General features: G+C 33.3%; 14 protein-coding genes across 29 annotated transcripts; 8 read left to right on the plus strand and 6 right to left on the minus strand.

Moving 5' to 3' along the window:
• The first annotated feature begins 327 nt into the window (after nucleotides 1–327).
• LOC118043607 (uncharacterized) lies at nucleotides 328–8,500 on the plus strand. Its single transcript, XM_035051635.2, has 11 exons — nucleotides 328–763; nucleotides 1,091–1,471; nucleotides 1,581–1,717; nucleotides 2,268–2,381; nucleotides 2,501–2,584; nucleotides 3,368–3,547; nucleotides 4,495–4,636; nucleotides 5,999–6,159; nucleotides 6,240–6,366; nucleotides 6,509–6,589; nucleotides 6,761–8,500. The coding sequence occupies exons 2-11, from the start codon at nucleotides 1,160–1,162 to the stop codon at nucleotides 8,066–8,068; spliced, it is 2,646 nt and encodes an 881-aa protein (XP_034907526.1). The 5' UTR covers nucleotides 328–763; nucleotides 1,091–1,159; the 3' UTR covers nucleotides 8,069–8,500.
• A 4,423-nt stretch (nucleotides 8,501–12,923) lies between these two features.
• On the plus strand, nucleotides 12,924–23,092 carry LOC118043616 (uncharacterized). Its single transcript, XM_035051647.2, has 15 exons — nucleotides 12,924–13,324; nucleotides 13,595–13,689; nucleotides 13,789–13,902; nucleotides 14,176–14,280; nucleotides 14,429–14,500; nucleotides 15,950–16,062; nucleotides 16,395–16,529; nucleotides 17,002–17,070; nucleotides 17,634–17,721; nucleotides 17,833–17,904; nucleotides 17,993–18,093; nucleotides 19,017–19,134; nucleotides 19,715–19,774; nucleotides 19,893–20,003; nucleotides 22,561–23,092. The coding sequence occupies exons 1-15, from the start codon at nucleotides 13,228–13,230 to the stop codon at nucleotides 22,669–22,671; spliced, it is 1,461 nt and encodes a 486-aa protein (XP_034907538.1). The 5' UTR covers nucleotides 12,924–13,227; the 3' UTR covers nucleotides 22,672–23,092.
• A 2,726-nt stretch (nucleotides 23,093–25,818) lies between these two features.
• On the plus strand, nucleotides 25,819–30,168 carry LOC118043625 (proline-rich receptor-like protein kinase PERK8). 2 transcript variants are annotated; one of them, XM_035051665.2, is made up of 8 exons: nucleotides 25,819–26,683; nucleotides 27,113–27,327; nucleotides 27,418–27,623; nucleotides 28,158–28,284; nucleotides 28,551–28,622; nucleotides 28,871–29,057; nucleotides 29,144–29,273; nucleotides 29,639–30,168. In XM_035051665.2, exons 2-8 carry the CDS (start codon nucleotides 27,180–27,182, stop codon nucleotides 29,900–29,902), a joined length of 1,134 nt encoding a protein of 377 aa, XP_034907556.1. In that variant the 5' UTR covers nucleotides 25,819–26,683; nucleotides 27,113–27,179; the 3' UTR covers nucleotides 29,903–30,168. The 2 variants fall into 2 exon arrangements, with proteins under 2 accessions (XP_034907556.1, XP_034907549.1); XM_035051658.2 differs by having other exon boundaries at nucleotides 25,822–26,683; nucleotides 27,415–27,623.
• A 2,115-nt stretch (nucleotides 30,169–32,283) lies between these two features.
• On the plus strand, nucleotides 32,284–37,850 carry LOC118043644 (potassium transporter 4). The gene is made up of 9 exons (XM_035051678.2): nucleotides 32,284–32,574; nucleotides 33,739–33,979; nucleotides 34,064–34,309; nucleotides 34,794–34,844; nucleotides 34,980–35,240; nucleotides 35,424–35,476; nucleotides 35,573–35,687; nucleotides 35,778–36,032; nucleotides 36,499–37,850. The coding sequence occupies exons 1-9, from the start codon at nucleotides 32,530–32,532 to the stop codon at nucleotides 37,587–37,589; spliced, it is 2,358 nt and encodes a 785-aa protein (XP_034907569.1). The 5' UTR covers nucleotides 32,284–32,529; the 3' UTR covers nucleotides 37,590–37,850.
• Nucleotides 37,851–39,984: 2,134 nt separating this feature from the next.
• LOC118044063 (ATP-dependent DNA helicase At3g02060, chloroplastic) lies at nucleotides 39,985–49,263 on the plus strand. 11 transcript variants are annotated; one of them, XM_073407265.1, is made up of 8 exons: nucleotides 39,986–40,724; nucleotides 40,935–41,160; nucleotides 42,013–42,147; nucleotides 42,856–42,980; nucleotides 43,619–43,758; nucleotides 44,280–44,350; nucleotides 45,537–47,572; nucleotides 48,916–49,263. In XM_073407265.1, the coding sequence occupies exons 1-5, from the start codon at nucleotides 40,516–40,518 to the stop codon at nucleotides 43,683–43,685; spliced, it is 762 nt and encodes a 253-aa protein (XP_073263366.1). In that variant the 5' UTR covers nucleotides 39,986–40,515; the 3' UTR covers nucleotides 43,686–43,758; nucleotides 44,280–44,350; nucleotides 45,537–47,572; nucleotides 48,916–49,263. The 11 variants fall into 11 exon arrangements, with proteins under 11 accessions (XP_073263374.1, XP_073263375.1, XP_073263366.1 ...); XM_073407266.1 differs by having other exon boundaries at nucleotides 45,537–47,504; nucleotides 48,916–49,262; XM_073407271.1 differs by lacking the exon at nucleotides 48,916–49,263 and adding an exon at nucleotides 41,544–41,776 and having other exon boundaries at nucleotides 45,537–47,836.
• A 12,172-nt stretch (nucleotides 49,264–61,435) lies between these two features.
• Nucleotides 61,436–63,788, minus strand: LOC118043655 (uncharacterized). 3 transcript variants are annotated; one of them, XM_035051710.2, is made up of 2 exons: nucleotides 62,704–63,788; nucleotides 61,436–61,925 (listed from the first exon to the last, which is right to left on the minus strand). In XM_035051710.2, the coding sequence occupies exon 1, from the start codon at nucleotides 63,628–63,630 to the stop codon at nucleotides 62,710–62,712; it is 921 nt and encodes a 306-aa protein (XP_034907601.1). In that variant the 5' UTR covers nucleotides 63,631–63,788; the 3' UTR covers nucleotides 61,436–61,925; nucleotides 62,704–62,709. The 3 variants fall into 3 exon arrangements, with proteins under 3 accessions (XP_034907601.1, XP_034907595.1, XP_034907588.1); XM_035051704.2 differs by having other exon boundaries at nucleotides 61,436–61,997; XM_035051697.2 differs by lacking the exon at nucleotides 61,436–61,925 and adding an exon at nucleotides 62,042–62,337 and having other exon boundaries at nucleotides 62,704–63,787.
• Nucleotides 63,789–64,714: 926 nt separating this feature from the next.
• LOC118043677 (putative pentatricopeptide repeat-containing protein At2g01510) lies at nucleotides 64,715–67,783 on the plus strand. The gene has a single exon (XM_035051718.2). It carries the CDS (start codon nucleotides 64,883–64,885, stop codon nucleotides 67,325–67,327), a length of 2,445 nt encoding a protein of 814 aa, XP_034907609.1. The 5' UTR covers nucleotides 64,715–64,882; the 3' UTR covers nucleotides 67,328–67,783.
• Nucleotides 67,784–67,919: 136 nt separating this feature from the next.
• LOC118043687 (uncharacterized) lies at nucleotides 67,920–68,773 on the minus strand. Its single transcript, XM_035051724.2, has one exon. The coding sequence runs from the start codon at nucleotides 68,718–68,720 to the stop codon at nucleotides 68,124–68,126; it is 597 nt and encodes a 198-aa protein (XP_034907615.1). The 5' UTR covers nucleotides 68,721–68,773; the 3' UTR covers nucleotides 67,920–68,123.
• Nucleotides 68,774–73,225: 4,452 nt separating this feature from the next.
• LOC118043698 (aspartokinase 2, chloroplastic) lies at nucleotides 73,226–79,668 on the minus strand. 3 transcript variants are annotated; one of them, XM_035051742.2, is made up of 14 exons: nucleotides 79,388–79,668; nucleotides 78,797–79,255; nucleotides 78,628–78,710; nucleotides 78,500–78,540; nucleotides 78,080–78,234; nucleotides 76,894–77,043; nucleotides 76,681–76,776; nucleotides 75,309–75,425; nucleotides 75,008–75,127; nucleotides 74,837–74,929; nucleotides 74,619–74,741; nucleotides 74,386–74,502; nucleotides 73,858–73,920; nucleotides 73,226–73,615 (listed from the first exon to the last, which is right to left on the minus strand). In XM_035051742.2, the coding sequence occupies exons 2-14, from the start codon at nucleotides 79,187–79,189 to the stop codon at nucleotides 73,481–73,483; spliced, it is 1,686 nt and encodes a 561-aa protein (XP_034907633.1). In that variant the 5' UTR covers nucleotides 79,190–79,255; nucleotides 79,388–79,668; the 3' UTR covers nucleotides 73,226–73,480. The 3 variants fall into 3 exon arrangements, with proteins under 3 accessions (XP_034907633.1, XP_034907625.1, XP_034907641.1); XM_035051734.2 differs by having other exon boundaries at nucleotides 78,797–79,259; XM_035051750.2 differs by having other exon boundaries at nucleotides 74,625–74,741; nucleotides 78,797–79,259; nucleotides 79,388–79,667.
• A 3,037-nt stretch (nucleotides 79,669–82,705) lies between these two features.
• LOC118043710 (zerumbone synthase) lies at nucleotides 82,706–86,889 on the minus strand. Its single transcript, XM_035051764.2, has 3 exons — nucleotides 86,709–86,889; nucleotides 86,538–86,612; nucleotides 82,706–83,580 (listed from the first exon to the last, which is right to left on the minus strand). The coding sequence occupies exons 1-3, from the start codon at nucleotides 86,729–86,731 to the stop codon at nucleotides 82,776–82,778; spliced, it is 903 nt and encodes a 300-aa protein (XP_034907655.1). The 5' UTR covers nucleotides 86,732–86,889; the 3' UTR covers nucleotides 82,706–82,775.
• Nucleotides 86,890–94,839: 7,950 nt separating this feature from the next.
• Nucleotides 94,840–98,520, plus strand: LOC118043715 (uncharacterized). Its single transcript, XM_035051778.2, has 2 exons — nucleotides 94,840–95,527; nucleotides 97,456–98,520. The coding sequence occupies exons 1-2, from the start codon at nucleotides 94,970–94,972 to the stop codon at nucleotides 98,122–98,124; spliced, it is 1,227 nt and encodes a 408-aa protein (XP_034907669.1). The 5' UTR covers nucleotides 94,840–94,969; the 3' UTR covers nucleotides 98,125–98,520.
• A 2,979-nt stretch (nucleotides 98,521–101,499) lies between these two features.
• LOC118043726 (phloretin 4'-O-glucosyltransferase) lies at nucleotides 101,500–103,181 on the minus strand. Its single transcript, XM_035051786.2, has one exon. The coding sequence runs from the start codon at nucleotides 103,053–103,055 to the stop codon at nucleotides 101,640–101,642; it is 1,416 nt and encodes a 471-aa protein (XP_034907677.1). The 5' UTR covers nucleotides 103,056–103,181; the 3' UTR covers nucleotides 101,500–101,639.
• An 8,613-nt stretch (nucleotides 103,182–111,794) lies between these two features.
• Nucleotides 111,795–117,074, plus strand: LOC118043733 (uncharacterized). The gene is made up of 7 exons (XM_035051799.2): nucleotides 111,795–112,566; nucleotides 112,696–112,795; nucleotides 112,905–113,791; nucleotides 113,989–114,091; nucleotides 114,209–114,987; nucleotides 116,459–116,557; nucleotides 116,666–117,074. The coding sequence occupies exons 1-7, from the start codon at nucleotides 111,973–111,975 to the stop codon at nucleotides 116,735–116,737; spliced, it is 2,634 nt and encodes an 877-aa protein (XP_034907690.1). The 5' UTR covers nucleotides 111,795–111,972; the 3' UTR covers nucleotides 116,738–117,074.
• A 791-nt stretch (nucleotides 117,075–117,865) lies between these two features.
• LOC118043741 (xyloglucan endotransglucosylase/hydrolase 2) lies at nucleotides 117,866–120,268 on the minus strand. Its single transcript, XM_035051808.2, has 3 exons — nucleotides 119,897–120,268; nucleotides 118,570–118,763; nucleotides 117,866–118,483 (listed from the first exon to the last, which is right to left on the minus strand). Exons 1-3 carry the CDS (start codon nucleotides 120,161–120,163, stop codon nucleotides 118,078–118,080), a joined length of 867 nt encoding a protein of 288 aa, XP_034907699.1. The 5' UTR covers nucleotides 120,164–120,268; the 3' UTR covers nucleotides 117,866–118,077.
• Between the last annotated feature and the right edge of the window lie 6,535 nt (nucleotides 120,269–126,803).

Consider the following 126,803-nt stretch of genomic DNA (forward strand, 5'->3'; position numbering starts at 1 on the left):
TGATCTCAAATCTCAATTTGTGTTTTAGTTAATTTAACCTGAGTTGTCTCGAGTGGTCATCTCTTGAATATTATTTTTTAGTGTTTGAAAAAGTTTGGCTCGACCCGGGTGTAAAGCGAGACACCTATCTTATGAACCTAAATTCTGTTTGTTTTTTAGTTTTGAAAGTATTTTTTTTTTAAAAAAATTTTATTTCAAATTTTTATTTTTAATATTTTTAGATTATTTTAATATATTTTAAAATAAAATATATGCTGGAACGCCTTCTACTAACCATATAAGATGAGAAAAAACACCATATAAAATTACTCCTCCACAGGGACCAATTTGCCATGTTTTCATTTGTGTCAAACTATCAACAATACGGAACCAGGCAAGGGCAGGGTGCGATAGGCTGAGCCTAGTAGGAGCCATTGACTGATCGAAGCCGAGCCCGAAGCGCGCGAATGGAGGATTGAACGTTCAACCTTCTTTCATCTTGTTAACCACCCGTTCGCTCCTCCAAGCCCTCGGCTTCACAAAACCACAGACTATACTCGTCTCATCTCTGTCTCTCAAAAACCTAGTCAATCAGGAGAAGAAGATAACCCTGACGACCTAAACCAAAAAAATAAGAATAAGAATAAGAATAAGAATAAAAATCTATTTCTCTTTCTTTTCCTCTCGTCGTCGTCGTAGCTCCCTTGCTTAGCTTGTGCGTTCAATACAGAGCAAGCACCCTCCGCTGTTAATCCAAGGGGTGCCAGTTTCTTTTCTCTTCGAGGCATGTTTTCCGTTCGATTTTTTAGGGTTTTGCGTATTTTCAATTCGAAAGACCTTATCTTTTTATTTTGTGTATCTGTTTTTTTTTTTTCTATCTCAATTTTACCTGTTTCGATTATATTCATTTTGTTCCTTGGGTTGCATAATTGTTTTGTCTGATAAGATATTTTTTTTGTTTTAATTTCGGGTTTTTTCAGCTAATTCTGGTTTAAATAATTATAATTATATAATATCCTTAATGCATTATAGAAGTTTGAACTTGTTGATTAATTAATTGATTGATTAATATTTAAAGTAATTTTGCTTTTGCTTGTGGATAATAACACAGGTTTATGCTTAAAAAATGTCGCTTTAATCTTCTACTGAGGATTGATTGTTGACATCTTGTGCTGTGCTGATGGCGGCTGATCAACGGAGAAATCGGCTTAATGGGGCCAGCCTTGAGGGTTGTAGTTCCTGGGAGCCGTACAGAACTAAAAAGAAGAAGAAATCGAAGCATGATTTGAATGCAAAATCTCTTATTTCTCTTGAGTGGGATAGCAACCGAAAAAAGGTTGTTGCCAAAAGGGAGCAAATTGGCATCAGCCAGAGAGATTTAAGGCCACTTATTGATTCTCTTCCCCAGTATCATAATCTTTTAGCAGATGCTTTCCCTGTTCCGCGAGAAATTTTTGAGTTGAAGAATTTGACGGAGGTCCTCTCGAATGAGGTGACGATAACTATTATTATTATTATTATTATTATTTGTTATTACTTTAGATACATATGTTTTCTTGCTTGTTTAACTGTTTTATGCCTCCATGTGGAACCTGATGCAGGTTTGGCAGACTCATTTATCAGAAAATGAGAGAAACTTTCTTATGCAGTTCCTACCTACAGGACTAGGTACAGTAGAAGTTGTGGAAGCATTGCTTTCTGGGGACAACTTTCGTTTTGGAAACCCATTACTTAGATGGTAAGTATTGATTTCAGGATGTTAGTTTTTTTTGCTCGGAATGAACTGTTTTCTTTTTTGCAATTCCTTTGGAGATATGGCAATACAGACATGTATGAATTTTGATTTTTTTCTTTTTGTTCACTGGTCAAGACTCTATGCAGGGATACTCTGTTTTTATCTTTCACGACCTAATAAGCAATTTCCCTGTGGAACTGAAGGTTTTCTTCCCCTCCCCTTTCAAAGAATGCCTTATGATCCAACCTGGTTTGGGAAAGATGTGTTTGCATGGTGTATATATATATATATGAGGAACAGATTTCGTACTTATTTTCCTAGCTGATTGTTCTAGAGGAATATTGTCATATTCTGGATTTTTAGCGTCTAAGTAAAGAAAAGAAGTATGAAAATAGCTGCTTGAAGTGGCTGGATTTTATTGGTATCTTCCTTTTCAATTGCTACTGCTTTAGTGGGAGCAAATTGAATTTTGTGTTGCAGCATCCAAGTTTGTTGGTTCTCAGTGCTTTATCTTTCTTCAATATGACTGTTTATGTGGAAAATATTGTTGCAGGGGTGCTTCACTTTGCTCTGGTAATCTTCACCCTGATGCGGTTCTTTGTCAGGAACAGAATCTAAAGGCTGATAAAAAAGCATACTACTCCAACTTGCAGGATTATCATAATGAGTATGGCAGACTTCTTTGCTCATGTCCTGTTATTTAACAAAGCTATTTGGGTGATTTATGTGCCTTATGTTGTCATTAACAATGTTTGCTAAATTTCTTGGTTTTTCTGCTTATGGCAGCATGATAACATATTTGCAGAAGTTGAAGGATGCATGGGAAAGTAGCAAGGATCCAGAAAAGGAAGTTTTGCAGAAGATGTGGAGGTTCGTACCTGCTGCATGCTGTACCTTGTGTATAAATTTCATGTATCATGTGCATGTAAAGCAGGCATTGTACTTGATGAGCCATCTTCCTCAAATGTTTTTTTGCCTTTACCATGCTTAACTATTCGTTCCTAAAATCTAAATGTGATGCTCAATAGTTTTAATAAAGGGAAAGAAATATTTTGATCCCATCATGTGCATTCAAAGAAAAAATGGGAGTGGTACAGATGTGGTGTGTCATGTAAGTTGGTGGAAACCTGAACTATGATTTTAACTGGATTTGTAAATGTGACCAGTAATTAGTCAGTGGTTTCTATTACGTTTAAAGTGCCAAATGTTACAACTCGCCTGATTATAATTATTTACTTGACTTAGCTGTATCTAATGACATCAGACTCTCATATTTGTGTTCTGGCAAAACCATTTGTGGACAAAGTCCATTCTTGAATAAAGAGATAAAGAGAATTTTGGGTAGGAATCAAATTATGTATGATTCTCTTCCATGATTCGCCGATTACACTTGCATGCACCATACTTTTTGAGTACTTGATTATGTTTCTACTTTTTACTGTTGAAATGTGTATTTTATACTTTTATTTTTTCATTGCTTTGTTTGGAATGGAATAGTTAACTTTTTAGGTTTTAATCAATTACTCATTTGGTTTTTGAAGAGTTTATGCATCCTCTTCTTCTTATCATGAAGTTCTTTTATCAAGCCATTGAGGTTCTTTGATTTCTTCATATGATAGTTTTGATCTCATTTGCACATTATTTTTTCTTAAGGAGGTCAAGAAGTGATGCAGATAAAAGAATTTCTCCTTGCAATAATGAGTCTAAATTTCATGACCTTGGGGAGAATTTGGTGGTGACATCTGAATCCAGCTCCTTAGTTGCAGAGGAGAAAGCATCTAGCAGTGATTATCAGAGCTCCCCTGCAACAAAGGGTGGAGAGTTTCAAAAGAGGTAATTAATCTTTCCTCATGAAGTCTTCCTGGCCATGCATTTGACTGTTGTTGCTTTCAGTTTTTCAAGATTTACTCAAGTGAGTTTTTTTCATTTCCCAAAACAATTGTATGCACGTCTTTGATTTGTGAAATTTAATTCGAAAACTTATTCTTATGTCTCTGATTAGAGATCTCTGTAAAGGATCAATAGCTCTGCTTTAGTGTTCGTCAATCTTTGAAAGATAAACATTGTAAAGATATGAGTTAAAAGAAGGAAATAAGCCTCTCTGTTATTTTCAGATATCTTGCTTTACAGAGCTTCCAAAAATTTAAAAACAAAATCTGAACTCTGTTTGAGGGTCACAACTGGATTCCTGTATCACCCATCCCCCAAACAAAATCAGTTGGCTGATTTGGTTTGAGACTCGTCTTTTCTGCTTTACTATCTTCTCACCACCACTTACACACCTGAGGTTATGCCTTTACAGGCTCATGTTGGAAACCTGTTTCAATCACCATGATTGTTGCAAATATTAGTATCATTATATTCTTTCTGGGAGGGTGGAGAACTGAAAGCCTTCTGTGTTCTTATTCGTGTGCTTTCTGTTCTCCTGATAAAATTTATGCTATCCCCCCTTCAACAACACCTTCTGTCAAAGTAAGTAAATAAATGAGTTGTGCTGCCTTTGGCTCATGTATTTGCTTTTGGACAGTGCTGGTTGGTTTGATGCAGACATTCAGGGCTTAATATCTTTGTTTTTTTAATGCTATTCTAAGCATTGTAATTTATTTCTCCCATTTTTGGCTTGAAGTTGCATACAATCTTTAGCAGGTCACAATTTTCAGTAGCGTCATATCTTTTCCAAATAATAATTACACAATGGGCAGAATATCTTATGTTGCCCAATTTGTCTTGCATTCCCTGCACAATGGCATAAGAATCTCATTAGCTGCCTTTGGTCTCAGGATTTTTGAGAAAGGCTCCATGAAGGAGAAATGTAGAAAGCCATTGGTTGCTTCAGATCATGCAACTCCTGGAAAAGGAGACAAGATACAAAAGCGCAATATCTACCGTAGCGATGGTGCCAAATACATGTCGTACTTAAAGGTTAGGTTTCTTTGGTACTTCTTAGTTGGTATCAAGTGCTTTACCTTCATAGCAGGATTTACCTGATATTTTCTCTACAAATTAAGAAATCTATAGGCAAGAATCTTTTTAGTGGGGTGGTTTTATATTTTACTTTTATTATAGAAAAAGCATGCTTATGGATTACTAAATCCTAATGCTCTTATTATAAGAAAATCAATGAAACTAATAATTTTTTGACAGCTACATTGTTCATCAATTGACCTGCTTCTATAATCATGGATCCACCATCTATGTAAAATGGATGGTTGGATTTGAAAAAATTAGATGAAAAATTCTAGAATCCACTAAGATACCTGGAATCTACCAGGCTAAACTTTGAAAGCCACTAGGGATGCTTTTTGTATTTGCAAGGAAAATCTTGGTTCAAAAGATGCACAGGAACACATAAATTTTAGAACTCTTGTAATTTGTCAAACTAGCCTCTGAATACTTAGAACGTGTGTGCTAGGTTTCTGAAATAGAAAACAGGATTTTAATAGAAGAAAACGGATAAACCTCCTATTTGGACCCTGTATTTTCATGAATTCATAAAAAAAAACTCTTCTATAAAGCTGGTTCATTGAGCACTTATATTTCTTATTTCAGTCAATTTAGTACAATTTGCCTAAATTGATAAAAAGGACTACTCAATGTGATGGATGGAGTGGATGATGATATTAATAGGGATGAATGTAAAGTTGATAATAACGACTCAGTTGGTTAGGGTAAATTCTCAATTTTAAGAAATTGTACTCAATAGACTGAAATTGAAAATTCATGTGTTTAATTGACTGAATTAATAACACATGATTATTTTTTTGTGTACGAATTGATGAAAGCATAGGGTGGAAATAACAGGTTTAGCTGAAGAAAATCCCTGATAGTTCTAATGGTAGAATCTGAAAGAACATGAGATATTCTAAATACCAACTTTCCCACATAGCTTTGAAGTCTTTGAATCAATGAAATTGTGAGCAAACAATTACTTGTAATGCATCAATCACTTGCGTGGATTTTTCTTCAAATAATTTGAGGTTCAGTTTCTGAAGCAGTTAGCTTCACTCCTAAAACATTCATTGGAGTTATTTAACTTGGTTCTCCTGTTTGTCGAGTCTCATGTGTCTACACATTCCATCCTGCATGCTTAGGTGGCTACCACAATTGATGTTTCCCTTTAGCAATTAGTAACTGAATCAAGTGATACTGAACTTCACTTTTGCATATAACAATAAGGTTTCAACATTTGCAAAATGTTGGAGATGTGGAAAATACATGTAATTCTTCTTGTTTTTTTTTTATTCCTTTTTTTGAGGATTTTGTTGATAATCTGCAATATTTCAGATAAGCAAGAAGCAGCACCAACTTGTCAAGAGCATGAAGCAATCCGGTAAAAGCATTCAATCTAAGTCTCTTAACTGTGTGTTAGGTGACCTTGATACTTTGCATGTACAACCATATGAAGAATTTGTGAAAGAGGAACATAAGAAGTTGCTGGAGCATTGGTTAGTTGGACTGCACCTTTTTTATGGACACAGAAATGTATGATTTCTTCCCCCTCAAAATAGGATTTCGCTTCATGTAGGATGCAATTGGCACACAAAGATCTTCCTGCAGCATATGCGATCTGGAGACAGAGACAGTTTCAGAGACAGGAGATAACCAAATCTATGGAGCAAGAGATGAAAGGCAAATTAAAATATCCAGTGGAGGTCTGCCATTCTGGCCTTGTATATTTTTCCTTTTCACCCTGCTCCTGTGGGCTCATATCATTTTGTTCCAGTCCAGCAGAAATTGTGTGAAAAACTAGAAATCTTCTTTTTCTATACTTAACTTGTTTGGTTTTCGAACCAGTATCTGGAGAAGGATGGCCATGAGACTGTGCTTCAGGATCGGAGTGATCAAGGTGCTAACAAACATGAAACCAGCATGGAGGTTTATTTCTCTGTCATCATTATATTTCCCCCTTTTCTTTTGCTCCATGCTTAATTATCCAGATAATATCATCTGTTGACCAACAAAACCTGTTCAACTCAAGTCTCATTGTTGTACTATGGTTAAATATTCTTGATTTGAAGTTTGACTTTCTTATCATTGGTTTTTCAGGATATGCAAGAACAGAACCATGAGATCATGCTTCAGGGTCAGAATGATCATGGAACAAGATACCAAGAATCTGACATTTCTGATGATGTTATTTCTGGTTCTATCTCCCCACAGGATCAGTCTCCACAGCATATTTCCTCCCTTTCTGTTGGCCAGGATCTTAACCCTGTAGATATGAATATGGAAAATAATCATGTCCATTCAAACTCCAATTCAGATGAAGCTTCTCCAGATGTATCTGAGTACTCAGGCAGCATGCATGCTACAGATGCTTCCATCAATCAGGGAATCCCTATATCTTCTTCTGGTGGAGATGTCTGGTCAGCAGTTAGCATACCTAATTCATATTATGATTCTAGTGCAAACCATGAATATACATCTACTGGTGGATTGTCACTGCCACATCAAGTTAATGAAGAGCAACGTTCTCAATTGATTGATTTGGGATCTAAAGTGCATGAAGATGCTGGGAAAGATTTGTTGCACGGACAATCTGATGATGGTTCTTTCAGTTCTTACCCAGACCATGATCGCAGTGGATTGCTTCAATCTTTGTTCAAAAGTCAGGCAATGTTACCCTACCATAGTGAACAAAAACAAAACGGGCTAGATTTTCAATCACCAAATGGTGTTATAATGCAAGATGGCCAGTTTACAGGAAATCTCCAGGGGCAGCTTCAGCCTTCACTGTCACTTGAACCGGGACAGAAGAGGCACACTGAGGATTACTTGCAACAAAATATATCAGAGGACATTTATTCCGAGGGAGGAGGGTTCTTGATTCCAAGACAAGGAAATGCACCGCCAGTCAATCTGCAAGACTGGAATGTTAATCCTGTTCGTATGCCAGCACGGCTCCAATCCCATCTTAATGATGGTGGATTGTTAACTCAGAACTGGTTCTCTGGGGAGCATCAAGTTCGTGGGGACTGGACTGGTGCAGGTGGTCCTAGTGTCTCAAACCAGAGCATAGGAAGTAATGCAGATCAAAGCCTATTTAGTGTTCTATCACAGTGTAACCAACTGCATACGAGAAACACCATTAACCAATTGTGTTCAAGTGGACCCTATGATTTAGTGGGGTCTGCTGAGCAGTTTGTGTTGCCGAGGAACTATGGTATGCTGAGTGGGGTTACTCCCAGGATCAGTAATACTTTGCCACAAGCAGTTCACCCACTTGACTACTTTGGTGGGCGTGACACTGCTAGTTCCCTGATGCCTGATGACATGGGATGGATGACTTTGCCGCACAATTCTGCTTTACATGATCCAGTGGGAAAACCGCACTTAAGGTCATGGAATCAATGAATGTTTTTCCTCACATTTTTGGCAGGTGAAGCTCAAAGTTATGATCATGAGAAGAAATGCCAAATTCAAGATGTCTTTAAAGGAAATCTTGACTTGTTACCTATAGAGGTTGTGGGAAGAGACTTTTGAGCTTAAACAAGATTTGCAGAAGTGCAAAAGCTCATGACAAATTCCGAGATAGGTTTTTGTACATACTTTATACGAGAGCCAATTAAAACACCGTGTAAATATCCAGATGTTAGATAGGCAGGTGAGAGCAAAGATGAGGAAGGATCAAAAAGGTTCTGATATCTTCTATCTGGTAGGTAAGTTACACCTTGCATTTTTGTTTCCAGTCACATTTTTTTCTCCCTCTGTTGACCGAGAAACATCTTTCAATAATTTTGAAGGCTATAAATTGCCAAAGGCTCTCGCATCATTGTTTTTGATTTACTGGTTTTCGATTCTTTCATTTCTTGCAACCTAGCATACTCAATTTACATGCAATCTCTGTTAAACAAAATACTTCCAAGAGTCTTTGCACATACAGGATTTTGCGTGCTCGTTTTGTGGGAAGCTATATGATCATCTCCTTGATGTAAAACACACAATTATCACACACTTGCAGAATATCTAGATGGTTAATGGGACCTTTTGTCACCTTAGAATGGTGCATGGAATAAAGCCAGATAAGTAGATATGAATGACCCTGCTTGTTTTATGCGGCCACCACGCCGTGTTTTTTTTTTTAAATCATTTTTATCTTGTTTTGAATTAATTTTTATGGTGTTTTTGAATTGTTTTGATGTGATAATATTAAAAATAAAATTTTAAAAATAAAAAAAATATTATTTTAATAAATTTTCAAATAAAAAACTATTTTAAAAAAACAACCATATTGCCAGTAGCATTATTTTTTGGAAGCGTCTATTCAGTGTAATGAAGGTTCAAGGCCTTTGTGGTATCGCTAGTATTAGCTGCAAAAACAATGTTGTGTGCTGCTTTATGAGTTGAAAGTAGCATTAGCAAAAGCAATCTGTGATGGGCCTCTGGTTATTGTGCTTTTAAAAAAATGGCATCTTTACTTGAGAAAGGAGTGAATCTCACGACAAAATGTTTTGCTTTGGGGTTTTTGAAGCAGGTGTATCTGCTTTTATTCAAAAGCATTGAGTTTCTTTGAAATCATTTTTTTGCTTTGCTTTCAAAATAAAATTGAAGCTAACCAAATATTGCATTTGAACAAAGCAATGCATTTTTTTACCATATTTAGAATCGATGTGATGTCAAATTCACATCAAATCCTGTGAGTTTACCTGCTAATTCGGGATTTAAATTCACCTGGCTAACTATGGATTTAAATTAAATCAGCTCAAATTCTAATCCCTTGAGTTTACTTAGCTAACTCGAGATTTGAGTTAAGTTAGTTTAAATTAAATATAATAACTATCAATCAATTTAAGTTAAGTCAATTTAAATTCTGAATCGATTAATTATTTAAATCATGTTTTCTCCTTGGAAATTACGATACACTAAGTGCCTATATCATTCCTTGTGGTTTCTCATTGTTTTGGAAGAAATGTACAGGATTAGTTTTCCTAAAATTATTTCAGTGCTTTAAGCTATCCCTTGATGCCATGTTTGTTTTCCGGAAAGTAGTTTCCGGAAAATCATTTTCCAAACTTTCCTGTGTTTGTTTGTCATTAAAAAAGTTGTCAACGGAAAACACTTCCAGTCAAAGAAAAATTTGGTTTGGTTTTTAGGAAAGTGATTTCCGGAAAATCACTTTCTAAATTTTCTTGTGTTTGTTTGCCATTAGAAAAGTTGGTCAATGGAAAACACTTTCCAGTAAAAGAAAAATTTGGCTTGGTTTTCAGAAAAATGTTTTCCTGAAAAATTTGGGGGGAAAATACTTTCCGGAAGTTGTGAAAAATTTAGAAATGTCATTATTTGCTGATTATATCAAATTTGATGCTTGAACTTTTGATTGCTATATATATATATTTTTTTTGTTTTGAATATTTATTTTCAATTTCATCTCTTAAAATTTTATTTTTATATCAACTCTGGTCCTTATTTTTATAATTGTTATTTGTTTTTTCCTTATCATTTTTTTATTGAAATTTTTTATCTATCAAATTTGGTCTTTGTTTTTTTGATTGTTACTTATTTTATTTGAAATAATTTATGAAATGTTGATTATTATTATTTTAATTTCTTCATCTTTCATTTTTTTTAATTTTTTAGATTTGATCTCTATTATTTTGATTATTATTTATTTTATTTGAGATAATTTATGAAATTATATTTTTTTTCAATTTCATTCTCATTCAACTTTTTAATTTATAAGATTTGTTCTTCATTATTTTAATAAACTTGAGAAAAATAAAATATTAATAAGTTATTTTCTAGCTCATTTTTCATGACATAACCAAATAATAGAAAGTGTTTTCCAACTTATTTTTCATTATCGGAAAATATTTTCTCAAAATTCACTTTCCCTAGAATTCACTTTAAAAAAAAAAATTTCTTTCAAGCAAACAAATAAGGCCTAAATTCAAAAAGCCAAAAATAAATAAATGAATGATTTATGCGGGAGAGAGAGATGATTTGGATTCCGAGGTGCATGATAAATTATTTCATGTTTAAAAATGATGAGTATGATTTTCAAAATCATATATTTTTCTTCTATGTGATATTTTTATTTTTATTATTTTGTTTTGGACCATAAAAATATAGATTGTTTTAATGAACAATATTTCATTTCTTAAATCTTTTTAGTTTGTGGATAATATATTTTTTTAATTACCCAATGTTAAAACTTGAATCTCAAATGCTATTCGTTGGTTTAAAAATGAGCAACTCAATTTTCTAGATTCTACATATATTTATATTCCACAATTATTATTTTTTAGGGCACATGTATCTATCTACCAAGGGATTTTAATGGGATAAGTTGAAAGTTTAAAACACCTTATTATAACCAAAAAAAAAAAAAAACATGAGGAAAAACGAAAGCACAAAAAATAAAACCTTTTGAAATTAAAAAAAGAAGAAGAGTACACTATCTCTATAATCATTAACAAAAACTAAAAAGGTATAAGGTCAGCCATTGCCCAGTGAATCTCTTGCCAATTTTATTTTTTTAATTTTCAATTTTTTTTCCTTTGAATTGCATTATTTTATGCTCTAAATATGAAATCAAGCTTCAAATTAAAACTCATGAATAAAATACATAGCTTACTCTAAATTTATGATAATTTTTATTTTAATTCAATAATTTATTTTAAATTTAAATTTATGATCATTTCACTCACTAGATGAGATTTAATGATAGTGTCAAAAAATTTATAGAAGCTTTGATAATTTTTTTACATTTAACTTTTTTTAGTCCAATTGACATCATATAGGGATAAGTAAACTGTCTATCAAAAAAATTTAAGTTACTAAACCTATTATGATTTGATGGGTTGATTTGATAAATATATAAGTTGAAGCCAGTTTTGTGAAGTTTTAATTTGAATTGATTTTAAGATTGATTTAATCAACTCTAAGTAACCTGATGCATTAGTCCACTAGATGATTGACTTGTTCAAAATCAATGGGGTCAAAACCTTTTTTTTTTTTTAAAAAAAAAGGATGATATTATTTGGATAAAAAAAAATGATCCAAGTTGATTGGATGATCCTTAACTATAACTTTTTAGTGGGGAAGACAAAACTATTATAACTAAGTTTATTAATATTAAATATGGGTATTCATGGATATAAGGGTTTGAACCTATAGTTATATTCAACCTAACTTGTGATATTTTATAAATTATAAACCAAGCCATTCAATTTTTTTTTACCCGAGCAGGCTAGACATATTGTATTGGGCTAGATTTGTTTTTATAAATAATACAGATATCAATGTGTTGGGTTTAAATTGCTAATTTTCATGGGGTTGCATTTAAAAACCGACCTAAAATTGAATCGTAGAAGTCATGACACCTCTAATGTTAAGTCCAATTTTCATACATTATACCACCATTAAATTTTAGTTACCCCCTCCAGTCAAGAGACAAAACCTTTATTTTTGTTACATTAAATAAATTTAATAATAAGCTTACCAATAAGAATTTTGGAGTTGAAACATTTATAAATAAAATAAAAATAAATACTTAATCAACAACTATTAAATTTAAAGATAAAAAAGTATAAGGCATACAAGCCAGGTTGGGTTGACCGGGTTTTAAAAAATCCAACCTGCTATCTGAGCTCTGATATTTATTTATTAGGTTTTTTTAAATCATTATCATATGTAATATCTACATTATTTAACTTTGATAGGTTAAGAGTTTATTTGAAAATGTGTTAAAAGTTATTTTTTAAAGTGCTTTTAGTTTAAAAATATATCAAAATAATTTATTTTATTTTTAGAAAATTTATTTTTAACATCATCAAGTTAAAATAATTTTAAAAATTAAAATTAAAACTAAAAAATAAAATTTCATTCGAACCTCAATTTCAAATAATAACTAAATTAAGTTAGATAATAAAAATATTTACTATTAGCTGGCTTTTTTTAACCTGCCACAATAAATCAATAAAAAATTTAATTTTTTTTTAATTTTAAATTAATATTTTTAGATTATTTTGATATTTTAATATTAAAAATATATATTTTTAAAATAAAAAAAATATTATTTTTAATATATTTTCAAATAAAACACAAAATGACAAACAACAATAAGGGAAAGGGCCGCCGACATCCGACGGAGTACAGACGGACTTAACTTATCCCGAATCCGTCCCTATACTCTTCGAATTGTTTCAATCGAGTCCCTCACTCTAGTCTAAACAGTGAAAATTAAAAAAAAAGTAAAAATAAAAATGAAATTTCCCTCCGAAGAGGACGGGCTGGTTACTGCGTAGGTGGTGAAAGAGCTGAAGGAAAAGTTGATGGATCACACAAAGTAAACTGAAGTGATTCAGTCATCAAATCATAACCGAAACAAACCCTTCATTTACTCTCTCTCTTTTTATTTGGTCTTTGGTTTTGAAAAAAAAGACCTTTTCTTTGTTTTCATGCATAGCTAGAATCTCCTCAGCTTCACGCCACTTTCTTTCTAAAATTCCCAGAAACAAGGCTGGTTTTTGAAGAAGAATTGGGTTTGGATTTGTTTTGTTTTTGAGGGAGAGATGGAGAGAAAGAAGAAGGAGATGATAAGATTGGAAAGGGAATCAGTGATTCCAATTCTGAAACCAAAGCTCATCATGACCTTGGCCAACCTCATTGGTATGTAAAGTATCATCTTTTTCATCAAGTTTATTTCTTTTTTCTTTTTACATATAGATAGAATAGAATTGTGGGTTTCCTTTGTTTTCTCAAATTTCTGACAATTGGGTCCATTAGACCAGATTTCAGATTGTTTCTCTTCTATTGTGAATGTGAAAGTGAAAGAAAGAGAATGTGAATCTGTTTTATGTTTAATTTAATTAGTAACGGACTGAATCTTTGCAACTGACTTGAGAATTCTGAAAAAAACTTCACATTTTGTTGTTGCAGAACATGGTTCCGACAGGACTGAGTTTCTGAAACTATGCAAGAGAGTTGAGTACACCATACGAGCTTGGTATCTTCTGCAGTTTGAGGATTTGATGGTACTGGTTATTTTTTGGTTGTTTTTATTCATTTCAGACTATGCACTGCAATAGCTTTATCAAATCAAGATGTTTTTCACATTTATGTTGTGTCTCCAGCAATTGTATTCCTTGTTTGACCCTGTGTCTGGGGCTAAGAAATTGGAGCAGCAGAACCTATCTCCTGAGGAAATTGATGTACTCGAACAGAATTTCTTGACTTACTTATTTCAGGTTTGGCACCTGTTGTTACTTCATGTCGGGTGGGTGAGTTTGGACATGCATGGAATGAAACAAGTAACACTAGTTGTTGTCATGGTTAAGAAGGGAGTAGGATGACCTTTTATTTTTTGAAAGAAAAACATAAGCAAGAGCTTTTTTGCAACTTTAAACTATAATAAATTGAAGAGAGGCGATTTGGTTGTTAGACAAGATGTAGCGGAGAATCAAATCAAGATGGTAAATAATTCTGCTGTCAATTTATTTTTCTGCTTGATTTATAAAAAGGTGATGGATAAGAGCAACTTCAAGATAACAACCGATGAGGAGATTGATGTTGCACTCTCAGGACAATATCTTCTAAATCTTCCCATCAAAGTTGATGAGTCCAAGGTTTGTGATCACATGCCTTTGAGTAATTTCATTTTGAAGAGATGCATGCATGCTTAGACTTTTTTTTTTTGGGTGTGTTCCATGGATATTTTCATGCATCTTCAAATTTTCTGTTCCACTATCCTTTTTCTTTTTTCCTTCTGTGCAGCTTGACAAGAAACTTTTGAAGGCTTACTTTAATGATCATCCCCATGAAAACCTCCCTGACTTTGCTGATAAGGTATTGCACTAAATTGAACTTTAAACAATGCTGATCATTTGAAAACCATCTGTACGTGAATGCCTTTGTGAGCATCAATCAACACAAATTTTCCCTGTTGTTGTGGCCTCTTGATGCCTGTGCAACATGTGGAATGGTTGGCTCCTAGTCACATGTCAAATCCAGTGAAAAGCACTAGCAACTGCAATACCAAACACTCCCTTATTATGCTTGCATGCAATCTTATTCAATATATATGCCATTGCAACTTCTAAATTTCTTTGATTTTCTGCACTAGGCCTTGTACTTTGCACTGCACTGCAATTTAAGAAATAATTGATGCAAACCGTGAAAGTTTGAGGTTAAACAATATTTATATGTCTTATAAAAGTTTCAAAATATCCGAATCAGTTCTGAATCACTATACCATGAAGGGGGATTGCACTACCAAAGCCCATACTTTCATGTGAATTTTGGCCTTAACAATGCCTCTTCATTTTTGTGTGACTTGTGTCTCAAACAGCTGCCATGAGTGTATTATTATTTTTCACGCTTAATGCTTCGCGTTGCTCACTATCGTCTTGGAACTTTGCCTAAACCAGTTGCTCAAGCCATGACATATTGCAGCAACTTTCTAAATTCTAATTCCCTTATCCTGATGGAGCATAATTTTGCAATTGACTTTGTTGTTGCCTGGAGTTGTGAAATGAAAGATAATTTTAAAACATTTTCAGTAGTAGGTATCTAAATGTCATGTTTTTTGCTTCTGCCACATTGTGCTATTTTCTTTTTTATGCGAAAGAGAAAGTCACTGCTTTTGGAACCAAAGCCTGTTTCCTGGCCTTGCATGATGCTGGATCAAATGGAACTGTTAGAATTTAGGATCTTTAGCTGATGAAGTGACATGCTCAGTGTAACTCTAGTGAACTCTTCTACTATCGTAAAATGAATCATACTCCTTCTGAAAAGCAAATACACCAGGCAGAAACAGCCACACTGTAAAGAAAAAATATCCAAAGCAATTTCAGTTTCAAGGATACCTTTTGTTTATCTATTTTTGTATTTGTTAAAATTTTAGATGCAGGGTCCTCTGTTCCTTAATTTTATCTTATTCTTATTGTCAAATAGTTCATTTCAACTTGTTTGGGTCTTTAAGAAGGTAATGGCTTTAATAGGTGACATAGGTTAGGGAATTTGACTTCAGTTTTCTTGATAACTAGAGCCTTGAGGAATGATGCATGCTCACTCACTTGACCAATATTGACCCATGTGATGCAATAACTTTCATGGGTCTTAATGACTCTGTCCAATGTTATTGTGGTTGAATGTTCTTTAGTGAATGGAAATGTATTAAATGAAGTGCAGATAGGTCTTAAATTGATGACTACAACACTTATGATAGATATTGAGTTTTCATTTCTTATTATATTTCATCCAAGGAAACTAATCTTCATCATTACTTATTTTTAGTACATTATCTTTCGGCGTGGGATTGGAATTGATAGAACATCGGATTATTTTTTCATGGAGAAAGTGGACATGCTGATTGGACGTTTTTGGGGATTTCTTTTAAAAGTAACTCGGTAAGAAATTTCCTGCCGATGATGTAAAAACTTTGTTGTATATAATATATGACTGGACATAATTGTAGGGAGTCTAGATATAAAATAGTTTGCATCTTTCTATAGGCAAATGCACGAATAGTATTTAACCATATCAAATGAAATTAAAAAAATGATCATTTTCCTTACAAGCTTATAATGGTAATCAGGAGACATGCAATATTTCCCATTAATGTTCCTAAACTTGAACTGACTGTTTGAAAAGGGACATTTGGCATGTAAATTATTTTCAATATGAACACTGTTCCCTTCATGCCTGACAATTTAAATTGTTTTATATATTCCTCATGCAGGCTAGAAATTGTTTTTGCAAGAAAGTCAAGTGGACAGCGCAAGAAAGATCAAAAGAAGGATGATGACCTTAACTCTGAAGCTGATCAGGATGATTTGTTTGTTGAAAGACTCCGACTGGAAAAAATGGATTTAAGGTTGTATGCTGTGTTTTTGTCAAATAAACCGTGAAAAGTGAAACTTAATGATGAGCACTTAACATCTTTCCTGGTCATGCTTTTTAAATCTCTTTATTGACTTAAATATCGCTTCATATAAATTATAATTTAGTTCTGCAAGTATACTATAGTTAAGCCAAACATTACATTCTGGTCAAGATGCTTGAATTTAAGCAAAAGTTTGAACCTTGAAAATCTTGCTCCAGATCTTTCTGTTGTTATATGCCAAGTAAATCAATCATGGTTGTATTTATGTTATCCAATCAGTTACTATGTCTTTTGTTCGGACAAAGCGGGGAAAAAAATGTTATAATGAATGCCAAAAGGCAAGTATTATACATACACAATGACACAAACACCTGAGAAGTGTGTGCTTGCTTAAGTTGCATGTATTGAATCTCTTGTGGTTATCCTATGTTATAACATTCCTACTTCTTCCTTGTTCCTCCAGTGTCAGCAATTTGCTGAGCAAGACTACAATACAGGAACCTACATTTGATAGGATCATAGTCGTTTACAGGTATTTCTTATTTTCATTTATCTGAAAAATTATCTAAGTTGTCTCTCTGAAACTTTACGACCTATATTGCTAAAGGAAATAAAGAAACCTTCTTTTCACATTGATGTTTCATTTCACTATCCTTTAGATCTATGTTAAGAAACCATTAAGGATCCATTAATTTCATGTCGAAATGACTCATTTGCCACAACATTTGCATACACACACATGCATGTGCACACCTGGCCACCCATCCACTTAGGGATGGATCCAGGATGTGGCATTTGGAAGGCCTATTTCATAGAATTTATCTAAAATTTTATGGAACATTGGGAGGGGTTCTGATTTTTTTAAAAACTTTGCTGGGGTAGGCCACCCCCTAAATTCCTTGAACCCACCCAACCACACACAATTCTATTGAAGTGCACACACAATATTCCTTAAATTTAATGTATTGTTTTTTATTGTATCTGTTGGGAGAGTGAGATGGAATGCCAAACTTGTTCTTCGAAGCATTCTGCATGGAAACCAATCCTTAAAAGATCATCATATCTAATTTATTGGCATTGATGACATTTTTCCAGGCCGGCACCCACAAAATCAAAAACTGAACGGGGGATATATGTGAAACATTTCAAAAACATTCCAATGGCTGATATGGAAATAGTTCTTGTGAGATTTTAACTGCTCTCCGCTTATCTCTTTTTTGATTCTAGTATGTATTTGCTGTCCCATATCTATGAGATCCACCTGACTTCATGTACATCCTCTCTTTTTCAACAGCCTGAAAAGAAGAACCCTGGGTTAACTCCAATGGACTGGGTCAAGTTCCTGGTTTCTGCTGTAGTTGGGCTGGTGAGTTTCATGAATAGTTGCTTCAGTTGACTGCACTTTGGCTTTCAATCATTTTGTTCAAATGTACTTAACATGTCTTTCTTTACAGGTTGCTGTGATTGGTTCAGTCGAAATGCCCAAGGCTGATCTTTGGGTCATTTTTGCTGTCCTTTCCACAGTTGTTGGTTACTGTGCTAAAACATACTTCACGTTAAGTCTCTCTCTCTCTCTCTCTCTCTCCCATTACTTTTTTTTTTATACCATTTTTAATTCCTAGAATATCATTATGTGCTGTTCATTTTTATCACTATGCATGTGGCAAACCGGTTGTGGATCTAATGAAGGTTCACTGGATGATTTGGATTGATTCTGAACATTTTGTTACATGTTACCATCCTTCCTTTCTTTCTTTGGTTCTTAGGTGGCAAGAGCAGGACTCAAAAGTGAGACCTGCCCACTGATGCAGTTCCACAAGATATATTTTTTTAAGAGTATATGTTTTAGAAAGAAATGCGACTTCAATTTTGTTATTTTAGTTTCCTTCTTGTGTGCCACAACATACCTTGATATTTAGTTTTTTCTCTAGTTTGCGATCTTGTTGCTGGTTCTTCATCACCAACTCTCCCATATTCATAAGAATGAGTACCATTGAGCTAAACGCCCATCGGTCTTATAGTCTTATTTTATTCTCCCATTATAAATGCTATGATAATCTATGCAGAATTTCTTGGGGATTTGTAACATTTTAAAACTATGGGTCAGTCAACCAATAATCTTCAAACTGCTATTTTACCTTTGGCACTTCATTTATGCAATGCTTTTAGGAGTGCACATAATTAGGGGTATCCACTCCATCAATGGAGGGGTTGACTTGTCGTAAATCCCCTCGTTGTAATGCCAGGCTAGAGTTTATTCCAATTTCTTTTTAAGATTTCATTGCCACATTCACCAAAATATTGTTATCCTGACTGCACACTGCAACATTGTTGCTGCTTCCCATTTCAAGACTGAATACTTAGCGAGTCTCCTCTGTCTGTCTCATGACATGTTCTTTCTAGATTTAAATGTCCTTCATTCCTTAAACTTTTTTTTTTAGTAACTGATGTGGCTATTTTTTTTTCAACTACCTGCAGGTTCCAGCAAAATTTGGCTGCATATCAAAACTTGATTACACAGTCCATGTATGATAAACAACTAGATAGTGGAAGGGGTACTCTTCTTCACCTGTGTGATGATGTGATTCAACAGGAAGTGAGCTTCAAGCTTCATGATTTCTTTTCTAGTTACTTTACAATATGTTCACTTTTTTGTTCTTTGCAAGAATTTATTTTTTGTTCCTTTCAATGAGCTATATAATGTGTACGATGGTTCTATTAACAGTAACTTCTGAAGAAGATAGCTGTAACTATTCATAACATGTAGTTGACTAATTAATATTCTTGTTCGGGTAAGGAGTTTGGACATGGGAGTGAGGGAAAGGAGGACTGGAGATTCAGTTGGTAATCAAGATTCAAACTATCACCTTTTCTTTTACAAATCCTCTCGTTCATATGCATGGGGTGTTTTAGTATGATTACATATTAAATGAAAGAAGATGCCAAATTGCTCTCTCTCTCTCTCTAAAGCATGTACCAAATTGATGCTCAAGAGTATACTGGCAGCCTGTGAACCCCACTTTTGTGAGGGAGGGAGAATATACTCCAGAAGTACTGAGCAAGTGCTCCCTAAGATGTGTATGAAGTAATCAGTGTCTTATTGGTGAATGATCCAGGATCGGGGACTACTTGTTAACTATAAAGTAACAGATGCTTAAATTAATTCATTTTTTCAGGTCAAAGAGGTTATTATTTCCTTCTTTATATTGATGGAACAAGGCAAAGCTACTAGGCAGGTATGGACCACTTCTTCCTCTTTCTATTTTTGTTTATTGTTCTTGAATCTTGATCATTGGAGGACAAAATCTCCCTTGCACTGTCTCTTCGGTATAACTTTGTTATAATGTGAAACAGGATTTGGATTTGCGTTGCGAGGAACTGATTAAAGAAGAGTTTGGTGAGAGCTGTAATTTTGATGTGGACGATGCAGTTGAAAAGTTAGAGAAGCTGGGCATTGTTGCTCGGGTAAGAAACAGTTCTGTTGACTGAATTTGATGGATCGAAATCGGAATTTACAGTTTTTATCTTAGCTAATTGATGTTGATATCATTCCACATATAGACATCCAATAAGGAACAGTTGGATAAGCAGGCATCTTTTGCATCATCTAAATAAGCTTGTCAAAAGCTTCCGCTACCCAAGTATTTCAATTTGTTGAGGCCATAAATTGTCAATAGAAAGACTTAAGTCAAGCATACAGCTGTTACAGCTGTATGCTTTGTAATTACCATGTACAACACAACTTTTCCTATATAATGAAAGCCTAGTCGAAAGGTGAAGGCAATTCAAACCATTCTGATATGGTATCAGAGCTTGGTGTTTTCTCACAGAATTCTTAAGATTTTTTGTTTTCTTTCTTAGTCATAGCTTTATGGAGAAGTCAGATAATGTTTGTGTCAGATTTACTGGAAAAAATTATGCTGCTTGGACATTCCAGTTAGAGATCTTTCTCAAGGGAAAGGAGTTATGGGGCCATATAGATGGCAGTGACAAAGACTTGGTTGCTGAAGGATCTGTGGTTGCTAAGGCAACATGGGCTGCCAAAGATGCACAAATCATTAACTGGATTCTCAGTTCTATGGAGCCACATCTGATCCTTTCTTTGCGTCCTTATAGATCTGCAAAGGCTATGTGGGATCATCTCACACAAGTTTATAACCAAGACAACAATGCTAGACGTTTTCAGCTTGAGTTGGCTATTGCCAACTATACCCAAGGAGATCTTTTTATTCCAGATTACTATTCTGGTTTTCTGGCTTTATGGAGTGATTATTCTGACCTTGTTACAGCCAAGGTTTCTGTAGAAGGTGTGCTGGCAGTGCAGCAAGTCCATAAAATCAGCCAACGAGACCAATTTCTGATGAAATTGCGACCAGAATATGAACCAGTTCGTGCCTCTCTAGTCAATCGCGATCCTGTTATGACTAAGAATGTGGCTGTATTACATGTAGCATAATCAAGGAACATAGTTGAAGTTGGATGTTCTTTATTACTTATTAACCCAGATTTCAACAAATGAGAGAAGATTCTAGGATTTGGATGACCTAGACGTTTATGCCAAACTTCATTGGACACTTTAGGTGCAGTACAAAAGAAAGCTAAAACAGAGGAAGGAAGCAAGGTGCGTGGAATAGGCAGTTGGAGAGAAAATAAACGTCCGTGCTTAGGCCCCCTCGCTATCAGTTGTCCTGACATCTGATCCTGTACAATACAACCACGATTAGAGAAGTTTACATCACAGTTATTGTCCACAAGTTGACCAATACAGCCACGTTCTTAGTCATAACAGGATCGCGATTGACTAGAGAGGCACGAACTGGTTCATATTCTGGTCGTAATTTCATCAGAAATTGGTCTCGTTGGCTGATTTTATGGACTTGCTGCACTGCCAGCACACCTTCTACAGAAACCTTGGCTGTAACAAGGTCAGAATAATCACTCCATAAAGCCAGAAAACCAGAATAGTAATATGGAATAGAAAGATCTCCTTGGGTATAGTTGGCAATAGCCAACTCAAGCTAAAAACGCCTAGCATTGTTGTCTTGGTTATAAACTTGTGTGAGATGATCCCATGTAGCCTTTGCAGATCTATAAGGATGTAAAGAAAGGATCAGATGTGGCTCCATAGAACTGAGAATCCAGGACATGATTTGTGCATCTTTGGCAGCCCATGCTGCCTTAGCAACCACAGATCCTTCAACAACCAAGTCTTTGTCACTGCCATCTATATGGCCCCATAACTCCTTTCCCTTGAGAAAGATCTCTAACTGGAATGTCCAAGCAGCATAATTTTTTCCAGTAAATCTGACACAAACATTATCTTACTTCTCCATAAAGCTGTTACAGCTGTATGCTTGAATAGGAAATAGGAAAGCCAAGCTGTTGTTACAGCTGCTTGAATAGGAAATAGAAAAGTTAAGCATACAGTTGTATGCTTTGTAATTACCATGCACAACACAACTTTTCCTATATAATGAAAGCCTAGTTGAAAGGTGAAGGCAATTCAAACCATTCTGATACAAATGGCTTCCACGTGGGCCTATTTGTATCTACGTTTCAAAAGCGTTTTTGAAAAAAATTGAATTTTTTATATTTTTTATTTACTTCAAATGAATATGTTTTTAGTGTTTTCAAATTATTTTAATATGCTGATGTCAAAAATAATTTTTTAAAAATAAAAAAAATCATTGGCATGCATCTTGGCACGAAAAATTATTTGAAAAGTAACCGCAACAACACTACCAAACAAGCTACCTGAGAAATCTACTTGTATATCTGAAAGATTGGATAAAAGTTAAATCGGCATTTGGCTAAGCATTGAACTGGACTTGGTACATTTGGGAGACACCTTTTTGAAAATCATGCACACTAACAATGTCACGCATAGAAATTTTTGAATTTTGAGAACAATATTGCTATCGGATAAAACTAGTCTTTGGAGTAAGCCTGAGTTTTCCATGCTATCTTCCATGCACGCAAGCTGTTATCTTTTCCTCTGACCAGGAAGTAAATTTGATTACAGGATTCTCTCGGACGATATTTCTGTGTTGGGCTAAAACGTGCTAATGAGATTATTGGCACCACAACTGAAGAGCTCGTCCTCAAGGCAAAGCAGGGTTTTGCTAATTCTTGACACTGTCTTTCGAAGACGTGTTTTCTTCTCTACCATGTCTGTTCCAATCCAGCATCTTTCCAGCTCTAATTGATCAAATACTTGTATGCAGTTGACAGTTGTGCTTCCAAGCATCTCTGGACAGATCTTGATATCCTATTTTACTTAATTGATTTCTGGGCAATTTTGAGCTCCATTTTTTCCTCCTCTTTCATTAATAATAGTTAGAAACTTGAACCCTTCTGGAGAGGGAGGACATGGGGTGCCACCGGTGCCGCGAGCTCATTGGCTCTTCAGTTCTGTTCATGAATGTAAATCTTGAATGCTTGCGAACTCTCAATTCCCCAGGAAGGTAGTTTTAGCGCACTTGATTTTGTCATATGTTGAAGGCTTTCTAATTCTATGTTGCTCGTAAATCCAATGTGGTTTAAATTCTCTTATTTGTGCTTGGTTATTGTCTTATGCACTAGCCACACGCATACATTTCAAGTAAAAGATGAATAAAAAAAATTTCCACCATGGTTTATGCTTTTACCTACTTTCGGGTACTTGAAAAACTCTGAATTTGTCATAAAATTTACCTTCAATTGGCCTGAAACGCCAAATATTTATCCTTGATGAAAATGGTGTACAAGGCAAAAATCAATACAAGATGAAGGTTGCTGCTAAACTAAGGGCCTCGCAAGCACATACAAAACAAGTTCCCTGCCTGCACAATATTGTCTTAATATATATATATTTCTTGTAAACTTTTTAAAGATTTATACTACAGATGTTCAGGAAAAAAAACAGAAAATGGCAATGGTGAGAAGATTGAAGTTGCAATGTCTGCACAATATCGTCTCAATCTGCCAATTGTAGCTGATGAACGCAAGGTCTGTCTGTGCTCCTTATGATTAATAATCCTACTGCCTGCTATTTTAAGCTGTATTCAAACAGGTTAAGTCTGCGCATCTATACACATCCATCCACGATTTGATTAGAAGCAAGCAAAGAGATCAGGAAAAAAGAGGAGTGAGCTGCCAGAGAGCAGCAGCAGCAGTGGCTGCCACAAGCACCACTGCAGTGGGAGAGAGTTGGGAGTCGAGTAGAGAAGATGATTCCTCCCTCCTCCATTGTTGTAGTTTTATTGTTTTCTCTTCTATAATAATATTGGCTGCACTGTGGACGTAACAAGCACTGAACCTATGTTTTACCTCCGATGGGCAAAGATCAGACCACCTGCGATCCTAACACAATGATCGTCTGAATAGTTCTTCATGCTGAAAATAAATACCATCATTGCATGTTTATGGAGATGTTACCGTCGCCAACGCAGATTTTTAACAAATGAATTGTCGACAACCCAGAGTCCGTTTACTGGTTATGCCTGTAACGAGAAGACAGCAATAATAAATAACATTAAAAATATTAATTAATATTTAATATAGCATTTTTTTTAGTAAGAAGTAGTAGTAATGTTAACCTAACTAGCTGGTGGCTTTGAATCTGTTCTCAGTAAATCTCTCCCTCTCGATAAGTTAGTTTAGAAAATTTAAAATTTAATCCGATTAGATTTTAAATTAAATTAAATATTAAATTAGTAAAATCTAGTTAATTTGGTTAGATTTTTAATAATTTTATTAATTCAATCAAATTCAATCTAATCCTAAAAAAAAATATTGTTTTAATAAAAAAAATTAATTTAATAATTCACGAGTTAACTCGTCTGGAAATCCTATGAAATTAAATTTAATTAACAAATTTTAATGAAATTTTATGTTTGAAAGCCTATTGAGTATTAAAAATTTAAATTCTAAATGGAATTTAATCTCTAAAAAAAATTATAAAAGTAAATTAGAGGTCAACCCTTCTATTTACAATTCAAAATAAAAAAGATTTAATATTGAAATTAACTTTTCAAAATACCTATCTAATGGTTTTTTTTAAAGATATTTAAAGAAAATAAGATGAATCTAACGAGGGTAACATAGAAAACAAAATGATTTGAATTTTATCTTTTTTAAATATGTAAATTCAACTTATTTATTAATTGAATTAAAATCAAACATTATAATTAAATTTAATAACAATAGATAATTGAATTCAATCTAAAAAATAACTATAAAAGTAAATTAGAGTTTAGCTCATCTGAATTACAATTTCAAATAAGAAAATTTAATATTAATTTTTTTTTTAAAATACCCATCTAGCATTTAAAAAAAAACATTTAAAGAAATAAAATGAATGTAATGAGGGTAATATAAGGAAACAAAATGATTTGAATTTTATCTTTTCCAAATATTTAAATTCAACTTATTTATTAATTGATTTAAAACCAAACACTATAATTGAATTTAATAATAGTAGATAATTAAATTAAATCTCTAAAAAAGCTACCAAAATAAATTAGAGGTCAACCCTGATTTACAATTCCAAATAAAAAAAATTAATATTAGAACTAATTATTTCAAAATACCCATCTAATGTTCTTTAAAAAAAAACATTTGAAGAAATAAAATAAATATAACAAGGGTAATATAGAAAATAAAATAATTTAAATTTATTATTTTCAAATATATATAAATTCAATTTATTTATTAATTGAATTAAAATCAAACACTATAATTAGTTTTGAACAACCTATTAGTTACCCATGTTTTTTTTTCGAGTTTAGCATTAACAATGAACAAGTAACAAGTGATGTTTATTTTTTGAAGTAAAATTAATGAAATTAAAAATTTTGAAGTTATGTTAGGACTTAGGATATCTCCAATAAAAAAGCTGAAATAAAAGTTAAAAGAAAATGATACAAATTTTTTTAGCTTTTATCCTTCATTATTTTTATATTGAAGATCCAAAATAGTTTTTTTAAGTTAAAAAATATTATGTGTTGGTTATAAAGAGCTAAAAATTTATTTAATATATTTTTATGTAAAAAAAGGTTTTGATTAGAGTTGTATTATTAATTATTATTAATAAATAATTATACCAATATGAAATATATTAAAATACAATTAGTTTTATTAAATAGTTTTTTCCAATTAAAATACATATATAAAAAAAATAATATATTTATTCTATTTAAAAAATCTTATTACCAATTTAGCTCCTTTTATTTCCTCGGAGATGCTCTTGTAACACGTTAAGGTTTTCTCTTTGTTTTTTTCTCTATCTTTTATCTCATGTTCGTTATCCTTGTCGTATAGTAAATGTCGTCAATATGTACAGACAAGAGACAGCCAAGATGAGATGGCCCTGTTACAGGGAGGACATACAACATAAACTCTTACAACTTGCAGTAGCAGACAACAATTGTACTGCTTTACAGCCCACACAAAAATAAACTACTTCTTCTACAACAACAACAACAACAATGATGACGACGACAACAACAGCTCTGTCTGTTTCTTGTTCAATCTTATTTATTTCAAAAATCCAAGTTTTTTTTTTGCTTGATAATAGGAGTTTTCCACTTTAGCTGAGCTTAACAAAAAAAAAAAGAATAAGAACATGGGGTTTTGTTTTTTAATTAAAGTAAAGATTTTTTTTTGGTGTATAGTAAAGGAATATTTGTGATTTAGAATATTTAGAGTAATGGGTTTTTGTTGTTTGAGTTTGTTAGTGAGGGCGAGGGAGTAGTCATAGGAGGGAGTAGTAATAAGCCATCTCTCCCCTGGTCGCGTTGTCGGCGCGAGGGCACTTTCTGTCGGCAATGTTTGTACTGTATCCAACGATGATTCTCTTCTTTATCATTTCTTAATATTAATTTAAAGAAAAAACGTACAGCAAGTTGCTGATTGATTTCATTCATTCTTTCTTTCCTGCATCAGTAGCAGTTTGTTTCTTTTTAGACCAGACCTTTAAGCTTTGTTCATTTTTACCATCCGGGGTTTCTTTTCTTTCCTTTTTTTTTTTGGAGAACTTGTTGCTGGGAATGTGGGGTGGATTTTGATTTTGGTGATCGTGTCATTGGAAAACTGATCAATTTGTCATTGGCAAATGAAGCTGAGGTTTTTGGGGATCTGGCTGCTCAATTTATCTGTGAATACAGGTTAGAAGATTTCAGATTTTCTTTTTAATCTCAAGGATTTTTTCAGTTTTGACACTTTCCTCATCTCTTTTGCTAGTCTGGTTGGTAGCAGTTGCTGGTTTGAATAAACTTGATAGTGTGTTTGATTTGATTGGTAAGGGTTTAACCACATGATTAGAATCCTGGAGTTTTCCTGTCACAGGTTATTAGCTATTGGGATTCAACATTTCGCTTAGCTCACTTTTTAAACAGTTATTTTCTTTATGGTGGACTCCTAGGAAGATCTTTTTCAGGGACTAGACAACTATTTGACTATAAGAATTATCAATTCCTGCACCAATGTTGCAGTGTTATTTGTTTCTATCATCCATGGTTACCGCGAATGCTGCGTCCTTTTGTGCTGGGATTTTCTTTTCTGCATTATTGCTCATCTGCCTTTTTTCCCTCCAGGTTCCATGTATATTGTCTCATATTGGACTAAAACCTTACAGCATAGCTGAAGTGGTTCCTATACTAAATGTCAAGGACTCTTGCAGCCATACTGGGAGGTGCTGCAGGAGTCATGGCATTGGCGGGGGTAGTTATTTTTGTTCTTTGGTGCTTATATCACAAAAAGACTCTGTCAAGAACTTCTGAGACAGGATCTTCTGAAACATCTGTTCAAGGTAACAGTTGTATCATATATCTTTCAAGCAAGGTTCGCAAGCAAGTGATTAAATGGTAAATGTGGCTGTTTTTCTGTTTACCTGCAGTAGGAAGGCATGCAGGGATCGAGTTGTCATCACAAGAAGCAAGGCGTTTTGAGATGGAAGAATTGGGTCTGGCCACGAAAGGTTTTAGTGAGAAAAATTTGATCGGGTTAGGAAAATTTGGGGAGGTATACAAGGGTTTGCTTAATAATGGGATGATTGTGGCCATCAAAAAGAGACCTGGAGCTCCTAGTCCGGAATTTGTTGATGAGGTAAGCATCACTTGCTGAAAGAATCGAGTTCCAGTCTTACAGATGAAACATTCCTAATGAACGAGAACCATTTTCTATAAGTGTGGATTCTCCCCATTATAGCTCCAATTTTCCTTTCATCATTAATGCTTCCATGAACAGTTGCAGAGATTGTGATACTAGCTTAGCACGCCAAATTTTATGATGAATGGATAATAAATTTAATTACTTATTACACACATCATTTGAGCTTTTTGTTCCTCTTAATTCTTAAGTTAATCTATTGCATGTTGTTTTATGCCATAGCCTGGTTATTGCCTTAATATAACTCCAAGCTATTCAATGAAGCCCCCCCCCCCCCCCCCAATTTATACGGGCCGATCCTTTTACTGGACAACATGTAGTATCTGAGTTCTTTTGTTATAAGAACCTAAAACTAGCTTATGAATTTCGTTTATGCTGTCCTCGATAGTCATTCATGCATGCCTGTTATATTATCTCTATTGTCATGTTGTCCAAGTTTTGATCTAACAGGACTGACTTCTTGAATACCAGGTGCGCTACCTGTCACCTATTCAGCATCGGAATCTTGTGACACTTTTGGGCTACTGCCAGGAAAATAACTTGCAGTTTCTTGTATACGAGTATATCTCTAGTGGGAGTGTTTCCAATCATTTGTATGGTAACTCTCTATCCAGTCACCACTTTTACTTGATCTGTATGTTGCATAGAATTTTCTTGTTTATTATGTTTCTATACTGCTCTTCTCCATTTAAGCATCCATGAGACATATAGCTGTAAATTTTCCATGCATTATCATGTGATATGCAACATTGCCATTTCCAACAGTTTCCTCTTATTATCTTGTCCTTGGTTCCATGTATACAGACCCTGTATCCATAATAGTTGATTCTCAGTTACAATAAAGTCATGATGTTTTTTTGGCAGGAGTTGGTCAAACTTTGGATGGGAAGCTAGAATTCAAGCATAGACTTTCAATCGCTCTTGGGGCTGCTAAAGGTGATCCTCTGCAAAATCAGTGAGCATTTTGGCTTTCCTGGTATCAGTTTTTCTTTTCTTTATATACAATGCCAATGATCAGTACAAAAATCTAGAAAGGGGAGAGGGGGAAGAAAAGGAATATCAATATTGGTTTTGCAAAATGCTTTGAGTTTGTAAGATTTAATATTTGTGAAAGGTTCCTCTTTCCATGTATGAATGGTCTCAATGTGCATATGCCACCTCATTTATCTCATCCCACGCTGCAGGTTTGGCTCACCTTCACTCTCAAACTCCCCGTTTGGTGCACAAGAATTTCAAAACAGCCAATGTTCTCGTGGATGAAAATTTCATAGCTAAAGTTGCAGATGCAGGACTTCGTAATTTCCTGGGAAGAGTTGATATTGCAGGCCCATCTACACAAGTGACAGCAGATGAGATATTTCTTGCCCCGGAGTATTACTACTCAACTTTCCTTGTTCTATACAGATGTTAACGCATTATAGTTTGTCAGTTTACACATATGGCATTTACAAATGCAGGGTGAGAGAGTTCAGACAATTTTCTGAAAAAAGTGATGTATTCAGTTTTGGTGTATTCCTTCTAGAGTTGCTAACTGGCAAGGAAGCAACAGAACCATCTCCAGAGACCAGCCAAAATCTGGTCGAGTGGGTAAGTTTACCAGTCTTCATCACTTTGGATTATGCTGTGATGTTTATGTTTTGAAGTAACTTGATCGTATGATTTCTCACTAGTTCAACTAGATTGAATTAGCGAATGTCTGCGGATGGGCAGGACTGGGAATAAAGATTGTTCTCATCACTATCTTGCTGTTGCAAAATATAATTGCCACAGATTTTCATCATCTCACTGCAGGCGCGCGCTCAAAAGAAGCATACAAGCGCTTCTGTTGTATGCCAACAATTTTTTTTTAACTATGTCCAAACTTCAGAAATCAATATAGCTTGCAGCTAGTGAGGCATCAGTCAATTGTCACCAGTCTTGAGCTAAATCGGATTTCTTATCTTTTCATTTAGGTGCAAAATACTCAAGACTACACCAATTTTTCCAGCATCGTCGACCAAAGATTGGGGAGTAGCTTCACTGCAGAAGGCATGGAAGAGTTTATACAGTTGATGCTTCAATGTGTGGAACCTTCAAGTGATAGGAGACCAGTAATGAGTTATGTGGTAATGGAACTTGATCGTATACGTGAGAAGGAGAGGAACTTGACGACGGTCATGGGGGAAGGAACCCCAACAGTGACCCTTGGAAGCCAGTTATTTAGAGCAGCCAGGTAAAACAACCTAGTGTTCCTTCAAAAGTATTTGGGAGAGTGATTTTTGTGATACTTCAATCGTTTATTTCAAGTGTTTCTTCCCTTTTTTGAGAGCTCAGAGAATATGTTTAGCTGTTTGTAGTAAGTGTATAAAAGAACAGCTATGTTATATTATTTTCACATTTTTTATGTTATTTTATCATAAATGTATTGATAATCATTTGTAAACCATTATTTGTTGCTAATATTATCAAGGTGAAAATTGAGATTTGCGTGATTTTGTATATATATGGTATCTAGTGTTATTAATCCTGTATGGACAGGTTGATTTGCAATCAAATGACTTGAGATTTGACAGGTTAACTTGATTTGGAATCAATTGACTTGGTTAAATTTAAATGATTTAGCTGATTAATTTATAATTATATTAAAATTTAATTTAACTTTTAATTTTTTTTAAAATAATCTGATTTTAGATATTATTATTAACATATCTAATCTGTGATGGAGATTTAATAATATTTTATCAAGGTTTAATAACCTGATTTTTTAAAGCAAGTGAATTAGATTTAATAACTTTACTTTTTACCAAAATTTTAAATTATGTTTCATTTAAAATAGGTGGTATATCTTATTTCAATATAAAAAATAAAATTTATTTTATTTCAATATGTTATGGAAATTATATCGAAATTCCAACCGGAATGTTCCATTTATGATTCAATTGTTTTATTTTCGGCTAAATAATATATTTTTTTTGCTTTTTTTTTTATATAAAAATACTATTCAATTTTATAATATTAATCGCATCTTTTAATTCAATTGTTGGATTAGATTAAAATATTACGAGTTTATTTACATATTGTTATATTTCATATTAGAGTTTTAGGACAATCAGAGTTCAAAAATATCTTATGAGATTGCTGATAGTCGAACAAAAATATAAAAAGTAAATCATGGGCTCATTAAAGGTATTTTTATAGTTTTTTCTATATTTATAATTTTGTTTAGGAAGCTCATTTTATTGTTTTTTTATTATTATTTTTTTAATTTTATCATTCAACAAAGAGTAAGAATTGAATTATTTTAATTTATTTTATTGAGGGTTATCATAGTTTTATGATCCGAGATACAAATTTAAAAGATTAATTCAGGTTGAACTGTATCGATTTAATATATTATTATTTATTTTTTTTAATTAAATTATATTTTTACTTATATTTTTTGAATTTATCAAATATATTAATTTAACCGTTATTTTTTTTATTTAAAATATGAATTCTATTATTTCAACAAACTTTCTTTTCACTCGAGTCATATTACTTTTTGTCGCATATAAGATTCGGATTTGTTTTGTAGATTGTCTATTTTGGTGGGAGAATTATTGTTTGTGCATTATTCCCAAGGAATTAATTATATTTGTCTTATCGGAACCTTTTGCCCTAATTCAGCCCCCCTCATGCAGCCTCCCCTAGGTTCTCGTTGTCAAACCGAGCACCATATCATGCCCCACCGGGTCACTAAGATGGGTCCATGGGTCCTCTTTTTTTGACCTAGCTATGTTTGCTGTAAACAATTGTTTGTACGACTCTATTGGAAATCTAATCAAATCTAGGTCTTAATTAGAAAAATCCAAATTGGATTTTATACCTTATGTTCTCACTGTTACAGCAACCGAGAATGTATTTATAAGATCCACTCATGGATTTTACCTGGTATAAAGTTTGGGTTAGTTTTTAAATCTAATCTGGTAATTAATCTAATCTAAGACTCAAATCATTTATTTTAACCAAATCATTTTAGGTTTTTGCTTTTCTTTAATTTTTGTAAATTTATGTTGATTCTAGTTTCGAATTAATTAAGTAACAGATCAACATGTTGGGCAATACTTAATTTTAAAACTATAATTATAAATTTATTAAATCAATTCAAATTACTTTTTTAAAAATAAATATGTTACAACAAGATTTTTAATTTAATTTTACCAGTTCAATCTGGTTTTTTAACAGATCACTCTATATCTTTATTCTTTTTTTGTTTTTTGTTTTTTTATATATATATATATTTTAAATTTGGCTTAGTTATAACCTTAGTTTACATGTCTGGTTAACCTATTAAGTCATGCTTGATGTTAAAATTATAATTATAGATATGCTAGATTAATCTAAATTAATTGTAAAATAACTTTATTGTTTTTAAATAAAATAATTTTTTAATGATAAAAATTCTCAGAGTTAACCGGATGAAAGTAGTTTAGGTTTAACTAGTTGAACTAAACACTGACAAGCTAAACACGTGCGATGGGAGAAACCTTTTGACAACATTTAACCATAAAAAACAAGAATCAAGTGGAAGTTTGAAAATTGAAGGAGGAGATGATGATGATACCTGATATCAAAAATCCAGAATAATATTTGTCGACCCTGAGACCACATCAGTCTATAAAAATATGATTGAGTTTTCGAACATTAAATTAAATAATAGAAACAATAATAATGTAAGGTTAATAATAATAATATTAGGCAGTTGTGCCTTGCCTGTTCCTTGATGAGCTCCACTAAAACCAGACCCCCTCTCAGAAGCTCACAGAGAGAGAGAGAGAGAGAGAGATAGAGTTCCTTAAGGTTCACGTCTGCTTCGCATCTGCCAATGGAGGCACAACATGGAATCCAACGCTCTCCTAATCCCTCCCACGTTATTCCTCTCCCCCTCTATTTCATTTTTTCTATCGTTTTTCTTGATTGTTTTTATATATGATTCATAGTTTGAGCAATCATCAGTAGAAACGTAAAGAGAGGAAGTGGGAAATGATTTTTGTTGCAGTTTTCAAATGGAAGTTAGTTTGTAACTGATTGTGTAAGGATTTAGCAGTGAAATGGATGGATTGGATGCATCATACAGTTTCATTGAGATCTTATTTGAAGGATTTCAGTGAGTTTGATTGTCAGAAATCAAACAGCCCTTCTCTCTGTATAATCATGTTTTATTGTTTTGTTTTGTAAGATAAACACAAATGATTTTTCAACTACAGTAGTTGGTTTTAATGATTTATTGTTTCTTTTATTTAGTCAACTTCTTGTGTGTTTCGTTGGCCCTTTGATTAGTTCTTTCTATTTTATTCATGTTGGTGAGATTAGCTTCTTTTTTCAATGTGATTTTTAATTCTTGGCATAGCAAGAAAGGATTTTTTGCTGACGAAGTCAAGAATTGAACCCCCCCCCCCCCAACCTGATATGATATTTTACTCTTTGTTCTTATTTTAAAGCATTATATGAACGGTTTACATAGGTTGATGTATTGTTGTGGTTGTATGCTTCTGTGTTAAGTTATATGCTGAATCATAAGAACCCACATGGTAGAGGTCGAGTTCTTTGTCACATCATAGTCATTGATAATCATTTATTTTAAACATTTAAGTATAAAGAGACAGAAATTTTTTTATTCAATGGTGTCAGCGTAAAGAGTTTTAGTCAATGGCAAAGTCAGGTGAGCAACATGATGGATTAAATTGAAAACATAGAGATTACTCTTAAGAGTATTTAGTAAAAATAAAAATCAAGCAAGGGAGTAGCCTTTTTTTTTATTATTTTATTCTTCTTGTCCAGGATTATGCCTTGGATCATTAGATAAAAATCCATAAATGAAAAGAGATGAATTTTTTTTTTTTAATGTGCCTAATCAAAATGTGCCACCCATGCTTTCCAACAAGTCTTGTTGCCTTCCTGTTGTTCTCAATTCAGGCTGGCTGTATTTCTTGGCATCAGAAGTAAATTAAACAGGAGTACTGTTTTTTATGGAGCTAAAGTTTCAATAGTTTCCTTGACTTTGAGCCATAGCTTGACTTGCATGATTTTGCAGCTTTCATGGGCAACTGTATCCAGGAATCTACTATTGGCATATCAAAGCTTTGGGGTAGTGTATGGGGACCTAAGTACTTCACCTCTTTACGTTTATACAAACATATTTGCTGGGAGGATGCAGAATCACCAGACTGAGGAAGTAATATTTGGAGCATTTTCCTTGGTTTTCTGGACCTTTACATTGATACCTTTGATCAAGTATGTCTGTATCGTATTGAGTGCAGATGACAATGGTGAAGGTGAGGCAAAACTTCCCTGTCAGATATTTCTCACATGAATTTGAATTCCATGCTCTTTTTCTGATGCACTTTAATTTATGTCAGGCGGCACATTTGCTCTTTACCCGTTGCTTTGCAGGCATGCAAAGTTCAACTTACTTCCCAATCAACAAGCAGCTGACGAGGAGCTCTCATCCTACAAGTATGGCCCTTCAACACAGGCTATGGCCTCCTCTCCATTGAAGAGATTTCTGGAGAAGCACAAAAGACTTCGGACTGCCCTACTTATTGTCGTCTTGTTTGGTGCTAGCATGGTCATAGGTGATGGCGTGCTTACTCCAGCAATATCTGGTAATTCATTGCTAAGTTACTAATAATTATTTGTTTTTGGAACTGCACGAGTGTCTTGTCCTTACCAACTTTTGAGCATTGGAAATGCTGTAAGAAAATCTTTTTGCTTCCATGTTTTGCTCTCTCTTCTATCTTGCAAGGCATGTACAAGCAGGGAAGACCTTTTATAGATCTTGCTATTAATATTTACTTGGTTTGTATACACGTCTTCAATTTCTTTAATCATGTGGGCATTAGTCATCTCATTAGCAACTGGCATTGGTGCTGATGGCAGTAGGGTTTTTTAATTTCTGCATTCTAGTCAGCTTTATTTTTTTTTTCTTCTCTTTTAATGACTTTTTGAATTATTCTTCAGCAGGTTCTTCATTACTTCACCTTGCAGAAACTTGTTACATAGAAGTAGCAATACCAACATTTCTTTTCTCGACTCCAATAGCTTGTTCATTGATTAAATTTATATATCAAATTTGATTTGTGGTTGCAGTTTTGTCAGCGGTATCTGGGCTGCAAGAAGCTAACAATAAATTGACTAGGGGTAAATTAGTTATTCTTACCAATTTGTCCTTTCAACATTTCCATTATGATGTCTATCTAATATTTTAATATTTCTTTACACCTTACGGCTTCATGATACTCATTTTTGACAAAGTATGCTTCTTGTTCTTGGTAGTTGAACTTGTCTTGCTTGCCTGTGTCATTTTGGTCGGCCTCTTTGCTCTGCAGCATTGTGGCACTCACAAGGTAGCCTTTATGTTTGCACCAATTGTTATCATCTGGTTGGTGTCGATTCTGTCCATTGGACTGTACAACATTGTATATTGGAACCCAAAGATTGTTCATGCTTTGTCGCCTCATTACATAATAAAGTTCTTCAGCCATACTGGTAAAGAAGGTTGGATTTCACTTGGAGGGGTCCTTCTTTCCATAACTGGTATGTTGGATCTGGACATTAACCTTGCATGATTTTACACTGGCTTGTTGCATGCGATTGTCACTTTTCATTGCGAGTTTGGTTGAAAACTATTCAGTTCTCCAAACATGAAATAACTGATTTAGTTTTGTACATAGCTAATGTCAGTGCACTAATTACCAACAATTATCTGGGTCTCATCAGGCACTGAAGCAATGTTTGCTGATCTCGGTCATTTCACTGCCTTATCTATTAGGGTGAGTGTAAAACTCGAACTTTGTTATTTATGACCGAGGTGCTACTTATAATTGTATTTCCAAGTGATAAATTTAATGATGCTCTTGCCCGTGCAGCTTGCTTTTGCGTTGGTAATTTACCCTTGTTTGGTTGTACAATACATGGGCCAGGCTGCATTTCTGTCTAAAAACCCCAACTCCATTTCAAACAGTTTCTATGACTCGATACCTGGTATTCAATGTGATATTGAGTAACAATTATTCCAGAAACTTGCTGTCCTATTGGAGCTGGTTTAATTCGATGCCTCATTGTATATTGCAGACAAGTTATTCTGGCCTTTATGCGTTATTGCCACCCTTGCTGCTATTGTTGGGAGTCAGGCTGTTATCACTGCCACTTTCTCTATTGTTAAACAATGCCATGCCCTTGGATGTTTTCCACGAGTTAAAGTTGTTCACACTTCGAAACACATATATGGGCAGATCTACATCCCAGAAATAAACTGGATCCTCATGATCCTTACTCTTGCTATAACTGTTGGATTTCGAGACACAACTTTGATTGGAAATGCTTATGGTAAGCCATTCCTCTGTCCGTATCATGCTATGTCATTCCTTTCCTCAATCATCTGATGGTTAGGTGGCAAGTATTTGCCATTATGTCCTTTAGTATAGCCATATTCGCATGTAAGAGAAATAAGATTTTCAGTTCAGTTGTGCTATTTATTGCTATATGTGAAGCATTGAGGAGTTCAGATGCTCAAGTTAGGTAGAAATGCTCTGTGTCACTGCTTGCTGCCTCTTGATTTTTCTTTCTGGTGATTTTTTCTAAACTTTTTAGGACAATTTATGTCCATTTTCCTGGGTTGTCATATTGAGGCCATAGTTGCTCAATAAGTCTCTCTGCAGGTTTGTCAACAGAGGCATGGAAGACATTCTTTTCTCCCGTTTACTTACTTTTATTAGGCTAACGAGTATCTTTTTTAGGCATGTGATCATGGTTGAATATTTGTAGTGATCAATGTTTGTGTGTTGGTTCCCAGGACTTGCTTGCATGACAGTTATGTTTGTCACAACATTTCTGATGGCGCTTGTCATCATCTTCGTCTGGCAGAAGAGTGTCATTCTGGCTGTGCTTTTCCTTCTATTCTTTGGGTTCATTGAGGGTGTCTACTTGTCTGCAGCCCTCATGAAAGTGCCCCTGGGAGGATGGGCCCCTCTTGTGCTCTCAGCCATTTTTATGTTCATTATGTACATTTGGCATTACGGGACTCGCAAGAAGTACAGCTTTGATCTGCACAACAAAGTTTCATTAAAATGGTTACTAGGCCTGGGCCCCAGTCTTGGCATTGTCCGTGTACCAGGAATAGGTCTCATATACTCTGAATTGGCCACTGGAGTTCCAGCAATCTTCTCACACTTTGTAACAAATCTCCCTGCATTTCACAAGGTTCTAGTTTTTGTTTGTGTCAAATCAGTTCCTGTTCCATGTGTTTCCCCTGAAGAACGCTTCCTCATCGGTCGAGTATGCCCAAGACCATATCGCATGTATAGGTGCATAGTGAGGTATGGTTACAAGGACATCCAGAGGGATGATGGTGACTTTGAGAACATGCTTATACAGAGCATAGCAGAGTTCATTCAGATGGAAGCAGTTGAACAACCACAGTTCTCTTCGTCCGAGAGTTCATCCCTCGATGGCAGGATGGCTGTTATGAGCACCAGACCTGTCCAATCTAGCTTGAGTTTAATAGTATCCGAGCAGGACTTTCTTAGCATTGATGACTCTATCCAAAATAGCAGATCCTTAACCCTCCAGAGCTTGCAATCTGCTTACGACGACGACAATCTTCATATCAGAAGGCGCCATGTCAGGTTTCAGCTGCCATCAAATCCCGGGATGGATCCTGCAGTCAGGGAAGAGCTGATGGATCTGATCCAGGCAAAGGAAGCAGGGGCAGCCTACATAATGGGGCATTCATATGTGAAGGCTAGGAGAACTTCCTCTTTCCTTAAAAAACTAGCTATTAATATCGGGTATTCATTTCTCCGGAAGAATTGCAGGGGCCCAGCTGTGGCACTGAACATTCCTCACATCAGCCTTATTGAAGTTGGCATGATATACTATGTGTAAATCACCTGGACGTTATCGTCCGTTGAACCCCAGCTGGTCATCTTTTGAACCGGTGGATGCAGAGGTGGCCGGTGCTGGCCATGGTTCTGGAACAGACGACATTAAAGTATATGTATGGGTTAGGTTTTCTTATAGCAGTTGTTCCATGAAACAGCTTTCCTTTTGTACAGATAGCCTTCAGCAGACGTCTTCGTCTGATAAATTACAAGGGTTTTTCCATGAGTAATATTCAAATGATAATAGAAAAGTAGATTAAATTTATATTGTTACATTTTTTTTTATCCAAAACAATATAAATTTCATTAAAAAAAAATATTAAAACGATGTTGTTTTGGAATTAAGATCTAATAATTCAGATCTGGATATGATCTAACATTTATAATTATTCAGATATTGCTAATAATTTAATTATTAAAATATCCATTTAAAAGATGATATAATATATCACTTAGAGTTGATACAATGCATTTATATCTAGCAATTTTTAAAATTTGGTAAATACTAGAAAGTAAAGATGGATGGGCTATTTAACAAGGATAATGCTTAAGAAATCAAATAAAACTATGAACAAGACTGAGTAAAATTTAGAAAGAAGGAAGAAAATGAGACATTTAAAGAAAAAAAATAATGCATGATTTATATTAACCAAAACTGATTTAGTTACTTCTCTAATCTTTCCTTCTTATTATTAATTTCTCCAACTAGAAAAATCAAAATAAATCGAGAAGGGACATGATATTAACCAAGTTCAATGAATGGATATATATTAACAAAAGCTAAAATAAAATTGAAAAACAATGTAGCATGTGAGTGAAAATACTGGATAGGGTTTTTATAGTTTTGCCCTTCCCTATAAAAAAAACTTAATACATATTTTGAAGGTATTGAAGTCTTTTTACAAGAATCATTATTCATTATTTAAATTGACTGAAAAAAAAAGTTTTTTTCTTTCATTTTAAAATCATTATGAACAACCAAAATAACCTTGCAAATAAAATATTTAAAACTGACATCAAGAAGCTTTTTTATATTTTCATAATAGTTTTTTTTGTTATTATTAAATTAGATGAGGGCAATTTGATATTTGACCGAATACAAAAAAATAAAAAAGCACAATAAAACAACCTAAATGCCTTCAAAAACAAAAAAAAAAATTTAAAACTAATATCAAGGGGCTTTTTCATCCTTTTATAATGTTTTTTTTTTGTTATTATCAAGTTAACTTATGGGCAATTTTGGTATTTGAGAAAATATTAAAAAAAATAAAAATTATTAGCACACACTAGCGTGTAGAAGGCTCTTACAGCCTTCGAGTGACGTTAATGTAGTCGAGCCTGCAATAATGGTTTATTTTAAGCAATCAGATGTGAGTATGTTACAACTAGATAAAGATTTGCCCAAACAGATAATGTGGATGGCCTTATTTTAATTTTGATTCTTATTTTTTTGATTATTTTTATTTTTTTATCATTTTGTTAAATTGATTTTTCTTTTTTATTTCACCTTTAATCAAATGTAAATTTATTTTGTATTTCAATTTTGATTTTTATTCTTTTAATTACTATTTTTTTTTTATTTTTTTGTATAATTGAAATTATTTTTTCAATTTAATCTTTCAACATTTGATTGATTGAGAATTGAGTTTCATAGTTTTTTTTTTTTTTTTTTCAAATATGATGCTTTCAATTCAATAACCCAAATTACATATTTGAAAAGTTAATGCGAGTTAAGATTATTATTTTTTTAAAAGCTTAGTGAGTTGTTTTGTTTTTTATCGAGTTACTCTAATCTCATGATCCAAGCAGTGGGTTTGGCGAGATGATCCATGTTGGCTCAATCATGATTATTGGGGTTACAATTTTGTTTTGCTGGCTCAAGTTGACTTGAGACAATTTTGTTTAATTCATTTCTTTTTTATCAAATTTTAATCATTATATATTTAATTGATTGGAAATTAAGTTATATCGTTGTCTTCTTTTGGAATTTATTTTTTCCAGTTATCTTGATTATTTTTTCTTTTTTAATTTAATCCATTTGATGTTATTGTTTATTTTCTAATCATTTAATTCAAATAAAATTAATCTATTTGATACAGTTATATTTATGATTCAAGTCCCGAATTTATTTTTCTTTGAAACGCATTTGTTGCACTTGCACAATGTTTTATGCAAAAAAAAAAAAAAAACTAGCAAGGGTCCACAACTAATTTGAAACTACAAGGATTAATTAATCAACTATATTAAACTATAGGGACTACGTTATATGAAACTACTAGGACTAGTCAACCATTTATGTTAAATTATAGGGACTAAGTTATAATTAACTCTAATAGATTAAAAGTTGACACACATGGCACGTGTGTTTTTCAATTTTGATATTAAATATGTCAAACATTTGATGCTGTAAACCTCTCCAAAGCCTCCAGTGATTGAGATGGCTATCTATCTCCTCTTCTGACCACTGACGAAAAAAACATGTCCCAATTCTTCAACTGAACTGAAGCACACACGTCCTCCTCCTCCCACGTATCTTCAAGTTCAATGGCTTCTCTTGACATCTCCACGCCTCTTATCTTCATGCTCAATTCCTCTGCTAAGCCGCGGAAGCTTTTCTCTTTGAAGTATCCAGTATCCTTATCGCCACAAGCACAGACCATCGTTTTCCGTCACCAACGCCGCCCACACCCAAACGGCACTTCCCTTTTCCATCCGTACCACCACCCAAAAATACAATATTGGGTCGGAGCAGGACCCCATCTCCGTCCTCAACGAGAGAATTCGGCGCCACCACCATGGGAAGAGAGAGGGCTCAAACTCGAAGCCCATAATGGACTCTGAGGAGGCTGATCAGTATATACAGAAGGTGAAAGAGCAGCAGCAGAGAGGATTGCAGGAGTTGAAAGGCGACAGGGTAGCAAAAGAAGGGGATGTTTTCAGTTACAAGGTGGAACCTTATACGCTTAGTTCCGGGGATTATGTTGTGCATAAAAAGGTGGGAATTGGGAGGTTTGTTGGGATTAAGTTTGATGTGTCAAAGGGTTCTTCCGAGGCTATTGAATGTATTCATTGAATATGCTGATGGGATGGCTAAGCTTCCTGTTAAGCAAGCTTCTCGCATGCTTTATCGATATAATCTGTAGGTTTTCTCTATGTTCTTGAACTGATTTTACATGTCCAGCTTGCTTATTTATTGTAATGTTTGATAAATTGTTGCTTGTTTTGTTAAGATATTTATTTTAAATTGTTAGTTAAGTTCATTGGTGTATTCTGTTGCCAAAACAGTCCGTATGAATTCTCTAATTGGCATGTAAAAATCTTGTCATGATTTTTTACCATGTCCTTCCAGCCCGAATGATACGAAAAAGCCTCGGACCTTGAGCAAATTGAGCGACAATGGTGCCTGGGAAAGGAGAAAGACGAAAGGAAAGGTTGCAATACAGAAAATGGTGGTTGACTTAATGGAGCTATATTTACATAGGCTAAAACAAAGGAGACCTCCTTACCCAAAGACTTCTGCCATGGTTGACTTTTCTGCTCAGTTTCCTTACGAACCCACACCAGATCAGAAGCAGGTAGCTACTCTATCTTGCAAATATTTATTTCTCTGCCTTGTTACAATCTGGATGCGAGGTTTCTTACGCGCCCTTGTTTATGTCAATGAAATGCCTATACTCTTTGCGTGGTGCAAGACAATCCATTTTTGTTTTTAGTTACTGTTGAGATGATGTTCGCATTTACAATTATTTTTCACTTGTTTGGAGAGGATAGGAAGCCTCATCCATAGATATAGCCATAGTTTTCACAGAATTCAACACCATCTTTCCCTTTTCACAGGCTCAACATCCATTATTTCAACACACATGACACAATAAACTTAACAAGTTTATCTAAACAAGTGGTGTCCTTTACTGCTACTTTTCTTTTCATGTGCTCACAAATTGGATACTCGTTCCAGGCTTTCATAAACGTCATGAGGGATTTAACCGAGAGAGAAACTCCAATGGACCGATTAATTTGTGGAGATGTTGGGTTTGGTAAAACAGAAGTTGCTTTACGTGCCATCTTTTGTGTTGTCTCAGCTGGAAAAAAAGCTATGGTTTTAGCACCAACAATTGTTCTAGCCAAACAGCATTTTGACGCTTTTCCAAGTATCCCCATATCAAGGTTGCGCTTCTGAGTCGGTTCCAGGCATGAAATTTATCTTTCTAGCCAGTTCAGTGTTTCTTAGGAGTTAGCTCATGTTCTTATTCGTGTTTAACATGAACAAAATTCAGACAAAATATCTCTTGAAATAGCGTTCATTGGCTGATTATGAAGGTCTGACAACCATTTCTGGAATCAGGCTGCAGTTCACCGTCAGTTATATGCTTTTTTGATTTATAATTACTACTTTGGTTTTAAGAATGTCAGGCCTGTTACTGCAGAGTAAAGCAGAGACAGAGATGAATCTGGAAATGATTAAACATGGTCATTTGGACATTATCGTGGGAACTCACTCACTTCTTGGAAGTCGTGTTGTGTATAACAATCTAGGTCTTCTTGTGGTGGATGAAGAACAGGTTTGCCTCCAAAGCATATTTCAATTATTTGCAATGTTCTTTGCCTTGTTGCTGTACATTACTAGATCCTTTTAGACAAATAACAAGAAAAAAAGTAAAGGTAACTTTTCCATCAACCATGACTTTGCTAATGAGAAGGAAAAGAAAGAATCTAGGGTGTGTGACTTTAAGCTCCTTATATGTAAACACACACGCATCTAAATTTTAAATTGGTCATACGGATGCGTCAAAATGTGATGTACACAAGAGTAGGTTCAAATTGCATCAAGTTTATAATGTAACTACCATACCCCTGTTAGATTTGATCTTTAATCTAATACAAATCATGCATGTCAATTTTCATTTTATAGGGTGTCGTAGACATTCAGGCTTTAGCGCTCTTTCAAATTTAATATTTTCCTTCATATTTTTCACTGTGGAAGTTGTTGCAATGTAAATAAAGAACTTGTCGTTAGGTTAATTGGGTGTCATTGGATGTTCAGGCTATACAACACTTTAAATTGAACGTTACATTTTATCTAACTAATCAATGAAGTTGGTGCTTGGCATGCAGTGTCCATTGCTTGTGCATGCACTCAAGAATTTGTGTGACTACACTTTTGAACTTATTTTGATAGCTCTAGTTTCCTAATCTTTTCCCATTATTTGCAAATTGTATTGAAATAGTTTCTGTTGTGACCTGGATGTGTAATGTTCTTTTCTTTCCAGAGATTTGGTGTCAAACAGAAGGGGAAAATTGCATCATTCAAAACTTTAGTCGATGTTCTTACTCTCACTGCAGCACCTATACCTCGGATGCTTTATTTAGCTTTGACTGGATTTCAGGATGCGAGGTAACATAACTGAGGCAAATGTGTAATGAGTTTGTTACCAGAGTAGATCCTGGATCCAGACATCTAGTTTAGTCTAACAAGGCAGTATTGAGTTTCTAGATGGCCAGTTGCTGAACCATGTAAAATGTAAATTTAAAGTCAGTGCTAGAAAGTCATTTCCCCTCAACATGAAATGTATCATCATGGATGAGCTTGCAATACTGACTCTGGTCCTTTATTGAAGTAGGATTTGAGGATCTTGTATTGTATAATTAAAATTCAGAAGTTTGGACAATCTAAAGTCTGCTATGGTATGGTACACATACATGCATAGTCATTGTAATCATTTTTTGGAGTTCTAGTTACCATTGTAGATTGGAAGCATACAATGTTGAAATAAGATCCCTGTAGATGATGTAGGATCACTGCTTTGTTAAGTTGATTGTGTTATAAAAGTCTATAACTATAGAAATATGTTTTGTCGGATATCTATTGTGGAAAGAAATCCAGACAGGATGCAACCTAAATAATGATCTGAAGATATTAAAAATTACTGTACTGTTTGAAGACTTGGATCTTTTCTTCCTAGAACATTTTTTGAAATTACTAGTTTGCTGATCAATAATTTGATAACCTTAATGATTTACTTACATTTTCAGTTTAATTTCAACTCCACCTCCAGAAAGAGTTCCTATAAAGACTCATCTGTCGGCATACAGTAAATAGAGGCTATTATCAGCGATCAAATATGAGCTGGACCGTGGTGGTCAAGTATTTTATGTCCTGCCTCTTATTAAAGGTATTGCATATGCCTTTTGATTTATTTATTTATTTTGAAGCAAAATGAATTTTAATCAGTCTCAGATCACATCTCTCTCCCTCTAAAGAGTGAATACATACCTTTCTCTAGAAGATGGACAAGGGTGAATACTTAGGCAAAGACTTCTCAATCCTGCTCTGTTTACTATAAATAGGATTACAAGGTTAAAGATGCACAATATGCTATGGGTACAGCTAATAATCATATATAATCGCCTGTTTGGTACATAACTCTATTCATCTATCATCTTGTTTAGGCTGTATCAAGGATAATGAATTTTTTCCTTTGCACAACTTAGTATCAGCTGATTTGTTTGGTACATTGCCAAACATTTTCATTTAGAACTATCAACACAAAAAGTAAGAGCCAAAATTAAATATGAAAAAGTTTATTAGTTGGCCATTTTTTGTGGTTTGTTTTCCTAGCATACTTCAAAAGTTGATTGATTTTCTCATTTTGATGATGTGGATATCTACTTCATTCTTGTTCTTGCCCAACAGGGCTGGAAGAAGTGAAGGATTTCCTTGAACAATCATTTTCAAATGTTGAAATAGCTGTTGCACATGGCCAGGTAAATTTTTTATATAAGAAAATGTTATACATTTAACTTGGCAATCATCTTTGTGCGGGTATACTAAATTACCCTAGACCACCCAAAGTTCCATGTTTAAATGTGTGTTACCATAGCTAGGTATAATTACTGAACTTCATTGCTTAAAAAATTGACTCCCTTTCTTCCCTTCTGTTTTGAAAAACGAACCATGTTGTATTTGATTCTCCTTTGTGAGTATGAAACCTTCTGTTAATTTCAAGTCCATGTTTTTTTTAAAAGAAAACCCTATTTCTCCTCTCTTAAGCTTAAAATTTGTTTTCAAAACTTCATGACTTAAATTAACTTATTTTATTAAATATGATTTTTCCTTTTTCTTAAATTTGCACGTTTATTATTATTGTTGTTGTTGTTGTTTAATGCTTGTCTCTAGGAATCATGTTTAGGTTGCTTGTTTGTTTTATTTATGTTGTATTAGCATATATGTATTTAGGTTGTCTTCATGTTTTTTGCAAGTTGAATGAGTTATGATTGTAGGAGCATGATTGCTAGGTGTCTTGAGAAGACACCTGTTTGCACTCATTTCATCAGGAAAGGTTAAGGCCAAGCTAGGTATCACCTTAACGAACCTACTCCAAGTCTTCCATGTCACATCTCTTATTACATTATGGTTAGATCATTAACCCTTCTTGTTAGCTACTGTTTGCTAGTCGTGGTCCTTGGTGTGACTTTTCTGCAGCATGTTACAAAGAAAAGGAATAGCTTGTTGCTAGTAAAGGTAGCACCACTGTTCAGAAATATATAGAGATTGAAGTCCTTGTTAATACAAGGATGGAATGCGCCAACCACCTAGTCTCCATAGTGAGACTTGGTGTGCTGCTGGCTTGGTGCTCAACTCATGTTGTAGATGACAGGTGTATGCGAGTGCACTAATTCATACATGAGGGGTTGGTGCGCACCACCTCTTGAATGAATTGGTGCGGGCAGCACTAACACCTTATAGGTGGCCATCTCTCGACCCTTAAAAAAAGGGATATGGACCTTTTCTCTCAGTCTCTTCATAAAGTGGGGCGACTTAACCTGGAAAGTCATGTGTAAATCAAAACTCAGATTTTATGGTTTTTTAGTTTTAATTCTTCCCAGCATACAAACTTATTTTTTGGTTTCCCATACATAGTGATTTTGTTTTCTTGTTTTGTGTGTTTAGCAATACTCAAAGCTGCTAGAGGACACCATGGAGCAATTCGCTCAAGGTGAAATTAAGATTCTTATATGCACAAATATAGTAGAAAATAGGCTTGTTATTCAAAATGCAAATACCATCATAATTCAGGATGTTCAACTATTTGGTCTAACTCAATTGTATCAGGTTCTGCCCTCTTCGCTTTCTCTTGTTTAATGTTCAGACATTTCTTCAAAATGCTCACAGAATATTCAAAAGCTTTCGTTCTTTTGTTTTTTGTTTATATTGACAACTCTTCTCAAAACTATGAGATCTCATGCATGTTATTTCACTTTGTTTTCAACTCCAGCCCCCAAGCTAACAACCCATTTTTATATGTTTTGCTCCTCGATATTTTTCCCCACCTTCTAAAAAGTAGCATTAGATTTACTCAAAATAAGTCTTAGGTCTCCTACAAGTAGAAGAAAAATTGGCTTTTCCACTTCCCTATTCCCTCCTAAACTATGCATTTATCTTTGGAGATCTCTCTAATGCAGAGGTGTTTGTGGAATTAAGTTATTTTCTTCATCCCCTGACCTATTTATATCAATTATGGAAAACCAGCAAGTAGCTTCAATGATTTATGGAACAAAGAAACTAGAATGTGTCTAGAAGTCTTTATCTTGTTTTTGCTGCTATTGGAAAATTTTTAACCTTATTTTCTATTGGGGAATCCTGACCAGTGATGTACCGATAGTTACCCATTGGAGGCTAAGCACAGTGGCACAATATTTAATGTGGTTCAGCAAACCGCCTACATCCACGGGAGAGGTCCATATTATTATAGATAGAGAAAGGATACAATACAAATACATGGAGGAGGAGGATCACATCCACTCAAACTCAACTCTTAGCTCACATTGCTGCCCTTGCAGCTGCTGCAATGTAGCTCTTCTCTCTTTCTCTCTTATTCTCTTCACATACTCTCTCATTTTGCTCTATCTCTTTTGGTGCCTATTTATAGGCTTCAATGACAGCTCCTCTTACTCATTTTTCAACAATGATGGCCACCTAACCTTTACCTACTTCGTGACTTTTGGTTGCTGCACCAGCAACCTTTTTTTACTCTCACAAGTTAGCCTTCTTTTTTTGACAATGGCAGCCACCTTTTTTTGGAAGATGGGCTGCAAATGCTGCCACATAAGTGGCAATATCCCAACATTTTCAATCTTTGATGTTATTGCAATAGTTGCGTGGAAGAGTGGGCAGGGCTGATAAGGAAGCTCATGCGCATTTATTTTACCCTGACAAGTCAATGTTAACTGATCAAGCGCTGGTATGCTCTGCAATACATCCATTTCTTTTTGTTAGCTCACCTAGATGATCATCATTATTGTTGGGATATTGCCATTTATGTGGCAGCATCTGCAACCCATTTTCTAGAAGAAGATGGATGCTATTATCAAAGAAAGAAGGCTAGCTTATGAGAGTCAAAGAGGGTTGCTGGTGCAGCAACCAAAAGTCACAAAGTATGTAAAGGTTAGGTGGCCATCATTGTTGACAAATGAGTAAGAGGAGCTGTCATTGAAGCCTATAAATAGGCATCAAGAGAGAGAGAGCAAAATGAGAGAGTATGTGAAGAGAATAAGAGAGAGAGAGAGAGAGAAGAGCTGCATTGCAGCAGCTGCAAAGGCATCAATGTGAGTTGAGAGTTGAGTTTGAGTGGATGTGATCCTCTTCCTCCATGTATTTGTATTATATCATTTCTCTATCTCTAATAATATGGACCTCTCCCGTGGATGTAGGCGGTTTGTCGAATCACTTTAAATATGGTGTAACTGTGCTTAACCTCCAATGGGCAACTATCAGTACATCACCTGTCAGGATTCCCCAACAATTTTCAAGTAACTTTTCAAGAGAGGCTAGCAGCTCTAGAAGAATGCCAAGAACTTGGCCGAGGTTTCCAACTTGCAGAGAGAGACATGGGTTTACGAGGCTTTGGTACCATCTTTGGTGAGCAACAGACTAGGGATGTTGGAATTGATTTCTTCTTCAAAATGCTTTTAGAAAGTTCGTCCAAGGTCTGCTTCATGATGAATTTTATTATATCTTATAAGAACGAGAAAGAAGAAGCTTTGTTTAATTGTCATGTATTTAATGTTTTGGATATCTTTGCATTCTGGTTCTTTTTTGGTTTTCCAGTCTTTATCATGTTGTCTTAGTCTAATTGGATAAGATCAAGTAAACCAACAACACAGTTTCTACTCTACAAAAAGATCGCTTGTGAATTCAATACATGTACTAGTAATTGGGTCATATTTCTAGTGTTCTTGGTTTAAACTTTAGATTTCTGTGCTGCTACTTTTGCTTCTCTTAACCCTCTTGAATTTTGTTTTTAGGTTGATGAGCACCGTGTAATTTCAGTTCCTTACTAGTCAGTACATGTGACTTCTTTAATCTCTGACATATTTTTTGTTAGAATACAATTAAGTTTTATTAACCTATAAGCAAACTACATGCGGAAACTACGAGGATTTAGGGTGCCATATTCTAAATTTCCTTTGGCATCATTTTGCTTATATTGAGATTCTAATAAAAGAATGGGTTTTGAAAATTCTGAAAAGAGCTTCCTCTGGACATAAAAAAGAATAAATCTCCATTTTATGTGTCTAGAGAAATGTATGCTCATGCTCTTGAGTTTCTATAATAAGAACAGGTTCTAATGAGCTTGTAGCTTGCATAAACAAGAGGGCAGAGGGGTGAGGTATTAGATTCAAATCTTACTTTCATCAAAACTCTAATTAAATTGGAACACACTCATTGAAAAGAAATATATATATATATATATATATATATATATATATAACAATAAGTTCTCACACAAGCATAAAGATTCAGGGAGCTTGTCATTAGAAAATAAGAGATTGGCCTTACAGGCTATAGCATGAAAGCTTTAGAATGTGTTTGTCTATGAGGTGCGCCGCACGGCTCGCCTCACGCCTCACAGAAAGCATGAATTTCATGTTTTTCAAGAGGTGCACCCTTAAACAAACACATTCTTAGAATGTGAAAACTAATTGGTAGAAGCATGACCAGGAGCACTAATCTTTTGGTATGATACATGGATAATTGGTTACAAGTGTAAAGTGAAAACTGATTTCAACATGGACATGTCAATTGTCCTGACTAGTTAGCTTGGTTTATGAGAATAATTTCTGATAGCAATAACTTTATTCAGCTCAGAGTTATATGTTAGCTCATAATCGAATCTACATTACTGAATTAACTACCAATTTTCATTGAACCTCCAATTTCCAGTGTTGACAGTTGTGTAAAATGCAATGTAGCATTAGATCTATTGAGTTTATAATTGGCAATGATTTTTTACTCAAATTAATCCCTTATTTGTGCTTTTCAATGCTAGGTTGATTTAAATATAAACCCTTATCTCCCTTCTGACTACATAAATTCCCTAGAGAACCCCATGGAAATTATTAATGAAGCTGAGAAAGCTGCAGAGACAGATATTTGGAGTTTAATGCAATTTATAGAAAATTTGCGTCGCTAGTATAGAAAAGAGCCTTGCTCTATGGAAATTCTATTGAAGAAGCTTTACATTAGGAGAATGGCAGCGGATATTGGGATAACGAGAATTTACGCATCTAGAAAGATGGTTGGCATGGAATCAAATATGAGTAAAAAGGTTTTCAAGGTGATGGCAGATTCAATGTCATCAGATATCCACAAAAACTCTGGTTTTTTATGGAAACCAAATAAAGGTAATTTGTACAATATTTCCTATGGGATTACCTTTATGATAGGTGGCATTGTGCCGATATTGATCGGTTCTCTCTTCTTCAACACTTGTACTCTCATTCAATGATGTGATAAACATGAATGTCCTTGCCTCTGCAGAGGTGAAGAAAGGAACTAAACGGAAACTCTTGACCTAAATTTTATTTAATTGGAGCATGGGGAGTGAAGAAAATATATTTTATGCTCCTTCATGCTGGTCACTTTCAACACCATTAATGTAGTTTGAGTTTTCACTCCTTTTGTTGATGTGGAACAATAAATAATAAGAATTAAAGCAAGAAAAGAAAGAAGCTTTAGAGAAAGAAAAAAGCTAAAGAAGAGGAAGAAAAGGGATTGAAGATATGCAAAATCTGCAAATTTTCATTAATCATCAAAAGTTCCCTTTCAAAATGAGAAAAGAACATATAAATAGTAAACCCTAAAACATCCTGCTATTGGGCTCGGCCCATCAAATCAAACTGTTTAACATAAATAATAAAATAATAAAATAACAATAAGCAGGCCCAAATGGGCTAAATAAATAAAATAACAATAAAATAGGCCTAAATGGGCTTAGTCTCCCAACCAAAGCGTGATAGGCTAGGCCATCCTACGTCGTCTCTGTCCATATACTCGTGTAATCTGTGGTGTAGGCCTGGTGTCCCCACCAACTCTCCCGGGGTTAGAGAAACTCGACCTCGTCAAGTGTAGCACTGACCGACTCTGATAGTACTCCCAAAGATCTGGGTCAAGCTGCTGCAAATTATCTCTAGTAATCCAAGTGCAATCTGAGTCAGGTCGACCCACCCAGCGAACTAGAAACCGTTGAACCTCACCATTCCTGTTAAAAACAACTTGTTCATCCAGAATAGCATTAATATTATCCTTTTGTGCTGATGTCAAGGTGAAAGGGATAGAGGTTTCAATAGGATTATCAAGAGGGGAGTTAAGTGGTATCTCAAATGGGTCATTTGAAATAGGAAGTGGTTTGTGGTATGCAACTAGATCCTCAATGTTAAATATAGAGCTAATGCCAAAATCATGTGGTAAATCAAGAACATAAGCATTTGGACCAACCCGTTGTAGCATTTTGAAAGGCCCAGCACTACGTGCATGCAATTTTCGATTAGCTTCGGAAGGAAACTGTTCGGGTCTAATCCGTATCATAACATAGTCCCCAACATTAAACTCATTATGTCGTCTATGTAAATCAACTTGAAGTTTATATTGCGCATTACTTGCTTGAATCTGTTTAGTGATCTCAATATGCAAATCCTGAATTCTACGTGCAAAAGACTCGGCTGACTCGGACATTCTAGCATTAAGGGACATGGGAAGAAGATCTAAAGGTTTCCTAGGCTTGTAACCATGTACAACTTCAAAGGGACTCATGCATATTGACCTATTGATAGAGCTATTATAGGCAAACTGGGCTGTAGGAAGAATCAAATCCCAATTCCAATTATGATCACTCACTAGACACCGTAAGAGATTGCCCAAACTTCTGTTAACCACCTCAGTTTGACCATCAGTTTGGGGGTGGTAAGCAGTAGAAAACTTCAATTTGGTTCCTACCATATGCCAAAGGGTTTTCCAGAAATAACTTGTAAATCTAACATCCCTATCCGAAACTATGGTTTGGGGAAGGCCATACAACTTGACAATCTTGTCAAAATAGAGTTTTGCAACTCTAGAAGCATCTGCGATCTTAGTACAAGGAATAAAATGGGCTATCTTAGAGAAGCGGTCAACAACCACAAAAATAGAATCATGTTTCTTTGCAGTACGTGAAAGCCCAAGCACAAAATCCATACTTATATCTTGCCAAGGGCAAGTAGGAACGGGCAATGGGGTGTAAAGACCAGTATTTTGTTTTCTATGCTTAGCTAGTTGGCAAGTTCGACACTAACCTACCAATTTGGCAACATCTCTTTTCAAACTAGACCAAAAAAACTGGTGTTCCACTTTTTCGATGGTTTTATTCCTTCTAAAATGTCCTGAGAGACCTCCAACATTAATCTTCCATATCAAAAAATCAAGAACAAATGTTTTCGGGATACAAAACTTATTATCCCGAAATAAGTATCCATCTTGGAAGTGATAACCATTTATTACACGGTGATTCTCATCATTCAATGTCAAGTATATTTCTTCAAATTCTGAGCAAGATTCATACTCTTCTTTAAGTCTCTCAAATCTTATGACTTCAACACTCATTACAGATAATAGTGTTACCCAACGACTCAAAGCATCTGCAGCCTTATTCTCTATTCCAGATTTATGTTTCAAAACAAATGAGTATGCTTGCAAATATTCAACCCAATGATCATGCCTATGATTAAGCTTCTTTTAGGAGTTAAGATAGCGGAGGGCCTCATGATCGGAGTAAATAACAAACTCTTGTGGTAACAAGTAATGGCGCCAATAGCGCAAGGCTTGAACCACCACATAAAACTCATTATCATAAGTTGAGTACTTTTGTCTTACCTCATTAAGTTTCTCACTAAAGTAGGCTATAGGGTGACGTTCCTGACTAAGTACTCCACATATACCAACTCCTGAAGCATCACATTATACTTCAAACACTTTAGTAAAATCAGGTAGCCATATTATTAGGGCCTCCGTCATTTTTTTCTTAACCTCCTCAAATGCCCTATTAGCTCCTTTACTTCACTTAAACTCGCCTTGTTTCAAACAATCTGTAATAGGTGACATGATAGTGCTAAATCCCTTAATAAAATGACGATAGAAAGTCGCAAGTCCATGAAAACTACGAACCTCATGAATAGTCTTAGGTTCAGGCCAATCTACTATCGTTTGGACTTTCTGGGGGTCAGTAGAGACTCCTTTCCATGACACTATAAACCCTAAAAAGACCACTTCATCTGTAAAGAAGGAACACTTTTTGACATTTGCAAACAAACTTGCCTTTCTTAGGGTGGTACAAACTTGAATAAGATGATCGAAATGTTCTTCCTTAGTTTTACTATAAATAAGAATATCATCAAAGTATACCACCAAGAACTTTCCCATAAATGGTCGAAGCACTTGTGTCATTACTCTCATAAAAGTGCTTGGTTCATTGGACAGGCCAAAAGGCATGACTAGCCATTCATATAAACCATCCTTAGTCTTAAATGTTGTTTTCCACTCATCTCTAGAACGGATCCTAATCTGATGATACCCGCTCTTCAAGTCAATCTTAGAAAAGATTTAGGCTCCTGCCATCATATCTAGCATGTCATCCAATCGAGGAATTGGAAAACGATACTTGATTGTAATCCTATTTATGGCTCGACTATCAACACACATTCTCCATGATCCATCTTTCTTGGGTGTTAACAGTGCAGGTACTGCACAAGGGCTCAAACTCTCTTGTATAAATTCCTTTTGTAACAACTCATATACTCGCATTTGCAATTCAGCATTTTCACTTGGGTTCATCCTATAGTGAGGCAAGTTTGGTAATGTGGCCCAAGGGACAAAATCTATGGCGTGTTGAACATCACGCATAAGGGGCAAAACATCAGGTAGTTCAGAAGGGAAAACATCTAGAAATTCTTTCAACACTTCTCTTACCTCTTCAAGTGGCTCTTCTAAAAAGTCTTCTACAATCTCCTTAACCACTACAGCAAACACAACAGACTCCTCACAAATCTCCTTATCAAACTCCTTAGGACTTATTATGTTAAGTCCTCCTTCTTTCACTTTATTCTTCTTTTGACTATTATCATTAGGCCATGGAGGTAATCCAATAAGTTGGATTTTTTTACATTGAAAAATGAATGAATAAGAATTTGATCGTCCAAAGATTGTAACGTCCAAATCATATAACCAAGGCCTACCCAAAATGACATGCCCTACATCCGTGGGAATGACATCACACCAAATTTCATCATGATAGTCAAAAATCTTAATGGGAAAACAACATCTCTCTTTGACTTTAAGCCTAAGCAGGATACACTACCCGATTAAACTGCATTGATACAACTACCATTATCTATAATGATCTTACAACCTTTATCTCTACATTTAATGTAAGTGTAAAATATAGTAGTCCTTCTCCAATCCTCAGTTCCTTTAGGTTGTATTAAAGCACATCTAACCACACTTAAACTGGTTGTCTTGATTTGAGTGGATATAGACCTAACACATCCTAGCAAGTTAGACTCATCATCCTCATCATTTAGATCTTGAAAATCATCGGGATTGGGTTCATATACCTTATCATCACAATTATCATCTTCACCTATATCCTCTTGTCCCTTGATGAACAAAGCCTTATTAGGGCAGCTAAAGGAAATATGACCAAAACCTTGACACTTAAAACACTGAATTCTTGAAGTTTTAGGTGCTTTATGAAAAATACCCTTACCTTTGTCTTCTCTAGGTATCTGGGAAATCAAATGATTTGGTTTACGGGGTGGGGCACCTAATATGGAATTATTACTTCCAGGTTGAAATCTAGAAGGGGTATTACGAGTGTCTTGACGTTTTGTCCACTAGCTTTTTGTGACCAAGTCATAATGTTGTACTAGGGTATAATCTTCATCAAGGGTGGAAACACCCCTAAGCACAACCTCTCTTTTAAGATCATCGTTTAAGCCTTTTCGAAATCTACTTAAGGTCATCACTTCATCCTTCCTAATTGCACACTTCATCATATACTCATCAAATTGTGCCACATATTCATTGGCAGACTTGCCTCCTTGTCTCAAGTTATTCCACTGGTTCAAAAGATTTCCTCTATAAGAACGAGGCAAGTACTTTTCTTCTAACTTAATCTTCATTTCAACTCAATCAGTAATAGGGGGTTGACCTCTCCTAATCAAAGACTCTTCTACACTTTCCCAATAGAGCTGAGCGGTTCCACTAAGTTTCATCTTTGCAAATCTTACCTTTCTATTCTCAGATAGATTATACCAGCCAAAGAATTGATCCATGTCACGGATCCATCTATCAAAAACACACGGGTCAAGTTGACCCTCAAAAGTTGGGGCTTCTACCTTGATATGCCTCATGACTCGCTTGTCAGGGTCATCATATTCGTGATGGCCCTGATTGTGGTTGTATTGACGGTTCCTAGGATGAACTGGTCTTTGACAGTAGTCATTGGAACGCTCACTATCATTAGGGTCATCAAAGTCATTGTGACCCTAGTGTTGGTTATGGTGGCGGTTCCTAGGAGGAACTGGTCTTTGAGGATTTCTATGGTTGTCATTTGAATGCTCACTCTCACTAGACTATCTTATTTGCAAAGTTTCTATGGACTCCATCCTCCCAGAAAGATTGTTCATTTGATTGGACATGTTGCCCATTTTTGTTCGCATAAGTTGTAATTATTCTTGAATATCACTAAGAACATTACTGGAGTTCAGGTCCATGGTAGCTATGACTTCTAAATTATGTACTAGACGACCACTATGTAAATGCATGCAAAACTAATCTTGAGACTGAGATCACAAAATAACACTTGCAAGTAAAACACAAAATAAAATTATAGCTAATAATAATAAAATAAATAAATAAAGAAAATAATAATTTTTTTATTATTATTATCTTGGAAACTAAGTAATGATATATTAAACCAGGAAAAGTGCAAGCAAGCAGTGTAAGTCCTTTAAATGCACACAAGTAATCCAAACACAATATTTCAGCTTTCCCACTAATTTTACCAAGCTCCACAATTAACTAAGAGGATCAGATCTTCAATGACTCAAAATTAAGGTAATTCAATTTTAAAGTGGGCTATGTAATTTAGTTATGGACAAGCACAAAGAATAATATTAATGCTAAATACTGATTAACAAGTATAAAAACATACCAGAATGATGATTTTCAATGGGTAAAAATTCTGACTGCGTGATGTGGCAGTGAAGGATTACGTGGCAGCTGACATGGCAGGACATGCTGACTAGGCAGATGATGTGGCGGGGCACGCTGACGTGTCAAGAATTGATGATGTGGCAGACAACGTGGCAAGAACAGCTGGCGTGGAAGATGCTCTGACATGGCTAGGTTAATTATTTACTAGCCTCTATTTTCTGCTTCCCTAGCATCTGTGACTGGTTGCCGCTGCTGAACGGTAAGGGCACTGTGGACGGTGGTGTTGTGGCTGGTGCTGCTACTAGGGGGCGACTGATGGCGCTGCCTTTGCAGCTATAAACCTGAATCGATGCTAGTTGTGATGGGTGTTGTGGGTGGCGGCGTCTGGTGTTGTTTTGTGGAGGCGCCGCTGGTGCGATCTGTCGTCGGGGGTCTTGATGTGACCGACGTTGATACAGTGACAATTTTTATTTCGGTGGCTGCGGAAAAAATGAATAGTGCCGATGAATAATGTTTTTTTTTTTAAATCAAAACATTAGGTTTTTTTTTTTAACAGTAACGATTTTTTGTTTTTCAGATCAATCTAGAGTTAAACATAAACATATGGATCGTTTAATTGTAAGAACAATTAAAAGCCATACTTTGATACCAAATTTGATGCGGAACAATAAATAATAAGAATTAAAGTAAGAAAAGAAAGAAGCTTTAGAGAAAGAAAGAAGTTAAAGAAGAGGAAGAAAGGGGATTGAAGATTTGCAAAATCTGTAAATTTTCATTAATCATCAAAAGTTCCCTTTCAAAATGAGAAAAGAACATAAATAGTAAACCCTAAAATATCCTGCTATTGGGCTCGGCCCATCAAATCAAACTATTTAACATAAATAATAAAATAATAATGAGTATGCTCAAATGGGCTAAATAAATAAAATAACAATAAAATTGGCCCAAATGGATTGTCTCCGTCCATTTACTCGTGTAATCTGTAGTGTGGGCCTGATGTCCCCACCATTTATCTTCTGGATCACTATGGATTCAAGATAATGAATTGATATACTCTACCAGTTATATTTAGGATTGTTTAAAGCTCTTTTAGTAGCCTAAAATCTTTCTTTTAACATTTATTGTTCTTGGTTGATTAATCAGAGCACTGATATAATCTTTCACTTAAATTTATGGTTGCTTCAAGTTGTCTTAGGAATTTAAACAATGTCTTTAGCATCTATTTATCTACTTTTCTTTGTTAATTATTCATAGGCTGAACTCCTTCTAAAGCTACCGAGAGCGCAACTGCTAAATTGGGTCTTTCAATGCATAGCAGAACTTCGTGCTTGCCTGCCTGCCCTTATAAAATACTAGGATTACTTGCTCTGCAGAATTAGCTCTTCCATCAACTTTCCCTTTTGCACAGTTTCATCAGTGATTCTTGAAGAGTGAAACAAGAACGCTTGATGTTGCAGAAGAATTAGCTCTTCCATAACTCCATGTTTCTTTACACTCCGATCTAAACCGCTTGATGTTGCAGAAGTTGTATTATATCCAAATCATGGCAGGTGGTTGGGATTGTACTGAGGTATTGTTATGTCAAGGTGACTCACAGAAGCTATTTTTTCTTGTGCAAGTCATCACTGTTCTTGACCAGCTTTGATTTTGCAGGACACATGTGTGTGTAATGGTTGGATTAAGCTGTTCTCGCTGCTACAAAGAGCAGTTTTCTCAGAGAGAAGACACAATGTATTGGCGATGATGACAAGTATCATACCATCCGCTCATCATGATCAAGATGTACAATATGAATTCAGCAAGGGGATAGAACGTCGTTACCTCGAAGAAGCATCCCTATTGTTTTTTTTTTTTCACGTGAAGTGTCCAGACCAGCCTACACATACCTCGACTAATCTCTACAAACCCTAAAATTAATGACCAGGTAAACATCCAGTAGCCATCAATGTACTTTCCTATTGTTTTGCAGAACCTGGTGGGTGCATAAAAAACCATTAATGGTATTAACTACATCTTAGCATGTATTTTTTAGAAGTGCAAGATATATTTTTAAATTCTCGCTATTTAAAGTTAATTTTTAATATATATAGACACACACATTGAGTTATGAATATGGTTTTTTGATATCATAAAAAAATTTAGTTAAGTAGTGAAAAGATGATGATATAATAAATTAAAATATATATAAATTAATAAATTATATAAAAAAGTATTAATGTTAATTAAAGGCTAGAACTGAAAATTATCTTTTTAGTAAGAAGTAAAAGATAAATATAAATACAAAAGTTTTATAAGTTTTGATTACAAAGTATCTTGATAGTTCATGATAATATACACACAATAAACTATTAAATAGAAGAAAAAAATAGAGGCATGGAAACTATTTTCAAAGTTAATTTTTATTTAATTTTGAAGCAATTAAAATAAATATTTGAAAGAGTTTAAAAGATTAAGAATTTGGAGAAATCATTTATTTGTTTAGTCAAAATCCTCATTTGTTATTTATGCATTTTTTTTACTTGTTTTGATGAATTTTTTTTATTAATAACATGAATTTTCAACCCCTAAAACTTAATTTTCAACTTTGTTTTTTTAAAAAAAAAAAAACTTCAAAAAATCATAAATACTATAATAAGGTCATTTACAATCCCAAAATAATCTTTAATCGGTTTAAAAATAAAAAGACAAACAAAATAAATAAAAATCAAGAACCTTAATTTATTTTTTTTAACATGATTAAAGAGTAAAAATCACCTTAATTGAACTTTCTTTTCTAAGAAGAACTAATTAACATCAAGATCAATATTTTTTTTAATTAAAATGTGAATGTCTAAAATCTTTTTCTTTTTATTTTTTTAGCGACTTTATCTTTTTCATCTTAATATTTAAAAATTAAAATATTAAAAAATAAAGTTTAGAATTAAAATATAAAATTCTAAAATTACAAGGACTAAAAATTAAAAACTTTACGGATAAGATTCAAGAACTAAATTGAATTTGTTTTCAAGACAAACAACTCTAGAGAAAAATAAAATTTTACTAAATTGTATTTTTTTTTTCATAAATAAAAAGCGTTGTTGAAATTTATAAGTTCTATCAAGAAAATTATATTATTATTATTTACTCTTATTATTTTTATTAAAATCATGGTTGATTATATCGATATTTTAATAATTATTCATTTTTAAATTTCATCTTATTACTATTCCAAAACATAATATTGAAATTAAAATTCCTTAATGAATCACTTTGTTGAGTAGCTGTTGTCTTCCATGGAAACATAAATGTTGTCATTATCTAATTTGATATTGTGAGCTCCAATTTCCTCTTGGACAACCTAGGCGTGTAGGTGCGCGCGGCAAGGCTAAATATAAATCTAAGTTTAAAAATAATTTATTAACTAATTAAATTACACAAAAATTATTCATGTATTAAAAAGAAAAAAGATTTTTTCTGTAGAAATAGTATAATTATAAATTTTGCTAATTTTGTTACTGTAGTGATGGAAAAATTATCATTATCGTTTTTATTTCTTTTAGAAAATAAGTATTTTTTTTTATATATTTGGCATTTTTATTATTTTATACTTGGTTTATTTATCACTATATTTTTTTTCTTATCTTCAATTTTTGTAATTTTTTTTCTTTACACTTTTTTTTAAAAACTTATTAAACAAAGACTAAGGAAATGGTGTTTCATTATAATAATTACAACATTGTTCTATTTTTTTGCTACATTAAAAATTAGCTTGAGATGTTACATGCATTTATTAACGCATGTAATCTTTACTATAGTTTATTATATGTAAGTATCAACTTTTTGATTTACAGTTATATTTTTTACTCAATATCAAAAAACATATTAATAACACCTACACATTCTAGCATCAACTTTTTAATTCATGGTTATATTTTTTACTTAATATCAAAAAACACGTTCATAGTACCTTCACATTCTACGTTAGAAAAAAAATTTGTCAACCTGTAGTAAGGAGAGTTGAATAAAAGCATTGACACGTTTTTTTTATTTGCTTTCTATAATTTTACCCCGGTCTCATGACCTAGATCACAGGTTTGGTGAATTAATTCGAATTAACTCGGGTTGTTTTTTTTATCTTTTTTTTATTGTTTTTTTTTTTTCAATTTCATCCTTTAACATTAGATTAATTAGAAATCAAGTTTCATGATTTGTTTCAATTTATTTTTTATAGAATTATCACAATCTCTTAATTAGATTTAACAAATTAACTCGAGTTGACTTATATTTTTTTAATTGATTTTTTTTTCAATTTCATTATTCTTCAACTTTGAGTTAATTGAGAATTGACCTTCATATATAATTTGCTTTGATATGCTCTATATATAAAATTATTATGATCTTATAACTCAGGTCGTGAATTTAACAAGTTAACTCAAGTTTTTTTAAAATGATTTTTTTTAATTAAAATATATTTTTACTAGTTATCCAAATTATTTTTAAACTTATCAGGTTGATTGAAACAAATTAGATTAACCCTCCCATGATTTAAATTTTTTTTATTAGAAAAATAATTGAAAATATCTGAATATTTTCTTTAATTTCATTGTTTTATCCAATTTTGTTTCATCAAATAAAATGGTAAAAAACAATCCGTGCATAATCAATGACCTTGATGGACATGACTTGTAATTTTAGAAATTATATAAGCAGTTTCTGTATGTATCGAGGGACAGACAAAATTAAGTTTCGTCGTCTCCGTTCATGGTGACCATACATGTTAAATTTTTGTCTCGTTACCTATCCCCGACATCTTGCTAGGAAATTAAACAAATCAAGGTTTTTTTTTTAATTAACACAATAATTTTAAAAAAAAATTGCCACAATAACATTATTTTAATTTTTTAAAATAAAATAATATATTTTTATCTTGTCACACTTTATAAATATCAGATTCCTCATCTCTTGAGATTTCCCCGGTTGACGTTGAAGCGCTTTCCCGAAAGCCTAGGAGCGAAAGTAGGGAATGAACTTTTTTTTTTTATTTGAGAGGGCAAAAAGGTTCGAAGGCGCTAAAATAGTCTTAATTCACCGGATATGAGGATTCTGCTGATTCTGATCCTGCTTTCCCCTACTTCCTAAAAAGAGCTCTTGCTCGGGCACCTTCTTCTGTTTATTTAATATCATATTTTAAAAAGACAATAAATTTTTTTCATGAAATAATACATTTTCATCTTGTTACACATAATGAACATAACTTTTGTTAAATGTCACATTTTAGAAAAACAATAAAACATTTTAATAAAATAATACATTTTCATTTTCATTTTATCACGGTCGATAAACATAACTTTTATTAAATATCATACAATACTTAATAAATATTATTAAACAAAACAACAACAAAAATTTAACATCAAAATCAATTAAATTTTCACCCTTGATTTGTCTTCAAAGATATCATATCCTCATTTGACTTTCTTAGTGGTACAGGTTATAACTATTTGTTTTCTCATTTCAAAAATAATTTTAAAAAAATTTAATTTTTTTTTATTTTTTTTCTTTACTTCAAATTAAAAAATATATATATATTTAGATCATTATAATATACTAATATCAAAAATAATTTTTAAAAAATAAAAAATATATATTATTTTAATATATTTCTAAATTAAAAATATTTTAAAAAATAATTACTACCACACTCCCAAACAAAAATAGATATTCTTCATCAATGAGTTTTTTGGTGGTTAAGTGGAATGGTTTTCAACCCTCTTCTCTCTCAAAAATGACAAGCCCGCGCTTCTAACCATTCTCATACCCAACATGTTTTCACCAGAGAGGAGGATGTATGAAGACAGGGAAATGATTAGAATGACATATGATGTTCACTCTTCTTGCCTCTACTTTTCTTTGAGTGGTGGTGACAGAAATCAACATCCTTTAGACATTATTTACAAACCAACATTTACTCCACATGTTAATGAGAATTGTCCCTGCCCCAACCTCTACCCTCTCTTACCCCTCATAAATTCAGACCAGCATCTCTTTCCCATAGCTAAACACTCCAGTTCTTTCTTCAATAGTTGTTTACTGGAGAACTTAATTGATGTCAGTGGTTTAGAACAAGACATCAATTAAGTTTTTGTAAATTTCACAGTTTGTGACATCAATTAAATGTTGTGGTTTCCATCACGACATTCAAGAGTGCTACTTTGCCAAATCTTTTTGCTGCTATGTTAATTGGAGCAATTTTTTAATTTTCTATGCTAATTGCCCAATTTGTCCACTGGACAAATTTAAGTATGAGGAAGCAAGAAATCATAGAGAAATTAGACAAGTCACTCAAAAAACTTAACCGTTCTCCTCATTCTATTGGCTCTCTAGAAGGATAAATTGATTCAGCTAGTTACGCCAAAAGTGAACTGTTCACCAGTTGGTAATCTGGATCTTATGATGATAGAACACGCAAAGACCTTCAACAAATTCAAGAGTCTAAGTGCTTCCAAAAATAAAAATAACAAGTCTAAATATAGACAACCTCAAAGACATCAAGGGGAAGGTAGCTATCCTTCAGGTGGCCCCAAGGAAGCACCAAGAATGTACTCCAAAAGAGAATGATTGAGGCTTGGCACATTCAACTCAGAGAGCAACCATAGCAACAAGAAAACGACCTTGCCTTTAAAAATAATGATGGCCGTAGAGGACAACATAGAAAGACAACAGTCCTTTAACAGGGTCAATATCCCAAGGAAACGCTAGTGCTCACTACAAGCTGATATTATATAATCTATTGCCTTTGTATTCAGCCTTGAAAATCTTTGCCCTGATCACAACCTAGAAACCACCACACCAGAATGAGAATTCTATCACTTTCCTGAAAGACTTTTTGACACACCTATGTTGATCCTGGGACAATAAAATTCTGTAATGATCATATAACAAACCTAGTAGATACTCTTGAGAAGCCAACAAGTCATAGTTCTTTTATATCATGGCATTCAATTTAAGATGCCAGGCACAAAAAGAGTGTAGGAAGGCAGCAGCATCAATTATCAATGCGTCATCCCAAGTATTTCATTGTGCATTGCCTGCTCTATAAAGTTACATTCAAGGGATACAACATAGTTCATAATCTGGCAACCACCAATCTCAAAATCTCAATAGTGTGCCTATCAGCTTACTCATTGTTGTTACAAAATGCAATCTTGGGCAGGAAAAGAAAAATGCAGGAGCAACAGCTGGATATCTGGATAACAGAAACAAGTTTCACCTTACTCGAACCTCAAAACACCAAGTAAAATCTACTGAAGAAGACTTGAGTATAGTCATTGAAAGGCATGCTAACCAAGTAAGAAATCAAGAAACACGCACAAATATTCAAAAATCAACACAATTGGATAGAAAGAAACAGAGCTACCGAATAAAAAAGCAAGAGGGTTTGTATGCACAAAAACTGGTCAAGTTTCAGGAGGTTACAATGTCTCATTCAATCAATCAAAGTAAAATGTAAAAAGAAGTGATACAGTAACTTTCTTTCTTCTTCAGTTCCCACGTAGCATAACCATCATCATCGTCTCATATCAAAATAGAAGGAAAGAAAGAATGAACTAACCAAAGATCAGGCCTGCGTGCCTGTTAAGGCCTTCATTTGAAAATGATTAGAAGAAGAATCAGCAACTGAAGAAGCAGCAGTAGGCAAAGCCTCGTAAGATCCTCCTAATCTTCGAACCCCATAACTCTTAGCAATAACTCCATAAGTAACCATAACAATGAGCACCACAAACATGACATGAACCACAAAAACCAGATCCAAAATAGCCACCGCTCTCAATCTAGAATCCTCCAACTCACACTTCGTCGATCCCTCCACACCACTCACCACATCCAGCAATTTGTGGCAACCATCCGGAATAAACGCGTCCACGTAAAGCGAGAGTCCGGTCTGGAGCATCCAGAGTCCCTGCAAGCAAACAGCCCCGCCCAATCCCACATCCGCAACGAACATTCTAGGCTGGCAAGCGAGGATCAGGCAAAGGAGGGCGGCGAGGGCGGAGATTTGGGCGGAGACTTGGTCGCATTTGGCTTGGAGATCGGAGGTCTGGACAGAGGCGGAGGAGGCGGAGGATGAGGACTGGAGGAAGAAGACGGCGGAGGCGAGGGCGAAGAAGAGATCGGAAGGGAGAGGGAGGAGGGAAGTGGAGTCGGAGATGAGGAGAGAAAGGGAGAGGATGAGGAAGAGGAAGAGGACGGCGGCGGATTGGAGAGAGGTGAAGCGGTGGACAGGTGTACTCCCCTTGAGTAGAGGGTCGGAGTCGGAGGAAACTAGGGTTTGGTGAGCAAAGGCAACGAGGAGGCAGAGGATTAGGAGGTAAAGCTGGAGGTATTTAAAGCGATGGGAGGAGGAGAAAGGGTAGTAGGGTTTGGCGATGTAAGCGTGTGGAGATTTGAGGCAGGCGGTGGTGGTGGAGATGAGATGGTAGAGTGCCAGTGCAATCAGTGCTGCTGATGAGAATATGTAGTAAAATACACCTCCTCCCATTCTCTCTTCTCTTCTTCTTCTTCTTCTTCCTCTACTGATTTTGGGATCGGGCTGTGACAGACATTTCAAGAGAAACAAGAAACCATCAGCAGCGAAACCAAGCCATTTTTTAGCCTTAGTTGGTCAACTGGTTCGGGGTCTCATGGAAATCTTTTTTAGAGTTACTGAATTACGAATCGGTCTAAAGTAATAATTTATATTAAATTAGCATTTTTTAAAGAAAAATTATTGGAATTGAACTAATTAAATTAGGAATGGATTTAGTTGGGCAAATAAAATTTTTGAAATTCTAATTGAAACAATTAGGTTTCATAGAGTTAATATTTTTTTAATTTAATTTAAAATCAAAGTTTGAGTCATGAATTTTCTAAGTAATGCCACCAAATTGGATCGGCTTCAATATCTATATTTTTAAGCAAACTATTATTTAGTAGTGCTTGCAATTTAGTACAATTTCTAGCTAGGGATATATGTGTTATGTTGAAAAGTAAAAAAATAATTTAATATTAAATTAAAAAAATTTAAAAATTAAAACTAATTTCATAAAAAAAATTCCCTCAAATTACTGATTAACTAGACTAACACGCAATCCAATATATAAAATAAAAATAATAACTTCATGAGAAAAAAAACAGAACATATTATAAAACTTAAAATCCAACAAATCAATGACAATAAAAATATCTTGTAGAAAATAAACATGAAAAAATAACAAAATTAAATTCTCAATTTTAAAAATTAACAAGTAAAACAATGAGGACTAAACATTGCATAAAAAATAAATGAAGGAAAACAATTAGAGTTTAAATGAAAAACAAATTAAAAAAATGATTAAAAAAATTGAATACAAAATTAAATAAAATATTGAAGGAAAAAAATAAATAAATAATAAATAGATGGATAAAAAATATCAATTAAAAAAAATAAAAATCAAAATTAAATACAAAAATTAAATCAAATAAAATATTGAGGACAAATTGAAAAAACTTAAATAAATCAAGAAAATAAAAAGTAAAAAAAAATACACGTGTAAAAGACTTGTATTCCCTTAAATCAAGTTATTTAGCTTTGTTAATGAGGCAAATTTATCAATTCACCATGCAAGTATCCACAAGTATAGGGTTTTTTTTTTAATTTCATTTAATTTAATTTTAATGTTAATTTCTGAATGAAATAATCCCTTGCAACGGTAAATTAAGAGGACACGGCGCGAATAACTCTTCTTTTCTTCTTCTTCTTCTTTTGTTCTTCCATGAAAGTGAAAGCACCACCATTCAGGGCAAATCAACTCAAAACCCTACATGGAGCCTCTTCACGTCAAACTCCCCAGACCTGCATCGATGCCAGAATTGTTAAAACTGGTTTCGACCCCATCACGAGCCGCTTCAATTTCATGATCAAGGATCTTTCCGAAAGAGGGCAGTTATGTCAAGCACGCCAATTGCTTGATCAAATGCCTAACAGAAACTCATTCTCTATAGACATTATTATTTCTGGATACGTCAAATCGGGAGATCTTACAGTTGCTAGAAGAATTTTTGACGATATGGACGAACGCACTGTAGTCGCATGGACAACTATGATTGGTGCGTATTCGAAGAGTAATCGTTTTGGAGATGCGTTTAAGCTTTTTGCTGAGATGCATAGGTCCGGTTCTCAGCCTGATTATGTCACCTATATAACTCTTTTAACTGGGTGCAATGACCTCGAAGTGGCCAAAGAATTATATCAGGCTCATGCCCAGATTGTCAAACTTGGTCACCATCTGAACCTAAGAGTTTGCAATACATTGCTTGATTCTTATTTTAAAACAGGTGGCCTAGATTCAGCTCGTCGGCTCTTTTTGGAAATGTGCGGATGGGATTCTGTTTCTTTTAATGTGATGATAACAGGGTATGCAAACAATGGGCTGAATGAAGAAGCGATTAAGCTTTTTGTGGAAATGCAAAATTTAGGTTTCAAGCCTTCCGATTTTACTTTTGCAGCAGTTACAAGTGCCAGTGTAGGGTTAGATGACACAGCATTTGGGCAACAAATCCATGGTTTTGTTGTGAAGACCAGTTTTATAAGGAATGTGTTTGTGGGGAATGCGTTCCTTGATTTTTACTCAAAACATGATTGTGTGAATGAAGTGAGGAAACTTTTTAATGAGATGCCGGAGTTGGATGGTGTTTCTTACAACGTGATCATCACAGCATATGCTTGGGTCGGAAAAGTAAAAGAATCAATTGATATTTTTCGGGAACTTCAGTTTACAACTTTTGATCGCAAGAATTTCCCTTTTCCAACCATGTTAAGCATGGCTGCAAGTTCATTAGATTTGCAAATGGGTCGGCAACTTCATGCCCAGGTCATTGTTTCAATGGCTGATCCAGATTTTCGTGTTTCAAATTCTTTGGTTGACATGTATGCTAAGTGTGGCAAATTTGAGGAAGCTGACAGGATATTTTTGAGACTGAGTAGTAGAAGCACGGTTCCATGGACAGCCATGATTTCAGCTAATGTTCAGAGAGGACTCCATGAAAATGGCCTGAAACTGTTTTATGAGATGCGCAGAGCTAATGTAGGTGCTGACCAGGCTACTTTTGCCTGTGTCTTAAAAGCCTCTGCTAATCTGGCTTCAATTTTACTAGGGAAACAGTTACATTCTTGCGTAATCAGATCAGGTTTCATGAATGTTTATTCAGGATGTGCGCTGGTGGACATGTATGCAAACTGTGCCTCTATTAAAGATGCAATTAAAACTTTTGAAGAAATGTCAGAAAGGAACGTAGTTACTTGGAACGCTTTATTGTCTGCATATGCACAAAATGGAGATGGCAAGGGCGCTCTTAAATCTTTCGAGGAGATGACTATGTCAGGTTATCAACCTGATTCAGTTAGCTTCCTGTGCATTTTAACTGCTTGCAGCCACTGCAGATTAGTTGAAGAAGGATTGAAATACTTCAATGACATGACCAGTGTCTATAATCTAGCTCCTAAGAGAGAACACTACACGGCCATGGTCGATGCGTTGTGTCGGAGTGGACGATTTGATGAAGCAGAGAAGCTCATGGGTCAGATGCCATTTGAACCGGATGAGATCGTGTGGACATCTGTTTTGAACTCGTGTAGGATTCATAAGAACTACACGCTGGCTAGAAAAGCAGCTGGTCAACTTTTTAATATGAAGGTGCTTAGAGATGCTGCCCCTTATGTCACCATGTCCAATATCTTTGCAGAAGCTGGTCAATGGGACAGTGTAGTTAAAGTGAAGAAGGCAATGAGGGATCGAGGAGTCCGTAAGCTTCCCGCATATAGTTGGGTTGAAATTAAACATAAGGTCCATGTTTTTTCTGCAAATGATGACAAACACCCACAGCAGTTGGAAATCCTACGAAAGATTGAAATGTTGGCAGAGCAAATGGAAAAGGAAGGGTACGATCCTGATATCAGTTGTGCCCACCAGAACGTGGATAAAGAAAGCAAAATTGACTCTCTTAAATATCACAGTGAACGCTTAGCAATAGCATTCGCACTAATCAATACTCCAGAGGGATCACCAATCCTAGTGATGAAGAACTTGCGAGCTTGTACAGACTGCCATGCTGCGATCAAGGTGATCTCAAAAATCGTTGGAAGGGAAATTACAGTTAGGGATTCAAACAGGTTCCATCATTTTAGAGATGGGTCTTGTTCTTGCGGGGATTATTGGTGAATGCTGAGGGCGTTAACTTAGGTAGGCTCTACTTTCCTTTCTCCAAGATTTCACGAGCAATGTTATAGCTGAAGAGTGAACAAATTCTTCTGGAAGGTGCAACTCTTGGCAAAAAATCCTTCTCTATCGCGTTGCTTTTTACCAATCCTTGCAGCCTCTCATGAGAAAGAAGAAATGGATTATACATGCGAACACAGGATTTGCTATCTATTACGTTGTATTGAAGAAAATCAGCATTCGGAAAGGACCGACAACCTGAGCTGATGTCGTGACGACAACTGATGTCGCCGCCCTATTTTTTGGCAATCACAGGGCAACTAGGCTGAGCTGCACGATCAAGGGGAAATTGGGAACCGACCCCATTGAAACCCACCGAGTTTGCCAACCAAGAATCGGCCTTCCGGCATAGTTGTGATTGATGCTGCCTTCTCGCTCACTCTCTTATGGACAATATGGGTTCAGACCTTGCCTTCTTTTACACTCACTCTCTTTTCAAGGACTGGAAACATTGTTAATTCAATTGTATACAGAATTCTGTCATCCTCAACTCTCTATGCATTGTTCTCCACAGTAAAAAACCTAAAGAAAACCATTGAAGCAAGCAAGAATTTGAATGTGTTGCCATTTCCAAATCTTTAGGATACAATAAGCATTTCCATTGAATGCCCACATTAGATTTGAGCACCAAAACTCTCCAGAAAAAACAAAACAAAAAAAAGATTCTCGCAGTGAATCTAAGATAAAAACATAAACAGTAGGAAAAGACTAGCATAAAACCCAGAAGAAAAAAATAACCCTAATCCTTCTTGTTAGCATTCTTCTTCTTGTTGTTGTTGACAAGCTCATCAGGAACAACCTTAAGCAACTTCCTATCCTTAGACTTAGCAATCTTCTTGAGAGTTTTAGGGTTAGTGATCTTCTGCAACTTGGTACCAGACCTCAAAATATTCTCCTGCTTCCTCTTCTCTCTTTCTTCTTTCATCTTCCTCTTCTCCACCTTATTCTTCCTAATCTCCTCCTTCAACTCATTCTTCCTCTCTCTGTATGCTTTCTTTATCTCCTTCTCCTTCTGCCTCACCTCGAAATTCGTGCCCCTCTTGCTCACTTGCTTCGCCGACGCTCTCTGTTTCCTCGGTTGCTTCCACTTCCGTCCAGACACCTTCCCTGCGATGACCCCATCGTATGTTGGCTTTCCCACGGCTACCGGTTTGTCTGGATTATCCGTTGAAGGTATTGCCGATCGCTTTGCCGGTGGTGCGTCGATCTCCATCGATGCATCGGCGGTTGTGGTTTCGGTGGTGATTAGTTGAAGCGCTTCATGTTCGCGCTTACGCTTGTAGGTCTTGCCGCCGAAGCCTTCGTCGAGGAAGCGTAGGTCTATTGTGCAAGCCATGGCTGCTGTTTGTTTTTTTTCTGAAACCCTAATGAGAAAATGTGGTGTGTTTTGGTTTTTATACTTTAGCCGGGGAGGTTACGGGTTTGGATATTTTATAAAACGGGGCGGATTCGGGTTTGGCTATTTATTGGATGGGGTCGTCTTAAATGAATTCTTAGGAGGTTGTAAATTTCGTTTCGTTTTGGCTACCAATTCAAGAAATAAAACAAAATAGAATAATTTTTATCTCACTTAAAATCTTAGGTTGTTCTAAAATTTTCAGATAAATTTGGGCCAAAAATTCCAGTCTTATTCCATATATACCGTTTCGGGTTTAAAGTTTAATTTTATTAACTAAGACCACGTTTGTTTGCAAAAAATTAGTTTTTTTTGTAAAGTAGTTTTCTTGAAAAGTGAATTTTGGAAAACTAAATTATTTTTCAATGTTTTGTAGTATTATGAAAAGTAAGTTGGAAAACACTTTCCAGTATTTAGTTATGTTATGGAAAATGAGCTAGAAAATAACTTATTAATGTTTTATTTGTTTTTCAAGTTTATTAAAATAATAAGGAACAAATCTTACAAATTAAAAAATTGAATGAGAATGGAATTGAAAAAAATTTAATTTTATAAATTATCTCAAATAAAATAAATAATAATTAAAATAATAGAGATCAAATCTAACAGATAAAAAAATTAAAAGATGATGAAATTAAAATAATAATAATAATAATAATAACAACAACAACAACAACAACAATAATTTTATAAATTATTGTAAATAAAATAAGTAACAATCAAAAGAATGAGGACTAAATTTAATAGATAAAAAATTTTAATTAAAAAAATGATAAGAGAAAAGTAAATAAAAATCATAAAAATAATGATCAAATTTAATTAAAAAAAATCAAATTAAATCCAATTTTAAGGGATGAATTTGAAAAAAAAAATCAAACAAAATATATAGCAATCAAAAGCTTGAGGATCAAATTTGACATAATCAATAAATAATATGATATTTTTAAATTTTTCACAACTTCTGAAAAGTGTTTTCCATCCAAAATAAAAGGAAAACACTTTCCTAGAAATCAAGTTAAATTTTTCTTTGACAAAAAAGTGTATTCTATTGACCGGAAAATATTTTTCGTTGATCAACTTTTTTAATAACAAATAAACACAAGAAAATTTGAATAACCACCTACATATAAAAGCTCTGGAAAGTTTGGAAACAACTACCTACGTATAAAAGCTCTTTTTCTTTTAAGTCTGAAGTCTATACTAAAAACCAATCCCTAATTTCTCTTCCTCACATAGTCTCATCCCAAGTTCCCACCTAAAACAATTACAATCAACACTTTGTCTTTCACAACCTCCCCCTCCAATCTTCCCTCTTATCTCTTGTTGTCTTGCATGCTGCATTGCTGCAACATCACCTTCCGCCTTCCATCCCTGGCTCTTGTCGATTCATTATAAGGCATAATCTTGGAACTTTGATTTAGTAATTTAAGCTTTCTCAAGGAGGTGTGTTCAAGAATTGATTTAGAGTGGTATTTCAGTTCATCTTAGAGTTGAAAAAAGTTTTTAGATGCAGTGTATTTTGCTCATGGTTCGAAGTATAGAATTAAAATGGCTTTTATTACAAAGTTATTTAAGACCTTTTTTCTAGATGCATTGAACTTTTCAATATCTTTATTTTAGCATCTTGGAAGTTCAACAATATTAACTTTTTACATAGACCATAAAATCCTCATATTCTTAATGTACGAGTGGTTTTAAATTTTTAATTCAATTTGAAAAATCTCTGCTCATAATTTCATTTCCTTGTGCAGTCTTTGATTAGAACTTGAGCATATCTAAAGAAATTATGTCACTGTATGTTCATCATAATGATTACCAGCACTATCACCGTCACTGAAGTCACATTTCATCTGGACTCCTATTAGCCATTAAATGATGTAAACCACAATTTGGATTATATAGTCTATAAGATTAGCAATCTAAGTTAAATTAGCTTGTTCATGAACTTTATGCTCAAGTATAATTAACAATTATATTAATAAAAGTGGTGAAATAACTATATTGTGGTTACATGTTTGGATGTTATTGCATAGCACGGTGGTTGAAGTCTTCAATTTAAGAGTAGCTGCTTTATGCCAGATTCATTTATTAGTTCATTAAACTATCTTGAACCTTCTAAAATAGTATTAAAGGAGCCTGCCAATGAATTCCTTACTTCATCTTTTCTTTCATTATTTTTTCTTCCTGAAGAAGCGGGTGCTTACAAGACTCTTATCTATGTTCTTGTATTTGCAAGCCATAAGCTTACGAGTCAACAATGACACACACACACATGGAGAATACACTATTAATACTTTATGATTGACTTGATTAGGCAAATGATCTTGATTGGCATATGTGATGTTCAAGTTCCATTTTACTTTAAAAATCACATTGATGTAATAGCTGAAATTAATTATGTTTTATATATGTGTGTGTGTGAACAGTACAACTTTAAAATGATACACTAAAATAATTTGAAATTGAAACATTTTGTTCCAATTAAAAAAACAAAACACTTACCAAAACAGAATCGACAATCTTGATTCTAGGTGGTGTCCGAGATATCATCATATAAAAGATGTTACTTATTACTCCCGTGGTAGTATGCTATTAATTTTTATTTCTTTAATTTTAAAATTTGTATTATAAAATAAAATTTTGGTATGTTTACATAAGTCAATTTATATAATACGTGAACATAATTATTTTCATAACAAATTAAGAAACAACGCATTTTTTACATGAAAAAGTTTCAAAAAGTTATAAATTTTTTTCAAGAAATTGTTGAGGCCAATTGGATTAAACTATTTTTTTCTATAAATCTTTTCAAAAACTTCCTCTAGCTAAATTTGTTTTTGTTTAGATGTTTCTTTTATATATATATATAACTATTTTTTTTTATTAATAGTATGGTTTTTGATAAAGACTTATCCTGATTTGAAAAATAAGTTCAAATAGAAAAGAAATTTAAAATTATATTTTGATAAATTTATAGTACTGAATATGAAAAGAAAGGAATAGTTAATTTTAAAAAAATAAATAAATATTTTATAATAATAATAAAAGATATTTAAGTATCATTTGTCTGTTCTGGCCCATTCTTTTATTACATAATTTGTGGCTTTTTAGTACAAGCACTTCTAAGATATGATTATTTTCAATAAATATAAATATTTTAAATTAAAATAAATGCTTTTGAAAAATCTAAAATAGATCATGTTAAGGCATAATCTCTTTTCATCAGTGATAAATCATCTATGTAAAGACTAAAAGCTATTTTACAATTAATTAAAAATAACTAAATAAACTATTGATATAATTAAAACATCTTAAAAAGATATTTAAAATTCACTGGTGAGCTCAGGATGGTGGGATCTACTGGGTCCAAGCTCGAGCCCTAGCAAAGTGAGATGGGCTTGAGATATCTTATCATGAATTTATCATTCATTGATGACTTGGTTCAGGGTTGTGAAGCATTGGTGGAGGGATTTCCATTATATATATATATATATATATATATATATATATATATATATATATATAGCTTTAATGTGTTTGATAATATGATAATAATTGTTTTTTAAAATAATTTTTGTTTAAAAATATATTAAAATAATATTCTTTTTATTTTTTAAAAATTATTTTTTTACATTAACATATCAAAACGATATAAAAATATAAAAAAATTAATTTAAAACATTTTTAAAACATAAAAATAAAGCTGATATAGAATAAGGTCTCCTATGATTCCAACCACTCAATTTAATGCAATTACAATTCAACCACATAGACAAAATAACTTGACTCCTTAACTTCAAAGTTTATGTGGCATTAACCTATTCTAACACGATATATTCATTTTATCCACATGATTTCCTTTTAATGGACACTGTAATGAGTGATGGATATGTTTTAGTCCCATAATTATTCCCCCCTACTATAAAGTTAATTGTCACTTTGGTCCTTATAATTAACAAAACTAACTAATTAATCTTTGATAATTTAAAAACTATATTTTTAATCTCTATATTTGTGTGTGTAGCTATCATTAAGTCATTTATTTTTTTGTATTCTGAAAAAAAAGAAAAATGAAAAAGAAAGGTAAACTGGGAAGAATTGATTGGGATACAAGGCATTTGGAGAATAAAAAAAAATGTTAATTCATGGATGGCCAACATTGGTCAAGAACCTATTTAATTACTTTTAATAGATACTAATTAATTAATTTTGATAAACGACAAGTTATAATTAACATCTGCGCGGTAAATATTTCCTTCTAATTCTAGAACAACTAGATGGCTATCACAAAAGCAAAAAATTTCCATAAAGCCGTTCTTGTAGATATTTTATATATTTTAAAATAGTTATTAAACTCGGTCTAGACCAGTAAAGTGACCCAAAAAATTCATAATTTAGAGTCTGATCCAGTCCGAGTTCTAATTTGATCCAAAAAAACATTGATCTAATTAAATCTAATTGACCCAATGTCTTAACTAGATCAACCCCGAAGGGATTCAACGTACAAAATTGGCTACATCTTAATCTTAGGAGGGAAACAATTCCCTGATCTATGTAAAATCAGATATTGAATGAATATCTAGGGCAAAAAGATGAAAACAGGAAAATCAATGATCATGATCACGTTGAGACAGACATTGCCAACACATTCTCATTGTAATTAAGAAATCTAATAGAAAAAAGAATTAATGACGACTTCATCATGTGGAGGCAGAACCATTACCAGATACACACTCCCACTCTAATTCAGAGATGTCAGTTTCGAAGAAAGCTTTGTGGAGACTCTTCACACACTGCTCTGCTTCATCGTCATTCACAATTAATGAGATATTAACCTGGTAAGAAAAACCAAAATGGCGAGTTACTTGATCACGACAATCATCAAATCGCTTAGAAGCATTCGAGCTCCACGCTTAAAGAGCTGGATGCCCCTATTTAAGGCGGCTCCTGGATCCTTTGAAGGAATATAATGTGCATGAGAGGTGCTCACAGGCCTATTCTTGGGTTCTAAAGCTGTAAAATGTGCATTACATACTGAAAAAGACATGCAAAGGAAATCATAGTCGAGATGTGATACCTTCGAAGCACCCTGTGATATCATCTGAACATTGACTCCAAGAGTACGAAGAACATGGAAGGCCTGCCATAACATCAATCCAATAATTAACAGAAATGAAGAGGCAAATAAATAGAAAGATGAGGTTCAAACCCTTCACCACAGCATTCCTAACACTGCTGTAAAATATATAACAACCAAAGGTCCTTTGAAACTTCCAGGTCATGTAAGATTTATGCTGAGCTATGATTTTTTAAAAAACAAATATACGACTGACAAGCATTTTTTAAAAAAAATCTATCTATCCCACAAGGTCATCATTTTGAAGTTGCTTCTGGTTCGGTTTTTATCAATTTTAACAAAGCATTTACCATGATTCAATAACCCAACATGTTAGACTTCCAGAGAATGAGGGGGACAAAAACTAAAAGATTCAATAGAAGAGACAGGATTCTCATCACCGAACAAAAGCAATATAGATGATACTTGAAACAAGTTTTCAAAAGACACATCTCATCAAAAACCAAAAAGAAAAGTGCAATGGAGCACCTTCTCTAATATCAGAGAGGACCTCTGGACATTCCCAATGAGAGAGATTATTGATCTACGCTGCAGGAGATTGACTACAGCAATTTTCTCAAGCTCCTCAACAACATGGTCGAGTTCCTGTTTAAGGAATACAACAACAGATGAGATTGAATGCCAAGAGTAGACATGAATAATGTATCATGCTGGAGAATAATACCAATATATAAATCACAACTAAAATAAAGCCACCATACGCTTGCCTGCTGAATCAGCTCTCTACTCCAAAGCTTTGATGGATCGAGTGTCAAGGAGATACTGACCTCGCTGGTAGCTACAACATCCACTGATATTCCCAAATCTTCAAAGGTTGAAAACACCTGAAAGGATAAAATTTTATAGCAATGAGAAAAATAAACCAACAGCTGGCATATTTGAGGGAAAGAGGGATCAGAATCCAATTTTAGCAGCTAACCTTAGCAAGAAAACCAAATTGGCCAAGCATGCGGGTGCTAGCAATATCCAGCATAGTAACATTCCGTTTCAAAACAATGCTAGTTAGTACTGCCTGAAATATGGACAAAGAAAGATTAATTTTATTCTAAGTTCTTCACATTACAATCATTTAAAATCATCAAATACAAACCTTACTCATATCTCGTGCTCTGGTGATAAGAGTTCCAGGAGCATTCGGATTGTAAGAATTTTTAACCCTAACAGGAATATCAGCCTCCCTGGCAGGCCTCATGGATTGTGGATGCAAGACCTGCAGTGCAGAAACGTACAAACAAAAAGGTTAGAGAAGACATGCTTGCTTAGGCTGTCAGTTTCTACTTCCGCTAGAATTTGTTCATTCAACCCCCCCCCCCAAGCCAAAAAAAAGGGAAGTGTAAAGATTCATTCCTCATGTATGGTATGGTTTGGATAGGACATTTAAATTATGATACCTGTGCGCCAAAATATGCTAGTTCTGCTGCCTCATCAAATGTCAAGTATGGCACAGGTTCAGCATGTGGATATATATTAGGATCACATGTCAAAACACCATCAACATCCTTCCACACCTATAATAGATAAAAGTATTAATCTGATTTCAATAAAAAAAAAAATGTAATTTCTACAGAAACAGATTCAAGAGGCTTCCATCAAATTCAGCACAGTTCTATATTTTCCAGAAAAAAGCATTCTCTTGCATGCTTACATTTCATTTGTAAATGCACTCATGAATGAAGAAAGACAGTCACAGAAAATAGAAGAAACAAGAATAATGTCAAGCTGTGCATGCAGTGGAGACACGGCCATCTTTTCCCAGTATCTGTATGGATTATGGAAAAATAGTGAATTTTAGTTCTAGTTGGTTCCTCTACTTCTGTCTCTATTCTCTTCTCTCTCACTTTTTTCATAGTTTTGATAGTCTTCAGATCTGAGTTTCCTATCCTTGTTCTTGGATCTAGGTTTCCTATCCTCCTTTTCTTCCCTCTCTTGCTTGAAATTAAAACCATCTATGGTATTTTATGATTTACACTTGGGTTTCACTGGAGGTGTTAGTGCTTTGGTATTTTGACTGGTAGTGAGGTGGCGGTAAGGCTGGTGGAGTCAATGGTCTCAGGTTGTGGAGAAGGTGGTGTGATTTCTTGTGTTGCTGAATATGATAGGCAGCAGTCATTGAGGATTGAGTGGTGGTGCTGGTGGTTTGGGAGTGGTGGCGTTGTTTAGATTGGTGGTTTTATGGTTTTGGAGGGCTAGGCTATGAGGACTGAGGACTTGGGTGTTGGTATTGACTACCTGCAAAGTGGTGTGGGTGTATTGGTGTTTGTGTTCGCTGGTAGATTAGGCTGCAGTATTGAGGTAGTGCTGATGTTGGTGCCAAAGGTGATGGTAGTGTAGGTGGTTTGGATGGATAGTTGTGTTGGCATTTTAGGAAAACTAGAGCTGCGGGAATTAAGGCTGAGTGACAAAAGAGGATAATAACAGGGAATGATCTTGCTTCTTGCTATGATTTCTTGTGGCAGACACCAGAGTTTATTCTTGGGTTTTGGGCTTTCTTTCCTGTGGTGCTTGAGGTAATGGTACTTTAGTGAGTTCAGCCATCACTTGTCTCCTAGATGACCAGTGTTGTAATGTTGTTCAGGTTACTGGATCTTGTGTTTTTAATGGTCAGCTTTCTCTTTAGCCTTTTATATTAATTAATAAACTCTGACTAAATAAACAAATGGAGGACTTAATATTGATGCAATTTGTTGTATTTGGGAGGGGAAGTTATGGAAAAATTCCTTGGAGCTGCACTATGTATTGCAAACTTCCAGTGTCTGCAATTACCTGAATCTCGCTCAAACCTAATGCTTTTCCAATGGTTGTGGCTGTCAAATCACTACCACCACGACCTAATGTAGTAATAGCACAAGATCTCCATCCCTGCAATTAGAAATATAAAAGCACACTATGATGAGCTATCCAGAAACTCTCACTAAAACTGAGTTCATTAATTTCACAAACAAGTTGTCCTGCTGAGCAATTAGCTAGGGGAAAGACCTTTCCAAGGAAGCCGGTAACAATAGGAATTGCAGGATCACTGATCCAGTCTCCATGCAAACTCTTTGCAACAGCCGGATAAGTTGCTTCAAGAATGTCTGCATTTGTGAAGTCATCTGTGGTGATAAAACCAATTTCGAAAGCATCATACTGCAAAACAGAAGGGGAAAATACAACATATTATAGTGCTGTCATCAGGATAGTGTTCATGTCACAGTAAAATCCCAAAATAGTAACACCATGGGCGTCTTGTTATTTATAAAATGAATGCAATACTGCAATGCACTTTTATCTTCACTTTTCTCCATCTAAAATACACCAAATCTTCATGAGAGGAAACTATAGGTCTACTGTCATCTTTGATCCATCTTTAGAATCATATATTAACAATTTGGATATTTTTCATGGCATAATAATACCACAAATCTGAGTAGATCAGTAAAGTTTTTAAGCAGCTTTGAGCAATAGCTGCACTCCTCTTCCAAAACTAGTTACCAGAGTCCAGGTGATTCTTTATCTTGATTACTGCTACGTACAATTGTTCCAATAAGAAACAAAAGATATAAGATTTATTTCATTCTATTAAAATTTAATCACTGAAGAGTATAAACATATTACATGGCAAACCCTTGAAACTTTTAATTGCTCATACAATTGATTTACACATTTTTATTTGTGTTGAAATATGAGGCTACCATGATTGGTAATTTATTATACTGGATTAAGAATTCACATTAAACACATGATAAAGCCTTTCCAATCATATAGTCAAATGACACAATCTGAGAAAATCTTATATTTAAAATTAGCTGCCCATGCACCCCCTTAGTTTATGATAGATAATACCATTTATTTGATCCATAAAACATATAAAATTCCTATCAAGCTGTCTGCCTATCCGAAACCTTACACTACATTTACAATTGAAAGAAAGTGGAACCAAGTATGAGTAGACTCCAAACAAATTGTTCTGCTGCTGTTTTCAGCGTGGTTGAATGATTACTGTATAAGCAATTACAGAAAATGGAGATCAACAGATGATTGATTTAAAATATCAAGTTGTCATTGTAGGCATGTGGATTCAAAAAGCAGCTCAGCAAGAAATCTTTACAAGCAATGACAACAATCATTCAGATTAAGATGGTTTAAAAAAGGAAAAAGGGAGAGAAGAAAGAGAACTGCATACTTGGCGAGCTTTTGCACCAATTTTATTCATATATGCAGCGAAAATCCTTGTGGACATGCACTCCCCAAAAGAAACAAGGTAATCTCTAGTGCGTGGAGTCAACTCTTTCATCATAGCAATTCCCTTCAACAGCTGCTCTAATTCCTCCAAGTGTTCTGCAAAAGGAGCAGCATGAGAGGTTTCCACTTGTCCATGAGGCTAAAGAATTGATAAAGGAAATAGTATATGAGTCCTAGCATCGCTGGCTTTGTAATAAGAAGTACAACTTGATTCTACGATTCCCCCTCCCCGCCTCTATAATAGTTTATAAATTACAGCGATAATTCTATCTATCTAAAAAGTAGAAGAACTTCATAATACTTTTCGGATGCAAACCAAGTTTCAAGCATTAGCCACAAATGAGTGCCAACAGATACTCACTTGCAATAACCGACTCGTCTACTTCCAGTTCCTTCGCGGTCCTGATATGATAGATTAATATCAATTGAATTTTATGGTTCATGGAACAATAATAAAAGTAAAATAGAAGCAAAAATCAAAATCCTCACCGGTAATGCAATTCCTTTATGAAACTCAGCTCTTCAATACTATCTACATTAGTAACACCGCAACTAACAGCCTTCTCTCCAGCCTATAATTAAGTTGACCATACTAAAACTTTTTTCCCCGCGAAAAATTAATAAAAACAACAGAAAATCAAAGTACAGGCAGGCATACCAGCAAAAGTTTGTTAGTGGTCTTTCCCATGGCAGAAAGAACAATGACAGGCCTCTCATTTGGAAAGCTAAGTATAAGTTCAGCCACTTCTCGCATTCTCTCGGCAGACGCCACCGAAGAACCACCGAACTTCATTACGCATGTTATTTTCTTCTCGGCTTCATTATCGATTTTGTTCGTTCCAAGTAGATCAAAACTGGCTGCCTCACAACTCACTTTCAAGGCTCTACGACTTCTTTTTGACAGTACCAAACTTGTAGCCAAAAGATTATAATTATAATTATAATTAAGCGGCGGCGACGGTCTGTGTCGTAAAGATTGGCAATGCATCCTCTTGGAGAAAACAGGGGAGGCAGCTTGTACGGTCGCCGAAAATTGCAATGCGTTTGCCATAATAGCGTGCTATCGCTGCAGTTTCGAGTCGACAAATAAGAGAATTTTCCTGTGGAGCAACGGTATCTATCTAGCAAGCAAAAATAAAGAATTATTTACCGAATCAATCGATCATTTCAGAGAACAATCTAGCAGAAAACGGATTGATGATCAAAAGGACGACAAGATCGATAACAATACGAGCTGAGAAACAAGTACCTTCGAGAGAGAAACGTGGTAGCAATGCTAGAAATGAACGAGAAAGCCGATGGATGGATTGCTCTAAAGAGATCTAGAGAAGAAATGAAAGTAGAAAACTTTCGAGTTGCGCAGGAACGCCAGAGGCAGAAAAAGACAAATCGAAAACGAAAACCAGCACGAAGGCGACGCCAGAGGAAGCAAAATGCGATTCGAAAAATTTAAACGAAAACCAGCACGGCGGCGCCTTTCCTTCTTTCTTTCCCTCAATCTCGGTCTGGTCTTTGCCTTTTTTTTCTTTTTTAATCAATATAGTATTAAATTCAATGCTTCATATTTGAAAATTTATAAATTAGTCCTTTTTACTCATTTTCAATTTTCTCTAAACCTTGGACTAAAGTGCTTGTCTGTTTCTGCGGCCAACAATGATTGCCAGCATAAATAAACGGATACTAAATAATTTAACTATTTAAATAAATGAATTATAATATTATGATTTATGTCAATCTCATTTAATCATTTAAAAAAGTCAATATATTATAAAAAAGAACGGATAAAAGAATGACAAGTGGCTGAAAAAAAACCACAACAAATAATTACAATAAATAGTTAAAACTTTGAAAAATTATTTTTAAAATAATTATTTTTTAATGACACAGAATTAAAAAAAAAAAAACTTTATTCTAAGATTATAAAAAAGAATGAGAAGTTGCTGCAGCAAGAAACACCAACAAAAGCTTCCATGTTGTTCCACGATGTAATTCATGTTTTTTAATTAAAAAATTATTAAAAATTAATGTTTTTTGAATTTTTTAGATAAGTTCATTTTAAAAATAATTTTTAAAAAATAAAAAAATATATCATTTTAATATATTTTTAATTAAAAAAAATATTTTAAATTGTAACCACTATTATAATTTTTACATAAAACTAGGTTACGATATGTGTGAAGAGACAAGTGGATACTAATTTTTTCATCAAATTGAAATTCAAAAAAAAAGATAAAAAGAAAAATCATCAAGAGTGAGTAGGGGATTGGGTTACATGTTTTCAAATAAGAAGAACGGAGTTGTAACTGAGTCAAAAACTGAAGGACTGAAAGTGTAATTTACTCTATTAATTTTAGAACCCTCCCGTGGTTTCAGCTGAATCCGATGGCGGAGATTGTAGACCGTGCTAATAAATTCCTCACGTTAGATCCTGTAGGATAAATCGAACGGTAGAGAAAGATCCTATCATGAAAATCAACTGCGTCAAATCAATAGAGTTTGTTTACAGCGTCGGGGTTGTTTTTCAAAGTCCAAGGGGTTGAATAAAATATTTACCACGTGGACCTCGATGTCGGTCAAGGCTACCAAGGCCGACAATTCTTCTCTTGCAAACAAGGAAAAGCTCTTCGAATAGCCAATGGGTTATACTTTGGACTTTATTAAATTTATAATATAATGTTTGGTTGTATATAATATATATCATGATTTATTATATTATTTAATAAATTATATATATAATGAAGTCGTGGAAAACTTCAAATAAAAATGAATTTTTCTAACTAATAAAATATAAGCCTTCGATAATTTTGCAAACAAATTTTTCATGAAATAAAAGATAGCCTCATATTTAAATTAAAAACTTGTTTGTTAGTGTGATTGTGGTTATTTTTTGAATAATTTTTAATTTCAAAATACATGTTAATAATTTTTTTTATTTTTTAAATATTATTTTTGACATCAACATATTAAAACATATTAATTTAAAATTAAAAAAAAATAATTTTTTTTTAAAAAATCTTTTAAAATACAAAAACAAACAGACTCACATGAATGATTTTTGGTATGCTATCAATTCAGTATTTAGATAAAAGTTTATGTTTTAAAAAATAATTTTTTATAATTTTATAATTTTTATTAATGAAGTGATGTTATAAATAATTTTTAAAAATTAAAAAAATATATTTTAATATATTTTTAAACTAAAAATATTTTAATTAATAACTCTTTATAAATTAATTTTGCACGGAGTGGTGTTTATATAGGGGTGTTCATGGTTCGATTCGATTTGGTTTAGACTCAAAAAACCAACCGAACCGAATTACATTAATTTTGTGAAATATTAACCAAACCGGACCGAAAACCGGTTCAAACCGAACTAGTCCAGTTCGGTTAAATCCGGTTTTCTTGGCAAAAAACCGGAAACCTAAACCCGAACCTTGACCCGCCAACCCAAAACTCCACCCGGTCCTTTGGCTCTCTCGTCCAAACCTTAGCAACCAAATCTGAATCCGTCATCAAAATCTACAAGAAAGACCTGGAAGAATTCAGATCTGGCTTGAAAAATGAATCTGCCATTATCCGCAATGTCGCTTCACACACCATCCATGATCTCCCCCCTTCCTTCGAGGCCAGCGTTGCCGTTGATCAAGAGTTTATCAAGGGTTGGTGCTCGTTTGGGGAAACCTAGCTGGATTTTCACCTTTGCTCCTATGAACATGAACATGTATCATTGGGGTTTCTTGAACCAGAAACACAATTCAAATGTTTGCTATCCTTGAAGCCAAGAAAACATCTAAACCAAATCTCTCTATATACATATATGATACATTCATTATCAAGTTGAACCAAACAAAGGAGGCCAGAGCTTTGCTTGTTAAACATTTTAACACTGATGGTAGTGCAGAAAGTAGAAAAGTGCAGAAACTGGGAAAGGAATGCAGAAACTAGGAAAGGAATATTGTGAATTAATTGAGAGGAAGATTGAGAATTTATTTGGGAAGGAGGCGGCTTTTTTAAGATGAGATGCAGGGAGGAAGAGTCAGCCGATTAGGTAACTATTTATACCATATTTTTTTGTTAATTGTTTAATGGGTCCGTTTCTGGTTCAAAACCGAAACCGAACCGAACCTGCTACAATTTATGGTTTTAAAAATCGGTTTAATCGGTTTTTCATTTTGGTTCAGTTTTTTTGGTTAATTTTTTTTCGGTTTTCTCGGTTAATCAGTTATTTTGAATACCCCTAGTTTTATACCTGTAACTTTAGTTTAATGTGACCGAACAGTATTTAGATAAAACTTTTTTTTTTCCAGGTAGTTTTTAAAATCCTAAGTTCCCCTCACACTAGAGATTAAACCATTTGTTTTTGCTGTTCTTTTTAAATATTAAAAAAAATGTATTTTTAAATTATTTTAATAAAATGATATTATAAATAATTTTTGGAAAAAATATTTTAATATATTTTTAAATCAAAAATATTTTAATTAATAACTCTTTATAATTTGGTTTTGCATGCGTGGTTTTATACCTATAACTTAAGTTTAATGTGACCTAACAGTTGAGACCTGGTTCGCAAGAAAGAAGAAGAAGAGCTCAAAGTGATTGATGATCAAGCCAAAAGGTGTGAAAATGGAAGATATCAGTTACAGAATCTCACGAGGAGAAGGGAATGGAAGGTTTTTAAAGCAGGTGAACCCTCCATCCACAACAAGGTTATGCCCAGTTACGTACTTCGCTTCATCTGATGCCAAATACAGAGCAGCTCCGGCCACATCTGCTTCTTCACACCTAGCCCCCTTCAGCTGCCCTAGCCCATTCACGATCTCAACCAACTGTTCTTGGGTGGCGCGTGGATAAATCAGGCCTATCTGAGCCAAGGAGAGTGGGGTCGGAATCGGACCCGGTGAAATGCAGTTGATCCTAATCCCATTCCTGCAGAGCTCGCTGGCCACAGACTTGACAATCCCAGGGACTGTAGATTTTGACACTGAGTAGGAGTGCGAGCCAGCCCCGCCAATGAGTCCACTGATGCTCGATGTGCAGAGAATACACCCCGAGCCTGCAGGTATCATCGCTCGGGCGGCGTGCTTTATCCCCGCCACCGTGCCTCTGACGTTGACTTGCATGACCTTGTCAAATTCATTCAGATCAAGTTCTGCGATGCTCGGTGGAAAAGATGGCCCTGCTACCCCTGCGTTGTTGTACATGATGTCAAGTTTCCCATACTCTGTCATGGCAATCATCACCGCCTTTTCCAGCTGAGCCTCCGCTGTGACGTCGCACTGGACAAAGTGGGCTGCAGGACCCAGCTCTTTGGCAGCTTGTGGACCAATTTGTGAATCCATGTCAGCGATTATGACCTGTGCTCCATGCTTGATGAATTCGTGGGCTGCGGTCTTGCCAATGCCACTCGCACCTCCTGTTATTAAAGCCACCTTGCCTTCTAGCCTGCTCGGAGATAAAATGTGTAGGCGCGCAAAGCTCAATAAACAATATGCTAATACAAATTTTGTGTTTTGTACTGAATATTGCTTTGATATTGAGATCCGTCTTTTCAATTTACAAAGTAGGTGAATCAATCTAATTAAATCTGAAAATGATATAGTTTTAAAAAAATTAACTAAAACTATATTATTTTAAACAAAAAAAAATAAAAATAAAATGAGTAATTATCTGGGTTAGAACTAAATTTGAATCCGGTTTGGTTGTATTAATCCAAACCTCATTGAATCATTTAGGTTTACCCAGATTAATTGTCAATCCAATTCAATAACAAACCCAACCCATATTAAGTTTTGGATAACAAGTTCTCGAGTTAACTTGCAAAGTTGGATTGATTTGTCTAATGAATAAATAAATATCTTTTTTATGCATACATATATATATACACACACACACCAATATTTGCGCAAAAAATTGTCCATCAAACAAGGTTGCATCTAATTTTCGCACCGGTACTTTTAAAATGATTTTTTTTTCTTAACTGGGTATTCTTATATCTTTTTAAAGGATGAGACTAGTTATATTCGGAACTTGTAGCTGTTCTTTTTAATTAGTGTATTTTTATTTTTATAGATATATATATATCAATGTTTTAATAGTAAAACCAACACCTTATTACTAGTCTTGAAAGCATTTGTGAACAAGAATAGGCGGACATTGTGGCCATAAGAGTTGTAAAAGCGGTGGCCTAGCTAGATCAGCGGAATGAGAACATGGAATGATGCAACATTTATGGCAATTTTCTGTGCAAACATCACGTTGCAAAAGCTTGCCCGCGTGGTGGAGGCTGTTAGTCAACTCTGTTTTGTTTTTATAACTTGAAGGTGACTGCGAAAGATAGCGGTGTTAGTGCTTATTTTTAAAGTTTTTTTTATTTAAAAATAATTTTTTTTTATTTATTAAGATTTTTTTTATAATATTAATATATCAAAATAATTTAAAAATACTTTAAAAAATTAATTTAAAGAAGATAAAAACTTTTTAATTTTTTTTAAAATACTTTTTAAATATAAGAATAAACGTGTTCTTAATCAGCTGAGCTTACCGGTACGGAAAGGGATGGTAACTTTGTGCCTATAAGATGGAGAATCCCCAGGAACCCTTCCACTTGAATTATTAGGATGCCTTTATTGACATTTCCAAAAGTAATTTTAAAGGCCTTTGAGATATCCTTATACAGCTGTTTCAAAAGTATTTTCCTCCCTTCATACTTTCTCAAGATCCACAAATGTCTCGAGATCCACAGTTGTAGAAGTGTGTGTTTGTTTTAGAGGTTGAAGTTGAGTTTGGGTGTGGAACCTACTAAAAAAACTATAAAAAACAAGAAAAAATAGTTTTTGTGGTTGAGTTTTGTGTATAATTGGGTTGTACCCAACTACAACCTCAACCACAAAAGCTAAAACAAACACACCTTAGGCTTCATTTGGATATGCTGGTAGCCCGGTGTTTCAACAAATTCATTTCTTTTTTGTGAAAAATTAATATTTTTGTTTATATGTTTTAAATATTTTTTATGTACTGATTTTAAAAATAAAAAATATTATTTTAATATATTTCAATATAAAAAAACAATTTAAAAACCAACCACAATTACATTTCCAAATAAATCATAAATTAATACGATTATAATTATTAAATTTGGTTTAGTTTTATGGATTAATTTAATAATTTGTCAATTAAAAGTCTTATTCAATTCATATTTGCTTAGTAACTCGTTTAAAAAACTGATTTGGTCAAATTTTTATTAATCTAGCTGATTTGACTATGTGGATTTCAATAATATTTTTTTTAATTTATCAAAAAAACAATTTCATTTCAGTTTTCAAACTTTTTTTTGTTCATAACAAATTAACAAAAACAAAATTAATTCAAGTAATCTTTGACCCGAGCTTTGAGTTAGTTCATACTCGGAAAGGGTATAATTACCATGGATATCACGCAATTTGTTAATGATGCAGAGAGTCTGCTATTGATGACACTCACAAGAGTGATTAAACTGAGTGAAATTGTAGCACACATTAAAATGGATGAAAGTTTGTTTTTGTGTGTTTAAAATTGTTTCTAAAATAGTTTGAATTTTTTTTTATTATTTTATTAACTTCAGATTAATATATTTTTAGTGTTTTTAAATTATTTTGATATGTTAATGTAAAAAATAATTTATAAAAAATAAAAAAATTATTAACATATATTTTAATATAAAAAATTATTTTAAAAGCAACTACAAACACATTATCAAATATATTTATAAATAACTTATTCATAATTTTTAAAATATTTTTCACGTTCTCAAAAACTAAACTACTAGTGTTGATAAAAAAAAAACAATTGATAAGACAGGACTGAAAATTGCAACAATTAACTTTTTCATATGAACTAGGTTAATAAACATTAATTGAAGAGTAAACGGAGGTTTAGGGTTTTATATCATCATCCACACACGTTAACTGAGGAATCAGAGCAAGGAATTAATCAATTTTACTACAAGAGTTTTTCGAAATCATTTCAAGAAATTCTTTTTTATTATAAGATTCATACGCATCCAATAAATACGTTTTTTTAAATAAAAAAAATCAAATCACATTCAGCAGAATATATTCAATGACGGAAATCTTCCCACGAGAAATTCAAAAAGAATTTTTTAAAAAAATAGCATCACTCGTGAGCCTAGCTAATTAACTAATTAACCAAGGTGATGATCTGCAGGCATGAATCCTGGGATGATTCAACCAAGAATTCTTAGAAACTCATCCAGAAAATTAAGCTTTAAATTTGTTTTTAACATCAACCATGTATATATACACACACACAAATGGTATGAATCAAGAAAACATCACTTGCAACTCCAATTTAGAGTCATAAGTGATCTGTAAATAAGCTAGCTTGGAAGATGATGAACTTACCTTCTGCAACCACCAGTTGAATAATAATTTCTTCCTTGCTTCCTCAACACATCACCGGCAATAAACTTGAGCCCTCTATAGTTTTCAGCAGAAGATAATTAGAAAACGAGGGCATGCTAGCGCTGAAGAAGAAGCAGAAGTATTGGATAAAACAGGAAATTATATAAATACCTGGCTAAATAGGATCTGGGCATGTCTGCAGCAAAGACCTTGGACGTAGAGAAGGAGGCTTTGATGGATCTATCGAAAGGCTTGGTGTTTTAGTGGGAGAGGAGGCAAATTAAACGTTGCTGCGGTTATATCAGACACATTTCCATGCAGAGAGAGAGAGAGATTAGAGAGAGAGAGTATGAACATGGCTTATGGCACTATGACCTGTCTTATTTAATGATTCTCCAATGGAAGGAAGCTATGGCTTCTTTGTGTTAATTTCGTGTTAGTTGCATCATTTCCCGAAAAGAAAACAAGGGATAAATACAAATTCATCGCGGATTTATTCAAAAAAAAAAAAAAAAACTTTGTGTACAATATTGACATTTTATAATTTATGAAAAAAAATCTCTAAAAAATGATTGAGGAAGGACTTCAATATCAAAACATCACTTGTTTTAGTGACGAAGGTTTTTTTTAATGTTATTAAACTTGATTCAAGATCGCGCTTGGATAAGGTTGTAATCGCATGTTAGAATATAAATACGCTAACGCGCAATAACTTTTGTACTGTAAGCTTGACCTAGATTATTTTTTAAAATTAAAACAAAAAAGAGTTAAAATCATATTATTCTAGAAAAAAAATAACAAGTTTTTTACCAAGTCATCCAGATGAATTTATTTTTTAAATTTTTGTTTAGTATAAACTGGTTGAGATTTCGAGTCAATCGGATTTTAAGTTAACTTGTTAAATTGATCCAAATTTTATAACAATGGCATTAGAATGGTGTTGGAAATGTTGAAATTGCTATCTTCTATATCTCATTTAATTGTGTTGTTAGGAATTTAAATTTTGCAAGAGAATGAAGTGAGCTGAATCTAAAATTTCAGCTGGCATAATTAAATAATGGAATCCTAGTGTTAAACTAAGGGATGAATTAATGAGTTCTCCTAATGAATTTTGAGCCAAGTTCTACATAATGTTGGAAGTTGAGCATTGATTTGTGATTTATTATATAGGCTGGGGATTGAGTTTTGTTTATCCTAAAAATTAACATGTTTTTATTAAATTAAGCCTGGAAATAAATCTGGTAATCTTGATATAAAACTTAACTTAAATCAAGTTTTATTTTAAATTAATTTAGAAATTAACATAAACGAACTCATTAACCTAGCTAAATAGAGGTGAAACTTAACTATATTAATTTTAAAAAAAATTATTTTAAAAAGAAACTTCAAGCCAATTGTAACACTATGGAAATGAAGTAAACAATAATATTAATAGTAGTAGTAGTAGTAGTAGTAATATGTTTATGGTTGCTAATATAATGATTATTTAAGATTTATATGATTGTTAATTTTAAAACTTGTAGGATTAGTCGAGTTGCGTGTAAATTAACTTGGATATCCACATTAATCAAAAGAAAAAATAATAATAATAATAAATAATGTGAAAGGGAGAAGTGTCATCTTCATGATTCGGATTCTCACGAAATCTTGATTGCTGGACCGACCATGCACTTCGTTCATATTTATTTATTATCCCTTGGATCAGATTTTATTTGAAAGTGGACTTTTAAAAAGACTACCCTATAGCTTATGCCCTAGGAGCTCTTTTCTAAATTTATTTTATTTATTCAACTATACAAGGGTGCTTCTCAACAATATATTTTTTAATACAAAACTAAATTCTTCAGTGATTGGATCCTAAATAAAGTCATCTACCTTTTAATTAAATTAATATATCCATGGAAATTATATTCTTACTACCTCTTTTATGATTCAAATTTGAACGAAAAGTACAAGTAATTAAATAAGCATTTCTGTCAATTCCGTCTCTATTTTATTTTATAGTATTTTATTTATATATATATAAGGAAATATTTCGTCTAGAATATTAATGGAATTTGTTGGGTTTAGAGTACAAAGAATATATGTAATTCAAAGATGGCCAAAAGCAAAAATACAAGCTTTAAATAATGGAAATATAGCCCTTTCGTTATTATATTTACTAATACTTCCTGCATCACGTATAGAGGTGATTATTTTTTATTTGATTTAATTTTTTTTAAAAAAATAATTCAATCAAAATTAAAAAAAAAAAAAAAAACAAAATCAAAATCAGTTTAAACCGACTGGTTTCGGTTCAGTTTGATTTTTTAGAAAAAAAACCTAGTTCAAACCGGTTTGGCTTGGTTTTTTTGGTTTAGCTTAGTCTTGGCTCGGTTTTTTTTCATTTTTTTTTTGTTCGGTTTGGTTTTTTCGGCTTCAGATTTATAAAACTAAAACCGAACCGGTTGATTTTTTCAAAATTTTAATATGTTTTTTTCATGGTTTAGTTTTTTTAATTATTTTTTTTCTAATTTTTTTGATTTAATCAGTTTTTCAGTTTTTTTCTCACCTCTAATCCTATCGTTCGATGCTTCCTTGCCATGACTTGCACTCCATGATTGCTGGTGTTGTTGGATATGCATATTTAAATTCTATTTATTTTTATATTTTAAAAATATGTTTTTTTATTTATTTTTTTTGTTTTAGATTAATATTTGTATGTTTTTAAAATCATTTTGATGCACTAATATTAAAAATAATTTTTTTTAAAATAAAAATTTATATTATTTTTATGTTTTTACGAGTAAAAAACATTTTGAAAAGCAATCGCAACTACATGTTCATAAACCCGGCTTAATTTAACAGGAAGTTTTGAATTTGGCTGACTCGTGTTTTAACCTGGGTTGGGTGTAAAAATAATAATCAATCCCCCAATCACAAATTAAAAAAAGAAATAAAAAAAATCTGTAACCGCAAAACAGTAGAGCAATCGGAAAATTAAGAAGAAAACCAGGATCACAAATTTTGGTGGTGGTGGGTCTTGATGTGCATCAACTGTCATTATCAATGGAAGTTCACCTAACCTAAAAAATTCAAGACAAAGCCATGGAAAGAGGGGGGAAAGGATAATATTATTATTAAAATAAGCCATAATTACAAATAATTGGGTCATTAGAGAAATAACTAGGTTGTCATCTTATTAAGATTGTGGAGACAACTCGATGATCCTAAGCTTATAAAATTCCATGTAGATGTATTAATTATTAATATTCTTAGATCATTAAGGTAGCTCCACGCGCGCTGATGGTAATTATAAGTATATTGTTGATAATTAATTGCTTTAATCATTAATCTATGTTTATTTAATACTACTTTTTATGAACATAGAGGCAGCTTTCCAAATAGCGGTGCTGAAGGATTAAAAAGATCCCCAAATTTTAGATGACTTTTTGTTGGTGGTTTGATTGTGAATTAATTTGATTTGAATAATATTATAGTGGTGTCAACTTGGCTTCGTTTTGTTTGAGTTGACTCAAGAAATTTAATACTTAAAATTTAATTTATATATTTTTTAATTAAAATTAACTAGATAAAACTCGATTGAATAGATCATATTTTTTTATAATATTTTAAATAATAAATTATAATTTTGACCTTTTAGCTTAACAAAAACAATTAATTAATATTTATAGTTTTTAAAATTATTTATTTAATTTGTGTAATTTTAAATTTATTATAATTTAGTTATTTATTATTTTTATTTTTAACTTGTTTTCTTTTTTCTTTCTTGAAAAAAAGAGAATTAGGTTAAATTGAAAAATTCTACTACCAAATAAAGAGGTATTTTTGAAGAAAAAAAAAACTACAAACTTAAGTGGTCAACATAAGTCAAGGAACTCTTCAATTATTTCTAACACTACTATGGGAACTGATTAATTAGCTCTAAAAAACTACAAGGACTGATTTATAACTAACCATTGTCCTTAAATGTGGTGTCGTTCGGGTCCGAAACTACACCGTACAACCCAAACTAACAAAGGACTCGGGCATGAAGTTTTCATTTGGATGGATGGATCATGAGAAGAAATCATTTAGAGGCCCATGCCAGTCATGAGATAAAGATGCTTATCTTATGTTTCCTGAAAATCCAATTAAAAAAAAGAGAGAAGAAAAAAACATTTCATATTATATATACTTAAGAGATCTACTGTGGTAGTTTTAAACCTAAATTAGCTTGATCTAAGAAATTTGTTATTCATAATTTGATTTGAATCAATTTTTAAGTTGATTCAACAAAAAAAATAAAACATTGATTTGGTGAAATTTGGTTAACCCAGTCATACCATCCAAACTTGACCACATTAATTCCAATAATTTTTTAAAAGAATTAAACGACACAGGTTAATAAAAATATCTGACTTGGATTGAGTTGTAACTCGTGGATTGATCTAATAATCCAATGGCATGTGTTTTTTTACGAGTTAGTTCTTGAATTAGGTATAACTAGTTACCTGCCCCGCGCAATGCCGCAGGTCAATTATTTTTGGCATTTTAAAAATAGCCAGGATCTAAAAGTGTTAGGTTTTTTTTGTAAAGTTATACCTAAGAGTCTTAGTTTTGGTTACATCACTTGATCCAAGAGTCATGTTTATAATATTAATAATAACATTAAACTTGGGTTAACCCTTAGCATAAAAGTGTCTAGACTACAATACCAGATCCAATAGCATTGGACGTGGGTCTGGCTGCAAGGTCGTGTCATAAAAGTGTGATAATTAAATAGATTAGTTAAAAAAAAAAACTAACAGGAAGAAAAAAACTAATGAGAAAAAAGAAAAAAAATATGAATTAATTGGATTAACCCTTCAAACCAGGTTAACCCGTCATACCTTGAATTCGAATCATGAAAGTTTGACAATTAAACAAAAAAAACAAATTAATAGGTTAACCCAGAATTAACTGGGCTAACTCGTCAAATCAGGTTCACATGTCAAATCCGGAATCCGTGTAATGAAAGTTTAATAACTAAATAGAAAAAAATTTAACATTAACAATTTAAATTAAATAAAAAAAATTAATTAAAAAAAACAAAAGGCATCAGCCTTTTCACTGTGAACTGCACTGTGCAGTCCACAGTTAAAGGCATAAAAACAACAACAACAAAAAAAAAAACTAAAGGCATCAGCCGAAAACTACTTTGAAAAAAATTTAATATTAATAAACTAAATTAATTAAAAAGAAAAAAAAAAACCTCTAAGAAGAAAAAAAAACTAAATATAAAGAAATTTAACATTAACAAACCAAATTAAATGAAAAAAATAATTAAAATAGAAAAAAAAAGAAAAAAAATTTTCAGGATAACTTGTCAAACCAAGTTAACCCGAGATCCGTGTCATGAATGTCTAGTAACTAAATAAAAAAAAAAAGTGAACATTAACAAACTAAACTAAACAAAAATTAATTAATTAAAAAAAAAAAATCTGGGTTAACTCGTCAAACCATGCTAACCTGTTAAACCCAGGATCTGTGTTATGAAAGTCTGATAACTAAATAAAAAAAATTTAACATTAACAAACTAAATTAAACAAAAACATTTATGAAAATAATAAAAATTGACGGGTCAACCCGGAATTAACTGGGTTCACCCGTGAAACCAGGTTAACCCGTGAAACTTGGGATATATGTCATTAAAGTCTAATAACTAAATAGAAAGAAATTTAACATTAACAAACTAAACTAAACGAAAAAAATTAATTAAAAAGAATAAAAAGCAAAAAAAATAAATTCTATTTTAACTTGTCAAACCAAGTTAACCCGTTAAATCCGGTAAACGTGTGATAAAAATCTGACAACTAAATAAAAAAATTAAACATTAATAAACTAAATTAAACAAAAAAATTTTGTTAAAAAAAAAAACAAACACAAGAAGAAGCAAAAAAAAAAAATCCCAAAAAAACATAAAAAAAAAGAGCTAAAAAAACTAAGACAACTTCAAAAAAAAAAAAAACGCCTAAGAAATAAATGTTTTACTATAGAAATAAAAAAATTAATTAAAAAGAAAAACCAGAAAAAAAAATTGAGTTAACCCGTCAAACCTGGAATGCGTGTTATAAAAGTTTGAGATAGACAAAAATTTAACATTAACAAAATTTTTTTTAAAAAAAATATCCATAAAAAAAATAAAAAATGAAGAAAAAGAAAAGCAAAAAGAAAAAAAAATCTAAATTAATTGGGTTAACCCTCAAACCAAGTTAACCCGTCAAACCTGGGATTCGCGTCATGAAAATTTGATAACTGCATAGAAAAAAAAATTGACGGGTTAACCCATAATTAATTTTGTTAACCTATAAAACCAGGTTAACCCATAATTAATTAAAAAAAAAATTAATTAAAAAGAAAAACCATAAAAAAAAAAAATCCAGGTTAACCTGGAATACGTGTTATAAAAGTTTGAGATACAACAAAATTTAACATTAACAAAATTTTTTTTTAAAAAAATATCCATTAAAAAAAACAAAGAAGAAATGAAGAAAAAAAAACTTAAAAAAAAAGAAAAAAAGTAAAAAAAAAAAAAACGAAAAAAAAAGACAGCTCTGTTAAAAAAAAATAATGAAAAAAAAACTTAAAAAAAAAAAAAAACAAAACAAACCGAAAAACAGCAGGGATCACTGTTTTACTGTGGACTGCACGGACTGCACAGTGCAGTCCACAGTAAAACACTGATCCTTTTTAGTTATATTTCAATACCCTTTTTTTTATAATGTAGATAGAAACCATGTAAGAAAAATTACAATTTCAAGTAACACATAATTCTAATGAATAATGCAAAGACATGAAAATTTGAACTCAATATTTTATTATTGAAAATTTTTTCTTTAAAAGAAATTTACTAAAATACAAGTTAAACAACCATGTTTATACTAGTCATGAGTCTATCTTAAAAAGAAAAAATCCTAATAAATAGTTATAGTGTTATTCTAGAGATTCCTAAACTAGATATGAAAAAATAAAATTACCAATCACAGTATCTAATCTCCCAAACTAAGTAGGAAAAAAACTAAAAATATCATATATGAAAATATTTTCCTAGACCATGTAAGGATAAAAATAACTAAGGAAATAAATATATTTTTTATAAAAATCCTCCTGTATTAGTCTCCCAGGCTGGAAATAAATCATTTCCAAGTTTAAATTATTATTGCCTCGATCTCATGGAAATTGAGACTCTTTGGTCTCTTTTCTTACTCTGCTTTAAATGTATAAAAATTTTAGATGTTCACTTCAATCCATTTATGTTAAAATTTGCATGAAAAAAAAAAAACAATAATTGGTAGGTTATTTTTATTCAATTGATTTCCAGGGTAAGCTATAAACTTAAAACTTGTTTATCAATATGTATCATATCCTTATAATTCTTAAGCAAATCTATTTTTGTTATAGTAATAAACTTATAATTAAAAATATCAATATAATATAAATTAATATTTTTTTTCTTGTTAAGCATTTTCTATATTATATCCGCATTTAATCTCTAATTTATCAATGAGATATTATGCTATCATTATTAACATAAATTAGCATATAATACCGACCTATGTTTATCTCATTATAAATAGAGTCGCTAAAATCTTCATGGTATTTATCTCAATCAATAAACTATCTATTTTATCATCTCATATAAAATGAATTTTCAAAGGTAGTCATGAATTTATGATTATTGTTTGTATAATCTCCTAAAGTTTTCACGTCCATTGGCAAATTAATTCTACTACATGCCTTTGCATGTCTTATATTACTAGTTTCTTATCATCTCTTTTCTAAAATGAATATCCTCATTCTTTTATACAAGGCACATCTTTTTATGCCATCTTTTTTTTTTTTTTCAATCATGGTTATTTAAATACAAAGAATTAATTATTTAACTTTAATATCAATTAATGCAAATGGGAACAACTTGAAAAGACAGTGAGAACAAGTAATACATAATACTGTTAAATATGAACACTATATAAAAACTTTAATTTTAATTTTTTTTCATTGAATATTTTCTCTCCAAGTCATATACTAAAATATATGTTAAACAATCATATTAATATTAGTCTTAGCTATGTCTTGCAGGTAAAAAAAAAAAATACTAATAAATAATTATAGAGTTATTATAGGAGTTTTAAATTAAATAAAAAATAAAATTATCAAATATAATATTTAATTTATTAAATTAAATAAAAAATAAAACTAAATAGAATAAAAATAAATAATTTTACTTGAAAATCTTCTTGCATCGCTTTCATTGCTTCTTACATAAAACAGCACTTAAACATCACCATATCATCATATCATCATATCATCGATCTCTGTCTCTCACTCACTCACCTGTTTTTGTAATAATGCATTTCCGAAATCCAAATCGAAATCACCCTTGAATCCATTGAATTGAATCACATATAATCATGGGTTCCACCCAGTCCGCACAAGCAGCACAAGATGACGACGAGGAAGAAGAAGCAAGCGAAGAAGAAGAAGAGAAAGACGAGGAGGACGAAGAAGAAGAGCTGGAACAGCCTAACGATAGAGGAATCATCGAAAACAACAATAATTTACACAACAAGGTTCTACAACAAGAGCCAGAGATGCTGCCCTGTTACGCATCAGCATCGCCTCTCTCCCCTCAACTCTCATCTCTAGGCACCCCAAAGCTCGGTCCTTCTATCAAGGTGTGGGACCCTTACAACGTCCTCGCGCCGCTCCCTCCCCCGCCCCCGCCTCCTTTCTCCTCCGATGACGAGGTTGGTGTTTTAGAGGTGTTTTTGATCAGTCATGGAGAGTGCGAGCTCGATCTGAGGCCTGATTTAGTAGGTGGAAGGTGCCACGTGGCTGAATTGACTCCCAAAGGGCAGCGACAAGCCAGGGCTCTTGCTGTCTTCTTCAACTCTCAAAGGGTCAGCTTCCATTCCGTTTATTCATCGCCCTTGAATCGTGCTAGATCAATGGCTGTCTCCGTCTGCCAGGTAAATATTATCAGAGCTAGAAGTATGGTAATGGGTGTCAACGTTTGTACATTATACTTACTGACAAACAAAGGGTAAATGGTATTGGTAACATTGTATTAAGATTTTAATGGTAAAAAGGGATTGCATCAAATGTAATTAATAGTCGTTGAAAGCATGATTGATTGCTTGTTCTTGCATGTGATCATTTGTCAATCAAATTCCTTTCAAAATTTAGCGGAATATTTCTTAGGAATATTATAGTGAAATGTGTAATTTTAGGAGAAATAAAGGTTTAGTTTTTCATTTATTTCGTGTGAGGGATCCGGACTGGAGCTGATTCCTAGAGGAATCCGTCATTGATTGAGGAAGGTTTTCTGAAGAGAGAAAGAGAGGCACTTAATGGTTGAGATTTATGGCTTTGATCAGTGATTAAACTAGTAATGATTTTGATACCGGAAAAATACGGAGGCTATGTTCTAATGACATTCTGGTTAGTTTAGATGATGGAGATGGATGGAATGGAGGTGCTGAGGATGGAATTCAAACACCACTTAGAATGAATTAAACACCGATGCTGTTTTTGGTGGGGGTAGGGGAGGATTTCAAGAAGATTCTGGTTAGTTTGTAGGATGGATATTCCACTCTGTTAGTGATGAAGAAAATCACCACTCTAGAGAATAAATAGGGTTATACTCGCAAAGTCGAAGGACAGAGAAATCCCACACCTTAGAATTTAGAGTTCAAGATAGCTCACAACTTAATGGAATCCAGCAAAGAGATGCAAAACCAACATCCAAGCTGAACAAGCTCAATTTGATTTTATTCAACTTCAACTCTCTCAACAATGATGTAAACAAGCAAGATATTTATACTTGGAACAAAACCTCTAAGCTATGAAATTAACAGAACATACACATCTCATCTAGACATGAAATTTAAACTAGCTAGTGACTAGAAGGTGATATAATCTTCAAGGTGGCAGATTTTCTACCAAGGCTATCATCATGTGTTTCTAGTCCTAGATGTTGATTTTATTGAAGCAAACTCTGACCACTCAGACCAGGCAAAAGAATTGATGTGATATTCTGCTTAATTGTTAAAGTTTCATGCGCTGGTTGTTGGGATGAAAGATAGAATTATGCAAGTTAAAATTAATGTTTGGGAGAGATTTCGGATTTCCCAAGTGCCTGCACACCAGGGAGTTAAACGTGATCACTCCCTCTAGGAAGTTCTGATTCACACTGTTTGAAGCATTGGAAACCAGATACACGTAGCCTTTAATTCATAGCCTGTTATGATAATTTTCAGCTGTCCTGAATCTTATTCAGCGCCATTTATCCCTCCTTTGTTTTTCATAATATTTTTTTTTCTATTATTAGGAATGCTCCTGCATCAAATTCAGACAGAAATGATGAGATTTTGTTCACCAAAAAAAAAAAAAAACCCAGAAAAATAGAGTAAGAAAAAAGTTAGAAATTTTGATTGTGTTTGTTCACTTATGATTTTCATAATGTATCTCGTTTTTGTTTCTAGGTGCATCAGCTGTGAAAATACTAGAATTTTTTCCTTTGCATCTTCACTCACGTTTCTCAAACTGCCAATCCTTTTATATCTGATTTTGAAATATGAAAGTGATAGATTGTAGTTATAGAATGTATTTGTATGCTTGTCAATGATAATGTATCCCCTCATCATCGGTTTGTGAGTTGTGACCAATAGATTGGCTAGGAAGATTTTTTTTTCTTATCTACAGTGGGAAGAAAGAAAACAGGTTGATTTCAAATGGAGAATGATATTATATTGAGTTGTTTCATTCAAGAGGAACTCTGTTTAAGACGGGCCTTCTACATCTAATCTCAAAGCAGCTTTGATATCACTAGGAATATTTTCCTCTACAGCTTGTGTTATACAGTTGAGTGAATTGTCCACATATAAAAATCTTGCAGGAAATGAATTTCGCCGAGGAACAAATACGACTGGCAGATGCACTAATGGAGATGAGTATGGGGCTTTGGGAGGGTTGCTCCCGTTCAGAAATATATACACCTGAAGTTCAGAGCCTGCTCGAAAATTTTCAGCCTGACTTCTGTGCACCATCCGGAGAATCACTTAGGCAAGTCGAATTTAGGATTGTTCAGTTCCTAAATGGAACAGTCCTGGGACTGCCTGAAAAGTTGAGATCAGATTTATTGATGCACCATCAAACTGAGAGCCAAGGGTTCTCTCATGACAGAGATGGGCCTCATTGGGATATGCTTCACAGGCACCGACCTGGCCTCACGAGGAAAAAGTCTGGTAAGAGTAGGCTACAACATGTGACTTCTACAGGCAATCACGAGGGTGAGGATGAGGTCTCTCTCAGGGAAGCCGGCCACCAACATGTGCCCCCGGATTTGAATAACAGGAACTCATCCTCCCCAGTCTCTTCATGCGTCGGCATTTTCACGCATTCAATTCCTATCAAGTGTCTGCTCACAGGCCTCCTGGGGTGCAGCTCAGCAATGATGCACAAGATCTGCATAGAAGATTCTTCAGTGACTGTGTTGCAGCACTCTTGGAAAACAGGTTGGCAGATTAAACGCCTGAATGATACTGCACATCTGAGACTTCTCTAGGTTGAGAATTAGTGGCTCCGAGTTATTGATGGGATAATGAGCTCTTAGTTATTAGAAGCTCTTATTTTTTCATTCATGGATTGTATTAGGGCTCATGATCTCACACGTTATGTTGCTTGTGCGTCCTGTTGTAGCTTTGGTTTATTCGCTTCCAGATCTGCCAACTTACATCAAACAAAAATAGATTGGCTCGGAAGTTGGATTTTGTATTGGATGATTCTTTTGATCTACAGCATTTACAAATGTTGTTGTAGAGTGAAAGGTTTTTTTTTTTTTTCTTTTTCCCAGTAGTGGGAAGAAAGAAAACAAGTTGTTTTAGAATGCAGAGAAGGAGCTTATTCTTTGTTTGTTTTAACTGAGTTTATGAATATAGTTGGGTTAAGTTTGAGTTCATAATTGTATTTAAATTAATTTTTAATATTTTTACAAATTATTCAATTTTTTTTAACTTGCATGTTAAATTTAGTTACTGGTTGATTTATGTTGCTAAATTTTATGGATTCGTTTTTAGAGGTTGACCTACAACATAAACTATAAGTGCCATGGTATAATCAATTTTAGGTTTGATTTTTTTATGTTATAGCACCATTAAATTATAGTATGTACCTTCCTCTTTCTCTAGAAAATAAACAAATCTTTTTTATTATGTAAAAGAAATTTAATAGGAAGCCTTCTAATAAAAACTAAACTTTAAAGTTGAGATATTTTTAAATAAAATAAAAATAAATACTCAATTTATGAATTATTAAATAAAAAAATATAAATTATATAATTATGGCCGTGTTAATCGTGTTTTAAAAATCTTAACTAGTAACGACTTATAATATATATAAGATGACATGCTCGCGTGCTACTGCGAACTTATAAAACAAATATACTTGATAGTGTTATAATTGTGAACCAGTACTAGATAAATAATAAAAATTAAATGTATGATGGAACCAATATTTCATAATGAGAAAAAAAGTTGTATTGGTGCTCAAACACTTAGAAACTGAACAAAATGATTGTTTTCGCCATATTTTTTAGCTTTTCCGTTAATAAAAAAAAAATTACAAAGCTAAATTCTTTACAAACTTAATATATATATAAAAAAAAACCAACAAAAATAATTTTGGAAGGAAAAAAACCCATGAGAAAAAAACGTTGTAGCAATTGATAATGTTTTGTGAGGAAAAATACAATGCTTTCTCCAATAAAATCAACAAAGATAATTTAAAAAAAATAATAAAAAAAACCATTTAGAGAAATATTGTAGCAATTCACAGTGTTTTGTGAAAAAAGTTACAACACTTTCCCCATATGATTTAGCTTTATTGTAATTATAATTCTTAACCAACTCAATATTCTAAAAAAAAAATTGATAAAGATAATTTTGGAAAAAATCATATGGGAAAACACTGCAACAATTCACAGTGTTTTAAAGAAAAAACAATACAAAACTAAATTCTTGATAAACTCAATATTAAAAAAATAAAATCGACATATATAATTTTAAAAAAATATATAACAAAAAAAATAGGAAAAAAAACCATGTTAGAAATACTGTAGCAATTCACAATATTTTGTGATGAAAGCTACAATACTTCTCCATATGATTTAGCTTTATTTGTAATGACTTGTAATTGTAATTCTCAACCAGCTTAATATTAAAAAAATAAAATTGATAAAGATAATTTTAAAAAAATCATAAGAAAAAAAAAAAACTATGTTGAGAGACATTCTAGCAATCCACAGTGTTTTGTGAGGAAAGCTACAATGATTTCTCCACATGATTAAGCTTTATTACAAAGTTAAATTCTAACTAGCTCAATATTAAAAAATAAAATTAAAAGAGATAATTTTGGAAAAAAATATTACAAAAAAAGAAAACACAAAAAAAAACTGGAAAAAAACCATGTGGAAAAAAACAAATTTGCAAGGAAAGTTACAATATTTTTTTTACATATTATAACTGTAATTTTTAACCAGCTCAATATTAAAAAATAAAATTGAAAAATTTAATTTTGAAGAAAATCATCAAAAAACAAAAAACCATGCAGGGAAACACTGTAAGCAATCAACAATGTTTTAAAGGAAAAAAAATTACAAAACTAAATTCTCAATCAGCTCAATATTAAAAAAAATAAAATAAAAAAATATAATTGTAAAAAATAAAAAAAATAAAATAGAAAAACCACGTAGAAAAAACACCGTAGTAATTCACAGTATTTTAAAAAAAAAAATTACAAAGTGAAATTTTTAACTAGCTCAATATTAAAAAAGTAAAATCGACAAAGATAATTTTATAAAAAATAAACAAAAAAAGGGGAAGTTGGAAAAAAAGGAAAGTAATTTTGGGGGAAAAAAATAAATGGAAAAAAAGAAGAAAAAAAGAGGAAATTTAGAAAAAAGAAGATGAAAAATAAAAAAAAAAGTAAAACAAGAAAAGAAAAGAAAAGAGGAATGCACTATGGAATACTATTGTAATGCAGGATGCATTGGGTGTAAGTGAACAGTGAATTCCCTATAACCTTTAGCTTATTACTTAATTGTAATTTCTAACCAGCTTAATATCAAAAAAATAAAATTGATAAATATAATTTTTTAGAAAAAAACAAAAAAAAAACTTTATAAGAAAAAACACTGTAACAATTCATAGTAATTTGCGAGGAAAGTTACAGTGCTTCCCTCACATACTGTAACTGTAATTTTTAATCAGCTCAATATTAAAAAATAAAATTAAAAATGATAATTTTAGAGAAAATCATAAAAAAACAAAACAAAACATGTGGAAAAACATTGTAACAAGCAACAATGTTTTAAAGAAAAAAATTACAAAACTAAATTCTTAATCAACTTAATATTGAAAAAATAAAATCAACAAATATAATTTTAAAAAATAAAAGAATAAAATAGAAAAACCATGTAGAAAAACATCATAGCAATCTACAGTATTTTAAAGAAAAAAAATTACAAAGCTAAATTTTTAACCAACTCAATATTAAAAAATTAAAATTGACAAAGATGATTTTGAAAAAAAAAACAAACAAAAAGAAGGGAAAAAAAAGTAAAGTGCAAAAAAACAAAAAATTGATAAAAAAACAAAAAAATAAAAAGAAGGAATGCACAATGCATTTGGGTTTCCCCACACCATTTAGTTGTATATATAATAATATTATCCTAAGCTATGTTAGATAGCATAAATATATCATGCAATACAAATATTATAGATAGATGATTGTTTTCTACACCTGTTTAATTCAAAAGAGAGACTTCGTTTGCTATATGTCTCTCGTACTTTGTTCTTTAATTAATGGGCTGTGTTTGATTAATATTTTAAAATAGAATGGATAAATACAGAAATAATAAAAAAAATAAAAACAAAAAAAAAGATTATTAAAACAAGTGAATTTTTATTGTTTAAGATATAAGAGACGTATCTCTTTCTTACAACTGTGTTTTGTCTGTTTCAGAACAGGTACATCATCTCAAAGTCACGTGATCTTCGAATTGATAGAAAGGAACCAATCAAGCTAGAAACAGCCCTCGCCAACCTCCTGCACCAAAGCCTTTAGATTCTTATCCGAGGAACCTCCTTCCCTGACAGCATCTCTTGCTAGATCTTTCCATTTCTTGGCGTTCTTTCTGATGTCTTCTCCCGTCTTTCCAGGTGCCATAACCAGATCCAAGCACCTCTTAATCTCATCGCCTTCGACTATCCCTTCTTCATTAGCCACCACCCTCACTCCTGTCTTCCACACGTCTGCAATCAGCTTGGCATTTGTTCCTTGATCTGTCCAGTGAGGAAATGCCACAACTGGAACCTCAGAGACCAAGCTCTCCATCGTTGAGTTCCACCCACAGTGTGTCACAAAACATCCTATCGAAGGATGGGACAAAACGTCCACCTGAGAGCACCATGGCACTATCATCCCTTGCCTTTCCAATATCGCCTCCCTGCAGGCACTCAGATGGTCGTCCTCCTCCTCTTCTTCTTCTTTCACCTCGTTCTTGTTCTGTTCATCCCTTATGACCCACAGGAATGGAAGACCACTATCTACCAATCCACGAGCAATCTCCTTGATTTGTCGCTTCGGTAACACCAAAATGCTCCCAAAAGATACATAAACCACTGATGATTTAGTCTTTGAGTTCAACCATTCAGTGTAATCCTCGGAGCCTTGGAAAAGATCCCCTCCAAAGGATTTATCCAACGGATCCTTTCCATCCAAGAAAGCAGATGGGATCAATGGCCCGATTCCAACCAGGTTGAGCTTTTCAATGGCATTCATAGCTACCAATTCCAATGCATCGAAAGAGTTGACAAGCACTTTTGGGTTGGTTTCTTGGCTGAGCTGCTCCAGCTGCTCTTGAAACAACTGGAGTGCGAAAGTATAAGTATTAGAAGGAAGTACAAACGAGGGAAGGTCACGGCTAGCAAACGGTGGGAGCCCTGGTAATTCAATAGCATACGAAGTGTCCTTGCAATTATTGAAGATATCACCATAACCATTGAAGTAATAGTAATAGATGTCAAAGACAGTTGCAGGCTGGGTCCAAAGAAGTGCTGCTGGGAGATGCTGTGCGCGTGCCACCTCGGCTGCCCAGTGTAGAAGCATCGTGTAAACCAAACAAGTGACGGGCTTTCCTTCTTTTGCACTATCTACGATAAGCTCATTGAGAGTCTGTGAGCCTCGACGTTTGAGCTCAGACATGAAATGATCTCTGTCATCTTCAGCTTTTAACCCGTCGTCATATCCATCTGAAAAGGTAACAAATGACAAACCGTCAGGAAACAAAGTTTTGGACATGCGGCGGCCGGCAGAGAGAGAGGTAACAAGGGTGACGAGAACACCAATACGTGTCAGACCCTTGGCGAATTGGAGGGTAGGATTTATGTGGCCTTGTGCGGGATAGGTTATCAGAAGGAAGTGAGGTTGCACCGCCATGGTGATTGCTTCTGTGGCGGCGGAAGACTGGAGGGGTGAGTTTGACTAGATGGAGTGATCAGCAAATGGTTTTGCTTGCTCTGGCCAGAAATTACGAGGAAAAAAGCTACTACTAAGACTAACTACAAGCACGGCTTCCTTAAATAATATAAGTGGAAGAGAAAGGTGACGTTTGTAGTGACGATTTCCTTAGAGATTCTTTATTTTGGTGTTTGAAAAGTCTTTTTAAAGAATCTTAAAATTTGTTTAAATTTTTCATTACTTTAATTTTTTTAATATTTTAAAATTATTTTTTTATATTAATATAAAATATTAATAAAAATATATTATTTCAATATATTTTTCAATAAAAAATACTTTTAAAAAGTAAGATAACAAAGAATTTAATATTTGTGTCCCATGCTTGTGTCGCTATGTATGTGGAGCTGAATTTAAAGAGGATGACACGGCAAGCTCAGATGTGGCCCGCTCAATTGATAATTATTTATTTATTATTTTTATTTATTATTTTTGTATTTTTATTAACACTTTTGAATATTGGGGATGATTTTGTATAAAATAATGGTTATGATAAGAGGCTCGTCGACGTGAAGTGGATGCTAGCACAATTTAGATTTGTTAATTGTTATAATAATAGACGTGTTGATGTGTACTTTATGGCTTGTATTGAAGAAGAAACACACACACACACACGGATATTAACATTAACATTAAAAAAAATAAAAGATGAATATAGCGAATCATTACTTAGATTAGCGCTATGCTTGTTTGTTTCTTTTGTTTTTTTAATTTTTTTAATCAATGTTTATTTATTTAATTATATCATTTAATATTAAATTTATTTTTTATTAAGTTATTCTATTTTCATGACATGGATCACGTGTTTAGAGGGTTTTTCTTTGTCAATCTCATCATTTAATATTGGGTTGATTGAGAATTATGTTTCATGATTTCTTGTATATTTTTTTATTAGATTATTCCGGCTTCATGACCTGAAAATAAGACTTAACAGGTTAACCTGAGTTGACTTTAGTTATTTTTTGTGTTTTTTTTTCAATTGATTTTTTTTTAATTTCATCATTCAACATTGAATTTTTGGATAATTAAACTTCATAATCTGTTCTGATTTGCTTTCTGTGAGAATATATTCGTCTTGCAACTAGATTCGCAGGTTTTGACATTTTAACCCTGGTTAAATCAAATTATTCTTTTAATTTTCTTTTTAAAATGTTATTTCGGTCTCATGACCCAGGTTATAGATCCTTAAACATTGAATTTGTATTGTATTGGGTTGTTCCCATGACTCAAGTTGTAGATTTGACAGATTAACTCGATGGACATGATTTTTTTACCCCCCCAATTTCCCCATTCAATATTGTGTTTGATTGGAAATCAGACTTCATAATTTATTTTGGTTTACTTTTTATTAGGTTGTCTTGGCCTCGTGATCAAAGAATAATGTTTAACGGGTTAACCCATGTTGACTCGACATGTTTCTTTTTCTTTTTCAATTAATTTTTTTAATAAATTTCATCGTTCAATATTGAGTCCGACATGATCAAATGGGAATTGATGTAACATCCCATTTCCAAAACCAACGCATCAATCATAAAAAAAAGAAGAAAACATGTTAAAAAAAAATTAGTTTATTTTTATTTTTTGTTGAACTCATACAAAGTTTATTAAAATTTCTACCGAAATTTTGGTAGCGTCTCCCCTAAACCGAGAAATCTCAAGTTAACGACAAATCATTTGAACACATCCTATATTCATTGTTCATATGCATTCCAATCATTTCAAGTCTCAAACTGTAACACCAAGAATTTTCAAGATAAAATGCACACAATTATCAAGTTATAAAAATGGGAAGAATCCCAAGAAGTTTGTTTTTAAAAAAAATAAAAGAAAACCATTAATTAACCATTGTAATTACATTCATACGTTAGCATAATAAAAATTCTAAATTTCAAATTACTACTTAAAATTTTAACAAATTACTATATAACTTTATACTTGCAAATTAGAAGAATTGTTAAATACAACCCAAAATAAATTTTTTTTATTTTCCTATTAACTTAAGTGACTATACAAATGGAATACCCATGTATCAAAAAAGGGTTATGCTGCTAAGATGAACCTGTATAGTAATTTGCATAAACATAATTAAATTAATTAAGATGACTAGTATATTTTTCATTACACCAACAATTTGCTTTTTAATTCATTTATCATCAATTTCTATAATTTCCCACCTGTAAGCACACTAATCTTGTCCAATAATAACTAATTTTATTGATTGCCCATTCTTAAGGCACCAATTCTAAACAAGGACATGCATCCAACCATCAACTCATTCACTAGAAGCCAGTCCCAAACTAGGAACTGGTTCAACCATAATTCAAACACTACATATAAATATTAAAATTTGAATTACATCTTATTAGGGACTAAGTTAAAGAATTAAATGATACTTTAAATTAGAGATCTAAGTGTCAATCACCTACCTGAAATATGTGTTTTTTTAATCGTCTTTTACTATCGTCTACACTAATTTAAATTTCAAATCTTGACCACACATATACACATACACGTATTGCCTTTATAATTCAACATTTTGTAATAAAAAACAATTCCAAACAGAAAGGAAGGGAAGAAGAAAGCAGGTCAGATCCACCCATTTTCGGGCATTGTCAGCGGCGGCGTGTGAACCCACGCGCCGCCAGTGACGGCCGCGCTTGAGCAAACGGGCCGCCACTATTCCTATGGTTCCAGAAGTGTTCCCTGCCATTCTTGGATTTTTTTTGTGTTTTATTTTGTAAATTTTAAATTGTTTAATGCACTTTTGTTTAGTTTTTGAATTTTTATAATTTGTAACTTGCAAATATGGATGTAAAAATGGAAAAAAAGAGAAAAAAGAAAAATATAGTGAATGTGTGAGTTTGTATTTTTTTATGTCTGTTTTATGATAAAATTGAAAAGAATAAAGAAAATTTTAATATTTTGATGTGATCACGATAAATGATTATGAACTTATACGTAAGTCATATTTATAATATCTGATGAATAAAATAAAATTTTTAAAACTTCTTTAATACATCAAATTATGAAGTTGCTTACCTCATATAGGGTGCGATAGGGGTACTAATACCTTTCCTAGGCACAACCAGTCCCTTACCGGTAAATCTTTGACAAGACCAGTTTATCTAGGTTTCCTGATAACCCTTCAATTAAATACTAGGTGGCGACTCCCAAGAAATTAATCAAAAGAAATAAAAATTGCCAACGAACGCCACGCAGGTATGTGCGAAAGAATGGCGACTCCGCTGGGAAGGTATTGTTTCTGACAATGTTAGACTAAGCTTTGTGTATTCGATGTGTTTAAGTTTTTGCCTTTTTGTCTCTTTTTTGTTAATGTAAGGATGTATATGATGTTAAAGGTTTCAATGCACACAAAGAGTGATAAATCTACCTTACTGCCAACAAACTTGATTTGATTCAACACAGTAGCGAAGCGGGAAAACACTGGCAAAGTGCCTGTTTAAGTCCATATAAGGAGTGTTTAAGCTTACACAGATGGTCAGGAAACTGAGGATGTTTGAAACCTGGAGGTTGGTCCATGTAAACCACGTTTATCAAATTATCATGGAGAAATGCATTTTGGACATCTAGCTGATGAATTGACCAATTATTACAGACTGTAGTAGATAAAACAAGTTGTATAGTTACATGTTTTACACTTGGATTGTAAGTTTCATGAAAATCCATCCTTAGCTGCTGATTCTAACCTTTAGCAACTAGTTAGGCTTTATACCTTTCATTTGTGCCATCAGCTCGTCGTTTGATCTTGAAAATCCAACGACAACCAATGAAATTAAAATGGCGTGATGGAGGAACCAGTTCCCAAGTGTGATTACGTAGTAAGGCATCAAACTCAACATTCATTATAGATCGACAGTAATAAGATTTGGAGGCTTCAGTAAATGAAGTAGGTTCTTTGAAGGATGAAGAGGTAAAGACATGTAGTGCTTGAGGCAGAGGATATAAAGTTTTACCATCAGGTGCTCTTTTTGGTTTGGAGATGTTATTTTTGGATCTAGTAACCATGGGATGAGCATTTGAAATAACAGGAATAATAGGTGTTGGATTAAGGACTGGTACAAGAGGTGAGTTAGGAAAGCTACTTGTTGGTGGCGGATGTGCTGGATCTAAAGAAGATGAAGATACTGGCAAGCATGAGTCATTGTGTGGCAAAGGTGAAGGTGAATAAGAACCTAAAGATGTTAGTGACATAGGAGATAAAGTATTTGAAAATGGTATCACTGTGGAATCAGTGTCTTGACAGATAGAAGGTGTTTGAGTAGGACTTTTATATGGAAAATTATTTTAATAAAAAACAACATGACGGAATATATAAACTTTAATTATTGCAAGATCAAGACATTTATAGCCATGATGGTTCAAACTATAACCAATAAAAATACAGTTTTTAGATTTGAAATCTATTTTGTGTTTGTTATATAGTCAAAGATAAAGTCAGTAGGCACAACCAAAAACTCTAAAGAAATGATAGTTAGGTGTATGACTATAAACAATTTTGTATGGAGATTTTTGATTGAGAATAGAAGTAGGGAGATGATTGATAATATAAGTGGTCATGAGAAAAACATCTTCCCAAAACTGTTACAGAAGTTGAGAATGTGAAAGTAATGAAAGACCAACTTCAATAATTTGTTTATGACATCATTCAACTGCACCTATTTATTGATGGGTGTATGGACATGCTCTACGATGATGAATTCCAATTTGATCTAGGAGTGTAGACATTAAGCGATATTCGCCTCACCAATCAGATTGGATATTTTTTATTGTACGATTAAATTGTTGTTCAACATAAGTTTAAAAGAGTAGAAACATTTTTTGAACATTAGATTTTAACTTTAGAGGAAATAACTATATGAATTTAGTGCAATCATCTAAAAAACATACATAATATCGAGCACCGTTGTTATACAAGATAGGTGGTGGTCCCCAAACATCAGTATGCACTGTGTCTAAAGGATGAACAGATTTATGATTGTTGGTTTTAAAAGATAATTGACTGCTTCTAGCTAGTTGACACTCTAAACAAACTAGAAGCCTTTTATTTGCAAGAGTTACTTAAATGCAGAAATTGATTTTTGAATAACTGGAAATGAGGCATGGCCAAGCCAGTTGTGCCATAATTGGTAAGAGGCACGCATGGTTGTGAGTGCATACGGAGGAAAGGTGTTTAGCAGGCTGAAGAATAAATATAAACCATCTTTAAAGGTTCCGCGATGAACATAAACTAATTTTTTTTTAATGTCAGGGATTAGAAGCAATTGTTTTAACACAAATTGTGTTTTTAAATGTGTAATAAGAGAAGAGCCAATTTAAGAAATATGCAAACCTTCACCATTGCCAACAATAACTTGATCTGTACCAGTATAGTCATCACTTCGCAGATTCAAGTTGGCCATGTTATTGGTGAGATGATGTGTAGCACCTGTATTAGGGTGCCAATCATATTCTAAAGTAGCAGTGGTTGTGGTCATTGGACCATGAAGGTTGTTAGATTTAGGAGTATTGTCATGATAAGTAACATCGAACCAGTGATTACACCTCTTTGCAGAATGTCCATATTTATCACAAACCTGATATATCATAGTATCTTTATAAAATGAGTTCTTTCCATTGGATCCATTATAGAAGGAAACTTCTATGTAATTTCACCCTTTTCCTTTATAATGATTTTTCCCTCTGTAATGGTGAGAATTAGGTCACCGAGTAGCAATGTGAACTATTGGCTGAACAATGGGTTGATTGTTGTGCAGTAGACGTGATTATATTGTGAGTAAGAGAGCATATATTTCTTCTAGGGTGACATGATCTGTGCGGGCTGTGATAGTTGTAACAAAAAAATCATAATCATGTCCAAGACCTGACAGGAGATATGGGATGATTTCATCACAATGAAGAGCATGACTAGTAACAAGTTCATTTGTCAAGCGTTTGATTTATATGAAAAAATCATGTGATGATTGTGCACCTTTACGAGTGTTAACGAGTTCAGTGCGGAGTTGAATAAACTGAGCACGTGATTGAGGGGAGAAGGATTTAGCTAAGGCACACCAGATTGCAGTAGAGGTGGTATGAGAAACCACTTAAACAAGAATGTTTTTTGATATTGTAGAGAAAAGAATAACAACTACTATGGCATTTTGACGTTGCCAATATTCATAAAGAGGATTGGGAATGATAGAGGAAGTTCCAGCTACAGAGACTTCTTTGGGTGGGCTGAGAATGGTTCCATCAAGGTAGCTAAAAAGACCTTGCCCATTAAAGAAATGAATTAATTGTGCTTTCCAGACATGATAATTATCTTTTAAGAGTTTTGTAACATTTATGGTTGGAGGAGAAACAAGTGAATGATTGTCATTGGTGGCAGCATCATAAATGTTTATTGAGGAAGAAGCCATTTGTGTGACGTGAGTTAGTGGCTTTGATACCATGCAAAGATGAGAGAATAAGGAGAGAATTGTGTAGAAAATTTGTAGAATAGTTTTCAGAGAACTTGTCAATTACTGTTACATCAAAGTCCTATTTAGATTACAAAGTCCTATGTATATTACAATCCTTTGATTCAGAAATACTATATTTAAGGATGCAATGAATAATAATATATGAATTTAATTCCTAGAATATCTCTTGCAGATATGATCATGATTATCTTTAGTATCAATAATATTTTGTGCATATATGATCACGATTTGATATTATCTTTGGTATCGGTATTATCGTAAGTAGATTTGATAATATCTTCAACAATCTTTTAATATGGATTTTTTATTGTTTTTTTCTTTGTTTTTTTGCCCTTTTTCTTAATCTTTTTTTTTTTCATTTTCATTATTTAATATATAATTTTTATTTAATCTTGTTCTTAAGTATCAGGTTGATAGTAAATTAATTTTGTACTTTTGTAATAGAATAAGATAAATAATAATAATTCGACTTAGTAAAGTTCGTAACCCGAGTCGTAGGTTTGACGAGCTAACCAAGGCTAACCCAACCTATTTCTTTTCTTTCCTTTGATATTTTTCATTTGGATTTTCCTAGCTGACAAGGTCATATCATGACAACTCTCATGAGATTTAATTTAAAATCTAAGCTTAGCAAATAACTGGGTTAGTGGTTTTTACATTTGAACCATTGTACTGAGTTTAATGACAATGCTAAAAAAATTCTTATAATCTAGATATTATTTTTTATCCAACCCATGGCGAAAGTGCGTGCAATAAACTAGTATTACGCTAGAGAGTTAATACATATTATATTGCACAAAAAAAAAATTCATTTTAATCAAAAAATTAAAATAATTAATGTAATAATAAAGACCAATGGTTGTCAATAGAATGAAACTTGTAAAAAATTTGCTTAGCAACTTGACTTGAGCATAGTTGTCTAATTTGATTTAAAGACTTTGCTTGGAAAAGAACTTAGATTACCAGGTTATTAGATCAACTCAAGAGTTAATGGATCAACTCAGGTCAACTATTTTTATTAAAAAAATATTATTTTATTTTTTAAATATTAATGTTGACTTGATCGGGTTTAATCTGGTCAAATAGATCATTAAAAACTACGAGGGTCTGCCTTGTTTCAGCAAGTTAATGTTTGGTCTGATTCAACTAGAACCACCACTTTATTTAGGTTTCAAATCTTGATTTTCCAAGATGGATCCATTACGTCCGACCATGTTTAACAACTGCTAGAATGACGGCTCAAGATTTGCCGCGGGTCGGGTTGGTTTTTTCCTAACATAAAAAAGATGTCTAGATAATAATAATTCAAGTAAATAAAGGTTAACTAACACATGATTTGAGATATGAAATCGGGTTAACCCAATATTAAAAAAAAAAGGGAAAAATTTATAAAAATTCAAAAACCTAATAACCTAATGTCAAATGATAAAAGTAAAAAAAAAATTGATTTCAAAGAAAGAAACATAAAAGAAAACAAAATTGAGTCAACCTACGTTAACTTAACTAACTCGTTACTTGCGATGTAAGGTATGGATAAAAAATAAAATTAAAATTAAAAAAGAACACAAAAAAGATCAAAGTTAGGTAAAAAACACAAAAAAAAAAAATCAAGTCAACTCAGGTTAATTTAATTAAACTACATTTAAGATAACCCCAAATAAAAAAAATCATAAAAATCACAAAAAAGGAACAAGGATCACTAATTTAACCTCGAATGATAAAATTTTTAAAAATAATAAAATTTTATAAAGTAAAAAGTCAAGAAAAAAATATGAGTCTACCTGGGTTAACTTGACTAACTTATTACATAGGATATGAAATCAACATAACGTATAAAAAAAAATGAAACAAATAACAAAATTTAATGCTCAAATAATCCAAAATCAAAAGAAAAAATTAAAAAAAAATAAAACAAGAAAGGCTTATCGGGCTAATTACTAGGATTATCATATAAAAAGACAACCATGAAAAAACCACAAGGTAAAATTTATAATCATAAAAATTTAAACTAAACAAATAGAAATTAAATATTTTTATTTTTATTATTTTTAATTTTGTTAGTATTAATCAATTAAATCAACTAAATCACTACAAATTCGTTCAAATTAATATATGTAATTAAAAACCCTACCCGAATGTAGATCTCATATTTCTAGGACAGCCCACCAGTCCAGAAGACTTTAAAGCATGTTCTCCATAAAGATCCGACCCGATCTCATTTCCCGCCACTACTCTTGTTACTTTCCCGCCGTCAATATATATATATAACCCATCTAATCCCGCCCAATTCCATCTCCCGCTCTCTACAGAATCTCTCAATAGCTTCCTCTCCTACCCTATCCCTGAATCCCTTAGCCATGACTGAAGAAGAAGCTCCAAAGCTCATCCCCAGCAAACGAAGTGAACCATCCCCTCCCTACATGGGGATAGGGATCTGCACTGACAGTAAACACCACGGGGTCTTGTCGCAATCGCTTAACAAGAGGTCCCGAAGGACAATAAATGGTGATTCTGCCGATACAGATGACTGGCCTTCCATTTTAATCAAAGATCTTCGCACCAGAAGGGTTTTCTCTCCAGTCCCAAGCGCTGTTGACAAACAAGGCATAAAGGGATCTGATAAGGAGAAAAATCGTGGGATTCTTTGTGATTCCCAGAATTTCCCAAGTATAAAACTTGCTGATGCTTTGGCTGTGAAAGAAGACATGGGGTATTCCTGCAAAGAGCAGATCATGGAGGATGACATTAATATTTCCAATGGTGAGATTTTGAATGAAGAATGTATGAAAGGAACACCTCCTGATGCAGAGATGTTGAGTTATGGATTCGCTGAAAATGGAGGCAGAAATTCGAAGGAAACGGGACAAGCTTCTCAGGAGCCATCTATCGGAAGCGTGCTGAAAAGGGGGTCTGAGAAGAAGGACATCGGCACTAATTCTGCAACCAAATTTGTAAGTGACCCTTTGAAATCTTCATTTACTTGAACATGATTTTGATTTTTCTTGTTTCCTATGATTTTGTGGTGATCAGTCTATCATGATGTCTTGTTAATTTAAGCTAGTGTTGGATTTCTGGAATAGGTCCATAGGCCATGGTCTCGGAAGGTATTCAAGACCCCAGGTTCAATAAGCTATAGAAGATTGCTTCCATATCTGATGGATATGGTCAAAAATGACTCTTGTAACTTCTCTACTCTTCTCTATTTTCCACCTGTTTGTAGAATCATTGGAGATAAGTATATTGTTAACCAAACTATGAAGTTAAATTTCATTATGATTGGTTTTCATAGGTGCTCCCAAGAAAACTAACTGCCCAAACATAGAGGGTGGTCCAGGAATATCGATGCATCACTCCCAGAGAGACAGTTCCTTGGAGGGTAATGCTGGTGATTCTGACACTCAGCCACATTGTGTACAATTTCTTGTCAATGGCTCATCTGGTGCTAGTGACTTAAATGTAACATCTCTTGAACAACTTAGTTCAGAGAGGGATCGTTGCGTGAGTTTTAATAGCCACAACTCAGTGAACGATGATTATTGTTCAAAGCCTCTTGTGAATGAAGAGAACGGAAAAATTGAGATAGGGGCTTCTTTAACTGTGCACGCTTCTTGTTTTGATGGTTATTCTACTGATACAAAGCCTGTTAATAGCGAAGAGATGGAAAGAACTGATGTTGGGATTTCTAGCGATGATCAAGATGTTATGGATGCAAGGCAGAGCTTCTCGTTGATCAAGGAGAAGCACCAATTAAATGAAAGTGATGAAGATGGTCGACATTTTGATCATACTGCAGCATTTGACACTGTAGGTGTAGAAGAAATTGACACGATGCATCCTTCTGAAGCTGTTGGTCTAAATCCTATAGGCCCTGATTTGTTCGATACTGAAAGAATCAGCAGGACTTGTCACACGAAGAAGGAAGTAGATCTTAAAGGTGGTGTTTTGGAAAAAAGTGATGACTCAAATGAAGAGTCTATCCAGCTGACCCCAGTCACTCCACGGGATAGTGATATTTTTGATAAACCAGAGGCCTACACCAATGTGGATAGCAGAGTTAAATGTGTCTCAAAGAGAGTTGATCGAGTTATTGGGAGGCCATTGGATGAAACAACCCCCAGAAGCAATAGATCTGCTGGTGATAACATAATGGACTCCAAGATTTCTAAAAGAAAATTGGTAATTTATCATGAGGAGCCCTTGAGGATAGCTTATTTGCAGGCATAAGTGTATATGGTGTTTGATATTTGATTGTACGAGACTGTCATAAATTCTCTAATTATACAAGTAGACTAATGATGCTGTGTCATAGTCGCAAATCTTCTCATTCCTCTTTTTTTCTTCACTAATGTAAGCTGCATTTCACATTGGAATAGGGTTTGAATCCATGCTCACAGCTGAAGCTATTTAAGACTCCAAGCTCATTCAGCTATAGAAGATTGCTTCCATATCTGATGGATATCACCAAAGACAGTTCTGGTAATCTCTCTCCTTTATGCCAACGGTTATATGGTTTGATTGCATCAGAAGATCGTGGGAGTTCATTCAGGGCTTAAATATCATTAAGCTAATCATTCTTGCAAATAATTTGCTCAGGTGCTTTGGGAAATGTTCATTATCCAAAACTTGAGAAGCGCTCAGAAGAATATCCAGTCTCTCTACTCTCACAACTATCAACTTCTTACCGTAATGAGAATCCCATTGAGAAGTCTGATGGAGAATGTTATCTTGTGAAATGTGATTCTGGCCCTTCACGTACTGGGCAAATCACTGTGACAGCTACCAATGATGCATATAATGATGCTCAAGCAGATTCAACATCTGCTGAACACAACTCCGAAACTCCAGTATCACCTGGTTCACCAGAAAAGGAGATTACAGCAGATGTTATATCAGATAAAGACAAGCAGTTAGAGGCTGCCCTTGATATTGTGCCTTCAGTTCATGGAAGCTGCTCACCACCTATGTCATTATGTTTTGTCTCTGAATGTAGCCTGAAATCAGGGGCACCTGAATTACCTGTCGTTAATGAAGGGGGCTGTATGGCATCAGTATTGAAACGAACTAATGATGCAAAGCCAGAGGAAGCAGACTCATCCCAACTTGAAGTCTCCGATCCCTCAGGAATTCCTCCTCTTGGACCCAAGAGGAGTATTCTTAAGAGAAATCCAAGAGGATGCAGAGGAAGTTGCGAATGTTTAAACTGTGCTTCCTTTCGCCTCCATGCAGAAAGGGCATTTGAGTTCTCAAAAAATCAGATGCAAGATGCTGAAGAAGTGGCCTATGATTTGATCAATGAACTCTCTCACTTGAGGACTTTGCTGGAGAAATCAACATCTGGTTCCGATGATCGCCTTGCTGTCTGTACTGATCAGGTAAATACTGAATGAGCTCAAGATGCTTTGAGTCATTCTTCCCACTCTTTCTATCTACAATAGCAAGTGATATACTGTAAAATATTTTGATCTCTTTGCTCTAAATGCTTTAACAGAGTCTATCTCCTAAACCTTGTGATGAGTACATTTAGGTGTTTGCTAGATCCTATGATATCACTTTGTTATGCTCAAACTATAAACATATTTCCATCTTTACCAGACCACATCAACTTACAACAAAATTGAGAAATCGTCTCGAATGGAAATCTATGTTATTGAGAATTACAGGGTTTTCCACTTTAACATTGCCTGTGACCTTACCGTGTTGCTTTTTTCTAAAGAAAGAAAGAAAAAAGGCAGAAACCGTACTCGATGGCTAGAAGTGTCCTTCTCAGGAGTTTTGTGACTTGTTGCACTCATATCTAATTATCATGTCTTAGAACAATATCATTTATATATGGCAGTGGTGCACATGTATTTTATAAGAGGCCTGCTTCACAGGAAACGTGAAGGATCTATGATTTAATATATGGTAGTCACTTGCTGAGCTGCTTTTGTTTCAAGTCTGTCGAATTTGAAGCTTTTTCTTAATATTCTGTCCATGTAACTAGGATGATCTATTGAGCGTCTTCCTAATTAAGTGGCTTTCTTGCTTTTGTTTATGGAATTAAGCAATACAGCAATAGAAAGATGATTGAGCTTCTACAAGTTAACTGTTCAAAATACAAACTCTATGGGTTAAGATTATACTGGTAAGGTGAACTCATCAAAGGGATGACAAACCAGGAGGCCTGCTTGATTGGTCCATTTGTGATTATATTTAAGCGAATAGATCAGCTGGTTTGCCCTTTTACATTCAGAACAATGCTGTGGACAGTCACTTTTCTCATTATAGTTACTTAATCCCTGAGGAAAAATCTCAACTTTCTTTAGCACTGGGGATGGTCCTAGCTACCCTATCCCCATAATAACGATATTTATTCCCCGAGTGGTTTGTTCTTTATTTAAGTGATGCTAGTCGGCTCTCCAAAACTGCTAGATGCATCCTGGTTCTAAAATTGGTAGCCACCGGTGCAGCATCAGTAGAGTCAGTAACTGTCGAGCTACTGAACATGCTGGAAAAAAAGAAACTGGGAAAAAAGTTATGAAGTGTTAAAATTATTACGCGTTGTTTTATGGCCGATCAAGCATCATTGGACTCGCTTTACTCTTGTCTACTTGAGCTGTAATCAAGTTTCCTCTTGACTACTTTATCTAAATAAGCTGAGGTAGTTGCAGCATCACTTGTGTGGCTGCATGTTTTATAAGGGTGTTCACCTTAGGTTTAGATCGTATTGCCACTTCTTATATGTTGCTTACAGTTAAGAATACAGAAGTTCTGATGTTGAATTTCCCTGTTATTTTTCCTTCCATTGCATTTTACTCGAATACATGGAACATGTATTCTAAATTTTATCATTTCTTGATTCAGGTGAAAGAAGCCTGCAGGAAAGCATCTGAAGCAGAAGAACTAGCAAAAACACGGCTTAAAGGAATGAATTCCGATCTCAGCATCCACTGCAGACTCACAGTAAGTACTGGATAGCATTACAAGCATTTTAAACTTGTTCTTCTCTGATGCTCATCCTAGGAAAGATATTACTGTATAATAACTGTGATTCTTGTTATTTCCACGCAGTGTGGAGAGCGACCACGGGTCAGTTTCGCAAATGGAGTGGACGAAAGAGTCATTCCACATGCAGACGTTTGAAGCAAAACCTAATCAAGACAAATGATGCACTTTGTATGATTATGATTGTTTGGTTTGGTGTATTTTTGCCCTTATGCCTGCCTCCTGAGCACATCACAGACAGATCAAATTTGTTGTTAGCTACAAATTTTTTGCAGAGATGCGTTTACCAGTTGCTTAAAGATGTTACTCGGTGAGTTGTACACATCAGCTTCAGTTTTTCAAGTTCGATCCCAAGAAAATGAAAATAAGAAAATATAATTTGTTCAAGGAATTTCTATTCTTTTGGTTGTGTACGTATTAGATTTTGTGATTTTCCAGCTACAGTCAATGTAAAGTTCACCTTGGCGTTTGTTTCTTTCCGGATAAAACAGCACAGGAATTTTCGTGGAGCAGAACTGTTCGATTTATGCATGGTTGTTAACCTAGAGCCTGATCTAGGTCTGGAAGTTGATTTTTTCCAAATTATTTCTAGATATATATTAAGAGTTAAAAACAACATAAATTATATATATAAATTCGATTAACCTCCATCTTTATAACTTAAACATTACTAAATTAATGGACGTGTTGTGCATGTCTGAAGTGCATTATAAGTTTATTAGATTTATAGGATATTTAATGGGTCTTGAGGATTAATTATGATGCGCGCAAGTTAACTCGAACATCTAATTATTAAAAATAAAAAATATTAATCGGATGTGAATGTCAGTTTGGCCATTCCTATTAGATACAGGCGAGTGAGCGGTGCACTGAATCATGTTAGAGATGCTATTATCAACGAAACAAGATAAAGTTGGACAGACATGTTTCAGAACGAATTTTTTTTCTTTTTTCTTTTTCTGTAACAGGAAATAACTTTCTTCTGCCATTCTCTTCTTGTTCAGAGCAACCTGCCAACCTCCTGTTCTGTAATTGACATGTAACATACAGTGGCTATGTTCATGCACCAATCTGACAGTTCAGATATTTTTTTAAAAAAATTGTTATGATGAGAGTTAGAATAGCTTGTTGATGAAACGTTAATTCCGATGATAATTGGATTTGATTCAAATTTTAGCTGTCTTCAATACCTTCAACATTTAAGTGAACTATTTTTTTATTTTTTAAAAGAAAATAACACATATAACCACTGATATTTAGAAAAACTAAACTCAAACAAGAAGCTTTATTATCTGGGGTAGAATTTACAGCCATCAACAGCACGAAAAGGGTAGGTAATAAAAACAAAAACAAAAACAAGAAACGAAAGAATTGGATTTTATTTGTGTAGCGTGGAGTGCAGGGTATATGCAATGTATCTTCAACCATGGGCTCGGATATCATAAATTTCAAGAAAGGTTTCATGATCCATGAACCTCTCAGAATCTTGAGCGTCTGCACTCGGGAGGGAGACCTTGAGGGAAGCGTTTTAGGTCAGAGCAGTAGTTGTAAATCATGAAGTATTTCTGGACCCATCTCAGTCTTCTTCTGCTCGGAGCATCGAGCGCGTTGGTTTGCCATGCACGATCGGAGAAAGAACTGGAAGACCTGGAGCCACAAGAAGAGGTGCCATAGGACCAAGTACAGGCATCAGCTTTGAAGTTTCTGTAGTAAGCTGTAAAGGGTGCCTTCGTCCAGTCCGTCTTCACCAACCCGCCTCTTGTAGCCCAGTCGTCGGCGTTCCAGAGGCTGGAGTAAATCCTCATCGGCTGGCTCTTGGGGAAAGGAACTCCGATTGATTCGGCATTCTTGAACACCCTTATCGGAAAATTATCCACCAAGAAACTGAAAAGAGACGATGACAGCCGGTCAAGAACTCAAGAACAGTACTAGATACAGCCAGATCGAAGAGACGATTGAATATTACTTACACGATGTGTTGTTGGCTCCAGATGATGGAGTAAGTGTGGAAGTTTCTTGTGGGGTCAAACCAGAGATAGAATTGCTGCTCCCTGTTTCCCTTCCCCTGAGTGAATACATTGGTGTGCAAAATGTAAGGGTCGCCGGTGAGGTTCCCCAAGAACTCGAAGTCGATCTCGTCATGTGTTGGTCCTTGAGAAGACAACTGCATGGAAAAAAACACAAATAAAGTACTGCCAGTTAATTAGACGTTTAATATAAATTAAAATCATAATTCATGAAGAACAATCTATTCAATTTATCCCTTTTGCTCGTAAAATCCAAATCAATCATTTTTATCACATCCAGACAATCTAAAAAACAATTTTCTTTTGATATTAGCTTGTTCCGACTTGCCCAGATCAACCAATCCACTAAAAATCTAGTTTATTAATCATATTTCATCGAATCAACACGTTTTCTTATTTAACTTAAAATCCAATCAATATCAAGTTTTGGATAATAAAATTTTCGGATTAGTTTTAAAAACTATGCCCTATTGACCTTTTCTTTCCCCTCTATAGTGAACTGCATATGTAAAATGAAGTGGTTCTTCAAACAAGTGGCCGACGTAAAGTTAATGCATTAAACTGAGAAATTAAAAAACCAAACCCTTAAAAAAACTGATTAAAATTTTTTAAAATTCATTTGGTATAGTTTTAATTTTATAAGTTTGAAACTAAAAAAACCAAACCGAATCCAAACAAAAAACAATCAAGCCAAACCAGAAAAACAAAACCAAACCGGTTTGAACAGGTTTTTATTCTAAAAAACCAAACCGAACCAAAAATAATCACGCTTAATAATAAAAGCATTTTTTCTCGAAAAAAATAAATGTGTGTGAACTTTTTTTTAGTTGTTTTTAAAATATTTTTTATTTAAAAATATATTAAAATAATATTTTTTAAAATTTATTTTTAATTTTAGTACATCTAACTATCTAAAAATTTAAAAAATAATATTATTTTAAAGTTGAAAAATATAAAACTTTTAATTTTTTTCAAAAATATTTTTAAAATACAAAAATACAAGTTTTCATACACAAGTAGGGCAGAGAAGTATCATTCTCGTGACCTATTCAATGTGTTAGCTAAGGGCAATGAACACTACTTCGCAGCAAGTTGCTTTCAAATTCATTCTAGTTTGAAAGTGACTGTATATGGTATAGTTTACTTATATATATATATATATATATACATACATATATATATATATATATATTTATGTATATATATATTAAGAAATTAAGGGTTAATTAAGCTTCTCTTTTTTTTTGCTTGTGATTGATAGTATACGTACGTAGTAGGCTGTTACAGTGCCAGCAGAGTTGCCGGCAACAAGTTTGAGCTGCATATCAATCCTCCCAAACAAGTATTCCTTCTTGGACTTGAATCCAGACCCAGAAACCTTGTCTAGAGACAGGGAGAGGAGCTGTCCTCCGTTGAATATCTTCGCACGGTGGTCGCCCCATGTTAAGTCAAAATCCTGATAGAAACTACCAGAAGCAACCACCACCATGGAGCAAGCTATCAGAAACAGAGAGAATCCATTGCAGAACACCCCCATTTCTTAGTTATATCAAGACTCGAGAGAGGGAGAGACAAAGGGGAGAGGAGAGAAGTGTTTGATGCGAGTGTTGTGAGCTGTGGTGATAGCGTTTATGGAGAGCTCCATGTCTATATATATATATATATATATATATATATATATATATAGAGAGAGAGAGAGAGAGAGAGAGAGAGAGAGAGAGGAGAAGAGACGGGGAGGCGAGGGGACGCGTTGGCAATTACTGGGGAGCTAGAGACCCAAAGCTGGTGCCAGCTGAGCACGCAATCCCAAGCTGGAAGCTTTTTGTTTTTTGAGCATGCCAATAGTTCGTTGCATTTTGGCAACTTTTCTGGCTTTTACTATAGAAACTCTGTACATCGATTTTCGCTGTGTTTATTTTTGTTTTTAAAAAACGTTTTAAAAGAATTTAAAATTTTATTTTTATTTCAGATTAATTTTTATTAATTTTGATGTATTAATAGTAAAAATAATTTGTAACTTATGTTAATAATAAAAGATGTAAAAATGCATAGAAATAAGATGAATCTAAGAAGAAATTTGAACAAGTTAAAAAACTCGTTGGTGAAAATAGGCATAATTTCCTCTGATTCTATAATTGATTATAATTATTAATATTAGAATAACTGATATTCAGAATTTATTAAATTATAATTATTTTTTAATTTAAAGATCCGTGAAGTGAAGAATTATTTATTTTCACTGTTCTTTAAGTAACAAAAAGAGAAAAAGAAAAAGAAAACAAGCTCAATGATTTGGTTCCATTGAACAAGGGGCAGGGCCCTTCGGTGGTGATTAGAAAAGACCGGCGGTGGATGCCAGCAAGGTGTGGTATGGGAGAATAAAGAGCGGTTGTTCTCATCTGGGACCACCATTGTTTTGTGCTGCACTTGCCCTTCTGATCCTGCCACGTAGCACCTGGTAAAATCTTAGCCACCCACCCTCTGGTTTATCTCACTCCGGCCATGACAAGCAGCTCTGAAGCTGGATTCATGTCACTACTAAAACGGCACCGTTTGAAGTAAATATCGCCTCTCGTTTCCAATGTCTCTACGACAAGGTCGGGTATTTTTCATCACAATTTTAATTGTTAAATCTAGTCTGACCAAACGCGTTAACTTAAAAAAAAAAAATTTAATTAACATTGAATTTTTAGTTGAATTAGATAAAATAGTGAATTGATTAAACTCAACCAAGTCAAAAAATAAAATAAAATAAAGCATTCTCATTTTAATAAAAATAATTAACTGATTTAATATGATGATTTATAAATTTACATGATAATTAAATAGAAAATGTTTAAAATCAAGTCTTATAACTATATTTCAAGAAGAAAATATTTATTTGTGTCTTTCTTGTTTCATTTATTTATATTATTGATTTAAAGTTTGTTTGGAATTGTGGTAGTGATAACGGTTCAAAATACTTTTTGCTTAGAAATACATTAAATATTTTTTTTTAATTTTTAAAAATCATTTTGATATCAATACATCAAAATGATATAAAAACATATATATTTTTTTAAAATTTTAAATAAAAAAATTAAATAATTTGTATCATATTTCCAAACAAATTCTTGTACTCTAGGGCTAATAGCTGCATTATTTATATTGGCGTGCAAAATGAGTTTTTCCCATGAAGTTTCTACTAATTATGACCTAATCTATATATCTTGTATTAACACTAGCTAGCTTACTATAAGTCTCGTGACCTTACCATGCAATGTCAAATTCAATTTACCTTTATGTAGAAAATGTAAAGGTAGATTACAAAACCTAGCCTAAAGGGTCTCTAATAATGGAGATATTATCCAAGAAGATAGTCCAACTTGGAGAAATTGAGCAACCAAAATCTTCTCTAAATCTTGGCATACATTGGTCTTAGAAGCTTTCCTTCCACTCAATACTTGTCGCATATCAATACATCATCATCATCGAGAAAATTTTAAAATAAATTTTAAATTTTAAGTTAGAATTAAATTCAAGAACTTGTTTGTTTTATGTAAATTTGATTGATGAATATTGCTTTTCAAAGTTTTTAATGTTTGTTTATTATTAAAAAAAAGTTAGTTAACAGAAAACACTTTTTATCTAAAAAATCTTAAAATCAATTTAGTGGAGTCTTGCTCGAGTTTATTTAGATTAATAGTTTATCTAGGAGTGTGGTTGATGTTACTTTTCAAAGTGTTTTTTATACCGAAATGCATTAAAATAATATATATTTTTTATTTTTTTAAAAGAGATCAACGCATTAAAAAAATTTAAAACATATAAAAATATATTAATTTTTTAGTAAAATAAAATTAAAATTTTAAAAAATACAAGTACAACCGTGTTTAAATGCTCACTAAATAAATCATTTGTCAACATTAAAGAAAGAATATATACATCAAATCAACTCCAACTGTTTACAAATTACAATCAATCATTTGACATTGATGATAATGTTCTTAAAGCTCCAGTGGGAGATTGTGTTATTGGCTTAATGCTGGAGGCAGCTAAGAATCTTTAATTATGTTAACGAGTTATGAACAACGACTACTATAAAACATTCCACTCATTCTTCTTTAGTCACAATTAATTCCTATGTAAAGTAAATTAGACGGTATCGTGGAATATAATTTTAAAGTAAAGTTGATGCGCCATCCTCAATTATAAAAGTTAGGCATATAGGCAACAAAACAGTTTACTAAAAAAATCAAATTAATAATCAAAGGAGCATATATGCTCGTTTTGAAGCAAAGATCCTGTGAGATTATTTAATTAGTTTTGCGGGTCGATTCAAACTCTATAGCTTAAACTATAAGAGTATGGTATTAATTGTTTTTTAAAATATTTTTTATTTAAAAATATATTAAAATAATTTATTTTATGTTTTTTAAATTTATTTCTGACACATCAAAATAATATATAAACAGAAAAAAAAATTATTTTAAGCAAAAAAAAAAAAAACTTGGGTTTTGGCCAAACTCTATTTGGGTTGCACTTTCAAATAAGAGCTTAATCTATAAATCAATATGGTTCATGATGTTATTTTAATTTTTTTAAAAAAAATTATTTGTAGTTGACCTGAATATGTTTCAATCAACTATAATAAAATTAATCGGGTCACAAATTAATTCGATCAAGTTAATTATTATTTTTTTATTGAATTAATTTTTTTTAATTCAATTTAAAATTCAGTCCAAGTGGTTTTATATAATAATTTTTTTTTTGGTAACCCGAGGTGTCTGAGCCAGCTTGCGCGCACCACAACTAATCCAAGGGCTCACTGAATATCAGTTAAGCCTAGTGAGCATGTAAAGCACTACGGGGGTGACAGACATACACAAGTGGGGTTCCGGGCTCACTGAACATCAGTTAAGCCCAGTGAGCATGTAAAGCACCACGGAGGTGACAGACGTACACAAGTGGTGTTTAAACCCTAGTGTGGAGGAAGAGAACAATTCCCTTCAACCACTAGGCCACAACCCATGTGTTTTATATAGCAATTTTTATTTATCTAGGTGATGTTTAATATTGTTGGCCAATTGTATTTTTGAAATTTTTTTAATTTTAAATTAATTTTTTTTGAGTATATATTTAATCAAAATTAGTTTTTTTTAAAAAAATAAAAAATATTATTTTAATATATATTTTTTAAAAATAATTTTTAACCCATTCTAATTTTTTAACCACTATTAAGCGGCGCTACTGATTAGCTAGGTTTGGGTAGGGCCAGCATTCACACTATTATTTATGATTGGTGGGCTCCTCTGAATTTGAAAGAGATTCGTTTATAATTGGACCGTCTGTCACAATAGACGCGTGACGACTCCTACTGGTCCCATTGATCTCAAAGCTAAAACAAATCGCAACATCATCATCACGGGACATCATATTCACCATGGATGTTAGCTTGCCCCCCACCAAAATATTCTCAACACATTCTTTGTGTTTCAAAAAAAAAAAAAAAAAAAAAAAATCTTGAACCTTTTATTTTATTTCAATGATTGATGATTAATAACAATTTGATTTCAAACATGTACACATAATTTTATCATATAACTTTTATGGATAATATAGTTATTAAACAAAACTCGACCAAACCTGATAAATATATTTAAAAAATCTAAAATTTAAAGTCCAATCTAATCTAGTTTTTTAGTTAAATTGAATAAAAATTAATTCAGTTAAACCGGGTTAGCCTATCTAAGTTTTTAATAACTTCATAAAACTTAACTAAGTTAATATCTTATAAAAATGAATAAGATATTACTATTTTAATAAAAAAAAATTGTTAACCTAGAAACCATCCGTTCAAGTTTTTTTTTTGGAACAATCTACATGTTAGTTATAATCTTGATTTAGTGGTTGACTCGGCCCAAGGCTCGGGTCACCGATCATCCCGGATTGACCCCATTTTCTTTTTATAAATCAAAATGATATTGTTTTTGTTATAAAAAATAGCTAATAGGTTATGACCGAGTTTTTGATCGAATTTTAATGGATCAACTTGAGTTTTTGTTTTTTTTGGCACCTCACCTGGTTTTAGCCTTGAGCCATTTTAAGGTAAAATAATAATAATAAAATCCTCATGAGATAGTAATTTGTCGAATGTGAATATTCTATCCATAAAATATGGATTGCAATTCAAGCATTTAAAAAATAGAAAAAGGAATTAATTAATAAAAAAATTGGAAGCCATGGTCGTGGTGTCCCCATGACCAGATTATTCAAAGTTCTATATTCAAGTGTTTTTCAAATTATTTTTTTTCTATATTTTTGATTTTTTTAATGCTTTGATAAAGATTTTCACATAAAAAGTGACAATAATTAGTATATAAAAAAAATTCGTAAATATTGGATTAACCTTCTAAGTTTCAATTAATGGTGGTACGGTTACCTTAATCCAAAAAAGGCTGGTACTAATCATCATAACCCTACACAGGACGAATCCAAGTTTTGGTTTCTTAGAGGACTAAAATGTAACATTTCAAACTTAGAGGAGGTATTTTCACATTACTAATAACTGGTCCCTAGCCCTCCATCATTATTGTTCAAATATCAAAATATTTTACCATGATGCTATAAAGTGGTAGAATAAAGCAAAAGCCAAATGAAGGAGCCACACTCTAAACCATAAAGAGGTAAGGTTGGATCCGGGTTTGACTCGGCTAAGGATCTGGGTCACTAGCTTGCCAAGCTATTTTAGTTCAATCTTAAAACAATTTCGTTTCAAATACTTTTTTTTTAATGAAATAATATCGTTGTGAATAAAAATATATATAAAAAATTCTTTAAAGTTAACTTGGTTAGATTTCACTCGTGCTTAGCTATGTCGTGGATTGATTTACCGAGTCATTCAAGTTTGATCGAATCAATATCCAAACTAGTTTGAAAAAAAAAACAACTTGAACTAGGTTCTAGGTTGGCAAGTCATTGGATTGATCAGTGAAGCCGAACTAGATGTAATAACTAAAACGCTAAGCACCACTCCTTATAACAAGCAAAATGGGGCAAGGAAAGAAAGAAGTTTAACCATGTCATGTTCTTAACTTCACAAAGTTTGTTCTTTCGATAATCGTTATTATAATATCAAATATTAACTTTAGATTACCAAGTTATTGAATCAACCTATTAAATGAATCGGATTGTATAACTATTATTTTAGCATGTTGGTGGATATAATGTCTACAAAACAAATATCTAACATCTACTAATCTATCCATCCACCATACACTAATTTAAAATTCATAACATATATATACACATAGCTGCAACTCAAGTTTGGCTTCTTCACAACTTCCAAATAATCCAGTAAGAGAATTGGATATACATATAGGATAGGGCAATAGGTAGCAGAAAATGTTTACAAGTAACAAAAAAAGCTAGCCAATATTATTTTTCATGTCACGATCGATCCCTGCTTTTCATTTCCTCAATTATTTTCTTTATTTCTGTCTCGTGATGTCCACTGAGAATCAAAGGGCAAATCACTTATTAATTATCCGTTTAATTATTCCTGCTCTGGAATACTTTACGATCCTGGGTTCTGCAGATGGAATTAAGGCCATTAAAGTATTAATGTCTAGGTTATTATTTAAACACTTTTTTTTATTATTAAAATAAATATTTAGATTAGTTTTCATGAATCTCCACTAATTTTTTAGATCTTAAAGTTAACGATTATGCAAATTTTTAATAGTCTTGAGATTTATAAAAACTTGAATTAATTAGAAAGCAAATCCAGACCTAACCTATAAAGCTACATTTCTTAAAATTATTTAAAATTTTAAACACTTTTAATTAAAACCACCGGTATGTTTAACTTAATAATCACTCATTGCTGCTAATCCATCTCTACAATTATCTGTTTTACAATAAAAATTTATTTTGATATTGGATATTTTTTTTAACTTAATGTAATGAAAATGGAGTCTATATTAAATTAAATGTTTTTGGATAATGTTCAACCGGAATTTCAAGACTACTCTTTAACTTTTATATATCTTAAAGTATTAATTAGTCCCACGGAAAAAAATAAATTATAACCATTGAATTTATGATATCTGTTATATACTAAGATCAAAACACGCAATATACATGGGATTTCTTGAAGGATTTTGATGATAATATTTTATATAATTAATTTTAATATA

Source organism: Populus alba, chromosome 2, assembly GCF_005239225.2.
Source record: "Populus alba chromosome 2, ASM523922v2, whole genome shotgun sequence".
Lineage (NCBI taxonomy): Eukaryota > Viridiplantae > Streptophyta > Magnoliopsida > Malpighiales > Salicaceae > Populus > Populus alba.

What these genes read in the sequence shown, in the direction of transcription:
- LOC118043607 (XM_035051635.2), top strand. Translation starts at nt 1,160, where the DNA reads ATGGCGGCTGATCAACGGAGAAATCGGCTTAATGGGGCCAGCCTTGAG. An exon ending in AATTAAAATATCCAGTGGAG is followed by an intron (nt 6,367 to 6,508) that starts GTCTGCCATTCT and finishes TTTTCGAACCAG; the next exon opens with TATCTGGAGAAGGATGGCCA. An exon ending in AACATGAAACCAGCATGGAG is followed by an intron (nt 6,590 to 6,760) that starts GTTTATTTCTCT and finishes TTGGTTTTTCAG; the next exon opens with GATATGCAAGAACAGAACCA.
- LOC118043616 (XM_035051647.2), top strand. Translation starts at nt 13,228, where the DNA reads ATGGAGAGAAAGAAGAAGGAGATGATAAGATTGGAAAGGGAATCAGTG. An exon ending in TGCAGTTTGAGGATTTGATG is followed by an intron (nt 13,690 to 13,788) that starts GTACTGGTTATT and finishes TTGTGTCTCCAG; the next exon opens with CAATTGTATTCCTTGTTTGA. An exon ending in AGCTGGGCATTGTTGCTCGG is followed by an intron (nt 20,004 to 22,560) that starts GTAAGAAACAGT and finishes ATTTGATTACAG; the next exon opens with GATTCTCTCGGACGATATTT.
- LOC118043625 (XM_035051658.2), top strand. Translation starts at nt 27,180, where the DNA reads ATGTCAAGGACTCTTGCAGCCATACTGGGAGGTGCTGCAGGAGTCATG. An exon ending in GTCCGGAATTTGTTGATGAG is followed by an intron (nt 27,624 to 28,157) that starts GTAAGCATCACT and finishes CTTGAATACCAG; the next exon opens with GTGCGCTACCTGTCACCTAT. An exon ending in GCCAAAATCTGGTCGAGTGG is followed by an intron (nt 29,274 to 29,638) that starts GTAAGTTTACCA and finishes CTTTTCATTTAG; the next exon opens with GTGCAAAATACTCAAGACTA.
- LOC118043644 (XM_035051678.2), top strand. Translation starts at nt 32,530, where the DNA reads ATGGAGGCACAACATGGAATCCAACGCTCTCCTAATCCCTCCCAC. An exon ending in TGCAGATGACAATGGTGAAG is followed by an intron (nt 33,980 to 34,063) that starts GTGAGGCAAAAC and finishes AATTTATGTCAG; the next exon opens with GCGGCACATTTGCTCTTTAC. An exon ending in TAACAATAAATTGACTAGGG is followed by an intron (nt 34,845 to 34,979) that starts GTAAATTAGTTA and finishes TGTTCTTGGTAG; the next exon opens with TTGAACTTGTCTTGCTTGCC.
- LOC118044063 (XM_073407265.1), top strand. Translation starts at nt 40,516, where the DNA reads ATGTTTTCAGTTACAAGGTGGAACCTTATACGCTTAGTTCCGGGGATT. An exon ending in CCACACCAGATCAGAAGCAG is followed by an intron (nt 41,161 to 42,012) that starts GTAGCTACTCTA and finishes CTGTTACTGCAG; the next exon opens with AGTAAAGCAGAGACAGAGAT. An exon ending in TTGTGGTGGATGAAGAACAG is followed by an intron (nt 42,148 to 42,855) that starts GTTTGCCTCCAA and finishes TTTTCTTTCCAG; the next exon opens with AGATTTGGTGTCAAACAGAA.
- LOC118043655 (XM_035051710.2), bottom strand. Translation starts at nt 63,630, where the DNA reads ATGGGAGGAGGTGTATTTTACTACATATTCTCATCAGCAGCACTGATT.
- LOC118043677 (XM_035051718.2), top strand. Translation starts at nt 64,883, where the DNA reads ATGAAAGTGAAAGCACCACCATTCAGGGCAAATCAACTCAAAACCCTA.
- LOC118043687 (XM_035051724.2), bottom strand. Translation starts at nt 68,720, where the DNA reads ATGGCTTGCACAATAGACCTACGCTTCCTCGACGAAGGCTTCGGCGGC.
- LOC118043698 (XM_035051742.2), bottom strand. Translation starts at nt 79,189, where the DNA reads ATGGCAAACGCATTGCAATTTTCGGCGACCGTACAAGCTGCCTCCCCT. An exon ending in GAGCACGAGATATGAGTAAG is followed by an intron (nt 74,930 to 75,007) that starts GTTTGTATTTGA and finishes TCCATATTTCAG; the next exon opens with GCAGTACTAACTAGCATTGT. An exon ending in AATTTGGTTTTCTTGCTAAG is followed by an intron (nt 74,742 to 74,836) that starts GTTAGCTGCTAA and finishes TTATCCTTTCAG; the next exon opens with GTGTTTTCAACCTTTGAAGA.
- LOC118043710 (XM_035051764.2), bottom strand. Translation starts at nt 86,731, where the DNA reads ATGCCCAGATCCTATTTAGCCAG. An exon ending in CCCAGATCCTATTTAGCCAG is followed by an intron (nt 86,613 to 86,708) that starts GTATTTATATAA and finishes TGAAAACTATAG; the next exon opens with AGGGCTCAAGTTTATTGCCG. An exon ending in TCAACTGGTGGTTGCAGAAG is followed by an intron (nt 83,581 to 86,537) that starts GTAAGTTCATCA and finishes ATCTCCGAGCAG; the next exon opens with GCTAGAAGGCAAGGTGGCTT.
- LOC118043715 (XM_035051778.2), top strand. Translation starts at nt 94,970, where the DNA reads ATGGGTTCCACCCAGTCCGCACAAGCAGCACAAGATGACGACGAGGAA. An exon ending in TGGCTGTCTCCGTCTGCCAG is followed by an intron (nt 95,528 to 97,455) that starts GTAAATATTATC and finishes AAAATCTTGCAG; the next exon opens with GAAATGAATTTCGCCGAGGA.
- LOC118043726 (XM_035051786.2), bottom strand. Translation starts at nt 103,055, where the DNA reads ATGGCGGTGCAACCTCACTTCCTTCTGATAACCTATCCCGCACAAGGC.
- LOC118043733 (XM_035051799.2), top strand. Translation starts at nt 111,973, where the DNA reads ATGACTGAAGAAGAAGCTCCAAAGCTCATCCCCAGCAAACGAAGTGAA. An exon ending in AGATTTCTAAAAGAAAATTG is followed by an intron (nt 113,792 to 113,988) that starts GTAATTTATCAT and finishes ACATTGGAATAG; the next exon opens with GGTTTGAATCCATGCTCACA. An exon ending in GCATCCACTGCAGACTCACA is followed by an intron (nt 116,558 to 116,665) that starts GTAAGTACTGGA and finishes ATTTCCACGCAG; the next exon opens with TGTGGAGAGCGACCACGGGT.
- LOC118043741 (XM_035051808.2), bottom strand. Translation starts at nt 120,163, where the DNA reads ATGGGGGTGTTCTGCAATGGATTCTCTCTGTTTCTGATAGCTTGCTCC. An exon ending in GCACTGTAACAGCCTACTAC is followed by an intron (nt 118,764 to 119,896) that starts GTACGTATACTA and finishes TTTTCCATGCAG; the next exon opens with TTGTCTTCTCAAGGACCAAC. An exon ending in TGGAGCCAACAACACATCGT is followed by an intron (nt 118,484 to 118,569) that starts GTAAGTAATATT and finishes GTCTCTTTTCAG; the next exon opens with TTTCTTGGTGGATAATTTTC.